Genomic DNA, 144,179 nt, shown 5'->3' on the forward strand with positions numbered 1-144,179 from the left:
TTACACCACCCCCTTTTTCACACTATAAATCACATAAATCACAAGTTAGATTTATAGTATGAGTTGTCAAGGGATACTAAATATGCACATATTTTATGGTATAAAAATTAAATTTATAAAAGTGTTATTTTTATTAATTTTATTAACATTAAAATTATTAACTTAAATTAAAAAAAGTCATTCTGATAAAAATGTTTGCCTGTGCTTTTAAAATGCCCCTGTTTGTATAAAACCGTCATGTCTGCAGAGGTATAAAGCCCGACCTATAGAACAATGCCAGGTCTCACCCGGTGTTGTACACTGCCACGTTTCACAAAGGAAAAATTGGCGGATTATTTATTAAATTAGTCGCCCAAAAGGCCATCCGACTTTTCCTGACATAAGAAAAACTTAGTTTGTGATTGTAAAAGTATAAGATAGATCCCCTGATAGTAGGGACCGAAAGGAATTTCACACTTTAGGCAAATACATCTCTCTGATTGTCTGACAGAGAACTACCACAAGCCAATATCTTTTATTTGTAAAAAACATGAGCTTCCAATAGACCCCATCCATCACTGTGAGTTTACGGGTAGTTCAATGGCCGCTATTTAATTTCTCTGATATATCATCTTATAGATATAGATGTAAATTTGTCTCTGACAGTTCCCGTTTTATCGTCATTTTTTAGACATGCTCGTATCAGCTTGTTGGTGGAGGAAAATAGTAAACTTCAGCTGAATTCTTGCTGAACAATTTGAGAAATGCGCATGTTCTATGTTTTATAATGTGAAATGGATATTTTTCTAAAACATCCCACAAATAAAAATAATGGAACCACAATTTTTTCAGATTATCGAAAGTTTCCTCAAGAGTTTAATGTTCACTAGGTCATCGTCACCTCATTTGTTCCAGTATTGTCTGTACTTGTGTCTGTGAGGTCTGTCATTCCACTTATTCTCCATCTATCCATCTGCTGTGGCTATCAATGGCATTGAGTTGAATGTAACAGAACACTTTTATCACCCCCCTCTAGTAATCTTGTATGACTTATATTAGCTGTCATATTAAAGCAGCTCTGAGCTAACATCTAGTAATATGAGAGGAATCTGAGGCTCCCTGTCCATTACAGCACATACCAGAATACCATATATCAACAAGAACATTATAAGAATGATATTGGTGAAATATGAAATTCATCACATAGTAAACAACATTCTTGTATATCTAGCCGTATACAAAGGTATGCATGTTAGGCCAGGCTTGGAGACTTTGAAAGACACGAGTAAGGCATCAAGGTTGCAGGGGAGTCAGGAGTAGTAGAATAGGTCAACACCAAAGATTGGGCTTGGAAAATGATAAATATAGTCTTATTGACTCCGAAAGGGGTAAAGTTATGATCTTGGTAACACAAAAATCAAGCTCTGAAAATTTAGTTTTCTGTATGTATTCCCTATTTTTATTGACTAAACCACCACTTGGTTAAAAAATATACAAAAAAAATGTTACAAATTAAATCACATTTATTTTAAATGGAATTTATATTTTCCTGTTCGAAAATTGAAAACAACTGATCTCTGCATTTTTTTGCTGTAACTCTGAGGACAAGAAGCCATGTTATCCTTCATAATGTAGGTGGCACGTCAGCCACATGCTCCACCAACACTTCTATATAAACTGTAGAAGGTGACCATGGTGGTCACCTGTAATTTCAGGTCCTATTACTAGGTAGCTGCATGAAATAATTTAGGGTGGATTCACAGGCTTCGTTGCAGAAATTTCTGCAATTTCAGATGAACGGAAGTAATTTCCAGTCACAGAAATTTCTGCAACAAAATCTGCCACGTGTGAATCCGCCCTATGGTGTTGTCTATTAGGATGTGCATTAGGGTTTATTAGTGAGTCTGAATTACTTTCACTTTTTTTTTCTCTCCAAGGATGAAACCTTTTGGTCAACATACAGCTTGTATACATAAATCTTTTTTCAACTGCTTTATTTGCCGCGGCAAAAAATATTTTGCAAAAATCTTTAAAAATACATCTTGGAAATATTGGGTGGAATTTATCAACTTACTGGCATAGAAAAGTCATAAATACATAAAATGTCGCAATTTGTGCAAACAATTGTGACTTTTTATGCATTTCTGCCGCTCGCGCCACTTTAAAAAAAGTGGGTGTAGCTTAGTGGAATTGTACGGGGCTCACTCGCAGTCAAACACTCTTACTATAGTTTATTCCAGAAGCAGGCGTAAATTATACGGATAATTTAAACCAGCTCGACTGGCACGCAAACCGCAGAAGAGGCGACAAATTTATTAACCTCCTAGTAAATTAGCTGCATCTCATGCTAAAACTGACGTATAAAATGCCAGTCTTAGTAAATCAGTCCCATAATGAATGGTACGATGCCAGGCATTAAGACTTAGGGAATTTCAGGACTTGTGCCTAATTACAATTTCTTCATGTAAATCTTGTGCAGTAGGAATACTCATGATATCAGCAAAGTCTGTCAATAGACTTTTTGACTGCCAATTCAGTTGGCAGATTTCACATCAGAAAGCCTAAAGCAGCGTTCGATGCGGAGTGAAGCGTCCTAGACACAGATACATGATGTGTAATTTTACTTTTTATCCACTAGAGGGCTAAAGCGAAACATAATTCTGCAAGCATATTTACAGAACGCTTGTCTCACACAAATACAGAAGGCAAACTCATCTGGTAAATATATGTCCACTATGTGGAACAGTTCGGTGAGACCTGTCCTATTATTAAAGCGGCAGTTGTGATGTCATTGCCTCTCATACTTATAAGCCTTTTGACCTTAACAGGTTCCCATTGCTTTGATATGGTACTAATTCTGTCCATACTTTATTCTGGCACCAATTTAAAGTACTAAGCGGCTTCTCTGTCCTCACCTATCCAAACTCAATGTTGTTCTTTCCAGAGACTGTGATTTTTTATTTTATTCTTACTTTGTATGTTCTATCTAGACATACAAAACGTTATTAAGAGTAATCACTGAGAGCGAATACAAAATATTAGAAACACGGAGTGAAGTTTGTTTTCCTTCTTTCTCTGTAGGGAAACAGTCAAGTATGTACGAGAACAAAATATCACACTGATTGTAGTTACAGTAACATATAAATCAGCGCGTAAACAGGTAAACTAAATTGCCACATGTCTAAGATATCATCTTATGTCTGTAACCTGTTGTATCGTGCTCCAATCAGAAAAGAATGGACCGTCTCTTCTAGAAACATCACTTGAAGCCTGGGGAAAAGAAACCGGAAAAAGGCACATTAAAGCGGGCCTAGATTTGCCTAGCAATGACAGCTGCATATTAATCGAAAAGAATTCTGAACAATCAAAAAGCCATTTTTCAGCAAAATGTACCCCTAGAGTCCTCACAAAGCAAGGGAATACACTTGAAACAGGATTGATTTCATCTTAAAGGGGTGGTTTCTTTGAAAGGCTACCAACTGCAGTTGTCTTATTTGGTTTTCAAAATTATAACAAAATTGTGCCATATTGTGTCAAAAAAGAGATAATATAACAGCTTTTAAACAAATTTAGTAATTAAAGGATCAATGGAAAACAAATTAAATTCGTATGCATAAGGTAAGGAATGGCACTGAATGCTGAGCAGCTTGTAGTGGTAACTTTATTGCACTTGCTGCTCCTAGAATTGAAGAATGCAGCAATCTGTTAATCAGTGAAAGCCTGAACGCAAAATATGAATAGAACAAATTTAGAAATAAAAATAAAATATGTGTTACGCTTGAAATTTCCAAGTGTTTTCACTAATATGTTGCATATGAACTTTAAGACACCTATATTATGCATATCACCAGAGCTGTAACTTTAAGGCTTTGTTCACACGGGACGGAGACGCTGCGTAAAAGCACACAGCTTATCCGACCTGCAGGGAATTCCAGGCGAAAACCTGACATTTTGGTGCAGTTTTTCAGCCGGAATGTCGACTGCGGAAAACTGCACTTAAAAAAAATAATTTACTACTTACGTAGCCATGGTGAGGCGTACCTCCGCCTTCCTGCAGCCCTGCCTCCTGGGATGACCCATGTGACCCAGTGATTGGCTGCAGTGGTCACACGGGATAAAACCCCATCCCAGGAGGTCGGCCAGGATGAAGAAACACAGAATTCTGGGAAAGTATAATTTTTTTTTTCTTTCTGAGTTGCGTTTTTTGCGGTGGAATCGCCTCAAAAATACGCAACATCTGCTATTTGTTGCAGGTTTTACCTCTTGATTGAATTCAGTGGGGAAAACCCGCATAAAAAAAGCAGCGATTACGCAAACACAATTGACATGCTGCAGATCAAAAACCGTACCGCAGGTAAATTTCTGAGCATTTTTTTCCACTCAGCATTTACATAGCGTGTGGATGAGATATTGTATTATGCTTCGGATTTTCCGCAATGAAATCTGCTGCGGAAAATCTGCAGTATTTACGCCACGTGTGAACTCACCCTAAAGGTTATGTACACCTTTAAAAAGCAGGGTGGGTCAAAAAATGCTATAGGGAAAACAACTGACCCTGTCAAACCCTACCAGGTCACCCTGCCCAAACCGAGCAATGCCCCTACTCAAGCGACGGCCTGGACCTCCAACCTATACCCTACACGCCCTGTTAATGGCTTACCCGATTTAATAGTCTAGAGAATGGGTGAGCTGTAAACACACAGTGAGATTTAGTGTGATACCAATAGGTAAAAAAGAAAAAGAAAAAAACAGCAGTGCAGTATTCAGATAAATAACATACTGGCCTATATTCCTCAAGGATGGAAAAGGTGTATTGTAAAAAGTAATAATATACACATGCTATATTTCAGATCTCATTGGCCTTATGTTTCTCTAATAGAATGAGGTTCGGCACATAAAAAAGAAACAAAATAGGTGCAGATAACAAACAGAGTTCCAAGTACAGATAATAGACATAGTTCCGACGCGTTTCCCTTGGTAAAAATGATAGGTTCATCAGGGAACCACACAATCAAAAAAACAAAAAACAGATTGCCACCAGGATAACTGGTGCAACCTGACAGAAAAGCTGGATCAAGGAGCTGTTGTAATGTATAAACTGCCCAATATACTTGACAGGTGAACAGAGAAGAAAAGGAAACTCTTCAGTAGTCACAGTGTTGTCTGGGTCATTTGTCTGTTGCTACTCAGGACCCGTGTTACCATGTCAAGTCTGCCACAGACTGATGGTAGGTCTGATCATGTCCAGAGATGATGAGGATGGAGATCCCTCACTGTGGATGGTAACGGATGTGCTGGTGATAAGCCAGTTTTTCGAACAGTCGTTTTTTCTGTGACTTCACGTTTTTCTTATATAACCGCTGGCTATTATCTGGCCTACCAAAGCTGTTACATTTGTTTGGCTCTGTGAAAACTTGGTCTTCGTGAATAGAAACATCAACTGTTTACATCCAAAGGCTGAAAACCTGTCCTGATAATGTACTGTTCACACAGCTGCCTGGCTCCTTACAAGAGAGCTCTGGTACATTTAACAAGCCCTACACTAACTGAGATTTATGTACTATGTTAGTGTATAAAGAGAGTATTGCTGCATTTTATATTCTTCCTCTTCAAATAAGTTTTACATTTCTATAGCACATGCTATTTAGTTTACCTTCTTCAATGGTATATGTTATGTGTATCTAAGAGGCACCCAATATTGATGCCAAATTTTAATATGCTAATATGCATATTGTGCATGATGCATTATGACATACAAAAAACCTATATTATTAAATTCCAAAAGATATTTTAACCCCTTAAGGAGCCTCTGTCACCACATTATAAGTGCCCTACCTACATAATGTGATCGGCGCTGGAATGTAGATAACAGTGGTTTTTATTTTGAATAACGATCATTATTGAGCAAGTGATGAGCAATTTTAGATTTATGCTAATCACTTTCTTAATGCCCAACTGGGCGTTTTTTAACTTTTGACCAAGTGGGCATTGTAAAGAAGAGTGTATGACGCTGACCAATCAGTGACCAATCAGTGTCATACACTTCTCTCCATTCATGTCCATTTGTACTCAGCACAGCGTGATCTCGCGATATCATGCTGTGATTTCACATACACAAACATTAACTTTACTGAAGTGTCTTGAGAGAGAATAGACATTACCTCCAGCCAGGATGCGATGTCTATTCACAATCCTGACATTTCGATAAAGTTTGTGTGGGACTTACTCACACAGCACAGCGAGATCACGCTGTGCTGTCATTCATAACGTGATCTCGCGAGATCGCACTGTGCAGCGATTAAGTCCCACACAAACTTTACCGAAGTGTCGGGAGTGTGAATAGACATCACATCCTGGCGGGACGTGATGTCTATTCACTCCCAAGACACTTCAGTAAAGTTAATGTGGGTGTATGTGACAGCACAGCGTGATCTCGCAAGATCACGCTGTGCTGAGTACAAATGGACATTGGTCAGCGTCATACACTCCTCTTTACAACGCCCACTTAGTCAAAAGTTAAAAAAACCACTGTTATCTACATTACAGCACCGATCACATTATGTAGGAGATAGGGAACTTATAATCTGGTGACAGAGCCTCTTTAAAGAACAGGCTAATTTGAGTTTTTAATTTTCGTTTTTCCTCCCTGCCTTCCAAAAGCCATAACTTTTTTATTTCTTCGTTGACATAGCCATATGAGGTCTTGTTTTGCGCGGCACAAGTTGTAGTTTTTCATGGAACCATTTACTGTACCACATAATGTACTGTAAATCTGAAAATAAATTATTTGTGGGGTGAAATGGGCAAAAAACAGCGATTACACCATTTTTTCTGGGTTTTGTTTTTACGGCATCCATCAGGCGGTAAAAACGACATATTCACCTTATTCTACAGGTTGATCCGATAACGGCGATACTAAATGTATATGCTTTGTTTTATGTTATACCACTTTAAAAAAAATAAAACTATTTGTTAAAAAAAATAAAATTGTGTCGCCATATTCTGAGAGCCATAACTTTCTTATTTTTCCATCAATTCAGAGGTGTGATGGCTTAAATTTTGCAGGGCAAGCTGTAGTTTTCACCGATACAATTTTGGAGTACATACGACTTTTTGATCACTTTGTATTCGTTTTATTTGGAGAGCTAAGGTGACCAAAAACAGCAGTTTGCAAGTTTTATATATTTTTTTTTTACGTCATTCACCGAGGGGGTTAAATAACGCTATATTGTGATAGTTCTGACTTTTACAGATGCGGCGATAGCAGTTATGTTAACTTTTATGGTTTTTTTAACATTGCTTTAGGGAAAAAATGGGAAAAGGTTTTTTTTTAACTTGTAATTTTTTTGGGAATATTATAAAAATATTTATTTAAAGTGTAGCTAAATGTTCAACAAACTTCTGACATGTCATAGTGACATGTCAGAAGTTTGGATTGATGGTGGTCCGAGCACGGAGACCCCCACCAATCGCTGGAACGAAGCAGCTGAAGCCCTCGTGTGAGCGCTCAGCGGCTTCGTTTCTGTTCGGCTTTTTCCGGAAGGCCGATGTATCGGAGTACGGGCTCATAGACTTTCTATTGAATCCATAAACTGATACATTTATTTCCGTAAAAAGCCGAACAGACACGAAGCAGCTGAGCGCTCACACGAGCGCTTCGGCTGCTTCGTTCTAGCGATTGGTGAGGGTCTCAGTTCTTGGACCCCCAACAATCCAAACTTCTGACATGTCACTATGACATGTCAGAAGTTTGCCGAACGCTTAGATACACTTTAACTGTTTTTTACTTTTTTTATTAGTCCCCCTAGGGGACTTGAAGCAGCGATCGTTGGATCGCTTGCATGATATACTGCAATACTAATGTATTGCTTATACTGACAGTCTCCCTTGGAGGCAGGGCTTCAAAGGAGTACAAAGATGGCTAATCTGGGGGCCTTTATTAGACCCCCAGGCTGCCATAACAACCACTGTAAACGGCTGATCGTGCAGTGGGGGGCGGGGGCGCGATGGTGTGTTTGAGGGTGTGCCCCCTGATTCTAACAATTCAAATACCGCGGTCGCGATTGACTTTTTCACTACTTCAGTACCACTACTTTCTTTAAATGTAAGTCGCTTGGGATAATGTTTGATGAGAGAGAGTTTCCCCAGCTCCAGGTTTTCTAGGTAGCTAATACATGCAAAAGGTGCTGTAGGCTAAACCAAAATGCTTCTAATAAGATCCATGAATCTGTTATGTTGTTATGTGTAATATTTTATTTTCTAATGCCCGGAGTCTATTTACTTGTTGGCATAAAAAAACGGCCGCGAAAAAGAAAGGCATGTCACTTCTTGACACGTTTTTGGAGCCGTTTTTCATAGACTCTATACAAAAATAGCTATAAAAACGGCCGCTGAAAACGCAGCGAAAAACGCGACTTTGAATAAAAAACATCTGAAAATCAGAAGCTGTTTTCCCTTGAAAACAGCTCCGTATTTTCAGACGTTTTTTGTTTTGTGTGTGCACATACCCTTACAGTGAAATTCTTCTTTTCCCAAAACTAAATGGGAATGGAACGTTTACACTCCGCACTTGAAACTCACCCAGGCTTGGAGATGTTTGAATTTGTCTCCTTGGTAATTTGCATCATGGTTCTGAAAGGAAACCCAATATAGGACTATTAAAAAAAGCATGTAGGGAATTTCTGAAAACAAAAACCAAACACTGCTATTACTGTAGTTATCCTATAATAATGTCTTTATATCTGGTATTGTGAATTTATTATTGTGCAATATTAAAAGTCTGTCTACGTTGATTAACTGACTGCAATCTTTTTATGCTGCATTCAGAGCAAATAAGCTATGTCTGCGCGGCCTACAAAATGTCACTTCCTTGGCCTTTGATCAGTGGCGGATCACCATAGTGGCATTTGGGGCGACTGCCCGGACCAATGCTCTCGGGGGGGGGGGGGGGGGGCAAATGGCTGCCCAAAGAGTAAAAGCACATTGCAGTTTTGTCACATTTTTTGCCGCAAATCACGGCAAAAAACACAACAAACCTGTTTTCTGTATGACCTGCTAAAGGAACGGCAGACATAAGGTTAATTGACCATATGTTTGCAGGGCTTGTTACTGTTGAAAGATTTGCAGACATAAGGTCACATCACCATGTGGGCAGGTCCTGAAATAAGAGAGTAGAGCAGCAAGACTTCATAGAGTTAAACTATGTTAGTTTAGGGGTCTATAGGGGGTCTGGTCTAGGGTCTGTATTAGTTTAGGGGAACTGGAGTCTGTATTTAAGAGTCTGGTCTGAGATCTGTATTTGTTAAGGGGGTCTGGACTGAGGTCTGTATAAGTTTAGGGGGACAGATCTCTGTATTTAGGGGGTCTGGTCCAGGGTCTGTATTAGTTTAGGGGTCTGTATTTAGGGTGTCTGTTCTGGGGTCTGTATTAGATTAGGGGGTCTGTATTTATGGGTCTGGCCAGAGGTGTGGCTTAGTTTAGGGAGTCAGGTCTGGAGTCTGTATTAGTTTAGCCGGTAAGGCCTGGGGTCTGTATTTATGAGTCTGGTCCACGGTCTGTATTTAGAGGGCCTGAAGTTGCTTAGGGTCTTGGTAGGCGTTCTGGAATAATTTAGGGGTCTGGTCTGGGGTCTGTAATAACTTAGGGATCTGGTCTGGTGTATGGAACAATTCGGGTTTAGTGTCTACATTTTTATGTTGCTATAGAGGCTGGAAATGGCTGCAGAAGCAAGGGGCAGAGAAGCCTCGGCAGGTAACTCTGCAGTGACCAGGAAAAGTCACCACAATGGTCTGTGTCAGATGTAGAAGAAAAGAAAAAAAAAAGAGAATGACTCCAATCAGAGAAAACATCACCTGTGAGTCACTGGATTTATAGAGGAGCTGTCATCTCTCCCGACATGTCTGTTATAGGAAATCTCTGTGTAGGCAAGGACTAATAGAGGAATGGGTGTTAACATTTCCCTTGTCAGGAGGATATGTCTCTACATAGTGTGATACTGTCAGCGATGGTTGGACAAGAGGAATCGTAACTCCTAATTGTCATTGCTCACACAGAAATGTAGTGTTGACTACAGACACAGCATGGCAGGGTGGCGGTGGAAAAGGGGGGCCAAGTTTAGTAAACAGCCCAGGGTCCATGGTCTACTTAATCCGCCACTGCCTATGCTATCTTCTTGCTGCAGTGTCGAGATTTAAAGGGTTAGTCTCAACTCAGACATTTACACCAGGTCCACAGATAGCCCCCTAACCAGGTGCCACAGGGGTCAGGTGAGCCCCGTTCTGGAGATAGGATTGGGTCTCTGTTGTGGAGATACATGTGAGTTACAGAGCTGGGACCCACATCTATAAGGCACTTATGGCATATCCTTTGGATTTGTCATAAATGTCTAAATTGGGAATACACCTTTAATTAAATTGGATGTATTAATATGAGCTATATTCTATCTAGTTCAACCCAGAAATAGATAGCAATTATTTGACAATCAGGTTATTATCAGCTAAATAAAACATAAAATAATATTTATTTTATCTACTTAGCATGAACAATAAACATAAGAAGCCCTCTAAATTCATGGATATTCTATATTCTTTTATAAATTTCAAATTCAAATGTGTTTTCTGACAAAAAATAAAAAAATAAAACACAAATCCTAATATATTATTTGGTTGGTGGGGTCATAAACATGAGTCCTGTGTTCCCCGTCACTTGTAAGTGAACTGGGAATAGAAAGTAGAGGAGGCTGTACATGTCCATGCATATGCATCCTACATTCGTCTCAATGGGAGATATGGAAAGAAATGAGCATGACAATCGAAAACTGAAAATGTAGGCATTATTGGAGTTAAACTCTACAGTATATCCCTCCCGATTAAATTTTTAAAGGGTCTTTAAAAAAATTCCAGCTGAAATTAAGTAGGTTATTGAGGTTAAATAAGTCGCACCTACATTTTCAGGTTTTGAGTGGAATTAAAGTGGTTCTCCAGGAATTTGTATAGATGGCCTATCCTTAGGACCAGGAGAATTATGGGACCACAGCACTTGAGAGACTGCCGTGGCCCCTTCACTATACTTACACACACAATGACACATTCATACATGTGGTTGCACCTGGTACTGCAGCTCAGCCTGAACTCAGCCCCATACACTTAATTGGAGCTTAGCTACAGTAGCAGACATAGCCTCATGGTATGGAAAGCCCCTACATTCTGCTGATCAGATCACACATTGGTAACCCATCCAAGGGATAGGTCATCAATGGAAATTTCTAGAAAACCATGATAGAAACAGTAGATGATAGATAGATAGGTAGATAGATAGATAGATAGATAGATAGATAGATAGATAGATAGATAGATAGATAGATAGATAGATAGATAGATAGATAGATAGATAGATAGATAGATAGATAGATAGATAGGATAGAAAAATAATGCCCAAGAAAATGGCGACAACACTCTGCGAATACCAATGACACCTAAAACACTGTATATAAATAAATATGCATTCCTGCTGGTTCTTAGCGCATATTTTGATCAAATAGTGTGAGCCCACCTGTCACGACAAGACGAGCTCACCTATAAGGGAGGTTCCTACGCTGCTCATACACACTATTCTGGTCCTAAGCCTGCAGGCTATACTTAGTGAAGGTAGGAAATAGCATTAAACTAATTAAAATCACCCTAGGGCAGAATGTGATGAGTGCAAGATCAGAAATGGAGGTAGTCAGTACCCCATAAGTGAGGTCGCCTTGTCGTGGCAGATGGGCTCACACAATTTGAAAATGTGTGCTAAAAATCTTACTACTGTAAGTAGATTCAACAGTAATGCATATTTATTTATATCTAGTGTTTTAGGTGGCATTGGTGTTTGCTGAGTGCTGTCGCCATTTTCTTGTGTATTGTTTTGCAGTCACAGGCGTGAGGCGTACTTGCACCGGTACACATGTATTTTCCTTTTGCGGGAATGTGCTGATCAAACTTTCTTGTGTATTAGATAGATAGATAGATAGATAGATAGATCTATCTGATGAACATCAAAGAACAATCAAAACAGGTAGATGTTTGTCATTCAACACATATCCCGACATGTTCAATGATTTATCTAGCTTGTATTTAATTAATTACAGCTTAGTTGTATCCACAGCAATTCAGTTGTTTAACTCCACGTTAATTAGAGAAGTCCTAAAAACTCTGTCATGACCTGGCTCCCTCGTAAAACTGGCATGGCAACTCTGCAGACAGTTTTATTTACAACAGTCATTTTTTAAATAGTCACTTCTTCATTAAGTACTGCAAACAATTGATATCAAAGAGGAACTGAGATCATACACTTCACAGTCTATGCTAAACTTTCAGAATTGTGCTAATTTGGGTTATTTAGTGACGCTACTATAAAAGGTTCACACTGCGGTCTTTTCAAACAAACAGTCCTACACACGCACATCCCAGCACCACAATGAACCGGCGCAGAGGCCAGAGTGCCAACTTTGGTCATTTGAAATGTATACAAAATTTATTGGTTCAAGTGCCAAGAAAAACATTGTAATCAGTCAGTTTCCTCTCATTAAATGTTAATTAGTTTGACATAAGCTTCCTGCAGAGGAAAGTACTCGGTACTTACACATCATTAAGAAAGAGACAAATTGCAGTAGCAAAGAGAACAAGAAAAGATAGGCAAAGAAGAAAAAATACAGCTTTTATTTGTGTAAGACCTACCCTTTCTGCCTGGAAGCTCTTCCTGAGCAAACTTCAGAAGAAACTGAAATACAAATAGGATTATAATGGATTACCTCATGTGCTCATGCCTGTCTTCCCGGAGCAAATGAAACAATTGTTAAAAACAATTAAATAATTCTCTCACCATTTTGTATAGATTGGATCATGTCCAGTATATCGTGGTGGGCCTCTTATAACCTCAAAGCCATAATATTAACCTCTGGTGGGCACCACACCCGTAGCGTTCCACAACAGGTCACTGATGCTGAAGCAATTACCAAACTCCCAGGTGGGATTTAATAAGGCAGAATCCACATATTTTGTTATTTTATTCTATGCGGCTACTGTCATAGTCTTCTTAATTAAATACAGTTATATACAAACAATACCTAACAAGAATGTGTCCTTTGAAATGAAGCTGTAATTTATTCCTCCTACTTCGGCTAGCAATGGATAAAAGTACCAAAATTACTAATTTATTGTTTTTCGTACATAGTATGAAATTATATATCAAGAGTCAGATTCTGGGAGGAAGCTGATTTTGTTGTGTTGATGTGGTTACATGACACAGATATTTTGGTGCTATTCTGCCTCTTATCTCTAACCCCTATCCCCATAGAATGCTAATATAAGGGGGGTTGACATTTGCATAAACGCTGACAATAAATATTTGATTTTGTATTATGCTATTACCCCTGACTTGTACCATGTCATCTAGTGCCACGGACGATGATGGCACTAAAATAATAATTATTTATTTAGTATTTATTTTATAGTGCCAACATATTTACACAGATTGTATCACTCACATCAGTCCCTGTCCCTAATGGGTCACCAGACATGCACTAGGGTAAATGTAATAGAAAAACAGGTAACCTGTCAGTATGTTTTTTCGAATGTGGGAGGAAGCTAGGCTACTTGGAGAATACTCATGTGAGGCCCCGTTTACATTGGTGTTTCTTTCCTTTGATTTTATATTTCTATTTGGCGATAAGAATAGCATAGTCTACAGCGCTATTCTTGATGTAAAAAATATAAGATCCTACATGGACCCTGTTATAGGTTAATAGGGTCTGTCAGGATTTGTTGGAATCCTTAGGGTATGTGCACACACACTAATTACGTCCGTAATTGACGGACGTATTTCGGCCGCAAGTCCCGGACCGAACACAGTGCAGGGAGCCGGGCTCCTAGCATCATACTTATGTACGATGCTAGGAGTCCCTGCCTCGCTGCAGGACAACTGTCCCGTACTGTAATCATGTTTTCAGTACAGGACAGTTGTCTTGCAGCGAGGCAGGGACTCCTAGCATCGTACATAAGTATGATGCTAGGAGCCCGGCTCCCTGCACTGTGTTCGGTCCGGGACTTGCGGCCAAAAATACGTCCGTCAATTACGGACGTAATTAGTGTGTGTGCACATACCCTTATGAAAACTGATCCACTATAGCTGTTATGGCTCCCTTATAGATGGAAGCCATGATGCTTGTGTGAACAGAGACTAAAGGCCCTTTACACCGACCAATGATCGAGCAAACGAGTGTTTATATGAACGCTTGTTCATCGGCTGTTCATATAATTTATGCAGGACAAAATATTATCGTTGTAGGCAGCACATCTCCCTGTGTAAACAGGCAGATGTGCTGCCGACAAGATGGAAATGTATAAGGATGAGCGATCATAGTAAGTGATCATAGCTCCTTCTGAAAGGAGAAAAGAGCGCCGATCAACGAGCTGTCTCGTTGATCGACGCTCTTTTTTTGCAGCCAATATTGGATGGTGTAAAAGGATCCTAAGCCCAGTGAGAACATAAATGCAAAAATGGTCCCAGGTGGGATATTAACCCCGGGACCTCAGTACTACATGGCAACAGTGCTGACCATATCCTTTGACATAAACAGTTAGGAATTCAGTCCCATATAATAACTAAATAAAAGCTTCATAAATAACTACTTGCAATGTTTTTTGTTACCTTCTCCGACACTTTTTTCCTCTGTTCACACATTTGGTGTTTGGAAAATAAATTCTTCCAGGTTAGGTAGGAAGGAGGCAGTGGGGGATGGGTAGACAAAATGAATGCTGTTGAAACACTTAACCTTTGCCAGATTTCACAACTAGCTATGACATTACAACTTTGCTAAAATTACAAATGGAACCCCCTAATCCTTTGAGGTTGAGGGAAACAGATTTGGTATCTGCTCTTTTTCGCACACATCTGTCCCTCTTTATAGAATTTCCTTCTCTTAATGCATCGTGAAGTTTGACTCAGACACTAATAGCCGTGTTTATCCAAGGAAAATGTCAGTTTGTTTTTTCTGCAATTAACTAAATGATTCCTGACTTTTATCCCACTTATGGATGCTTGTTAATGGGGTTTTATAACACACGGTTAAAGTAAAACAAACAGAAGCATTTATCATATATTACTGTACGTTAGAAAATAGGAAATGGAACAAGACAGCAAGATGAAGTACATAGGAAATTGGACACAATATAAAATGACACACAATATTAGGAAGCGGGATTAGGTTACAAGTATATGGGATTCTTTCAGATAAATAATTCAAAGGAGAGTCATATTATTAAAAAAAACAGAGGAACTGGGCAACTCCGCCAGGCATCGTGTCTGTGATTAAGAGTTACATCATAGGGAAACTAGTGTGATAATAATCCTGTTCATTACTGGAGGGGCCAGAGCTGTCGGCTTCTGCTACCATTGTCCTCAGCACTGTATACTGTATACTCACCCCCAACAAGAGAAGTCTCACTTATTATACCTTACTTACCTTCAGTGGTTTATTTCCTTAGCAGCACATAGGCGCTGTTACCAAGGTGCTTTAAGGAACATGTGGCAGCTGCTGGCATTTCATAGTCATATGGATTAACATTGACGTGGTCTTGTTTACTTATAGACGATTCATACTACGAATCTTGGGATGAAATATCCGAAATGGAAGAACCCTTTATAGACTAAGTAAAGTGTTCTAAATACTTTTCTGATTTGGTAAAACTCGATATTGTGTATTAATTTCAATTGCATGTAACAATATATAACCATTGCTAGACATTTATCTATGCTTATTCTGCATGACTCATAGTGAAAATAGCGCAAAAACACATAAGGGGTCACATAACAAAAGGGTAATTTCACAGTTAATATTGCCTTTATACAGTTCTGACAGGTTTCTGGACTTGAGAATGTTATAGAGGACCTGTTATGTTTTTTTAAACCACATAGCTCCCCTTCCTGGCATCCTTTCGATTCCAGCGCTGTATTTTGCATATTTTTTTGGGCCTTTCCATTGTCCCACTATGGCCCTTGCTCTGCATGAAGCTTAATATGCTAATTTGGAGTAAAGGTACAGAGAGGAGAAGATCTCATCTCTCCTCAGTAGGTATTGCCTCCTGCATCACTGTGATGCTGTCCAATTAGAGCGGACAGTCTCAGAGTAAGACCTTATTCACACGAGCGTTAAAACAACGTCCGTCACATGGACGCATGTTTTTAAATGGGGCCGTTCACACGGCCGTTGTTTCAACGGACCGCGTGAAGGGTCCGTTGAAAAATAGAACCTGTTCTATTATCTTCTGTTTTCACGGATCCCTCCATAGGCTCTATGGGGATCCGTTAAAATGGGACCCGCACAAGGGGCAACTCAGATGTGAAAAACTTCACGTTTCCACATCTGAGTTTCCCCACGCTCGTGTGAATCTAGCCTAATGCAGAAGATCCACTCTGATTGGACATCGTCACAGTGATGCAGGAGGCAACACCTACTGAGGACAGATGAGGTCTCCTCTTCTCTGTACCTTTACTTAATATTAGCAATTTAGGCACCAAGCGGAGCAAGGGCCATAGCAGCAGGGCTGGCCTTAGGGGTGTGCGTGCTGTGCGAGCGGACAGGGCGCTGCCCATTCCAAGCATGTAGGGGGCGCCACTGGGCTCTGCCTCTACTCTGTGCTTTGTTCTTAGTTACACACACAGAGTAAGAGCCCAGGATCAAGAGAAGAGGAGGGTCTCTGTGTTTGTATGTGTATGTGTGTCTGTGTGTTTATACAGTGAGTGTTTCTGTGTATACACTATGTGTCTCTGTGTTTGTATGTGTATATGTTACAGTGAGTGTGTGTGTGTGTGTGTGTGTGTGTGTGTGTGTCTGTGTGTGTGTGTGTGTGTGTGTCTGCATGGGTTTATGTCTCTTTGTAAAGTGTGTGTTCATAAAACAAAGATATCTGTGCTGCCTCATATATACCCTACTGCCCCTATATACCCTGCTGCCCCCTTTATACCCTGCTGCCCCCTTTATACCCTGCTGCCCCCTATATACCCTGCTGGCCCCTATATATCATGCTGCCCCTATATATCCTGCTGCCCCTTATATAACCTGCTGTCTCCTATATACCCTGCTGCGCCCTATATACCCTGCTGCCCCTATATATCCTGCTGCAACTATATATCCTGCTGCCCCATATATACTCTGCTGCCCCTATATACCCTGCTGCCCCCTATATATCCTGCTACCCCTTATATAACCTGCTGCTTCGTATAAACCCTGCTGCCCCTTTTATACCCTGCTTCCCCCTTTATACCCTGCTGCCCCTATGTACCCTGCTGCCCTTTATATAACCTTCTGTCTCCTATATACCCTGTGGCCCCTTATATACCTTGCTGCACCCTTTAAATCCTGCTGCCCCTATATATCCTGCTGCCCCTTATATACTCTGCTGCCCCTATCTACCCTACTGCCCCCTATATATCCTGCTGCCCCTTATATACTCTGCTGCCTCCTATATACCCTGCTGCCCCTATATTCCCTGCTGCCTCTATATACCCTTCTGCCCCTATATGTCCTACTGCCCCTATATATCCTGCTGCCCCTCATATAACCCGCTGCTTCCTATATACCCTGCTGCCAATTATATACCCTGCTGCCCTATATACCCTGCTGCCCCTATATACCCTGCTGCCCCTATATACTCTGCTGCCCCTTATATACCCTGCTGCCCTTTATATACCAAGATGCCCCTTATATACCAAGCTGCCCCTATATACCCTGCTGCCCCTATATACCCTGTTGCCCCTATATACCCTGCTGCCCCTTATATACCCTGCTGCCCATTATATACTCTGCTACCCCTTATAAACCCTGCTGTCCCTTATATACTCTGCTGCCCTTATATATGCCTCTGTGTGTGTATTTATATGTGGCTGTGGGTATAGTTATCATCTACGACATTATCTGTACTCAGAGTTATCACTGTGTTATCTGTGGTGTTACATAGGACTGCAGGTAACATCTACTACATTATCTGTACTCAGAGAGTTATCACTGTGTTATCTGTGGTGTTACATAGGACTGTTGGTAACATCTACTACTTTATCTGTACTCAGAGAGTTATCACTTTGTTATCAGCGGTGTTACATAGGACTGCAGGTAACATCTACAACATTATCTGTACTCAGAGAGTTATCAGTATGTTATTAGTGGTGCTACATAGAACTGCAGGTAACACTACTACATTATCTGTACTCAGAGAGTTATCACTGTGTTATCTGTGGTGTTACATAGGACTGCAGATAACATCCACTATATTATCTGTACTCAGAGAGTTATCACTGTGTTATCTGTGGTGTTACATAGGACTGCAGGCGACATCTACTACATTATCTGTACTCAGTTATTACTGTGTGTTATCTGTGGTGTTACATAGGACTGCAGGTAACATCTACTACATTATCTGTACTCCGTTATCACTGTGTGTTATCTGTGGTGTTGCATAGGGCTGCTTGTGAAATCTACGACATTATCTGTACTGGGTATATATGGGTCTGTTTGTGAATGTGTCTTTGTGCTTGTATATATGTGCCTTTTTTGTATATGTCCCTGTCTGTGTATTTATCTGCCAGTGTGTGTGCGTGTATATGTGTCTGTACGTCTATATATTTACCTGTATGTATATATTCTAGATGTGTGTATGTATATTTGCCTGTATGTCTAAATATCTGTCTTTATGTATGTACAGTATGTGTGTGTCTATATATATGTGATCAATTTTTGTTTTGTGTAGGGGGCGGCAATAGAGAGTCCCGCACAGGGCGCCATCCAACCTAAGGCTGGCCCTGCATAGCAGGACAATGAGAGGGCTTAAAAAAAAATTAAGTTACAGCGCTGGAATTGAGAGGACGCCAGGAATAAGGGGAGGTATGTGATTTACAAAAAAAATAAATAATATGACAGGCCCTATTTAAAGAGGCTCTGCCACCAGATTTTCAAACCCCTATCTCTTATTGCAGCAGATCGGCGCTGCAATGTAGATAACAGTAACGTTTTTGTTTTTCTTCAAAAACGAGCATTTTTGGCCAAGTTATGACCATTTTTATATTTATGCAAATGAGCCTTTCTTAAGTACAACTGGGCGTGTTTAAAGTTATGTACAAGTGGGCGTGTATTGTGTGTGCACATCTGGGCGTTTTTACTTGTTTTACTAGCTGGGCGTTGTGAATAGAGAGATCACGCTGTGACGTCACTTCCTTCCCCAGGTCCTGCAGAGGCTACAGTTGATTCTGCAGCAGCATCGGCGTTTGCAGGTAAGTCGATGTAGCCTCTGTCGCCTGGTGCCGATGTGTCCTCGCTCGTCCGGAACACGATGCAGGAACTGGGGCAGGAAGTGACGTCACAGCGTGATCTCTCGAGAACACGCTGTGTGTCTGTGCACTGCCAGAAGCTGGGTGTTAACGAAGAGAAGTGGATGATGCTGATTTGTCAGCATCATACACTTCTATTCACAACGCCCAGCTAGTAAAACAAGTAAAAACGCCCAGATGTTACACACACAATACACGCCCACTTGTACATAACTTTAAACACGCCCAGTTGTACTTAAGAAAGGCTCATTTGCATAAATATAAAAATGGTCATAACTTGGCCAAAAATGCTTGTTTTTGAAAAAAAACTAAACGTTACTGTAATCTACATTGCAGCGCCGATCTGCTGCAATACGAGATAGGGGTTTGAAAATCTGGTGACAGAGCCTCTTTAAAGCTAATAGTGCAGTGGACTGCTTTTATTTTCTAAACCTCACTGGAAAAATATGGAATAAAATAATGAACTCTTAATAGAGATAGATAAATAGATAGATAGATAGATAGAGCACAATAAAGTTTGGACAGCACATTCCAGTAACATGAAAAAAACGTATACAGATGCAAGTACGCCCGTGACTGTTTGCAGTCATGGGCGTACTTGAATCTGTACACGTTTTTTTCATTTTGCTGGAATGTGCTGACCAAATTTTCTTGTGTATTGTATATGTGTGGGGGTAGCGACTGCCTCTATGTTTAGTTTTGCACTCCTCCCATTCTGCCCTAGGGTGATTTTAATTAATTTAAAGCTGGTTCCTACCTTCCCCAAGTATATTCTGTGGGCTTGGACCCAGAACAGAGGTGTATATTCATTGTAGAATGAGGTCACCTTGTCGTGGCAGGTAGGCTCACAAAATTTTATCAAAATGTGTGCTAAGAACCTCACTATTGTAAGTAGATTTAGCAGTAATGCATATTTATTTACATATAGTAGTTTAAGTGGCATTGGTGTTTGCAGAGTGCTTTCGCCAATTTTTTTTTTGTAGATAGATAAATCTAAATGTCAGCCTTTCCGTCTAGAAAGGCCTACTGTTTGTTGCATTGGCCAATCCCAAGTCCAACTAGAAGCCAAGGTTGCCAATGTAAATTCACGGATAATCTGTAAAAATAGTGGACTTTTGACCAGTGTCTGTTATATTTGTTGATGCTTACCCCGTTATTATGTTTGCATTTTCCTTGCTGTATTCTTGCTCAATTTATCTAATGTGTGCAGTATTCTGTGTATTCTTAGATTTAAGTTACTTTGAATCTCTATGAATAAATTTTGGTTTTCAAATATGTCCATTAAAATTTAGTTGTCCAGACAAAAAATAAAAAAAAGTTGAGATTGGCAAAGCTGGTATAAGAATATAGTACTTAGTTATTAACACGTGGACACAGAAACTGTGACTGACTGCCGGGCACACTCTGCAACGGCCGGGATAGGAGAAACTATCGGTTGACATGGCAGCTGGGGGCCTAACAAAGGCAGTAATGCTTTGGTATACTGAGCATACCAAAGCATTATATCAGCAATCAGAAAATCGCATTGGGACGTCCCCTAGTGGGATTAAAAAACAATAATCAAATGCAGCTAGAATTTATGAAAACGTAACATACAAATTGCACAGTAAAAATAACAAACATTTTTCCCTACACACACACATATATATATATATATATATATATATATATATACATATATATATATATATATATACAGTGAAGGAAATAAGTATTTGATCCCTTGCTGATTTTGTAAGTTTGCCCACTGTCAAAGACATGAACAGTCTAGAATTTTTAGGCTAGGTTAATTTTACCAGTGAGGGATAGATTATATAAAAAAAAAAAAAGAAAATCACATTGTCAAAATTATATATATTTATTTGCATTGTGCACAGAGAAATAAGTATTTGATCCCTTTGGCAAACAAGACTTAATACGTGGTGGCAAAACCCTTGTTGGCAAGCACAGCAGTCAGACGTTTTTTGTAGTTAATAATGAGGTTTGCACACATGTTAGATGGAATTTTGGCCCACTCCTCTTTGTAGATCATCTTTAAATCATTAAGATTTCGAGGCTGTCGCTTGGCAACTCGGATCTTCAGCTCCCTCCATAAGTTTTCGATGGGATTAAGGTCTGGAGACTGGCTAGGCCACTCCATGACCTTAATGTGCTTCTTTTTGAGCCACTCCTTTGTTGCCTTGGCTGTATGTTTCGTGTCATTGTCGTGCTGGAAGACCCAGCCACGAGCCATTTTTAATGTCCTGGTGGAGGGAAGGAGGTTGTCACTCAGAATTTGACGGTACATGGCTCCATCTATTCTCCCATTGATGCGGTGAAGTAGTCCTGTGCCCTTAGCAGAGAAACACCCCCAAAACATAATGTTTCCACCTCCATGCTTGACAGTGAGGACAGTGTTGTTTGGGTCATAGGCAGCATTTCTCTTCCTCCAAACACGCCGAGTTGAGTTAATGCCAAAGAGCTCAATTTTAGTCTCATCTGACCACAGCGCCTTCTCCCAATCACTCTCAGAATCATCCAGATGTTCATTTGCAAACTTCAGACGGGCCTGTACATGTGCCTTCTTGAGAAGGGGGACCTTGCGGGCACTGCAGGATTTGAATCCATTGCGGCGTAATGTGTTACCAATGGTTTTCTTGGTGACTGTGTTCCCAGCTGCCTTGAGATCATTAACAAGTTCCCCCCGTGTAGTTTTCGGCTAAGCTCTCACCTTCCTCAGGATCAAGGATACCCCACGAGGTGAGATTTTGCATGGAGCCCCAGATCGATGTCGATTGACAGTCATTTTGTATGTCTTCCATTTTCTTACTATTGCACCAACAGTTGTCTCCTTCTCACCCAGCGTCTTACTTATGGTTTTGTAGCCCATTCCAACCTTGTGCAGGTCTATGATCTTGTCCCTGACATCCTTAGAAAGCTCTTTGGTCTTGCCCATGTTGTAGAGGTTAGAGTCAGACTGATTAATTGAGTCTGTGGACAGGAGTCTTTTATACAGGTGACCATGTAAGACAGCTGTCTTTAATGCAGGCACCAAGTTGATTTGGAGAGTGTAACTGGTCTGGAGGAGGCTGAACTCTTAATGGTTGGTAGGGGATCAAATACTTATTTCTCTGTGCACAATGCAAATAAATATATATAATTTTGACAATGTAATTTTCTTTTTTTTTCTTTTTTTTATATAATCTATCTCTCACTATTAAAATTAACCTAGCCTAAAAATTCGAGACTGTTCATGACTTTGACAGTGGGCAAACGTACAAAATCAGCAAGGGATCAAATACTTATTTCCTCCACTGTATATATATTTATTTATTTAATTATTTATTTATTTTTTATTTATTTTTTACAAACAGGAAATCATTGCTTTTCAACTGTAAGGCCTCATACACATGGCCATATTATGGATCCAAATTGTACAGATCTGTAATACGACGCCCATAGAAATCTATGAGCTCATACAGAATCTGTGAGTAAAAAACAATGCCATTTTCTATCACATACCGTATTAGGTATTTTTCCCTAGAAGCATTGCTTCTAAGAGAGAATATGGTGCCACAAGTAGGGACCATACAGTGTCACATGTCCGTAATATGGAACCATAGGGAGTAATTGTGCTTGAGGCCTAAGGCTGTATAGTTCAAGCTGTTTTACAGATATTCACTTATCTTGTTTGTTATAAAGCAATATCTTAGTTTCTATAAATTGAAGATTTCCATGTAAATTATTAGTCTCCTGCCACAAATGCATTGCTAATGTTACATTTAATGATGGGTAATTAAAAGTATCAGATCAGCAAATGATCTCATTTACAAATCTGCAATCAATTAGCTGTACTATACGTAAGGAGTATAGGGTTTACTTTCTTTAAAAATTAAATGACCTATGGCTCTCCATAGCCTATTTTGTTATAATTAGCATAGTGTCTTTTAAAGAGGACAGTGTGTATTCTGTTCATTAACAGTAATACTACCTTGGCATACAATCGGTCCCCATGATCTAAAAGCACTGAGGACGCCAAATTATCCTCTCTACTAGGACAAAATCAATTAACACCACTAGGGATGTCATTATTGTCACATTAAGTCACCTGATATTCTCGAGGGAAAACAAAGTGATTTCTGGAATTTGTAATGTTAGAATCCTAGAGCCAGACACAGAGAGTTAAAGAGAATCATGGTGCCACTTTAAATATTACAAGCTGGAATGTAGAAAATATTTCTAAAATAGAAATTGTGCACAAGAGTTAAAACATTTCCAGGTTATTGATTGTTTTATGCATTATGTCACGAAACTGGAAGTCAATGAAAATAAAAACTGTACAGTAACAGTAAAAATAAATGAAATCACAAAGGTTTAAGAACAGCTCCACCTGTTTTTATTTCATTTTAGCCCATCTTGTGACTGGATGGAACTATGGACTGGTAACTACCCCTGGTACCATGACCGGGTTGTATCTGTTTCACAAAACAGCTTGTATTTGCACAATAATATAAGTAAAGTGAAATGATGTATATGCAGTGATATAGTAACCGATGTGTCCCTGCATAAAAAGGCTGAAAAGAACAAGTAACCTCCCATTTGGCAAGTATAGCCAAATTAGCATATTTAGAAAAATGCTCATAACTTTGCAAATAATAAATGTCTTTGAAAAAAATTAAACTGTAGTGATCAGCATCATAGCCCCTATTAGATTAGTTAGGAGATAGGGCATTAATAAACTAGTGACAGAGCCTCTTTAATCCACAGTTGCCCATTGTTGGACTGTGTTCAGACACTAAAGAGAGTTCAGTGTTTATTAGGACTAAGTGTATACCTGAGCGGTCCTTAAAGAGACAGTGCCCCTTAAAAGGTTGTGGACTAAAATTGAGTGTGCGCTACTCTGTGGTCTGGGACTATTCTAGGTAGTGGTGAGATCTCGGACCTCAGTTAGGACCACTCAGAAGAGTTACTGATCAATAAAAAACCATTTCTTCAACTGCGACATCCATGTTATTTTCCGGAAGACCCTTTTTCAACTGAAATACCACTGTCAAAACAACACATATTTCACATACCTACATTGATTAAGCAGGCATTAAATGATGACACATTATGCTTACTTTTCTTTGAAATCAAAAGATTTCTAGCAGTGCCATCAGCTCAGAACCGGCAGAAACCAGTCGGAACCAGGTACACCCATCTATTGTTTGGAGAAATCTGTCCAGAAGTGGTCTTCATGGAAGAATTGCAGCCAAAAAGCCATACCTTCTATGTGGATACAAGGCAAAGCGAATCAACTATGCTGTAAAACATAGGAACTGGGGAGCAGAAAAATGGCAGCAGGTGCTTTGGACAGATGGGTGAAAATGTGAAATATTTGGATGTAACAGAAGGCAGTTTGTTTGTGAAGGAATAAAATAATGAGTGTCTGCGGGCAACAGTGAAGCATGGTGGGGGTTACCTGCTATTTGGGGTTGCATTACAGCAAATGGAGTTGGGGATTTGGTCAGGATTAATGGTGTCCTCAATGCTGAGAAATAAAGGCAGATTATTATCCTTCATGCAATACCATCAGGGAGGCATCTGATTGGCTCCAAATTTATTCTGCAGCAGGACAACTCCCAAACATGCAGCCAATGTCATTAAGAACTATCTTCAGTTTAAAGAAGAACAATGGGCCCTGGAAGTGATGATATGGCCCCCACAGAGCCCTGATCTCAACATCATCGAGTCTGTCTGGGATTACATGAAGAGACAGAAGGAATTAAGGAAATTTACATCCACAGAAGATCTGTGGTTAGTTTTCCAAGATGTGTGGAACAACCTCCCTGGTAAGTTCCTTCAGAAACTGTGTGCACGTGTACCTAGAAGAATTTATGCTGTTTTGAAGGAAAAGGGTGGTCACACCAAATAAATATGTATATATATATATATATATATATATATATATATATATATATATATAGTTCAAATAGATGCAAAAAACACAGCACTCAATGTAGACTGGAAATCAGGCCATGTGCACGTTACCATAGTAAGGATGAATCAACTCCTTGGAATGAAATAGCAGGAATATAGAGCAAGTAACGGCACCAGGACTTCAATGTTGGGGAGATGTTGGTTTATTCACCACCAGGTGGAAAGAATGAGCGACGTTTCGGTTCACACCTGAACCTTTCTCAAGCTAGCTTAAGAAAGGTTCAGGTGTGAACCGAAACGTCGCTCATTCTTTCCACCTGGTGGTGAATAAACCAACATCTCCCCAACATTGAAGTCATGGTGCCGTTACTTGCTCTATATTCCTGCTATATATATATATATATATATATATATATATATATATATATATATATATATATATATATATATATATATATATATATATATATATACACACACAGTGAAGGAAATAAGTATTTGATCCCTTGCTGATTTTGTAAGTTTGCCCACTGTCAAAGTCATGAACAGTCTAGAATTTTTAGGCTAGGTTAATTTTACCAGTGAGAGATAGATTATATATAAAAAAAAAACAAAAAAAAAAACACATAGTCAAAATTATATATATTTATTTGCATTGTGCCCAGAGAAATAAGTGTTTGATCCCCTACCAACCATTAAGAGTTCAGCCTCCTCCAGACCAGTTACACACTCCAAATCAACTTGGTGCCTGCATTAAAGACAGCTGTCTTAAATGGTCACCTGTATAAAAGACTCCTGTCCACAGACTCAATTAATCAGTCTGACTCTAACCTCTACAACATGGGCAAGACCAAAGAGCTTTCTAAGGATGTCAGGGACAAGATCATAGACCTGCACAATGCTGGAATGGGCTACAAAACCATAAGTAAGACGCTGGGTGAGAAGGAGACAACTGTTGGTGCAATAGTAAGAAAATGGAAGACATACAAAATGACTGTCAATCGACATCGATCTGGGGCTCCATGCAAAATCTCACCTCGTGGGTTATCCTTGATCCTGAGGAAGGTGAGAGCTCAGCCGAAAACTACACGGGGGGAACTTGTTAATGATCTCAAGGCAGCTGGGACCACAGTCACCAAGAAAACCATTGGTAACACATTACGCCGTAATGGATTCAAATCCTGCAGTGCCCGCAAGGTCCCCCTGCTCAAGAAGGCACATCTGGATGATTCTGAGAGTGATTGGGAGAAGGTGCTGTGGTCAGATGAGACTAAAATTGAGCTCTTTGGCATTAACTCAACTCGCCGTGTTTGGAGGAAGAGAAATGCTGCCTATGACCCAAAGAACACCGTCCCCACTGTCAAGCATGGAGGTGGAAACATTATGTTTTGGGGGTGTTTCTCTGCTAAGGGCACAGGACTACTTCACCGCATCAATGGTATAATGGATGGAGCCATGTACCGTCAAATCCTGAGTGTTCAACCTCCTTCCCTCCACCAGGACATTAAAAATGGCTCGTGACTGGGTCTTCCAGCACGACAATGACCCGAAACATACAGCCAAGGCAACAAAGTAGTGGCTCAAAAAGAAGCACATTAAGGTCATGGAGTGGCCTAGCCAGTCTCATGGAGTGGCCTAGTAAGTCTCCAGACCTTAATCCCATTGAAAACTTATGGAGGGAGCTGAAGATCCGAGTTGCCAAGCGACAGCCTCGAAATCTTAATGATTTACAGATGATCTGCAAAGAGGAGTGGGCCAAAATTCCATCTAACATGTGTGCAAACCTCATCATCAACTACAAAAAAATGTCTGACTGCTGTGCTTGCCAACAAGGGTTTTGCCACCAAGTATTAAGTCTTGTTTGCCAAAGGGATCAAATACTTATTTCTCTGTGCACAATGCAAAAAAATATATATAATTTTGACTATGTGATTATCTTTTTTTTTTATATATATATATATATAATCTATCTCTCACTGGTAAAATTAACCTAGCCTAAAAATTCTAGACTGTTCATGTCTTTGACAGTGGGCAAACTTACAAAATCAGCAAGGGATCAAATACTTATTTCCTTCACTGTATATATATACCAGCAGAAAAGACAGCAGCACTCAAACACAATCGAGGGAAAGCTTTTACATGTAAAGGGGTGCCAAGCATTTAGTCCAGATCCAAAGACAAAATCGATTTCCAAAAATAAATCTTGCAGCACTCCAAAGAAGTAGATGGAAAAAGTGTGGTTTATTCAAGCCAACATAATTATTTATTTATTTATTATTATAACACACTTTTTTTCATCTACTTCATTGGAGTGCTGCAAGATTTATTTTTGTATATATATATATATATATACACTACCGTTCAAAAGTTTGGGGTCACCCAGACAATTTTGTGTTTTCCATGAAAACTCACACTTATATTTATCAAATGAGTTGCAAAATGACTAGAAAATATAGTCAAGACATTGACAAGGTTAGAAATAATGATTATTATTTGAAATAATAATTTTCTCCTTCAAACTTTGCTTTCGTCAAAGAATGCTCCATTTGCAGCAATTACAGCATTGCAGACCTTTGGCATTCTAGCTGTTAATTTGCTGAGGTAATCGGGAGAAATTTCACCTCATGCTTCTAGAAAGCCCCTCCCACAAGTTGGATTGGCTTGATGGGCACTTCTTGCGTACCATACGGTCAAGCTGCTCCCACAACAGCTCTATTGGGTTGAGATCTGGTGACTGCGCTGGCCACTCCATTACAGATAGAATACCAGCTGCCTGCTTCTTCCCTAAATAGTTCTTGCATAATTTGGAGGTGTGCTTTGGGTCATTGTCCTGTTGTAGGATGAAATTGGCTCCAATCAAGCGCTGTCCACAGGGTATGGCATGGCGTTGCAAAATGGAGTGATAGCCTTCCTTATTCAAAATCCCTTTTACATTGTACAAATCTCCCACTTTACCAGCACCAAAGCAACCCCAGACCATCACATTACCTCCACCATGCTTGACAGATGGCGTCAGGCACTCTTCCAGCATCTTTTCAGTTGTTCTGCGTCTCACAAATGTTCTTCTGTGTGATCCAAACACCTCAAACTTCGATTCGTCTGTCCATAACACTTTTTTCCAATCTTCCTCTGTCCAATGGCTGTGCGCTTTTGCCCATATTAATCTTTTCCTTTTATTAGCCAGTCTCAGATATGGCTTTTTCTTTGCCACTCTGCCCTGAAGGCCAGCATCCCGGAGTCGCCTCTTCACTGTAGACGTTGACACTGGCATTTTGCGGGTACTATTTAATGAAGCTGCCAGTTGAGGACCTGTGAGGCGTCTATTTCTCAAACTAGAGACTCTAATGTACTTGTCTTGTTGCTCAGTTGTGCAGCGGGGCCTCCCACTTCTCTTTCTACTCTGGTTAGAGCCTGTTTGTGCTGTCCTCTGAACGAAGTAGTACACACCGTTGTAGGAAATCTTCAGTTTCTTGGCAATTTCTCGCATGGAATAGCCTTAATTTCTAAGAACAAGAATAGACTGTCGAGTTTCACATGAAAGCTCTCTTTTTCTAGCCATTTTGAGAGTTTAATCGAACCCACAAATGTAATGCTACAGATTCTCAACTAGCTCAAGGTCAGTTTTATAGCTCCTCTAAACAGCAAAACTGTTTACAGCGGTGCTAACATAATTGCACAAGGGTTTTCAAGTGTTTTCTAATCATCCATTAGCCTTCTAACACAGTTAGCAAACACAATGTACCATTAGAACAATGGAGTGATGGTTGCTGGAAATGGGCCTCTATACACCTATGTAGATATTGCATTAAAAACCAGACGTTTGCAGCTAGAATAGTCATTTACCACATTAACAATGTATAGAGTGTATTTCTGATTAATTTAATGTTATCTTCATTGAAAAAAACTGTGCTTTTCTTGCAAAAATAAGGACATTTCTAAGTGACCCTAAACTTTTGAACGGTAGTGTATATATATATATATATATATATATATATATATATATATATATATACATTGTATTAGGAGAATCGCTGACAGTGCACTTCCCTTATATAATAATGTAGCTGCGAATTGAGTATTTGCTTTAATTCTCAAATATTATGCTGTGCATAATAACTACTAGGATAGAAATACGAGTTACAACATCATGTCTGCAGAATTTCTTGATCCATTTATATTCTCTGTAAATAAATGTTAATGTTTGATGAGACAACCACAATTATTTTAACTACTCTGTTTGCAAAACAATGCTCGGTTCTGTTGTAAGCCAAAACTACATATGACTTTTATATTTTTGTCCTACTTCAGGGGGTATTTAATTAAGTCTATCCTGTCTAACATGATCTGATGTCATTGTACAAGGATATGTTCTTTGTTAGCAGAGCTCTTACTTTCAGACTCCTCTGTGTATTTGATACCATGGTAACAGAACAGTAAGCTAAAGCCAATGAGATAATGAGATATTCTCATTGTAATTGTGCTTCATGAGGGCACCAGTTCCCAAGGGTGCTATGTGACAGCCTTACAACTGCTAATAGAATTTACAAAACACACAAATACTAGTAGGATGCCAACTGCAAAAAAAAAAACATGCAAACACATGTGAAGTGCTGAATCCTTTCTTCTGCCTAAATCAAGCCAGGCACATATATGTGTGGCTGGCTCTGAAGCATTATTTTAATGATTATTAGTACGTCCAAATCATGAAACTTCAAGGAACTTCAGGTCTGAAACGAACTAACCAGCCCGTGAGATGCATTATAATTATAGCTCGATGTTATAGCCTGAGATATGCTGTATGGAAATTCTGAAAAGCTGAAATGAGGAATCATGTATTCCACTTCATTTTTAGTGAAGCAGAATATATATGTATAAGATAGATATATATGTGAAATATAGATAGATAGATAGATAGATAGACAGACAGACAGACAGACAGACAGACAGACAGACAGACAGACAGACAGACAGATAGATAGATAGATAGAAAAGTTTAGTTCTTATAAAAGTAGTTTAACCTTTTTTTTCTTATTTCTCACGAAATATTTTTTTGTAATTCCTTTATAGCAATAGATAGAGAAAGAGAGAGAGAGAGAGAGAGAGAGAGAGAGAGACAGAGGCAGATAGACAGACACAGATAAGCTTTAAAAATTCTGTGTACAGAATAGAGGCAGTGGCAGCGCTGCTGCCTCTATTGGTCCCAATGCTAATGTGACAGCCGGGATGCAAGTAGTAGGAGACTGCTGCTGGGTCTAACTAGAACCAACACAGCCCTAGTAGTTACAATAGTCACTATAAAAGAGCTAATACACTGCAGCCCAAGTTACGGTGGGAAAGTAGAGTGTAAAAATAAAATAATAAATAATAAAGGTATGTAGAGTGTAAGTAACCATAAGAAAAAATGTCCCCCAATGGCCTCATTTGTCCTTTGAGGGACAGACCATAAAATAAAAATAAATAAAAAATACGAAAATAAATTAAATCAATAAATAAACATAAAACAACCTACTCCCAAATCCCCCCCTTGCCAATCGCTGTTGTACCGCAGGCCAAGACCCAATTTTCCTAAATTGGATATGTATTAGATCAAAATTTATGGTAGACAATGAAAAATGCTAATAAAATTTCTATTTTAGGGTAACACTAAAAAAAACTTAGTAAAATGTAAAAAAGCATATTTTTTTTAAATTTTTTTCTAAATATAAGCCTAAAAATGCTAAAAAAGCAAATATGAATATATGAGTATATAAAAATTATCCCCAAAAAAACCCTTCATTGTTAAAGAAAAAAAAAACTACTAAAATCATGTCGCTAGCCCAACAAATAAAAAAGTTATAGCTGTTAAACTAACGCATTCTAAAAATAGCTAAACGGTGTCTGGTTAATTGTTGTGTATTCTGCCGGTGTCTGATCAGTACCTCCATGTTTTACACACTACACTCACGTTTTTGTTTCACTCACAGCCCTGATTTCTACACGCTACACTTAGTAATGTCCCCTATACCTCACATGTATACCATACACAGTACTTTATTATTTTTTATTTTTTCCATTACACATTTACTTCCATGCCCAACACACCACTCCCCTCAAGGTTAGTGGGAGTGGCTATACTTATTTAAACACACCTGGGCACTTCCCTTCAACAGCATTCTCTGACCTGGTCGCGTCCTGTTTGGAACGGGTTTTTACCCTCCTCCTAATCTGTGAGTATGGCCTTTTCTGTGGTTTTACTTACATTCTATGTCCCAATTTTTTTTGCCTATCTTAGATTTTGGAACGGAAAGTTCTAGTTAAGGACTCGCAAGTGTGGGAATCCGTGGCGTGGATTGCGAGCTTGCGTTCTTTTGGCCAAAACGACAACTAATACCCCATTTTTTCTTATGGTTACTTACACTCTACATACCTTTTTTTCAGGACGCGGCCGGGTGTTATGGTGCTGGTAGAGCATTATGTACGGATGTCTGGCATTGCATGCAGGGCAGCCCGCTCTCTTACAGTATGGGCGTTCTAAATAGGCTGCTATTCGGCGATATATGCTGTGCCTCACTATCCAAACACTATGCCTCCATGTTTTACACACTACACTCACGTTTTTGTATCACTCACAGCCCTGATCCCTACACACTACACTTAGTAATGTCCCCTATACCTCACATGTATACCATACACAGTACTTTATTATTTTTTCCATTACACATTTACTTCCATGCCCAACACACCACTCCCCTCAAGGTTAGTGGGAGTGGCTATCATTATTTAAACACACCTGGACACTTCCCTTCAGCAGCATTCTCTGACCTGGCCGCGTCCTGTTTGGAACGGGTTTTTACCCTCCTCCTAATCTGTGAGTATGGCCTTTTCTGTGGTTTTACTTACATTCTATGTCCCAATTTTTTTTTGCATATGTCTGATCAGTACTGTATTCACAGTACTGTATCGTCTGCAGCGTGATAATACACTGCCGAACGCCTGTGTATCTGGCCACTATATGGTCACTGTATGGCAGTATTATTGGTTATAATGATCTTTCTATAGTGGTGGCGTACGTCTGTCCCTGACTCTGTGATTAGGTGTTTCTGTGTTCCACTTTTATTTTCCAATCTTGTTTTGATGGTGTGACTTACCTATTTAGCAAAGCAAATTGCTTTCGATTAGGTCACATATTAATCTTTTATCAGACCGACACCATTATATTATATAACGTTATAATAAAGTAGTTTAACGTACACGCAATCCACCTCCATAGACCCCAATACTGATAAGTATTATTTTCTCCGTACACAGTAGTCAGTTGCGCAGATTCCTATACATAATGCAGACATGACATCCATTTATATCTTATACAAGCAGCCTCTAATGTTAAAAGGAGAAAAGAGCGCTGACAAAATCATCCTGTTAGAACAAGTGGTAAATATTTTCAGATGCCGGCATCAGTCTGATGCTCCGGTTAGTTTGAAGTGTGATTAAAGGGGGTTTAGCAGTGAACTGTTGTGTAAATGTATGTCTAATGATATTAGAAGGGAGCAGAGAAGCTTGATTTCACTTGGAGCGACACAGAACTTGCATAAAAGCAATGTCGGAGGAACACTCACTTTTCTTCAGTCCGCGCTCCATTGGAATGCTGCTACTTACAAATGCGGATTGATGTGCCGACCGTAAAAGACTGGAAATGAAAGCAAGATGACGATTTAGTTTAATCTGAGCTATGCGGGGAAAATAATCAAGATCTATGATAAAGAAATGCGTTGGAAACGTTACAATATACATAGTCACGTATTATATCATAGTGTATACAGATATACCTACTCACTCAGCAACACATAGATAACAAATGTACTTACTGTGCCCAGATCTGTTCCTGTAGTGTTTTAGTTACACTTTGTAACTGTCTGTCAATGATGATTGACAAATGACATCGGTTTTTTTTATGCCATTTATTTAGATTTTTTAAAAACAACTATGTAACATTTGGCAAACTAAATGACAGAATTTATTGGGTTTGGATGTATCCAGAAGTAATGGGATAAAAAGGATGAAATCAACAAATTATGGGATGGTAAAGATTTCAACCATGAGACAAATCTTGTTACAGTATGTCACATTGCGTTATCTGAGGCTTACATAGGACTGCATGCAAACTTACTGCATTACCTAAACTCACATTATCACAATGTGCAGAAGACAAAGTTAAATTACAAATTTGGCACTGATACATCTGTATACATATTAGCCTTTTGCTTTTTGTTCGTTTTCCTACTGTCTATAATTTTCAATTAAAATAAAAATGTAAACATTTCTGGCCACATGGGCTATTTCCGCTAAGCTGCTATCTCAGTCAGAGACAGACAGAACAGATGCTCCAACAACCAGAGACTGGTATTCCCCAAGAGGCTGCTGGGAAATGGACGGACGAACTGGTTCTTATTTTGTCAGCGCTGACCAGACACAGGGTGGTCCAACAGTGAAATTAAAATGCCTAATACAGAGATGGTTCTTTATTTTATTAGTGATCAAACTATGAAGACAAATAATAGTAGGGGACTGTTCTGGCTAAACTGGGACAAACATTAAGACAAACATTAAGGCAAAAATTACCTCTAATAAATGAACACCATTAAGGTTAAATATTTATTTCTAACTGTCGCCTGGCAGCTTTCAGGACACGGAATATTAACATCTATAATTCAAGTCCTTTCGGGGGTCAATCACCTTGAAGGCGCACTCGAGCAAAACTGATACCCTATGTTATGCTTTGTGCAGGAACCAAGAGGGTGTTGCATGACACAGGGGTTCAAATAGTTTCAAAAAGAGAATTCTTGTGTCATGCACCACCCCCTTAGGCCCTACACGTGGCACTACACATTAGAGGAGATTTATTAATACTGTATCAAGATAAACTATTTAAAACCAAACAGGCAGAAACTGAACTAAATTTATCACAGTGGTGCATGCTGTATGATACATAATAAATTTGGCACATGCAAGGTATTTTTGCCATTTGCTTAGTAATTGTCCCCTAATTTATACATTTTGTCTAGAGTGTTCCTTTATTGCTCACATCACAAGGCAATTTCCCATCTCAAATCTGATATGTGTGGCTAGATTAAAGTTTACATATTAAATATGTTTAGCTACAACCGTCCTAAACCTATAATCCAGTATAAACACTGAGTTCTCTTATAAGGTCCTGTGCAAGCTGTAATGTAGAGAGATGATATAACGTATATGTATTTTTGTTGTATGTTTGTCATTAGGGTCTGTTTTCAATAAACTAAATTACATTTTAGGTTTAGTAATCCTTTAAGCAATAACAACCCTCTAAAAGAATACAAAGCATGCACAAATAACATGCAAGGGTTGCAGCTACACAAGGTATATATTATCACAATGATCAGAATGATATTAGTCTGAGCGTTTTGTGTTTTCCATCAACCATATAGGTTTTCAGAATAGCCGAGCTACATTCAAAAGAACAGTAAAATTGTCAATCACAAGAAGAAACATCTGAAACTTTGAGAACTTTCCATAAAAATATTTTTTTTTCATAACATTTTCATTTTCTTTCTCTTGAAGTTTATGTCAGTTTGGGCCATTTAGGACAACTTTACTGGGTGGCACAGCCATAAACTAGAGAACAAAGGGAAGTGTAATGACAACCGTTCATGTCTCTCATTCATCTGGAAGAGTATGGTTTGGGTTCCTTCTTGGAATCGCTCCATCTCGCTGGAAAAACCCCTCTAAAATACTGTCATGGTCTTAAAAGATTTTGAATATTAAAGTAGCTTCATCAGGTTGATTGCTAGTTGGTTAGAAGAGTAATCATGTTGTTTCCCTGTCTACATCTGCTATTGATGATATAGATTGCTTTACATATGCATTAAAATCAGATGACATTGCTTTTTTTTTATTTATTTTTTTTAGAAACTGATTATGCTGTGGAAGTCAAGATTTTGACAAAAAATTTTAATGAAAACTGCACAGTATTTCTACCATGTAATCCTACAGATATTGTGGACTTTATATATGGCATTTCTGTTAATTATAAAAATTTTGGAAGTCACTGAGGAGTTCCGAGACCATATTATACAGTTCATGGAAAAAGAAAAAGAATCTGTCTCATTTTAGGAAAATATTATTTAATAATCAGTGACATGAAATTGCCACTGATTCTATATGTTACATTTTAACTTATTCAAACCCTTTTGTAAATAAATGTAAAGGGTAATTGAACTTTCAAAAAACATCTGACATGTCATAGTGACATGTCAGACGTTTTGATGGGTCGGGGTCCGAGCCCCACCCTTCGCTTAAACTAAGTGGCAGAAGCGCTCGGGTGAGCTCTGAGCCTCTTAGTTTCTGACCGGCTTTTTTCGGAAAGCCGAGCAGTTAGAGTACAGGCTCAATAGAAAGTCTATGGGCCTGTACACCAATTGCTTTCTGAGAAGAGCCAATCAGAAACTACGCGGCTCAGTGCTCACTCGAGCGCTTCTGCCGTTTTGTTTTAGCGATAGGGGATCTCAGTGCCCGGACCCCCGCCGATCAAAACTTCTGTCATGTCACCATGACATGTCAGAAGTTTTTTGAAAGTTTAGTTACCCTTTAAATTATTTTAGAATGTAAATCTATTGCAGAAATTAATGCAACTAAAATTTTTTTTATATACATGTGAATGGGGTTATTTTTGCAGCATGTACATGGAGTTTTTCAAACTGTAACTGTGACCTGTGCATTGTGTCTTTTATGCAGGCGTTTTTTTTCTGGGGTTTTTAAAGTTATGTTGAAAAGCCCATGGAAACAAGTTTTGTTTTGATACTAACAGACAACAAACTAAAACGATGTGTGTGTAGTCATTCTTTTATTTTACTATAGACCCCCAACAAACATCTGCCCACTGAGTTTTAGCACGCCCTAAAACAATGCTGAAAATTCACCTTAAAAACACAGCAAAAAAACTTTGCTAAATGCTGTGTGTGAAACCGGTGTAAGGTTATGTTCCCAGGGTTTCCGGAATCTTAAAAAACACAATGAAAAACGTTGCTAAATACTGTTTTGGGCTCCATATTGTAAAAAGGGTATAGGAGAGCTGAGAGGGTTCAAAGGCTTGTTCAGCTTGGAAAGAAAAGAAACTTATTAACATGTATAAATAAATATATGTGTAGTCAATACAAAGAATTATCACATGATTTATTCATTCCAAGTACTGTATAGAAGGACTAGGGGACATCAATATAAGAAGGGGTTCTTTACAGTTAGAGTAGTCAATCTATGGAATGCTCGAACCCAAGAGGTAGTAATGGCAGATACAATGACTGCATTCAAAAAGGGGATAGATGCTTATCTAATAAAAAATGGCAATGAATGAAGTATAATTGATCTGGGAAAGGTTGAACTTGATGGAAATATGTCTTTTTTTCAAACTAAATAACTATGTAACAACAAAACTGGACAACTCATTTAAGACATTTTAGTAATAAGATTTACAAAACTATTAAATGGCAAACATAAGAGGCCTCGCCACACCACGCATGTGATTATTGTTATGAGTAATATTTGGCATTTTAATTTTAATAAGTTACTTACAAAGCATGTGGCTTTGTTCATAATGTGTGTAATAAAAATAAAATATAGCGTGCTTGGTATGTGACAAATTAAATGAACACCCACATGTGTCTGGGCAATGAAAATATCACATACAGCCGTTGTCATACCTCGATCTTGTAGGCCGTCCAAACAGGACAGAGTAGGCAGTAATTTGAGGTTTCAGATCAATAGCGAGGTCATTTACGGCTGACTCTGATACACTTGCCATCAGGTATCTGTGTGATTGCACTCTCCTGCTGTATAGCTGTCCTTCTCTTCCAGCTCTTGATGGCTTCAGGCTCTGGAGTGAGGGCTGACCTGACAGCTGCTCGTCCTGGGGGAGTCATAGAGGAAACACATGAAGCTTCCATGGCTTCCTACTTGTCTGCTTTTAGAACATTCATCTAAAACATGGACAATAAAAGTTATATTTCTGTTGTCACAAAGGAAAAAAAATCTTCTTTGGGATAAGAAAGTATAACTCACAGGCCTCAGGCTGAGCCATGCAGCACTAATCCGTAACTCTAAGATTCATCCACAAAAACGATAAAGGCATGTTATACAATGTACATCTGTTTTACATGAGGAATGTATTTAGATGGTAATCTCGATATCTCTGTGTAAAGTTCTGGCTTTTTCTGCTGTCCGCATCAATTGTTTTTAACTGACTATTTTATTTACAAGTCAAGGGATAAAAATAACAGCAAAAAAAATGCAAAAATAAAAACATACAAACGTGAAAAAATGTTAGACAAAAGGATTCATGAACAACAGACAATAAATAAATATATATATATATATATATATATATATATATATGTATCTATATACATATATATATACATATATATATATATATATATCTACATATATACAGTGACATATATTGTATTATATATACTGTAACCACAGAAACAGAGAAAGAAAATATTTTTCAGTGTTTGGGTAATAGTTAAAGATTATAAATGACCTTTTAAATTCAGCCAATTAACAGAGAAAACGCCAGCTTATGAATCATACGATGAAAAGGAGAGTTGTAACCTTATTTGAAGGCTTACCAATAGCAATAAACATTCATTTGTAAAAAAATGTTATTCAAGGCAATAATGATAGTTCATCTTCTCTGAGAAAATCTGAGCTAATTGAAAGAAACTTTGTAGTCTCTATTAATGCCATTTGTATATATGCCACTAGTTATAAAATGACATTGAAAGCTGATGCTGTTCTCAACAACACCACAGTTTCCCAGTTTATGTACTTTTTAATTTCCTCTGTGGAAAATCTGTTCTTCATAAAAGTACTGCTAGGGAAAATGTGGAAAAAGTTGATTCATTCCATATTTACATTCCTGCTAGTACCTGGAAATGAACCAATTACAATTGTACGCTAAAAGGCGAATGGTATCGGAACTCATCTTCCGAAAACTTTACCTTGGTAGTGCGAGCAGGAAAATCACCTTATGTGCTAGATTACATGTAACTCGGGTTCAAGTTTTGCTTGTGTCTATTTACAGGTGAAGTAAACGTAGGACCATTAATTAAAGGGACACTGTAGGCAAAGCTTATACACTGTGCTGTGCCTAGTGCCGAGCTTGAGGGTGCGATGCGTGACAAATTTATTCAAAGAACACTAAAGAAAGAAGTCATGCACTGCCCTCTCAAGCCTTGAACTAAGCATAAGGCTAGATTCACACGAGCATTGCAAACCTCGGACGTGAAAAACTACAGTTTTTCAAGTTCGAGGTGCATCTATGCTGTACCCTGCGGGACGCATTATCACGCATCCCCCATAGACTAGAGTCTATGGAGGGATGCATGAAGGGCAAAAAAAATAGGACATGTCCTATTTTATAACGGACCCTTCACACGGTCCGTTGAAACAACGGCCGTGTGAATGGCCCCATTTAATTACATAGGTCCGTGTGACGCCTGTTGTTTTAACAGCCGTCACACGGACGTATTACATGTTCGTGTGAATAAGGCCTAATAGTTTATCAATTTTGCCTGGAGTGTTCCTTTAAGATTTAGAAAAGTGCAAAAGGAAAAGTGAGAAGTAATCGTAAAGCTGATGATCTAAGATCATCAGTGATCACATAATAGGCCATCATGTGTAAACATGATCACAACAAGTGAAATGAAAAAAAGCCAATATTGTATATTGGTGATCAGGAATGGACTATGGGTAGTTTGGGCCCTGAGCAAGTTATTCGGTCCTTTACAACCCACAATAGTCACAATACCCTTAAGCTGGGTCAATTGACTGAATTTGACCAGCTTTTGACTGTGGGACCCTCTATGTTCATGCGGCACTCTAAGTTCATGGGGCCCTGAACTCTGCTCTGAAGCCCCAATGGTCTGTCCACCCTTGCTGCTGATGGAGTTGTTCCAGGCACTGCATTTGAATATATGTTAAAGGGAATGCGTCATCAGAAAATTACCTATTGTTTAAATCAAGTTTTATGTTAAATGTATTTTGAAAGAAGATTTGTGATGTTTTTTTTAAATTTTACATGTCACTATCTATATTAAAAATAATCCTAAAATCTTGCAATTTTCACACTGGCCACTGACCCTCACATTAGACACTTCCTGTTCTGTAGAGATCACTTCTCACCTGTCATCTCATTATCATCACAGGCAGGATTACAATGAAAGGTGAGACCTCTATATAGATAACACAGGATCCACCATTGACGATAGGTGATGGACACAGCTCACCTCCTATCCCTTCATGCACAATGACCTGTGCATACGTCACAGAGCATGCCTAGAAATGTCTCCCATAGAGGTAAATTGGTCCCCTCTTGTTTGCAGGGTTTTACGGCTCATATGGCTGCTGTGAAGGAAGTTTATAAATGCTGTTAACAGCAGCTCAGGCAAGATGGCGGCCCCCATAATTATGTACAGCAATTAGAATAAAAAAATGTACAATCAAAAAATAAAAACAGATTAAAAAAATATTACTTTCACCATCTGGTTTTAATTAGTAAAAAAAAAAATATATATAGGTGATACATTCAATTTAAAACATAGAATGCATCCAAAATAACAAGACAACTCTTACTCCAATATTTCACTATATTTGTTTAAACATGTTTGTATATTTTTTTAATTATTTTTATGAGAAACATGTTACTAAAATTGTAGCAAAAAAGAATATATTGTGCATATAATTTTACAACCCTGAAGAATGTCCTTGGGATCAGAAGGAAGAATCTCATGCTTGAGAATGTAAAATGAATCTGGGGTTCTAACAAATTACCTGATTTATGAACTTAATTTTGAGAGTTATTATTATGTGTAGAACTTCCTGCCCACCACCACCAGCACCACCACCACCACCAGCACCACAACCACCACCACCATTTATTCTCCTCTGTGCTCAGATTCAGGGTCCTGACCTCAGTGGACAGTTAAAGAGGATTTAAGCCAAAAGATACAGTTGTCATCAGTTTCTGAGAAGCTTGTTAATACTTTGGAAACAATATGGCTGCACTTCCTATTCTCACTTTTGCAAAAACGTCAGTCGCAACAAAAAGAGAAAAATGCCAATATCTCTGTAAGTAAAATAAATAATTACTAAACTTTGACTATTGCTCTGATTTACTAATATATTACATATTTTACGTTTAGGGCATGAATCGTCTTTAACTAAGCACATTTTCTTGAGCAGTGGTCACGAAGCTCAGGCCTTCTGCTCAATGGGAGGTTTCTGTCCTCAGTGAGCTCACCTTAGGGATAGCAGGCCCATAAGGATAGCAGGCCCACACAAGGTGCAGAGGTAGCAGTTGAATCCGGGCCCTAGTACCTGTGAGAGCCAAAAGGCCCCTCTGCCACATAAGAAGACACTAGTTGTAAAAAGGGAAAATTGTAGGTGCGGTGGCCTTTTAACAGGTTTTGGTATTAAGTTATGCCCCTGGCCCAACAGTAGCCATCAAACAGCAATTTGTAATTTTGTACTACTGTGTTATAGTGTTTTGCTATAATTGTTAAAATATGTTCCCGATGTATTACATGTTACAGATATAAAATTTGCTCTATTTCTAATGTGACATCTGAAAAGTAAACTGAATGAGATCATACAATTAGTACTGACATTGTTAGGTTAGAATTGTTTCTTGAGAACACTCTGGGCACATGTGGCCAAAGACTCCCATCAGCCTAGCGTTGTTCATAGAACTTCATAAAGAGAAGAAACGATGAAAAGATCGCCAGTAGTTGTGTGACTTTAGAAAAAGATATCCTCTGCTTCACTTGGCTAAAGGTTCAAAAAAGAATCGAGACATCAAGAAACACCACATAAAATCACAGAATTATATGCTGTGCACATGTCCCGGTTATTCTATTAGGCCTGTTCGTAACATGCCATTGTACTGAACTAAGTGAGAAAAGTTTTAACTTCTGCTGATAGAACGCATTACTGTTATATTTCAATTATTATTGGTGTTCATGGAAAAAGGCTCTATAACGTCTCCATGCATGGCTATAGCTAATCATGTAAAAATGTAACCTCGTATATTGTCCAGCCTGAGTCACCAACATAACTGCCATGGACTCGAACATTGCATGGGAACAAGATGTGCAAGTCATTTCTGTGACTGTTGCTTGTAAAAGAAAAAGCATAAATGGACGTGGTGCAATATTTCCCACACATTTTAACTAATTCATTTGTTGATATAATTCTGTATATCAGTCTAATGTGTATGGGTGGGTAAAAATGTCCTACAAAAAGACCTCCTCAGACTGTACTCTTGTTCTAACTACAGAGCTGCATTGTTCTGACTTCAACTTTGGGTAATTAAAATAAAATACATGTAAAACATTGAGAGAATATTATGGGTTCATCTCTTTCTTTGCATCAGCCTGCATTATCTGATCTTCCACGCATACTGTACGCAGCTCAAATTGAGGAGGGAGAGAATATCCGGTAGACAGTGTGATCATTAGGATGGTGGTAGCCGCAGGGGATGTTGGGGGCACCACTTCTACTTGGTAGGTGTGCATAATGTGAAGATAATAAAGCATACAAGCATGCAATTCTCATAGACAAATGATAACTGTAGAATAGACTGTACCGTAAAGCTCAGTGTCTCCACCTTTTAAAGGGACCACAGAAAATAGATTCTGAATAAAGAAACAATGTAGTGAGACAACAACAGACCACAGTAGTAAATGGATGCAAGTACGCATAAATGGGAAGGCCTTCACTCTCAATCCAAAGTCTAAAATAATAGTAAAAATGTCAGCATCCTGTTCAATAATCCAAGTTTATTGTGTCTAAGTTGTCACACAGAAGACAAGCAACGTTTCGATCCATTACGGTGATTGCGTCAAACAGGTGACCGGTGACTTAGTGAAAAAGGGACGTGGTTTAACAGAAAGGTCGGGTTTGAATGCGACACTGTGCGCCAAAATTGCGTGACAATTTTGGCGCAAAAAAACTGGTGTAAACCAGAGGTGATATAAAGAAGTGTCTAATCTTTTTAGCTCGATGCGCCAGTTTTATCATATAACATGCACCACTTTTTTAAATTTGGTGCATTTTCCGACTGCCTTGTCTAAGATTACACTCTCTAAAACTAAAATAGTATTAGTAAATCTGCCCCAGTGTATTTAAATGTGCATTGAAAAATCATTGTGATATAGTAATCGACCAATCAGATTGTCTATTTAATATAAAAATCAATGTGCTCACACTTGGCTGGCTCCATTTGTAAACAAAATTGTGCTATAGTAATCGACCAATCAGATTGTCTATTTAATACAAAAATCAATGTGCTCACTCGTGACCGGCTCCATTTGTAAACAAAACCATTGTGCATGTGTAATGTCAGGATAGGGAGACAGACAGGTGAGCCCTAATCTACCCGCCACTCAGTCCCTGCCTACTTGCTCAGCCCGTCCTAGGTGACGGCGTACAACTGGGCGACGGTCCCTACGCTCAATATGTGCACGACAGACAAACAAGACAAGGGAACACAAAAGCAAAGGAATGTGGGGCAGTTGCCCACGGCAACACCGTGAGCAACACAGTAGTGGACAAGCAGAGTCAAACCAGGAGTGTATGTGGTAACAAATACAGAGCAGGAGAATAGTCAGTCAAGCCAGGGTCAATATGAAGCAGAGGTCAATGGTAATAACAGGAACAGCAGAGACAGGAAACAAGAGAATCACAGGCAAAGGACAAGCAGCAAATGAAGGTATAAGTAGACCAAGGGCGGGAGCTAGAACCGTCTGGCCAGGCTGCGATAGGCTCTCCCACTCCTCAGCCTACCAGCCTGAGTGGTAGCAGATCGAGTTACTCTAGCAGACCTAGGAACAGATGCAGGCTGATTTACCACGGGCGTCGACACAGAAGCTGTGTCAGGCAAATCCTTCACAGCATGCTCAGCTGCCACTGAATCATGGGACCAGTTCATTACAACCTCCATTGTCATGGTACAGCTTCAACAACGCTCCCAAAGTGTCCTACTGCGCAATCTCTATAATGGTCCATACTCATTGTTAAGCCGGACGTACTCCCTCTGCTGCCTTGATGACAATATTCCACGTGAGAATTTCTCACAGCTAAAGACATCTAGAGCGTGAAGGGCATCATTAACTCTTGGGTTCGCTATTGCATTTAAGCCATAATGTTGTTCTTTGCATCATGCCAGCTAAAACTTCAACACAGATACAGGAGCCTCTTTTTGAAGAGGAACTCTGCACTCCTGTCATTATTAATATTAATGTGGCCCAATGTAGTGAAATTTTCCCCCTTATTGAATGTCACATGTCATGGTGTCAACAAGAAAATTTTGAAAACAGATTCCAAATATGTCATTTTATGTTTGTACTCACTTGCCTTCCCCCACAGTAAGACGGGCTGTGCGCCATATGCTAATGAAGCACCTAGGAGTCCACTGTACTATTTAGCAGAGATAAGGAGTATGGGACATGCATTAGCATAAAACGCTCAGACCATTTGCGGGCTTACTGTGGTGGAATGCAAGTGAGTACTAACATAAAAATGACATATTCGGAATCTGTCTTTTTAGCTATTCACTCTTTACAGTAGTTTAGGTGTTATAAAAGTTAAGGCTCTGTTCACATCACGTTAGGAGCTTACTTTCTGTGTGCACATTTGACATGTAATACTTTATGGGCATGTTGGAGTATACTTTGCGAAGTTCTCGTGACATGTACACCAAACCTACATCATCAGACATGTTGTAAGAAGAGCCTTAGTTGTGATAGATAAGTCATGCAAGATCACAGAATGGTATTACCAAGTGCTGGAGCACAGAACGGGTAAAATATATCGTCCGAGCTACCTGTAGATACACAATGCAAGCATTGGCTGCAGTGGTGTAGAATAGAAATCCATTGCACTTTGAAACAATAGAAATATGTTCTCTGGAGTGATGAATCACACTTTACCAATTTTGCAGTCTTATAAATGAATCTGGGTTTGGTGGATACCAGGAAAATGTTTCTCACGTATCAGTGTGATCACAACTGCCGCTGTAAGAGAAGGATCAGTAATGGTTTTGGCTGTTTTTCATGGATTGCTCTGGGTTTATTAGTTCCAGTGAAGGATAATATTAACAAAATGCTCAGGGCAAAACGCATACACTGTGTTGTGCCTAGTACAGGGCCTAAAGGGGTGGAGCATGACACAGGGATTCTCTCTTTGGTGTTCTATGTATCGGTACTTTGCAACGCCCCTTGCATTAGGCATAACACAGCGTATCAGTGTTCCTCCAATGTTACAGCATAAAATTATATTCTCAAGAGCTGTTTGTTTCAAACTTTATGGCAACAGTTTCAAGAATGCTCTTTCCCATATTAACATGAAAATGCCATCGTACACAAAATGAGATTCATTAAAAAAAAATAAAAAAAAATATAATCCCAGCTTGTCAGGTTATGTGTGGAAGAAGTTGACCTGGCTACACACAGCACCTCTGAGATGAATGGAAATGACAACTGGGATCGAGGTCCAATTGCCCAACATCAGTACCCAATCAAACGAATGCACTTTTTTTCAACATGTTCCACAGTCGACTGTGAGTCACATACTATTTTAATTAATGACATTATTAAATATTATTACAATATAATAAAATATTACATTATTCACTGTGCAGCCTGTTTTTCACTTTTATACTTCTGCTTATTCTTAATCACACACGGGTCGTATACATATTGTGGTTATCGCTCTGTACATTCATTTTACATTAGTGCAGGCACAGTACTATCTTGTGACTTGCTGATAAGTGGTCTGTCTCTATCCCGACCAGTGTGGGAAGGGAGACAAGAAAGGGACATGATGGGAAGGCTGGAATTTTGTGCGACTGACAGGTCAGAGTGTTCATGGGAACCGTAGAAAGTAATGGTTAGACTAATGTGGTCTCCTGATAGGCAAGACATTGGTAAACTGTATCAGTAAAAAGCAGATGATAATAGGTAATGCATTTTTACCAGTACACAGAATACTACAAATGGCAATACTTAAAGATTTTTCTGAATAGCAAGCATACAGTTACAATGTGTAGTGTAATATCAGTAAGAAATAAATGGATGTTAGTAAATACAGTATATCCCAACTTATGAAGATATATATACTATTTATCTCATCAAGCATAGAGTTTACATAATGCTACATACTGGGCGAGCGACACAGGGAAAGGACAATCAGCCTCTGCCCATCCACTCAATGGTGGAGTTAAAGTGTAGGATTAGTCACCAGACCACTTCCCCCTAGGGCCCATGCAGGTAAGGGGTATACTGAAATCAGAGCAACAGCTATCACCATTACTGCAACTACAATCAAATTTTGCTAGAGTTCCTTCAGTGAGGAAACGATTATTTACTATTTTTGTACTAAGGGACTTTCTGCTGGAATTCTACTTTAATTGTTCCCTCTTATCTGCCATTTATGCAATGGAGAACCTGACTGTAATGCTCTTTAATGGGACTACTTATAAAAAGTTCATGTTTACTGCCCTCATGGTCACTATTTTCTCTCACATGTCTCCAGTTCTGAGAACCTCTACAATCCTCTACATAAATTTTAGCACATTTTATTGCATATAATTGTTGTGATGCAGATAGGCTTAGTGCCCTTTTACATTAGCTTTGTTTTCAGGTATGCAGTTCATCTATATAGATAGATATATATGTATGTATATCTATACACATATATATATATATGTATCTATACACATATATATATATGTATATATATATATATATATATATATATATATATTAGATTTGGGAATATATATACTGTATGTATATATATAATATATATATATATATATATATATATATATATATATATATATATATATATATATATATATATATATGCTCAGTACACAGACAGCAATGCTCCCATTCAGTTCTTCTAAACCGTTGTGTATGCACTTCGGTTTTAACATCTTTTGGTAATAAATAATGCACTGCAGTATTGTTAATGGCGTCAGCGTGTGTCAAGATAACAGTCTTCCCAAAAAGGATGACTCCACGAATGGATTGTGCCAAGAGCAATTAGTGCAGTACATGAACCACTGGCCTGGGCTTGTCATACGCATCACATTACATGCAGTTAAAATAATATATAGATAACCTTACTTTTAACAGAATCTGAACTGACATTATATATTAATGGGAATCACACATTCTCCTTTATCACCGTCTACACAATGGCTAATGTCAACCTGGGTGGCCCAACAAAAAATGTCACAAAAGCTTTATCTACCAGCTTATTTATAGCAAAATGATCTGAGTAGTTTGTAAATTAAATCAACTTGTATGCCATGCACACCAAGCAAACCTATCTACTGTTTAATATGGATATCCTAAATGGCAGTCAATGAGTTAACAAGCTGCACTGGGACTATAAGCACCAGCATGCCCTATTAGTGTTGTGTTGGTAGAACATGTAGTTCACAGCAGCTTGAGAGCCACAGGTTGCCGGTTCTTGTCATGAATATATTATATATCTTTATTTCAATTATTTAGAAGACGGTGCAGTCTCTTATTGTATATTTAATTGGAAATTAGTTTTCTAGGCCTGATTTCAACACAATGACAAATCTTTAATGTTCACGTGGAGCTTGTAAGAACTACTGTGTATACTTATTTTAATTTCTCCAAATTACTTGCTGTCTTCCAATGACCCGCTCCTCAGAGACGGCTCTTTCATGTATTTTTTAGAAGCTGAGAATGCACACAGAGCTCCTGACACTACAAGGAGCATGTAATAGCATAGATATTCACATCCCTAATACAGCATTAGTCAGGAGAATAACCTGCATATCAATTGCTGTTAATTTTGTTTGTATCATTTTGTCTTTGTAGTTGCCAGGAGCAAGGAGGCTTCTAGAACGTAATCTTAAAATTGCTCGCTACAGGGTTATTAGCAAACTATTGATTTATGTCATATAAAAACATTCAGCAACCTGCTTAACACAGGGTGTGTGTGCGCTGGTGGAGCAGTAAACATGGATCCCTGTCATAGAGTTTCCGCTTCAGGCAAAAATCCCTATTAATGACAACAGGGAGTTTTGGACAAAGCCGCAGATCAAGAATCATGGTTGCTTGTAGAATATGCCCCTTAATTAAATAAGGGACAGCATTTACCTTATTAAACATATACAGTAAACATCATTGATGGCATGTGCTAATGTGATGTGTTTAATGAGCCGTCAGCACATTCTCTCAGCGGACTGAGCTGTCAAGTCATTGAAATTGGGCTCACTGTGTAAAACACTGCACATTGCCAATCTCCCACTGGTCTTTAAAGGAATGCCTTAACTTTAAATCTCATCTGATCTCATCTAAAAAGGAATCTTGTGATATTCACAAATATGTTATTAAAAATCTATATAACATGACAGAATCTGAAACGTGGACACGTAGTTATCTGAGGCTAGCACTAGCAACGATGACTTCCAAACGTAATTGTTTTTTTCTATCACACATGGCGGTTGTGTTGTGGTAAAATACCGCCAAGATGGTGCAAGCTTGGTTAATAGGTCATATGTGCAATTTTAGTGAATAGAAATATATGACATTTTCCTTCCCACAAAGCAGTTTTAGTTTTCTTTTTTTTTCTTCCAAATTTAATGCACTTTTGGACCATGCCACTTTTTAAACCATAGCTTACTCTAGCTAGTATAGTTTTGTGACATATTTTCACCATTAGTTTTAATGGATAGAAAATACATGCAAGTGTTTTGCATGCCTTATATTCTGTAGTAGTTCTCTACAAACAATTGCAGAAAAGGGTCAAACATGTTGTCCTATCATTGCTGGCAGGCTAGGACTTTCCAGAAATGTTTTTGTTTTTTTTTGCAAATACGGCAATTGACTTTTGCACCTTTTTATTATGTGACAGAACCTGCGACTTTTCAGAAGCCAAAAGTGAGATGTAGAATTTTTGAAGGTCAAGCAAGAGAAACACATGCAACTTTGACACAAAACTTTGCTGCAATTTGGAATAGTGCAACAAAAGCCACCATGAAGTCACATCAATATTGCCACTGTTCCCCAGTGTGTAAATAAGATGTGTGATAACGTGTTTGTATTTACAGCAAATTGTATTTACAGCAATCATTTTGCATAATTTATTTATGAATGGGTTCACTCTTAAAAAGTACAGCATAGCAGTTGTAGGGATATTAAACCCCCTCCATTACTTGTCTTGTCTGTCAGCAGAATACAGACCACCATTTATAGAATCGGCATTCTGCATAAGGAGGCACAGTCGTAAAACAGCAGGGATCATCTTCCATGCTTTATTATTTCACTGCTACCATTTATAAAAGGAGCATTTCTGACACTTTATATATTATATATTTCCCCCCTCCCTCCTATTTATTCACTCACTTTGAATTTACTACTTTTTCTTTCTCCTCAAGACAAGGCGAACTATAAGTTGACTAAGGGATAAGGTTACAACTGTCCATAGAAGTCTATGGTGAGGTGAGGGGAGGGGAGAGGGAGCAGCATGACAGAGGCAGAGAGAGACACACATGCTGCTGCAGCTGCTATATTATGCAGAATTGCGGCTGCACAGAGAAATGTGCAGCTGCAGGTTACATTGTCAGAGACAGAGAGACACCTAGAAGATAAACAGATGCTTTAACAGACTAAAAAGTAAAAAAACAATATATATATATATATATATATATATATATATATATATATATATCGTTGTTTAACCAGCATGTGCGGAAAAACTACAAAGACATGTCTAGTCATTAAAGCGTAACTAAACTTTCGTTCAACTTTTTATTTTCTAGCGGTATTTGTAATATAAATATATTTTGTAGTATACTTTATTAACCCCTTAGTGTCTAAGCCTGTTTTGGCCTTCAGGACCAGCCCCATTTTTGCAAATCTGACATGTGTCACTTTATGTGGTAATAACTCCAGAATGCTTTTACCTATCCAAGCGATTCTGGGATTGTTTTCTCGTGACATGTTGTACTTTATGATACTGAAAAATTTTGTCATTAAATTCAATATTTATTTGTAAGAAACGCCAAAATTTAGAGAAAATTAGCAAAAATTAGCATTTTTCTAAATTTTAATGTATTTACTTGTAAAACAGATAGTAATACCACACAAAATACATACTAGTTTATATTTCCCATAGGTCTACTTTATGTTTGCGTCGTTTTTTGAACATTCTTTTATTTTTCTAGGACGTTACAACGCTTAGAACTTTAGCAGCAATTTCTCATATTTTCAAGAAAATTTCAAAAGGCTATTTTTTCAGGGACCAGTTCAGTTCTGAAATGGCTTTGAGGGCCTTATATATTAGAAAGTCCCCATAAATCACCCCATTTTGAAAACTGCACCCATCAAAGTATTCAAAACAGCATTCACAAAGTATTTTAGCCCTTTAGGCGTTTCACAGGAATTAAAGCAAAGTAGAGGTGAAATTTACAAATTTCATTTTTTTTCTTCAAAAATTCATTTGTAATAAATTTTTTCTGTACCACAGAAGGTTTTACCCAAGAAATGCAACTCAATATTTATTGCCCAGATTCTGCAGTTTTTAGAAATACCCCACATGTGGCCCTAGCGCGGTCATGGACTGAAACACAGGCCTCAGAAGCAAAGGAGCACCTAGTGGATTTTGGGCCTCTATTTTATTAGAATATATTTTAGGTACCATGTCAGGTGTGAGGAGGCCTTGTGCTGCCAAAACAGTGGAAACACCCCAAAAGTGACCCCATTTTGGAAACTATACCCCTCAAGGAATTTATCTATGGGTATAGTTAGCATTTTGAACCCACAGTTTTTTTGCTAAATTTATTTGAATTAGTATGTGAAGGTGAAAATCTACTTTTTTTGTGAAAAAATTAGGAAATGTTAAATTTTTACAAGGAATAAAGTAGAAAAAACACCCCAACATATGTAAAGCAATGTCTTCCGATTATAGCAATACCCCATATGTGGTAATAAATTGCTGTTTGGACCCACAGCAGGCCTCAGAAGAGAAGGAGCACCATTTGGATTTTGGATTTCTGATTTTGCTGGAATAGTTTTCAGTGCCGTGTCGCGTTTGCAATGCACTGGAGGGAAGAAAACCGTGGAAACCCCCCAATAGTGACCCCATTTTGGAAACTATACCCCTCAAGGAATTTATCGAAGGGTATAGTTAGCATTTTGAACCCACAGTTTTTTTGCTAAATTTGTTTGAATTAGTATGTGAAGATGAAAATCTCCTTTTTTTCTGAAAAAAGGTAGCCATTTTTAATTTTTACAAGGAATAAAGGAGAAAAAGCGCCCCAACATTTGTAAAACAATTTCTCCTGATTACGTAAATACCCCATATGTGGTAATAAACTACTGTTTGGACCCACACCGGGGCTTAGAAGGGAAGGAGCGCTATTTGGCTTTTGGAGCTCAAATTTTGCTGGAATGTTTTTGGGTGTCATGTCGAATTTGCAAAGCCCCTGAGAGACAGAAACAGTGGAAGCCCCCCAAAAGTAACCCCATTTGGGAAACTACACCACTTAAGGAATCTATCTAGGGGTATAGTGAGAATTTAGGCCCCACACGTCTTTTGCAGAATTTATTAGAATTAGGCCGTGAAAATTAATATCAACATTATTTCCACTAAAATGTTGAATTTTTTCAATTTCACAAAGGATAAACGAGAAAATGCACCCCAACGTTTGTAAAGCAATTTCTCCCGAGTACGGCAATACCCCACATGTGGTCATAAATGTTTTTTCATTAGAAAGTAATTAACCCTTTACGAACTGATTCATGTTTTGCTTTTTCGTTTTTCCTCCCCGCTTTCCAAGAGCCACTACTTTTTTATTTTTCTGTCAATAGAGCGGTGTGGGGGCTTATTTTTTGCGGGACGAGCTGTCGTTTTTATTGGTACCATTTTTTGGTACGATGCCATATCGGTGGACATAAACGGCTGTTTGGGCACGCTGTAGGGCTCAGAAGGGAGGGACGCCATTTGGCTTTTGGAGCGCATATTTTGCTTGGTAGTAGCTCTGGCGTTTTGCTGGTATTTCAGTTTATAATGTTGGGGCACATGTAGGCTGGGCAGAGTACATCAGGGGCATAATAAGAGGGTATAATAATGGGGTAAATAAATAATAATCCACAGATATGTGGCCGGTGTCGCACTGATAAATGGTGCCCGATCTTATCCACTTTTGGAACACTCTGCACATTTTGCATCGCCATAATCTGGGAGCCGGAACTTTTTTTATTTTTTCACCACCGGAGCCGTGTGAGGGCTTATTTGTTGCAGGACAATCTGTATTTTTCATTGGTACCATTTTGGGGTACATGCGATTTTGTTGATCACTTTTTATTCAATTTTTCGGCAAGCCAGGTGACCAAAAACCATCAATTCTGACAATGATTTTTATTTATTTTTGACGGTGTTTACCCTGGGCTATAAATGACTATTATACTTTATTCTGCGGGTCGGTACGATTACGGCGATACCATTTGTATATACGTTTTTTTATGTTTTGCAGCGTTTGAGTAATAAAATAACTTATTTAGAAAATAATTGATTTTCTGTGTCACCATATTCTGAGAGCCATAACTTTTTTATTTTTCAGTCAAAAAAGCTGTGTAAGGGCTTGTTTTTTGCGGGATGGGTTGTAGTTTGTATCGGTACTATTTTGGCGTACATGCGACTTTTTGATCACTTTTTATTACATATTTTGTGAGGGGTGGTGACCAAAAAATAGTGATTCTGGCATTGTTTTTCGTTTATTTTTTTTGCGGCGTTCACTGTGCGGGAAAAATACGATTATAGTTTTATAGTTGGGGTCGTTACGAACGCGGTGATACCAAATATGTGTACTTTTTTTTTACGTGTTCATTTTTTTTCCTATAATGAAAGACTTATTATAGGAAAAAAAGCAGTTCTTGTTTATGTCACTTATAACTTTTATTTTTACACTTTTTTGAAAACATTTTTATTCTTTTTTTTACTTTTTTCACTTGTCCCACTAGGGGACACTTAGACTTGCAGCTCTGATCGCTGCTGGAATACATTACACTACACACGTAGTGTAATGCATTTCAACTGTCATTGTGACGAGACAGTCACACTGACAGGAAGCCTACGACGACCACCCTCGGGGTGGTCCTCATAGGCTTCTGTACATGGCAACCCGGAAGCCATTGTCTGGCGTCCGGTTGCCATGGGTACCATCGCCAGCCCCCGTGATTTCACATGGGGGCTGCCGATCGGCGCTAAAGACCTTAATTGTGGCGTTCAAAATCGAGCGCCGCAATTAAGGGGTTAACTGCCGATATCAGCGGCGACAGGCCGCTGATCGGCAACGGGGAGAGCAGGGCTGACACCCTGCACAGTTAACCGCCGCTGCGGTGTAGCGCCGCGCGGCGGTTAACTGTCAAAGCACTGCCGTAACTGTACGTCAAGGTGCGCGAACTTACTGCTCACCATGACGTACAGTTACGTCATGGTGCGTTAAGGGGTTAATGAATTTTGGCTCCTTTTTGTGTTATATTTGTTTTAAATAGCCACCACATTTTATTTCTTGTATTTTTGCTGTTGCTAGCAGAAATCCGTACACAGTTTGAATGTACTCGGTTTACGGATTCTACTGTCTGTGTGTATGCGTGGCTGGCGACCTCATCATGATGTCAGATGGGCACGCCCCCATCCTGACATCAGGGAGGTCTCTGCCTCCAAGTACTATACAGTTCTCTATAGAGTAGCAGGCAGCAGTAGAGCGCAGGCAGTGGCGGATTATCATATGGGCGATTCGGGCGGCCGCCCGGGGCCCGAGGCTCCCAGGGGGCCCATGGCAGCCCGAACCGCACATCATCTTGCAAAGTTACTTATTCAGCGCGCTAGCGCTGCTAACTAACGAAGATGAGGGGAGGAGCAGGGAATTGGCCGGGAAAGGGGTAGGACACGCCTCCCTGACAAGTGCGGGCCGCCGCCATTGAGTAACAGAACAGCGAGGGACGGCTGTTCTGTTACTCCGAATCTGCAAGACCGTCGGTCACCGGCGCTGAGGTCAGTACAGCAGGCTTATCCTCCTTCCCAACTGGTTCCCGACCGCTGGCTGTATTTTTACGGCCAGCGGTCAGGGACGGGTCCTTAAAACCCGAGCCATAGACTTTCTACGGCTCGGGTTTTAACTTGCTGCCCGCGCGATCGGGTCTCCGGCTGTCAGTGACTGCCGGGGACCCTGAGGAAAAGACAGAAGCAGCTTTCGCTGCTTCTGTCTTCTCCGATGTCTTCTTACACAGCGTTCAATGAACGCTGTGTATAGGAATAGAGACAGCAGCAGCGGCGCTGTCTCTATTCCTCCCGGTGATCATGTGACTGTTCACATGATCGCCGGGTGCCGTTAGTGGCAGGCTGCTGCTGGGTCTAACTAGACCCAGCACAGCCCTATTAGTGACAATCCTCACTATGAGAGGGCTGATTTCCCCTGTAACTGGGGCTGCTGTGCAGCTCCAGTTACAGGGGAAAAACATGGTGTAAAAGAAAGAAAAAATATATATAAAGTTCCCCAAAGGTCTTTTTTGACCTTTGAGGAACAGACCACAGTAATAAAAAAATAGGAAAGTAAAGTGCAAAAAAAATGAAATAATAAATACACATAAAATACCCACCCCAATAAAAACCGTCCGTCCCCCCCGCCAATCATTGTTGTAACGCAAGCGCTGACCCAATTACCCTAATATAGACATGTAATATATTAACATTTACGGTAAACAATGACGATTACAAATAAAAGGTCTATTTTAGGGTAAAACTATGTTATTACCCAAAAAAATAGCTGAAACGTAAAAAAGCTTATTTTTTTACTATTATTTTTAAACTTTATGAATAAAAATTCTAAAATAGCAAAAAAGGTGTGTATAAAAACGCTAAAAAAAAAGAAACCTGCATTGTCTACGGAAAAAACGTCGCAAAAATCACGTCGTTTTTATTTCTTTTTTATAAAAATGTGTGTTTGGTGCAACTTTGTAATTACGTTTTATTAAAAAATATTTTCACTTTTTGAGATACAGCTGCTTTGTATCCTGTATCCATCAGGTCAGCAGGACTGACGGGATCAGTGAAACGGGCCCTGCGCTAAATTATAATCTTCGATGTGATAGATTTGAGGTGGATCCTGCGTGTCACTGATCCTGTCAGTCCTGCTGACCTGACGGATACAGGATACAAAGCAGCTGTATCTCAAAAAGTGAAAATATTTTTTAATAAAACGTAATTACAAAGTTGCACCAAACACACATTTTTATAAAAAATAAATAAAAACGACGTGATTTTTGCGACGTTTTTTCCGTAGACAATGCAGGGTTCGTTTTTTATCGTTTTTATACACACCTTTTTTGCTATTTTACAATTTTTATTCATAAAGTTTATCTATATGGGGCTGTGTGTAACGCTCTCTACGGGGAGGATGTGTGATATATAGAGGGGGCTGTGTATGGCGATATCTATGGGGGTGTGTAATATCTACAGGGGCTGTGTGTATGGTGTTTTACAGTGTGTGGTATTATATTCAGGCGCGCAGTGTTTGGTGCTATTATATTTAGGGGTACAGTATGTGGCACCATGATAACTTTATTTTCGTTTATAGGTGTGGAAATGTTGGAAAAGTGAGGAGACGTCTGAGTGGCAAATTCTGCAGAAATGAGTCATGGCCAGGAGAAGTCGTCATGAGCGCTGGACCGGATGGTGAAGAAAAGAGGAAAAAAACTACTAGAATCTGAGACGTCGTCACCTGTGAGTCACTAGATTTATAGAGAATCTGTCACCTCTCCTGACATGTTTATTATAGGAATCCTTGTATTTCACAAAAAGTCTTTCTGCAGTCCAGGACTGATAGACAATTCCCCTTGTCAGGAGGTTGTGTCCCTGCACAGTGTGATACTGTCAGTATGTAGGGACACAGCCCTGTGACAAGGGAAATCGTAACACTGTTAATGCTTGCCCAAAAAAGTAGTGTCAAAAATAGTTACGGCGCGGCAGGGCGGCGGTGAGGAAGGGGGGCCCAAGTTTGGTTAACAGCCCAGGGCCCATGGTCTACTTAATCCGCCACTGAGCGCAGGGAAGAGAATGTGATGTGCTCTGCTGCTACCACTATGACCCCATCCTCTGCCTTCATGCACCTTCTATATACACTATGGACCTGCCAGCAGCAGAGCGCAGAGGAGAGAATGTGATGCGCTCTGCTGCTGTCCGTTCCATAGTTGTGTGACAGGAACTTCAGTAGAAGAAGCGCAGCTCCGGCACCATCTCCCTGTACCCTCTTCCCCCTCCCTATACACTGCTGGAACCGGCAGCAGAGCGCAGGGAAGAGAATGTGATGCGCTCTGCTGCTGTCCGTTCCATAGTGTGTAACATGCTGTAATGTCCGTGACTGCGGGCTGTCAGCTCCAATCCCCTCCTGACAGCCGCAGCCATGAGTCGGCAAGCGCTGGCCCCAGCCTCCTCCTCAGGAGATGCCAGCGCCCGCTTCCACACCTCAGCCGGATCCCGTGTGGTAAGAGGGGTCCAGCCCCCTGCTTCTATGCCTGAGCGTTGTTGATGTTTCCTAGTTTGTCTATGTGATGGTCTCCTAGTGTGTTCCTGTTTCCTGTTCCTGTACCTGTACCTGTTCCAGTTCCTGTTCCTTGCATTCCATACCATCCTGGTCGAGCACTGTGCTGTGCCAAAGTCGTGTCATGCTGTATTTCACGTCTGACCTGCTTCACCTCACCTGACGTCTACCTGCTGCCTAGTCCAAGCCGAGCCTGCCCTGCTGCTGTCTGAGCTGCCACAGGTACCTATACGAACTATAAACATTCACCTGTGCCCTGTTGGCCAGCTGCCTTACCGCCAAGGCGGTACGGCCCAATGGGTCCACAGACCCTTCGTGACAGTACGCTCAGGCCATGGACCCCGCTGGTCGGATATACTAGACCTCCGGTCTTAACAGGACCAACTCCTCCAGGCGTTGAACATTCTTGCACGTCGGCAGGAGGCACAAGCTGCTGTTCTTCCTACTACACCTCCTGGCAATGTTGATCCTCAGACTACACCTCTTGGCAGTGTTGATCCGCGTGTTTCTTTGCCACTTCCTGACCGCTATGATGGAGAAACAAGTACCTGTCGTGGATTTCTGAATCAGTGCCAGATCCACTTCAGCCTGTATGCTAGGACATTTTCGTCTGATGGCGCAAGGGTCGCTTTTATCATCTCTCTCCTCACTGGCAAGGCTCTTGCATGGGCGAACCCTATCTGGGAGCGACAAGGACCAGAGACCCGCGACTTCCTAGCCTTCCTCTGGACTTTTTGCATGGTGTTTGAGGAGCCTGGATGGGTCTCATCTGCCTCTTTGATTATAATACGCCAAGGAGACACCTCCGTGAGTGAGTACGCCATCCACTTCCGCACCCTGGCGGGTGAGCTGTAATGGAACAATGAGGCCCTGGTGGCGGCATTCTGGCATGGACTGGCTCCTAAAATTAAGGACGAACTTGCCGCTCAGGATCTGCCGTCTACCCTGGATCACCTCATCCTTCTGTCTGCCTGGATTGATTTATATACGGATCCGAGAACGCCTCCAAGTGGTTCGACGGGAGGTAGCCCTTCCCAGTCTGGCTCCTACTTTGCAGCAACCCCTGCTGTCCTCAGATGTCGATCCTCTTAAGGAGTCAGTGATAATGGACCAGTGTAAGTTATCCACGCAGGAGCGACAACGCAGACGCACGTCTGGACTCTGCCTTTATTTCGGCCTCGGTGGCCATCTCGTGCGCCTGTGTCCCCAAAGATCCCAAAACCTAGGGTTGCTAGGAGTGACAACCTTGGGTAAGAATGGTCTTACGTCTAGATTGTCCATACCTGTGACCATAGTGTCCGGTGAAAGAACGTATCAGGTCTCTGCATATCTGGACTCTGGATCCGCTGCTAATTTCATCCTTAGAGACCTGGTGGACCTTCTGCAATTACCCACCACCCCTCTGGAGAACCCATTAACAGTTGCTTCAGTAAATGGACTACCTCTGCCAGACCCAGTTATAGCTGTGACCAAGCCGCTGAGGCTCCAAGTGGGAGCCCTTCACTCCAAACTTCTGCCTTTCTATCTGCTATCCAAAGCTGTTAACCTGTGTTGCTGGGCCTGCCTTGGCTCCGACTGCATGCCCCAGTCTTGGACTGGAATTCTGGAGAGGTTCTCCAGTGGAGCCCTGAGTGTCAAGGCCGTTGCCTGGTGCAGATTCGTTCGGCTCAGCCTTCGCTGCCTCGGTCATTGGCAGGATTGCCAAGTCATTATGCTGCATTTTCGGACATCTTCAGCAAGAGGGAGGCGGAGACTTATAACTGCCCTATCGAGCTGATTCTTGGTGCATCCCTTCCCCGTGGTAGGGTATATCCTCTCTCCTTGCCAGAGACTATGTCCATCTCCGCCTATGTGAAAGAGAACTTGGAGGGGGGCTTCATATGAAAGTCTTCCTCCCCGGCAGGAGCCGGGTTCTTCTTTGTCAAAAAGAAAGATGGCTCTCTTCGTCCTTGTATCGACTACCGAGGTCTCAACCAGATCACGGTGAAGAATAAATATCCGTTGCTACTGATCTCTGAACTGTTTGATTGTATACGTGGTGACAAGATTTTTTCTAAACTAGACCTGCGTTGGGCTTACAACCTAGTCCGGATTCACCAGGGTGATGAATGGAAGACTGCATTTAACACCCGTGATGGACAGTATGAGTAGCTAGTAATGCCCTTCGGCCTGTGTAATGCTCCTGCGGTCTTCCAGGAGTTTGTGAATGACATTTTCCGTGACCTCCTCTATGTTTGTGTAGTAGTCTACCTTGATGACATCTTGATTTTTTTCTCCAGATCCTATGACGCATCAGAGACATGTCCGTCAAGTTCTGCTACGATTAAGGGAGAATCGTCCGTATGCCAAGTTGGAGAAGTGCGTGTTTGACAGAGATGCTCTACCCTTCCTGGGCTACATTGTCTCGAATCGAGGTCTCGAGATGTATCCTGAGAAGGTAAAGTCTGTTCTAGAATGGCCACGTCCTCAAGGCTTGAAGGCCATACAGCGCTTTTTGTGATTCACTAATTTTTACAAGCAGTTTATTCCAAACTTCTCCTTACTAACTTCTCCCATCTCTAACCTCACTAAGAAGGGTATGAACGCCAAGGTGTGGACTCCCGAGGCAGAGTCCGCATTCAATAGCCTGAAGAGTGCCTTCACGTCAGCTTCTATCCTCCATCATCCGGATATCGCTCTGCAGTTCTCGTTGGAGGTGGACGTACCCTCTGTCGGTGCTGGTGCACTCCTGTTCCACAGAGGTCCTAAGGGCAAGTCAAGGGTATGTGGATATTTCTCTAAGCTCTTCTCTTCCGCAGAACGCAACTACTCGACTGGGGATCGGGAGTTACTGGCCATCAAATTGGCCCTGGAAGAGTGGAGACATCTACTAGAAGGAGCAGCTCATCCGATCCTAATTTTTAGAGACCACAAGAATCTGACCTACCTCCAGACGGCCCAACGGCTGAACACTCGTCAGGCCAGGTGGTCACTGTTCTTTATAAGGTTCCAGTTTGAGCTCCATTATCGCCAGGCCGACAAGAATGTGAGGGCCGATGCCTTGTCCAGGTTTTTCGAGACGGAAGATACCTTGGAGAGTCCACAGAATATTATTGATCCGTCTTGCATTATCTCTGTCAATCCCCTGCAAGTTGGGGACATTCCTCCAGGGAGGACTTTTGTGTGCCTGGCTGGTCGGGGAAGAATCCTTCGCTGGGGATACTCCTCTAGACTGGCAGGTCACGCGGGGGTCCGTAAGACCCGGGATCTGATTGCTCATAATTTCTGGTGGCCCACGCTGTCCAAGGACATTATGGACTTTGTTTCTTCCTGTTCTGTATGTGCAGACAACAAGGCCGCTCACTCCAGACCTGCTGGTCTGCTCCAGCCATTGCCTGTGCCCAATGCTCCCTGGCAGCATATAGCTATGGACTTTATTACGGACCTGCCTCTCTCTGCTGGATGCAGTACTGTCTGGGTGGTGGTGGAGCGATTTTCAAAGATGGCCCACTTCGTTCCTCTGACCAGTGTTCCTTCTGCTCCTCAGCTGGCCAAGCTGTTCATCCAACACATCTTTCACCTGCACGGCTTGCCGCAGCATATTGTGTCTGATCGGGGGTTCAGTTTACCTCAAAGTTCTGGAGAGCCCTCTGCGGACTCCTTGGTGTGAAGTTGGGCTTTTCATCAGCCTACCGTCCTCAGTCCGATTGTCAGGTCGAGAGGATCAATCAGATCTTGGAGAACTACCTACGCCACTTAATTTCCAAGGAGCATGATGACTAAGTGCAGTTGTTCCCATGGGCTGAATTCTCCTACAATAATCACACCAGCGAGTCCACAAGGAATACACCGTTCTTCTTTGTTTACGGCCAGCACCCACAAATTTCTCTCCCGGTGCCCGATACTTCCGAGATTCCAGCGGCTGACTCTACTTTTAGAGACTTCCTACAAATCTGGCAGCAGACTCGATCCTCCATCCTAATGGCAGTCAACCGCATGAAACGGAAGGCTGACACAAGGAGAAGAGAACCTCCTCAGTTTCTTCCTGGCACGAGGGTCTGGCTGTCTTCCAGGAATATCTGACTACGAGTGCCATCGTGCAAATTTGCTCCCAGATTCCTCGGACCCTTCAAGATCCTACAGCAGATCAACCCTGTCGCCTATAAGCTTCGGCTGCCTCTTACCCTCAAGATCTCCAACTTCTTCCATGTCTCCCTCCTGAAGCCGGTTCTGAACCACTACACCAAGACTCCATTGCCTCCAGCGACCCTTCAGACACCTTTGAGGTTCAGGAGATCCTGGACACCAAAAAAGTGAGAGGAAAGACCTTTTATTTGGTGGATTGGAGGGGGTTTGGTACTGAAGAAAGGTCTTGGGAGCCAGAGGAGAACCTCAATGCTCGTACTCTTCTGAAGAAGTTTATCTCTTGCTCTGGTCCCAAGAAGAGGGGGCGTAAGAGGGGGCATACTGTAATGTCCGTGGTTGCGGGCTGTCAGCTCCAATCCCCTCCTGACAGTCGGCAAGCGCTGGCCCCAGCCTCCTCCTCAGGAGACGCCAGCACCCGCTTCCACTCACCTCAGCCGGATCCCGTAGGGTGCGCACACATGCTCATGCCCACTCTTAAAGGGGCAGCACGCGTTCCGGACTTTTGATGAACTTTGACCCGTGAGTACCCTGGACTATAAGAGGGGTCCAGCCCCCTGCTTCTATGCCTGAGCGTTGTTGATGTTTCCTAGTTTGTAATGGCCTCCTAATGTTTTCCTGTTTCCTGTTCCTGTACCTGTTCCAGTTCCTGTTCCTGTTCCTTGCATTCCATACCATCCTAGTCGAGCACTGTGCTGTACAAAAGTCGTGTCATGCTGTATTCCACGTCTGACCTACCTGCTTCACCTTGCCTGACATCTACCTGCTGCCTAGTCCAAGCCGAGCCTGCCCTGCTGCTGTCTGAGCTGCCACAGGTACCTATACGAACTATAGACATTCCCCTGCACCCTGTTGGCCAGCTGCCTTACCGCCAAGGCAGTACGGCCCAGTGGGTCCACAGACCCTTCGTGACACAGGCACTTCAGTAGAAGAAGCACAGATCTGGTGCCGCCTCCTTGTACCCTTGCTAGACCTGCGCTTCTTCTCCTACTGAAGCGCCTGTCACACAAATATGGAACGAACAGCAGAGCGCATCAGATTCTCTGCCCTGTGCTCTGCTGCTGCTGGTTCCAGCAGTGTATAGAAAGGAAAGTGGGTACATGGAGGTGGCACCAGACCTGCGCTTCTTCTAAAAGAGCAGTGCGCGTCTTTACAGCTTGTGCGCCCCGGTGTAAAGAAGCGGCAGACACTGCAGGTTACTATATCTCAAATTGTACCGGTATGCTCTTTCCAAACAGCCGCAGCCACCACAAACACCCCAGTAGGTTATGAGATATGTATATTTGTGTATATATATATATATATATATATATATATATATATATATATTTGTGTATATATATGTATATATATATATATATATATATATATATATATATATATATATATATAAATATATATGTGTGTGAATATGTATGTATATATACGTATGCGTATATATATATATATATATATATATGTATGCCAGTCTGATTGGCTGTAGGTGCATGATGGAAACTATGGGCAGATTGAATATTGCTTACAGTACTGGCAAACATCACACACAGTAAGACAGGCCCCTAGAAACTAGCCAGAATTAGGAAGTGTGAGAAAATAGATATGGACGGTTGCACAAGGAAAAAAGCTGCAAAAAAGGTACTTTAAAGTAAAAAAATTGCTAGGAGTAATGATTCCACTTAGAGTGACATAATAATTGAATTTATTTTTTTGGGTGAAGGTTTAGTTACGCTTTAAATTCCAAAATACGTGCAGTATTAAAAGGTTAATATATTGTCTGTGAGAGGGTTCAATAGAGTAATTATGACATTTTCTAGATTAGTAATTCTCAGATATGTAAATATCGTGGTCATTATGTGGTTAACCAGGTTATGATGATAATGTCAGGCACAATTTATCTAAATACATTTAGGAGTGAGAGAATAATCTGGGGCAATTACATAGGGACTGTTGGTTAACATTACTATTAGATCTTCCTGAAAAGGTAATTTTTGGCAGTTATCTGAAGGTAATGACATTATTCTGATAAATGTATAGCAATATTTCCTTTCACCAGTTAGTGTTGTATTTGACATGTTCTCACCTCAGAGGAAAATGCTTATGTCAGTTTTCAAGATAAAGCTGCCATTAATGTACATATCAAATATGAAGATAAATGCCACTTAATCCTGCCAAGCTGTGACTGAGACGGGGTGTTTGGTCTTAGTTTAAACTTGGCTTTGACAATAATGCAGACTATAGTCTTTTTTTAATGTCGACATTACTTCTTCATTTAGTCTTTAAAGTGGATCTGTCATCTCTAGCAAAGCCACATTTGTGACTTTAAGACATCAAATAAGGATTTATCTAGGTGTCTGTCTTCTCTATTCCGTAGATCCATTCCTCCTTCTTGAGTAGTAGACTCCTTTTTCGTCCTGCTGAATTATCTTCCTTTCAATTACTTAGAATACTTCGAACATTAGAGACAGATAACCAGCGAGGGAGGATTTATTAGATAAAAATCCAGAGTATACGTACAAGAATGAATTTTCATATATATATAATCTCAAATTACACAAATGGCAGCTGAATATCATGGCACACAGACCACACAAATGTCAGTGAGTTAAAATGAATGTTCACCCTACAATTCTGTGCTAATTTTTTAATATAAAAACACCGAAAAAGGCCATACTTACAAATGGACACAGCCAGGTCAGAAACGCTGATGGAGGCGAGTGAGCAGGTGCTTTAAATAATAATAGCCACTCCCACTAGTCTTGAGGGGAGTGGTATGTGGTGCATGGGATGTGTAGTAAGAAATAATAAATGAATAGTGTATGTGCAAGTGTAATAATGTAAGTGAAATATAGGGGGCAGTAATGAGTAAAGTGCCTAAAAAATAAATGAATAATGGGATGCAAGTGTGTGAAACATGGAGGGATAGTGTGTAAGTCATGAGGCGCAACGTGACTAGCCAGGTAGAAGCCTATTTGTGACGCCTTGATAATTCATAGAGCGGGCTACCCTGCTTGCTAGGCCAAACAACAACACACCATGCTCTCCCAGCACTTATATTCGCTTCTTTTGGACACAGCCAGGTCTTTGATGCTGGGAGAGCATGGTGTGTTGTTGTTTGGCCTAGCAAGCAGGGTAGCCCGCTCTATGAATTATCAAGGCGTCACAAATAGGCTTCTACCTGGCTAGTCACGTTGCGCCTCATGACTTACACACTATCCCTCCATGTTTCACACACTTGCATCCCATTATTCATTTATTTTTTAGGCACTTTACTCATTACTGCCCCCTATATTTCACTTACATTATTACACTTGCACATACACTATTCATTTATTATTTCTTACTACACATCCCATGCACCACATACCACTCCCCTCAAGACTAGTGGGAGTGGCTATTATTATTTAAAGCACCTGCTCACTCGCCTCCATCAGCGTTTCTGACCTGGCTGTGTCCATTTGTAAGTATGGCCTTTTTCGGTGTTTTTGCATAAATGTCCTTGTTTTTATCTGTTTTGTCTGTACATCAGGAGCTTTTCGCTCCAGTTAGGGACTCGCAAGTCTGGGGATCCTTGTCGTGAATTGCGAGCTTGCGTCCTTTTGGCCAAAATGATCACTAATACCCCAGGTATTTTTCATTATTACTTATATTCGCTTCTTTTGGACACAGCCAGGTCTTTGATGCTGGGAGAGCATGGTGTGTTGTTGTTTGGCCTAGCAAGCAGGGTAGCCCGCTCTATGAATTATCAAGGCGTCACAAATAGGCTTCTACCTGGCTAGTCACGTTGCGCCTCATGACTTACACACTATCCCTCCATGTTTCACACACTTGCATCCCATTATTCATTTATTTTTTAGGCACTTTACTCATTACTGCCCCCTATATTTCACTTACATTATTACACTTGCACATACACTATTCATTTATTATTTCTTACTACACATCCCATGCACCACATACCACTCCCCTCAAGACTAGTGGGAGTGGCTATTATTATTTAAAGCACCTGCTCACTCGCCTCCATCAGCGTTTCTGACCTGGCTGTGTCCATTTGTAAGTATGGCCTTTTTCGGTGTTTTTGCATAAATGTCCTTGGTTTTTATCTGTTTAATTTTTTAATATGTGTTTTTAGATGCAGGCAGGTCTGCACTGTCCATGAGGTGAGATGAATTTCTCTCCTCAGGTGGCCTGCTGATTGCGTCATTGAAAAACGCTGATTGGCAGGACAGAATGACTTGCCCTGCTACTCAGCGCCTTTTAACGACGCAAGCGGCGCGATGACGCCATCGCGCTTCTTGCGTCTTTCAGCCCCAGCAGACCTGCTCAGAATGGAGCAGGCCTGCATTGCAAGAGAAGGGTGCGGGAACAAGATCAGGTGAGTATGCAAAGTTCTTTTTTTCCCCATAAGTGTGAGTGGCATTATATACAGGGGGCACTATCTACATGGGGGGCTATATGTGGGGCATAATCTACATGGGGGTCTATATGTGGGACACTATCTACATGGGGGCTATATGTGGGGCACTATCTACAGGGGGGCTATATGTGGGGCACTATCTACAGGAGGGGCTATATGAGGGGCACTAACTACAGGGGGCTATATATAGGGCACTATCTACAGGGGGGCTCTATGTGGGGTACTGTCTACAGGGGGGCTATATGTGGGGCACTATATATAGGGGGCTGTATGTGGAGCACTATCTACAGGGGCTACTATCTACAGGAGGATATATGGGGCCACTATCTAGAGAGGGATCTATGTAGGGCACTATCTACTGGGGCTCTATGGGGGGCACTATCTACATGGGGCTTTATGGGGAGCAGTATCTACAGGAGGCTCCATAGGGGGCACTATATATATGAGGCACTGTAAAGAGGGAGATTTATATGGGGCAGTCTACAGGGGGCTTTATGTAATGCACTGTCCACAGGGGGCTTTATGTGGGGCATTGTCTACAGGGGGCTCTATGTGGGGCACTATCCACAGGGGGCTTTATGTGGGGCATTGTCTAAAGGGGGATCTATGTGGGGCACTGTCTACAGGGGGCTCTATATGGGGCACTGTGTACAGGGAACTATGTGGGGCACTGTCTACAGGGGGCTCTATGGGGGGCACTATCTACAGGCGGCTCTATGGGTAGCTCTTTCTATAGGGGGCACTGTGTGTGGGACACAGTGTATGGTGCTATTATAATCAGGGACACAGTGTATGGCACTATTAGATTTAGAGGTGCAGTGTATGGCGCTATTATATTTAGGGGCGTAGTGTGTGGCCCCATGAGTATTTTATCTTTGTTTATAGGTGCAGAAATGTTGAAAAGTGAGAAGCTGAAGACATCTGAGCAGCAAACTGCAGATATGGGCTGTGGCTGGGAGAAGTCATCATAGAGGTCTGGACCGGATGGAGCAGAAAAGAGAAAAAGAACAACTAGAATCTGAGAAGATGTCACCTGTGAGTCACTTAATATACATTTTTATTCTGCCTCTGATCAGTACTGTAGTCACTGTATGATCTGCAGTGAGATAATGGGTGGTATAATTTTTTGGTCAAACAGCATCTCCCAGCATATCCTTACCATTGTTCGGGCCATGCTGGGAGCTGTAGTTTTACACCGTACAAACCTATACAGCAGGGGGTAAATTGAGTTGTATTTGTACTGAGCTTGGTTCTGATGCTGTATTTACGCATTGAGCTTGGTTCTGGGGATGTATATATGTATTGATCTTGGGTCTGGGGATGTATATATGTATATATGTATTGATCTTGGGTCTGGGGATGTATATATGCATTGAGCTTGGTTCTTGTGTTGTATATAAGTTCTGAGCTTGGTTCTGGTGTTGTATTTTTGTACTGAGCTTTGTTCTAGTGCTGTATATATGTATTGAGATTGGTGCTGGCACTGTATATATGTATGAGCTTGGTTCTGGAGCTGTAATTATATAGGATATATTTATAATAACAAAGTTGTACAGGGTGGGCCATTTATATGGATACACCTAAATAAAATGGGAATGGTTGGTGATATTAACTTCCTGTTTGTGGCACATTAGTATATGGGAGGGGGGAAACTTTTCAAGCTGGGTGTTGACCATGGCGGCCATTTTGAAGTCGGCCGTTTTGTATCCAACTTTAGTTTTTTCAATGGGAAGAGGGTCATGTGACACATCAAACTTATCGAGAATTTCACAAGAAAAACAATGGTGTGCTTGGTTCTAATGTTACTTTATTCTTTCATGAGTTATTTACAAGTTTCTGACCACTTATAAAATGTGTTCAAAGTGCTGCCCATTGTGTTGGATTGTCAATGCAACCCTCTTCTCCCACTCTTCACACACTGATAGCAAGACCGCAGAAGAAATGCTAGCACAGGCTTCCAGTAGCCGTAGTTTCAGTTGCTGCACATCTCGTATCTTCACAGCATAGACAATTGCCTTCAGATGACCCCAAAGATAAAAGTCTAAGGGGGTCAGATCGGGAGACCTTGGGGGCCATTCAACTGCCCCACGACGACCAATCCACTTTCCAGGAAACTGTTCATCTAGGAATGCTCGGACCTGACACCCATAATGACATAAATAACTCATGAAAGAATAAAGTAACGTTAAAACCAAGCACACCATTGTTTTTCTTGTGAAATTCTCGATAAGTTTGATGTGTCACATGACCCTCTTCCCATTGAAAAAACTAAAGTTGGATACAAAATGGCCGACTTCAAAATGGCCGCCATGGTCAACACCCAGCTTGAAAAGTTTCCCCCCTACTATATACTAATGTGCCACAAACAGGAAGTTAATATCACCAACCATTCCCATTTTATTTAGGTGTATCCATATAAATGGCCCACCCTGTATATTTAATTAGAAACTGTCAGGTAGTTTTAACCCCCTGAACCACCACAATGCAGTAATACATGACCTGACAATATTTCCAAACATTCCCCCTGTATTTTTTCTCAGATGCAGGAAAATCTATAAAATAAACTTTTAAAACGGCAAACACTATATGTTAATTACTCATCAAAGGGTCATGTGTTGGTGCCGCTATCCTGAAGAGTCACATAGTCCTGCCTCCAAACCCACCTTTCCATGCTTGATTGACATCCCTGGTTGTTATACATCACTCGAAGCCTCCCCCAACTTTCTCAGATGCGCCATTGCCTTGTACTATTTGGGCACGCACCGTGCAGCGAGGTGCACTCTACCTGGCTTCATTGCTGCACTGTGCATGCCAGAGGTATACAAGGCAATGGCGCATCTGCAAGAGTTGGAGGAGGCTAGTAGTGATGTAGAACAGCCAGGGGGATGTCAATCAAATTCTGAGTGGCGCCATTTACATTTTCACCTCAGGCAGCAGAAAAGCTAGAATCAACCCTGGTTGCAGGGGCTTTTTTTTTTTTATAATACATAGTTCCTAAGCCCCTGCATAGACGTGGGTTTAAAGGATAACATTCTGGCATCCTGCAGCTGCCACTAGAGTGAGCTTAGTAGCTTCTTGCATACTGTTCTAATATTGAGTTCAATATATAAACAGTATGCAGCACGCTCACATTCTCTAGCAGTAGCTCTAGACAGCCAGAATGTTGTTCAAACATCTATGTCAATGCAGGGGAATTTGGAGCTCTGCATGAAAAAAACAAAGCCCCGATCACTAAAAAGATATATTAATAAAATAATGAGCACAGAAATGGACATTGACTTTAATGTTCCAAGCCTGAAATAAGATACTTACATCATGACTATGTCTATAAAGATAAGCAGGATTATTTTTTTCTTCACTGCAACCGAGTTCCTGCCGGAACCCACTGGACCCCATTGTCAGTTGATGAATGGAAGTCATAACGCAAGTGTGAACACAGCCTTAACTACATGATAAGTGTTTATAAATAGCTTAAAAGCTATGTACAACTTTGAAATAGTTTTTGTCTTATTAATAAAAATGTCTATCAGCGTGTTCGGTGCAACTTTCAATATACTTTTTATTAAAAATAATTTTTGTATCCTGAATACAGAGCATCTGTATCGTGCACTAAGACTTGAATCCGTCAGTCCAGTGGACCTGACGGGTTTAGTGTCAGCGGGTCCTGCGTGTCTCTGACATGTAGGATCCGCCTGTAATCGATCACATCTAAGATATAAACTAATTTGTAGAGATTTTCTATGACCCAGAGGAATAATTTGCCAATTAATATTTATTCAATAATTTGTCATCTCCATACTCGCAAGGGTTAAGTAGAATCCTGCGATTGAAATTAATGTTTAGCAATTTCCCTCATCAGTTCAATGCAATGTACAACACAATCATCGTCGTCAGTTCCTCCAAACTGTATCAAAATCAAATGAGAATAAATGGAAAGATGAGATGAGACACATGATCTTTAACCGCTGTATGTAATTGCTATGTTTCTCTAACCATCCAGCATTCTTTATATGGACCCCTGTAAGACCTCTCTCGACCTTTATTCTGTAGTTTCATCACTAACTCTTTTTGATCTGTAGATTTCTTAAAGAAGGTACATAAAGTGATTGGGAGAAAATAAAAACCAGCCGAAGAAATTGAAGATGATTGAATCAGACTACATTTCCGTATCGTCTGTGGGTGGCGAGTAACTCTAGATTATGCATTTCAACATTTGTCCCATTCAGGAAGTTTATGCTGTGGTGATTGCAGAAGACTGAAAACACATTTTCTACCTGGACTATCATAAATATTAGATGAGAATTTATCTTTAGACTGCATAATCGCATCTTTCAGCAGCACATCAGTACGCATCACTTACGTGTTGTAATATGTACTAATAAGACTACAGTTGAAGTTATGTAAACCACTCAAATCACAAGTTTTAAATACTTATATCCTTGTGATCTTATATCCTTATGATAAAACAAGTGTTTTACGGGTTTCAAGAGGCAGACGTACAATACATTCGCCAATACCAAAGGCTTAAAGTTAAAATGTTGCATCAATGGTTATTTCAACCAAAACTAGGGTTGAAAAAAGACACAGGTCCATTAAGTCCAACCTATAATCCTACCGTGTTGATCCAGAGGAAGGCAAAAACCTATATCAGGAGAACGCCAATTGCCCTATAATACGGGGGGGGGGGGGGGGGGATCCTTCCTGACTCCGAATATGCAACCAGAATAAATCACTGGATCAATGTCCCATCTCCATCTTGTAATATAATATTTTTCAAAAAAGGCATCCAGGTCTTTCTTGAACTTCTTCAATGAGTCAACCATTACAACAATTGTGGCAGCGAGTTCTATAGTCTCACCGCTCTCACCGCTCTCACAGTAAAAAGTGATGGTGGTGAAACTTTCTTTTCTCTAGAGACAGAGGTTACCCCCTTTTCATGGTTACAGGCTTAGAAATAAAAAAAATCATCAGACATATCTCTCTGTTCTGTCTATTCATTTATTTGCACATTGTAATTAGATCGCCGCTAAGCTGTCTTTTTGCTAAACTGCATAATCTTAACCCCTTCCCGACATTTGACATACCCCAAAGTCGGGTAGGGGAAGTATGGAAGTATGTTACAGCCGACTCTTCAGAGTAACTAGCGGCATTGCGCTCGAGCGCGATCCCGCTAGTTTAACTCATTAAATGCTGCGGTCAATACCGACCGCAGCATTTAAATCGTCAGAAAGAGGGGGGGGGCGACCCCCTCTAACAGCTCATCGCGCCCCCGCAACGCAAGCGCGGGGGGGGAGGGCGATGGTTGCTATGGCTGCCTGGGGGCTTAATGAACGCCCCCAGGTCCGCCATCTTTGTACACCTATTAAGGTCGCTGGTTGAAGTCACCTAGGGGGATTAATAGAAAAAGTAAATATGAGTTAAATAAAGGTTTTTTTTGTGTAAAAAAATAAATTCATTAAAAGTTCAAAAAAAAAACCTTTTGCCATTTTCCCCCTAGAGCATAGAAAATAAATAAATAAACATAATTGGTATCGCCGTGTCCTAAAAGTCTGAACTATTACAATATATCATTATTTAACCCGCACTGTGAACGCCGTAAAAAAAAAATTGTAAACGCCAGAATGTCTATTTTTTGGTCACCTCATCTCCCACAAAAAATGAAATACAAAGTGATCAAACCATCGCATGTACACCAAAATGGTATTATTAAAAACGACAGCTTATCCCGCAAAAAATAAGCCCTCATACCACTTAATCGATGGAAAAATAAAAAACGTATAGGTTCTCGGAATTTGGCGATGCAAAATACATTTTCATTTTACACTTAGGTTTTTACATGTCAAAGTAGTAAAATATAGAAAAATATATAGAAAAAAGCAGAGGATTGGAGCAGCACTGTGAACAAATGCCTGACTAGGCTGGTGCAAAGCTTCAAAAATAAAGGAGTGACCTCTCCTTATGTGTTAGATATCCAAAAAAGAGAACGTGAAGCAGCACTCAAATAAAGTGAATTTATTCATCCAACATGGAACCACAACGTTTCACCTCCTCTATGAAGGCATTTTCATAGAATGCCTTCATAGAGGAGGTGAAACGTTGTGGTTCCATGTTGGATGAATAAATTCACTTTATTTGAGTGCTGCTTCACGTTCTCTTTTTTGGATAGAAAAATATATATATATATATATATATATATATATATATGATATCGCCATAATCGTATTGACCCACAGAATAAAGTTAACATGTTGTTTTAATTGCACAGTGAAATCCGTAAAAGCGGGGAGCAAAGAAATATGGAGGAATCGCTGTTTTTTTTTCATTTTCTACCCCACAAATAAATTTTTTCCCGTTTCCTAGAACATTATACGGCAAAATAAATGGTGCTACAAAAAACTACAACTCGACCCGCAAAAATCAAGCCCTCAGTACTATATAGACGGAAAAATAAAGACGTTATGGCTTCTGGAATGTGGGGAGGAAAAAACGAAAAAGAAAATCTGAAAGTGGTTTACGACGGGAAGGGGTTAAGTTTGATAACCTTTCTTTTTATTGCAATCCACACATTCCCTTATATAAATTAATAACGTATTTTTCAGTAGCAGTTTTACCCAGTGTTTTACCATTTAATAGATAATTGTAGAATTTGTTTCCCCGGCCCAAGTGCATAACCTTACATTTATCCACATTAATCTTCATTTGCCATTTCACTGACCAAACCTCCAGCTACTCCAAATCCCTCTGTAATATTACATTATCCTCCTCTGTGTTGATTACTTTACAGAGCTTACTATCATCTGGAAATACTGAAATTATACTCTGTAAGGGCATGACCACACGTGGCGGATTTCCTCCGCAACTGTCCGCATCAATGCCGCACAGAATCTGCGTTGCAGATTCTGCTGCGGATCTGCACAAAATGTGCAGTACATTGATGCGGACTAGCTGCTGCGGACTGCGGGAAAAGTGCTTCCCTTCTCCCCATCAGTGCAGGATAGAGAGAAGGGACAGCACTTTCCCTAGTGAAAGTAAACGATTTTCATACTTACCGGCCGTTGTCTTGGTGACGCGTCCCTCTTTCGGCATCCAGCCCGACCTCCCTGGATGACGCGCCAGTCCATGTGACCGCTGCAGCCTGTGCTTGGCCTGTGATTGGCTGCAGCCGTCACTTACACTGAAACGTCATCCTGGGAGGCCGGACTGGAGACAGACGCAGGGAGTTCTCGGTAAGTATGAACTTATATGTTTTTTTACAGATACATGTATATTGAGATCGGTAGTCACTGTCCCGGGTGCAGAAACAGTTACTGCCGATCGCTTAACTCTTTCAGCACCCTGGACAGTGACTATTTACAGACGTCTCCTAGCAACGCTCCCGTCATTACGGGAGCCCCATTGACTTCCTCAGTCTGGCTGTAGACCTAGAAATACATAGGTCCAGCCAGAATGAGGAAATGTCATGGTAGTAAAACCAATACGCTCCGCAGCACACATAAGATCTGCGGACTTCATTGCGGAATTTTGACTCTCCATTGAAGTCAATGGAGAAATTCCGCCATGAGTCCGCCACTGCTCCGCAACAGACAGAGCATGCTGCGGACACCAAATTCCGCTCCGCAGCCTATGCTCCGCAGCGGAATTTTACGCCTCGTCTAAACGAACACTGCTAAATTAAAGTGTAAGTCAATGGACAAACGGCACCGCTGCGGATTAACGCTGCGTAGTGTCCGCAGCGGAATTTTAGTGAAATTCCGCCACGTGTGAACCCGCCCTAAACCATCTACAAAGTCAATTAAAAAAATATTAAAAAGAAAAGGGCCCAATACTGACCTCTGTGGAACCCCACTGGTAACTGTGACCTACTCTGAGGATATACCATTAATCCCTATCCGCACCACGATGTACTATTTCGTTATGGTGGGGGAGGTGATGTTTGGAGCGGGCTCACTCGCAGAGCCCGCTCCGTACAAAGTGGGTGTCAGCTGTGTATTACAGCTGACACCTGGGACTATGGGCCAATAACAGCGATCGCACTCTTCCTGGCCATTTAACCCCTTAGATCAATCACGATCGCAGCATCTAAGACGTTAAAAAAGAGGGGGGCGCCCCCCTCTGACAGCTCATCGCCCCCCGGCACACAATCGGGGGTGCCAATAGTTATCATGGCAGCTTAGGGGCCTAATGAAGGCCCCCAGGGCTGCCTTTCTACATTTTCTGTTAAGCCCTGCCTCTGGCTTTTCTGTTTTCTTTCACTGAGCTTGTAAAAATTACAATATACTGCAATACACTAGTATCCAATGATCGCTGGTTCAAGTCCCCTAGGGGGACTAATAAAATGGGTAAAAAAAAGTTTAAAAAAGTTTTTGGTAGTGTAAAAAAGTATTCAAAGTTCAAAACATAATATTTTCTTCTAAAAGTAATGTAAAAAAAGAAACAAAATTGGTATTGCCCTGTCCGTAAAAGTCTGAACTATTACAATATACCATGATTTAACCCGCACGATGAACGCCGTAAAAAATTAAAGATTACAACGGCAGAATCGCTGTTACTTCATATCCCACAAAAAAAGAAATAAAAAGTGTCATGTAGCCCAAAATGGTAATAGAAACTACAGCTCACTTCGCAAAAAATAAGCCCTCATACTGCTCAATCGCCAGAAAAATAAAAAAGTTATATCTCTTAGAATGTGGAGACAAAACACTAATTTTATTTTTAACTATTTGTTTCTTCCTTGTAAAAGTAGTGAAACATAAAATACTGACAAACCATTCTCCCCCAGCAATAAATCTGACTGCATCATGAAAAGATATCCATGATACACGATAAATATCAATGATAAACATGAGGTATTGGTTAATATATTTTGGCCAAAATACGCAAGCTCGCAACCCGCGTCAAGGTTGCCCATCGTATTGCGAGTCCCTACACTACTATTTTTTTTTCCATCCATATGTTTGTATTTACTCAATGTGTATAATTATTTTCAAGCATTTAACAAACTGTTTCTAAATTATGTTTTAGGGACCATGAAGGGATCATTTTTAAAAACCTTGAAAGTGCCATGTTTGGAAGCATCTCTAAGGTGATTTCTAACACCAGCAGAACCCACGTAATTTGTACAGCTCAATACTGTCCCATGTCATTTGATACTTTGATTTGTTTTTCTTGCTGCATGATGACCATCACGATCACTTTGAGTATGTATACTGAGGAGGGCATGTCATGTAAGAAGTAACAGTGTGAGGCTTAGAAGCTCCGGTTGTTTTTGTGCACACCTACTTTATTCAAGTGTGTAATCCTTAGTTATCTAAAGTGCAAGGCAACTATAATGCAGGCAAGGAGATGGTCCATATGTATGACTTGCATAATGAGGAATCGTAGTCGATAATATGCATTTTGAACTGTAATATATGAACAACTATTGTCCAAATTCTTGCACATGAGGCAGGTCTTGGACACCTTCATAAGGACAATCTGATTTGCCTGATCTGTCATCAAGAAAATGGCCGTATTTGCAATGTAAAGATGGATTAGATGAAAATACACATATGACATCCAAACATGCATTTAAATTCCACTTTTTAAATTTCTATAAAACGAGCACCCTTTAAAAAAATTGGAGGCAAATTATAAAAAAAAAATAACCCCAAACTGTCCTTTTCAAAGTCTCAAAAATCAGGACCATTAAGAAATTTGGCAAAGGACCAAAGCCAAACCTCTTCTAGCCTGAGAGCTTTTATATATTATATATATATATATATATGTATATATATATATATATATATATATATATATATATATACATACATACATATATATTTATATATTTATTCTTGGTATTCTAAAGTGCAAGTAATTAGCCCTGATCTACCCTCGAAAACATTACTGAGACATAGTGATGAAATTAGAACCTTTGAGTCAGATGTTATCTGCTATAGATACTTGCAAGGAGCGCTACATATGATCTTAATGGGTATAACAAAAAGAACAAAAGATCAGCTCAAACCCATATGGGTATTCAGTGTTCCGCAGATTAATTCCTCCCGGATACAAAGTAATAGCTGCACTGGAGCAGCAGGGACACATAGCAGAGGAAAATCCAGCACTCCCATTGGATTAAAGCATATATTATCTTTACTGAGCATGGAGCACAGCTTGAACAAGGCATAAAAGTTCAAAATATGTTGGCACTGTGCCTTGTCTGGGAGCGCTAGCCTTTATGGCTAACAGCTATATTCAAATGCTGGTAGGTTCAATTTCTCAGAATTTTTTACGTGAACACATCCAATAAATAATTCCACCATCCTGAGGTTGATCCTCCTGATGGAGCTCATACCATTCATTTTCCACACAAGCTTCTGTAGTTCTTCTAGTTGTCCCGAACCTTGTTTAAAAAAATACTTAACAATTATCCCTCTATCTTTCTTTATGATGTATCTATTTAGCAATCTATCTCAATGTAACAAAGCTTCTAATCTCTATTCCGCGTGTGGTCCATGGTCTGTTACACACCGCTAATCTATACTAGAAACCAGCAAATACATTGCCTTTTAAAATAAGGTAATGGGGTATTAATTGAGCAACTGTCCTAAAGGTTACTTTTATTCTGATGTTTGTAATGCAATTATTTAGCCTTTCTATTTTGCCTTGACCTTGCTTGAAAAAGGGTATATTCCAGTCAGCACAATGCTTTACCTCTGAAAGCTGCAATCAATAAGGATAATTAATGATGCCTGCTGCAATGATAGGCTCAGCAATCATTATACCACATTAATCCGAGCAGTCAGACTGAGGTCAAGGCCATTTAAATCATTTACAGTGGGGCGGGGAAATTCTAATAAAACACCAATATACATCCAGCAACATAACCTTTCTCCCTTTTTAAACAGGATTTCCAAAAAATAATGAGAAGTATGAAAGAAAACATTGAAAATAACGCTGGGTCTTATACAATGTCAATGCATTTCATTAATCTGGGCAGAGGTATCACCACTTCATTTGGATACCAAGCCCCAGAGACAATTAATGACACATTGTTGACAAGATTAGAAATCCGCTGCTCAACAGGTTGTCACGCTAGAATGAAATACATATGGCCGTTTTTGCACAAATGGTGTTGAGTTTCTCAGGAGAATGTTAAGCTGTAAAGAACTGCCTCTTTCAATGACTGTCCAGGAGGTATTATTTTCTACATAAATACGTATGCTGATTTTATTATGCAGATATACCATTTTTGTCAATGCTTGCTTTTGATTCATAACATTTAAATGTGTAAATCGTTTTAAAAGTATGTGTTCTATTAGGCTCTGACAGTAAAGATTAACTGTGTAAACATGCTGGATAATGTCAATTTTCTAATATCCGTCATCAGACTAAAATCAATTGGATACGGTTAAGAGGGTACAGAATAAGCCATCAATGTCTGATAGGTGGGACTGGGATCTCCACCCCTGGGATCCCCACTTTTCTCTTTGAACAGCAATCCCAGTGCAACAAACCCCCATTGCCCAGTAGAAGCTGAGATGCAGCAAAGGTGAGGAGAAATAGGAGATGGCCATCTCTCTCCATTAGGTACATGGGAAGAAGCACATGGGTATGTGGACATGCCATAAATGTCTGTCATAGGAAAAAATACATACTTAGAGGTAGCTGTATTAAATTATCCCCCTTCCTTCCAGCCTGAGTCTTTCACACTGTGTGAAGCAGCTTCATGCTGATAGGACAGCGTCAGAGGCTGTGAGGTGGCTCTACCTCTGGAGAATCGCTGCTGTTGACACCCATTTGTCAAATATAGGCTCATTTACATACTTAGAAAAAAGCTCATAACTTTTAAAATAATAAAAATTTTGGGACACAATTTTCACTAGCATTATCACTGTGACAGCACCTATTAATTTGGCTTGGAAATAGGGCATTAGTAAATTAGTAACAGATTCTCTTTAACTGCCCTCTTTTTCACGTCCCATGAATATAGCCTTATAGCCCTCTTCACTTTCCCCTCAAAGCGATCCAGGCTGACGGAGAGAGACAATGACCAATTGTTACAGAGCTGCAACAGTGTATGTATGTATATATATATATATATATATATATATATATATATATATATATATAATATGTATAGATATATATATACATATAGTTAGGTCCAAAATTATTTAGACAGTGACACAAATTTTGGAATTTTAGCTGATTACCAAAACGTGTTGAATATACAGTTATATAATCAATATGGGCTTAAAGTGCAGACTCTCAGCTTTAGTTTGAGCGTATGCACGTCCTAATATGAGGAAGGTTTTAGGACTTACATCTCTTTACTATGTAGTTGCCTCTTCAAGGGATCATAGGTAATTGGACAATTACCTCAAAAGCTATTCAATGGGCTGCATGGGCTATTCCCTCGTTAATCCATCATCAATTAAGCAGGTAAAAGGTCTAGAGTTGATTCCAGGTGTTGCATTAGCATTTGGAATCTGTTGCTGTGAACCCACAATATGAGGTCAAAGGAGCTCTCAATGCAAGTGAAACAGACCATCGTTAGGCTGAAAAAAAAATTTTGAAATCCATTAGAGAGATGGCACAAATGTCAGGAGTGGCCAAAACAACAGTTTGGTACATTCTTGACAAATAAAAGAGGGCACTGGTGATCTCGTGTACTCCAAAAGGCCTGGACGTCCACGGAAGACAACAGTGGTGGATGATCGCAGAATCCTTTCCATGGTGAAGAAAAACCCCTGCACCACATCTACCCAAGTGAAGAACACTCTCCTGGAAGGCGTATCAGTATCTAAGTCCACCTTAAAGAGAAGACTTCACGAGAGCAAATAGAGGGTTCACCACAAGGTGCAAACCATTAATCAGCCTCAAAAATAGAAAGGCCAGATTAGACATTGCCAAACAATCTCTAAAGAAGCCAGCCCAATTCTGGAACAGCATTCTTTGGACAGATGAAACTAACATCAACCTGTACAGACTGATGGGAGCAAGAAAGTATGGAGTAGGCTTGGAATGGCTCATAATCCAAAGCACACCACATCCTGTAAAACATGGTGGAGGCAGTGTGATGGCATGGGCATGCATGGCTGCCAAAGGCACTGGGTCACTAGTGTTCATTGATGATGTGACTGAAGACAGAAGCAGCCGGATGAATTCTGAAGTTTTTTCCGGGATATACTTTCTGCTCAGATTACACCAAATGCACCAAGGTTGATTGGACGTGGCTTCACAGTACAGATGCACAATGACTAAAAACATGCTGTGAAAGCAACCCAGGAGTTTTATAAGGCAAAGAAGTGGAATATTCTGCAATGGCCAAGTCAATCACCAGATCTCAACCCTGATCGAGCATACATTTCACTTGCTTAAGACAAAATTTAAGGCAGAAAGACCCACAAACAAGCAACAACTGAAGACAGCAGCAGTAAAGGCCCAGCAAAGCAGCACAAAGGAGGAAACCCAGCGTTTGGGGATGTCCATGGGTTCCAGACTTCAGGTAGTCATTGCCTGCAAAGGATTCTCTACAAAGTATTAAAAAAACAACACATTTTATTTATGGTATTGTTAATATGTCCAATTACTTTTGAGCCCCTGAAATGAGGAGACCGTGCAGAAAAACGGTTGCAATTCCTGAACGTTTTACAGGATATTTTTGTTCAACCCCTTGAATTAAACCGGAAAGTCTACACTTCAATTGCATCTCAGTTGTTTCATTTCAAATCCAACATGGTGACATGCAGAGCCAAAATCATGAAGATTGTGTCACTGACCAAATAATTCTGGACCTAGCTGTATACATATATATACATATCAGCATCATCCACTTCTCTTCGTTACCACCCAGCTTCTGGCAGTGCACAGACACACAGCGTGTCCTCGCGAGATCACGCTGTGACGTCACTCACTTCCTCCCACAGGAACTTCATTGCGTCGGATGAGCGAGGACACGCTGTGTGTCTGAACTGCCAGAAGCTGGGTGGTAACGAAGAGAAGTGGATGATGCTGATTCGTCAGCATCATACACTTCCATTCACAACGCCCAGCTAGTAAAACAAGTAAAAACGCCCAGATGTACACACACAATACACGCCCACTTGGACATAACTTTAAACACGCCCAGTTGTACTTAAGAAAGGCTCATTTGCATAAATATAAAAATGGTCATAACTTGGCCAAAAATGCTCGTTTTTGAAAAAAAACAACGTTACTGTTATCTACATTGCAGCGCCGATCTGCTGCAATAGGAGATAGGGGTTGCAAAATCTGGTGACAGAGCATCTTTAAGGCTCAGGGCCAATTTTTAAAATCTGACATATTTCACTTTATGTGGTAATAACTTCGGAATGCTTATACCTATCCAACCGAGATTGTTCTGAGACTCTTTTCTTGTGAGACATTGGGCTTTATGTTAGTGGTAAAGTTTGGTCGATATATTCAGTGTTTATTTGTGAAATATAGCAAAATTTAGAGAAAATTCGTTTGTGTGCCATGTAGCATTTGCAGGGCTTCTGAGGTATCAATACAGGGGGAACCCCTTAAAAGTGACCCCATTTTGGAAACTAGACCCCTTGAGGAATTCATTGTCGTTTTCATGGGGTGCATCCAACTTTTTGATCAGTTTTTATTCTATTTTTTAAGAGGCGTGGTGACTAAAAAACATCAATTCTACGATTGTTTTTTTATCCCTTTTTTTATACCGTGTTCACCGTGCACTATGAATGACATTCACTTTATTCTGCGGGGCGAAACGATTACGGCGATACCATATGTTTATAGTTTTTGTTATGTCTTATGGCGTTTGCACAATAAAATATTTTTATAAAAAATCATTTACTTTTTGTATTGCCATATTCTAAGAGCCATAACTTTTTTATTTTTCTATCAATAAAGCCGTGTGAGGACTTGTTTTCTGCGTAACGGACGGTAGTTTCGATCAGAACCATTTTTAGGTACATGCATCTTCTTGTTCTTTTTTTATTACATTTTTTGGGAGGTGAATTGACCAAAAAATTGTGATTCTAGTATGGTTTATTATTATTTTCTTTTATAGTGTGCAGCCGGCCGAATAAATAACGAAATACTTTTGTAGTTCAGGCCGTTACGGACGCGGCGATATCAACTATGTATAGTTAATTTGTTTATTTATTTTTTGTAATAATAAAGGACTGGTAAGGAAAAAAAGGGGGATTTTTACTTTAAAACTTTGTTTTACACAACATTTTTTTTTGCTTTTTTATTTTGTCACACTAGGGGACTTGGGGACAGAAGGCCCTGATCGCAATTCTTATACACTTCACTACATGTGTAGTGCAGTGTATTAGAGCTGTCAGCTACTCGCTGATCGCAAGCATAGTGGGTCCTGACTTCCGTAGATGGCATAGCTGGAGGCCATTGTTCGGCCTCCAGTTGCCATAGCAACCATCACCGCCCACTATCATGTATCGGGCCGACGATGGTGGTTTAACCCCTAAGAAGCCGCGATCGCTATTGAGTGCGGCTTCTAACGGGTTAATCAGCGGGGACACCTCGATGGGTTAGCGCTGAAGGAGCTGCGGCAACTGCTGAACGAGACAGCAGTTGTCACAGCTCCTGTATGTGCCAGGAGGATGGCCGAAATGGCAGATCCTCCTGTGACGTACTATTAGGTCATGGAGCGCGAACGATGCAGTTATCATGACCTAATAGTATGTCCAGGAGCGAGAAGGGGTTAAAGAAGTGCATATCATAAATGGAAAATTTGACCTGGACACTGGGTATCAATGATCCGTGGTCATGAAATGGTTGAAATGGATGTGCACATGTTCTGTACAGACAGAGGATGACTCTTAGATAATTTTCCCTGGTGGGCCTATAGAACCCCAGTTTAACGCTGGATAGTAGCATACTTTATGTTAGTATTTTATTTTGAATGGTCTTCCTGGTGGCTTTTTTACCTTACAGAAAAAGTATTATAAACCAAAGACCAAACACATTAGGAGCTTGAAACCAAAATGATGACCGTATAATTATAATTGTATAAATACTGTAAAGGATCTGCCAGACACAGGTTCTGTGTCGACGCCCGTGGGTAATCAGTTTGCACCTGCTCCTAAGTCTGAGAGAGTGACACGATCTTCTACCAGTCAGGCTGGGGGGCTGAGGAGTGGGAGAGCCTATCACAGCCTGGCCAGACGGAGCTAGCTCCCGCCCTCTGTCTATTTATACCTGCATTTCCTGCTCCTCCTTTGCCTGTGATTCTTTTCTGTTTCCTGGCTCTGCTGCTCCTGCTATGATTATTGACCTTGCTTCATTTTTGACCCTGGCTTTACTGACTACGCTCCTGCTCTGCGATTTGTACCTCGTGCACTCCTGCTTTGACTCGGCTCGTTCACTACTCTTGTTGCTCACTGTGTTGCTGTGGGCAACTGCCCCATTTCCCTTGGCTTCTGTGTACCCTTGTCTGTTTGTCTGTCATGCACTTATTGAGCATAGGGACCGTCGCCCAGTTGTACGCCGTCGCCTAGGACGGGCCGTTGCAAATAGACAGAGGGCGGGAGCTAGCTCCGTCTGGCCAGACTGTGATAGGCTCTCCCACTCCTCAGCCCCCCAGCCTGACTGGTAGAAGATCGTGTCACTCTCTCAGACTTAGGAGCAGGTGCAGACTGATTACCCACGGGCGTCGACACAGAAGCTGTGTCTGGCAGATCCTTTACAAATACTTTATTAACCCCTTCCCGACATTTGACGTACATGTACGTCATGGAAAGCATTGACTTCCCGCATCTTGCCGTACATGTACGTCAAACGTTTGGCACCGGCTCAGAAGCTGAGTCGGTGCCATCATCGTCGGATCTCAGCTGTATCTTACAGCTGACATCCGACTGTAACGGCGGGGACCGAAATTAGCTTCGATCCCCGCCATTAACCCCTTAAGTGCAGCGCTCAAACGCGATCGCTGCACTTAAGGTGTTTGCAGCTCATCGGAGCCCCAGCAATGAAATTGCCGGGGTTCCGGTGGCTGCAATGGCAACCGGAGGCCTAATACTGGCCTCCCGGTCTGCCTAGCACCGAAGCCGGTCAAGATCCGCCCGGCGGCGGAGCCTGATCGGCTTCCGTAGCTGCCGGCAAGATGGCGCCGGGTCAGGAGCTGATCCGGCGTCATCAGCGGTGGAGGTCAGCTGTACTGTACAGCTGACATCCACCTGTAACGGCAGGAAGCGGAGCTAGCTCCGATCCCTGCCATTAACCCCTTCGATGCAGCAATCGAAAGCGATTGCTGCATCGTAGCGGTTACAAGCAGATCGCCAGCCCTGACAGGCAATCGGGACTGGCGACTGCTGTTATGGCAACAGGAGACACAATGGTCTCCTGCTCTGCCATTACGGAAGCCGATTTAGGCCCCGCCGGGAGGCGAAGCCTAAACGGCTTGCTGTCAGTGAATGACTGACAGATCTAATACATTGCACTACATAGGTAGTGCAATGTATTAGAAAAAAAAAAATCTGACCGTTGGACCTTCAAGTCCCCTAGTGGGACTTGAGAAAAAGTGTAAAAAAAGTATAAAAAAGTGTAAAAAAAAGTGCAAAAAATAAAAGTTTGAAAACAATAAAAGTTTCAAGTAATCAAATAAAACACAATCCCCCTTTTACTCTTATCAAGTCCTTTATTATTGAAAAATAATAATAAACCATATGTATTTGGTATCGCCACGACCGTAACGACCGGAGGTATCAAAATATTATATTATTTATTGCACGCGGTGAACAGCGTAAAAAAAACCCGTAAAAAACGTTACCAGAGTTTCTGTTTTTTGGTCACTTTGCCCTACAAATATTACAATAAAAAGTGATCAAAAAGTCGCACGTATCCAAAAATGGTACCTATAAAAACTATAGCTCGTCCCGCAAAAAACAAGCCCTCATACACCTCCGTCGACAAAAAAATTAAAACGTTATGGTTCTCACAACTTGGCGACAGAAAAAATACATTCTTTTTACAAAAGTAGTTTTATTGTGCAAAAAGTTGTAAAACATAAAAAAGTGCTATAAATTAGGTATCGCCGGAATCGTACTGACCCGCAGAATAAAGTTAACATGTAGTTTATAACGCATGGTGAACGCTGTATAAAAAAACGAAAAAAGCTGTGCCAGAATTGCGTTTTTTTGTTTACCTGGCATCCCAAAAAATAGGATAAAAGGTGATCAAAAAGTTGCATGTACCCCAAAATGGTACCAATAATAACTACAGCTCGTCCCACAACAAACCAGCCCTCATACCGCTACGTCTATGAAAAATAAAATTAGTTATGGCTCCAATAAGTCAGGAAATAAAAAAATATGCAGTTGTGCCCAAGGGGAACATTTCTTCTGTTTCAAGAGGCGATTTATCAAGGACCTAAAATTAGGGAACCAGGAAGGGGAGGGCCCAAACATATCCGCTGGAAGCGACGGTGCCCGTATTATACCAGGATAATACTTTCCCAGCAAAATTCCCCAAACTACAAAGGCGCGGAGTGTGGACCAAAAGGGGGATAAGAAATGACACCATTTATCAGTGCGACACCGGCCTGTGCAGAAAGGATTGCTTCACAGCGTAACACACATCTATGGATTATTTTTATTTTTTTATACCACCTGACTATGCCCCTTATATACTCCGCCCCGCTTACATGTACCCCCACATTATAAAACACCAGCAATACTCAAACAAATATAGTACCAAGCAAAATCCGCTCTCCAAAAGCCAAATGGTGCTCCCTCGGCCCTGAACCCTACAGCGTCCCCAAACAGCAGTTTCCTTCAACATATATGGCATCGTCATACCCGTGAGAACCCTTTTAACAATTTTTGGGGTGTTTGTCTCCAGCGTCATAAGCTGGGCATGACATATTTGCCACTGAATGGCATATCTAGGGAAAAATATAAATTTTTAATTTGCACCATCCGCAGCGCATTCATTTATGGAAAAGACCTGTGGGGTGAAAATGCTCACTGCACCCCTTAATAAATGCCTTGAGGGGTGCAGTTTCCATAATGGGGTCACTTCTCAGGGGTTTCTTTTTATTATTTCACATCTGAGCCTCTGCAGTTGTGAACCAATACTTTGTAAATCGCCAAATTAGGCCTCCACTCCACATGGTACTCTTCACTTCTGAGCCTGGTCGATTGTCCAGGCAAGAGATTAGGGTCACATGTAGGGTGTTTCTAAAACCGGGAAACACCGCATAATAATTAGAGAGCTGTCTTGTTATGGTGGCACAAGCCGGGCACCACATATTGGCATATCTATGGAAAAAAATCCCATTTTCACTCTGCAACATTGAGCGCACACTAATTTCTACAAAACACCTGCAGGGTTAAAATGCTTACTACACCCCTTGGTAAATGCATTGAGGGGTGTAGTTTACAAAATGGGGTCACTTCTGGGGGGTTTCCACTGTTTTGGGCCCACAGGTGCCCAGAAACCAATCCAGCAACATCTGCACTCCAAATGGCGGTCCTTTCCTTCTGAGCCCTGCCGTTTGCCCAAACAGCAGTTTATGACTACATATGGGGTATTGCCGTACTCGGGAGAAATTGCTTTACAAATGTTGGGTTCTTTTTTTCCTTTATTTGTTGAGAAAATGAAAAAATTTGCGCTAAAGCTACGTCTTATTGAAGAAAAAGGACTGTTTTTATTTTCACTGCCTAATTCTAATAAATTCTATGAAACATCTGTGGGGTCAAAATGCTCACTACACCCCTAGATGAATTCCTCAAGAGGTGTAGTTTCCTAAATGGAGTCCCTTTTTGGGCGTTTTCATTGTTTTGTCCCCTCAGGGGCTTTGCAAATGTGACCTGGCCTCCGCAAACCATTCCTGCTAAATGTGATCTCAAAAAGTCAAATAGTGCTCTTTCCCTTCTAAGCCCTGCCGTGTGTCCAAACAGCCGTTTATTACCACATGTGGGGTATTGTTTTACTCGGGAGAAATTGCTTTACAAATTTTGTGGTGCTTTTTCTCCTTTAGTCCTTCTGGAAATGAGAAAAAATTAGCTAAACCTACATTTTCTTTGAAAAAATTTAGATTATTATTTTCAGGGCCTACTTACAATAATTTCTGCAAAAAAACTGTGGTGTCAAATCGCTCACTATACCCCTAGATAATTTCCTCAATGGGTGTTGTTTCCAAAATGGGGTCACTTGTGGGGGGTTTCCACTGTTTTGTCCCCTCAGGGGCTTTGTAAATGTGACATGGCCTCTGCAAACCATTCCTGCTAAATGTGATCTCCAAAAGCCAAATGGCGCTCTTTCCCTTCTCAGCCTCGCCGTGTCTCCAAACAGCCGTTTATTACTACATGTGGGGTACTGTTTTACTCGGGAGAAATTTCTTTACAAATTTTATGGTGATTTTTCTCCTTTAGTCCTTGTGGAAATGAAAAAAAATTAGCTAAACCTACATTTTATTTGAAAAAATGTAGATTTTCATTTTCACAGCCTACTTGCAAAAATTTCTGCAAAAAACCTGTGGGGTCAAAATGCTCACTATACCCCTAGATAATTTCCTCAAGGGGTATAGTTTCCAAAATGGGGTCACTTGTTGGGGGTTTCCACTGTTTTGTCACCTCAGGGGCTTTGTAAATGTGACATGGCCTCCGCAAACCATTCCTGCTAAATGTGAACTCCAAAAGCCAAATAGCGCTCTTTCCCTTCTCAGCCACGCCGTGTCTCCAAACAACCGTTTATTACCACATGTGGGGCATTGTTTTACTCGGGAGAAATTGCTTTACAAATTTTGCGGTGCTTTTTCTCCTTTAGTCCTTGTGGAAATGAGAAAAAAAATCGCTAAACCTACATTTTCTTTGAAGAAATGTTGATTTTAATTTTCACGGCCTACTTCCAATAATTTCTGTAAAAAACCTGTGCGGTCAAAATGCTCACTACACCCCTAGATAATTTCCTTGAGGTGTCTAGTTTCCCAGATGGGGTCACTTTTGGGGGATTTTGACTGTTTTGGCACCGCAAGAGCCCTTCAAACCTGACATGGAGCCTAAAATATATTCTAACAAAAATAAGGCCCCAAAATCCACTAGGTGCTCCTTTGCTTCGGATGCCGGTGCTTCAGTCCAGTAGCATGCTACGGCCACATGTGGGATATTTCCTAAAACTGCAGAAACTGGGCAACAAATATTGAGTTGCATTTCTCTGGTAAAAGCTTCTGTGTTATAAAACAAATTGTATTAAAAATGTATTTCTGCAGAAAAATATGAAATTTGTGAAATGTTTAAAGGGTTAAGACATTTTCTAAATTCTGTTTTGAATACTTTGAGGGGTGAAGTTTTTAAAATGGGGTGACTTTTTTTGAGTTTCTAATATATAAGGCCCTCAAAACCACTTCACAACTGAACTGGCCCCTGTAAAAATAGCCTTTTGAAATTTTCTTGAAAATGTGAGAAATTGCTGCTAAAGTTCTAAGTCTTGTGAGGTCATAGAAAAATAAAAGGATGTTTAAAAAACGATGCCAATCTAAAGTAGACATATGGGTGATGTTAATTAGCAAAAATTTTGTGTGGTATAACTGCCTGTCTTACAAGCAGATACATTTAAATTGAGAAAAATGCTAATTTTTGCAATTTTTCGCTAATTTTTGGTGTTTTTCACAATTAAATACTGAACATATCAAGCAAATTTTGCCAGTAACATAAAGTCCAATGTGTCACGAGAAAACAATCTCAGAATCGCTTGGATAGGTGAAAGCATTCCGGAGTTATTACCACATAAAGTGACACGTCAGATTTGAAAAATGAGGCTCTGTCAGGAAGGTCAAAAGTGGCTAAAGAGGGAAGGGGTTAAATTCTCATGTTAAAAGTATAAATGTTTACATGTCATGAAAATAAACATTTAATTCAGAATATATCAAAGGACAATAGTATCAACAATTAGCAACGCTTATTATATTATACTGGACTAAGAAAATCATATATGATAATATCTATATAGCAGGATTTATAGTGATAGTATAGGTCTGTATCAGAATGCTAGCAAGTTTTGGGTATTACTCAACGCTGGACAACCAACCATGTGTTTGCTTGGGAAAAAGTAGAGTCCCTGCATGGATGTAAAGGAACACTCAATGTACCGTAGGGATAGATATATCACTATTACAATGGTATGCCCTCATACACTATACATAGTCTGCTGATTAAATGTTATTTATATAAGTATAACAGCATCCATATAATACAGCTTACTTATCCTTAGATGCTATTTGTTTGAAGCGTGTACTACGCCTCCACGCGCGTTTCTCTAGGTAATCCTCAGGAGGCGTTCACTTGCTAGCATTCTGACACAGACCTATACTATCACTATAAAACCTACTATATAGATATTATCATATATGATTTTCTTAGTCCAGTATAATATAATAAGCGTTGCTAATTGTTGATACTATTGTCCTTTGATATATTCTGCATTAATGTTTATTTTCATGACATGTAAACATTTATACTTTTAACATGAGAATTTAATAAAGTATTTATACAATTTTAATTATATGGTCATCATTTTGGTTTCAAGCTCTTAATGTGTTTGGTCTTTGGTTTACTATATCTGAGGAGTATAAACCACCATAAAAAGTGGTATGGACTTTAAATGAGTATAAGAAAAAGTATTATATAGTATTTTTTGATTGACCAATATTCTAAATCATTATGTACCTATTAGGTCCTGTTAAGACAGGGTTAAAGGATTTTTACTTCGTATACTATATGAGTTGAATGTTGAATTTTTGCTGCCACTACTATGTGTAAACAGTCATTCCACTTTCCTATGAGAAGAATTGTTTTCAAGCGGTTAAAAATTTAGTTTATGTTTATCATCAACATCCAGATGGGTGAATTGTATAGTAGAGTAAAATCGACGAAAATAAACAAATAAAATGCAGACCTAAAAAAAGATTGCTTTAATAAAAAAAACGAAATCCAGTAGAGGCGCTGCACCATTATATCCTCTATAGCTTTTTTTTTATTTAATAAATTCCTGTGTTTGATGCTGCTTAACAGAGCACCTGATAACTGATATAGCAGGGCTAACATCTGTTCTATTATTTCCAAAAGAGCCTAGGTGAACGTAATTCTATTCACATAAAATATGCATTTGTTCTTGACTGTCAAGTACCTCTATTATTTTATTAAAAAGTCAGGGAAAAAGAACATAATCAGACTTCATAATTTATGTGTGACATTTTCATTACAGAAAACTTTACGCAAAATCGAAATCTAAAATTTAATTTCCTGTGATGTTTAAATTACTTACTAGCTGGCCCACCTCCAAACATTGTCATTATTTGAGGTCCCATATGAATCCTATTAAGTATATGTTTAACGGCTGCCAAAAAGAACCTAGGAAATCTGCTGTACAAAACCAAGAAAATCATATTTATGTCCTTTGTGAGATCACTTGCATGTTCTGAGACTTACTCACACAAACTGCAATCTTTACTTTACTGCTATATTTTTTCACATTTTTCACATTTTAAGCCATTACGATGGTCTTCAGACATTTGTCATACAGGTAGCTAAACCATACATAGCAACTCTCAAATGTAATAAGACTTGCCTTATTTCTTATTGACTTTTAGTTAACATGATGCAAAATAAACTACGCTTCATACTTCATAATTAACCTCGGTCTAACCCAATATTATTAAAGAATTACTTAATGGGAACCTGTCACAAGCATTTCACCTATTGAACCCTTGCTGTCCGCTGATGTCAAAAGTTCATTACCGTTATCCCCTCTCCTAAACTCCTCCTCCGACCGTAAATAACGGTCTGCAAACATTTTTTGCCTTTTATGGTAATAATCCAGCAGTCTCGTATGTTCCTCTTCTTATGCCCGACCATCGCCGAAAACTGTCTGACCCTGAATGCCAAATTGTCATCTGAGATAGCGCCCATGCGCCAGTTGTGTATGGTGAAACCATTTCCTGCTTTGTCCAGGCCTCAAATCCAGTTACTGCGCATGAGCCGCTATGGTTTCCCGTTGTGCGCACGCACCAGAACAGGACATTGATGTGCTAGCACAGGATTTTGTGTGTGCTGGGGGTGGCGAGGAGCTGTCAATCAAAAGTAAGGAGGCGAGGTAAACTCGGAAAGGCTTGAAGAAACAAGATATGACTCTTTTCAAACAAAGATATGACTCTTTTATGATCATTAGCATATGGCATAGGAACACTAAAAAACGGAATACTAAAGCTACAGAGCTGACTTAGAAGATAGGTTACAGAAAACAGATTTTTCACCCACTTCCACCAGGTATTGCTGGTTTAATAGGTGAAATGCAGGTCACAGGTTCCCTTTAATTTGTAGAACAAAAAATGGATAAAATACTTTGGAATATAAATATTAATGTCTATGTATTAGGATAGGTTCACATCACGTTTTAGCATAGTGTCCTGTTCATATCTCGCTCATTCACTACGTTTAGCATGTACTTCAGGAAAGCGCTAAATGTATACTTAGGGCTCCATTAGCCCAACAGGGGCTAAAAGATTGTCCTTATGGCCTCCTTCGGCCTAGCATACGTCAGCATATCTTTTTTTTAAAGTATGTAATAGCATAGTAGACTATGCTATTCCATACAACTAAATCCTGTAAAAAAAATATACTGTGCAGTGTACGTTTTTTTTTAACATGGGGACTTTTGCCTATGTATGGCAAGCATCAAAAGGCATCCGTGTAACATATACGTCATGGGCTTTTTAATAGCTTTTCATAATGTATACATTAAATGGATACCATTATAGTCTATAATAATTTCTGTTTATTGCATACGTCATAAGCTCTCCTGGCCCCAGTTCATCCATTTAACGGATACCATTATAGTTTATGATGACGGATGCTACTTACAGAAACAAGTCAAAAGAACACTTTTTGGCACGACAGAACCACACTTGAAAGCAATAGATATATTAACGGATCCGTTTTTTGTTTTTTAAAACATTACAAAAATCAATCTGACGTTTCAACAGGATAGCCAAACCTAATGTGAACCTAGCCTAGCCAATGCTTTCCTGCAACCGGGGCAAAGATTTAGTAAAGCGCCTACTCTCCTGGAGTCCCAGCGGTAGGTGATAAATATTGATTATGTGAAACTTGGCAACTAATTAGTCCTAATTTACTATTCAAAACATCTCATTAGATTTAATTAAATATTTGTCCAGGTATTCTCATTATATTAAAACTGGGTGGTTGAACATAGCAACTGTCACGTTGGGTTTGTGGACCCACTGTGCCGTACCGCCTTGGCGGTATGGCAGCTGGCCAACAGGGCGCAGGTCACAGTCTATAGTTCGTATAGGGTACCTGTGGCAGCTCGGACAGTAGCAAGGCAGGCTCGGCAGGACAGGCGTGGTATGCAGCACAGCACAACTACAGCTCAGCACGGCTCTTGACAAGGATAGCACAGGATAGAGGTACGGGAAACACTGGGAACTGGAAGACACTAGGAGACCATTTGCATAGACAAACTTAGGGTACAACAACAACGCTCATGCATGGGAGGAAGGGGCTGTGCCCTTCTTATAGTCCAGGGTGTTCATGGGCTAATTAAACATAAAAGTCCTGTGTGTGAGCTGCCCCATTAAGACCGGGCACGAGCGTGCGCGCGCACCAGACGGGATCCGGCCGAGTTGAGCTGAAGTGAGCGCTGGCGTCTCCTGAGGTGGAGACTGGGGACTGCGCTCGCAGAACCATGGCTGCGTCCGTCAGGAGGTGAGTGAGCCTGACAACCAGCGTCCATGGACATGACAACCACAACCTTAAGATAGCTTTTAGGTCTGTCTTCTATTGCTCCACGCAATATCAATCCAAAAGTAACTAAGATTATACACATGTATGTAATTGTATTTTTCCTTTTTAAAAATTCATGTAGCGGAGATTCAAATTTCAAATGGCTTGTATTCACAGAAAATGTCCCCTGGCAAACCTACGCATTGACAGGAGAAATGCTTAGTGATTTGCCGACTATTTTTGCATTATATCTTAGCTACATGTTGTAACCTGCTAGCCTATTGAGGTTGTTGTGTATAGTTACAATCAATTTTTCTTTTTTTGTTTATGTGCACATTTGTATAATATTACCACTCCACCTAGTACCTGGCCTATTCTTTTTTCCAATTTTCGTGCCCTCTTCCAGCACTCAGTAGGACAGTTGTATGGTTGCAACAGGGCCCCATTAGAGGTATGGCAGAGGTCGCAGTCACTCCTTGGGGGGCAGGTGCTCTGACTTAGCAGGGCACTATGGTGTAATAGGTATATTTTAGTATAATTATTGTTACTATTGACTCTTTTAGTATATAACAACATTAAAGGTTGACTTTTATTTTGCAATATAAAACTCCATTGACTGGGGGACCTTTTTAATCCCACCAGCTGAATATGTTGGGTTTCCAAACCCCTGACAGATAGGATCTGTGAATTAATAAGGGCATAAACCAACAGCAAGAAGGTTGCCACCAGTTTAGTTTAGTGTCCTGTCTTCTGCATGCCTTTATGTGTACATACCAGAGATCAACTTGAATTCAAACAGAATCTAGGCTGCAATGATTTGGAAACTTTTGCTTCTTTAAAGCCATGACAAGAAGTAGATCTTCTAATAGCCAAAGGAGTCATTGCTTTCTCCCAGTTAGCTCTTCAGGGTAGTTGCTATTTGATTGTTTCTGCATTCTGCAGTTACTTTATACTCAGAGGGGTAACTTGAAGCTCCTGGGCCCCAATGCAGAATCTATAACAGTGCCCCCCACATCAGGTACCATTAATATATTGGTGTCTTCTTTTATGTCACTAGAGCTTGTCTGTGACTGCAAACCTGCACCCATAATAGCGATGCCCGTTTATACTAATTAATGTTTTTTCTGCATCATAATAGGATTGCGTTTGGTGGGGTTACCCAATTGTTGTCAGCCTCACTATTCACATGTTGGTTTTGTGATTTATGCTCCTACCTAAAATGGTGAAATATTTGGTGGAAATGTCCTCTGTTCTTGCATTCCTTTATGTTGCAATTGTTGCTGGACTAGTTCCCCACCCTGTGTAAAGAATATTTTTGGATACATGAGTTTACTAGAGAATTGTTAGTAATCACCTAATATAATTACTTAAGTAACCCAAAAACTGAAGCTTCACTTTAATTCTACACGAGACATTGCATATGAGTATAGCAAAGATAACAATGAACTAAAAAAAATAAAAATGGAAATTGGAAATCAAATATCTGACTTTAAAATAGAGAACCAAAAGAGTGTTTCATGTAAGAGGCTGCACTATCTATTATATAGCATGTCAAAAAGAGAACTGTATGCTTGTGACTTAATATGAAAGGCTTATTTACTTGTCATGTAATACACGTCAATGCACATCCCCATCCTTATAAAGTAACCACTATGTGGTCTAATGACAGGCTCAATGGACCATAGGTTACTGCAGTCTATAAATTACAATGCAACTATGTTCTTTCCCAGAAAAGGATCATTAAATCAATGTCAGTATTACTAGGCCAGCATGTGTAGAGGATGGATGAGAAACCCACAGATGATGAAGGGCCTTAACCAAATATTGCTAACTATGACATTTCTATGGCCTTTGTAGCGGTGTACTTGGATTGACTGTACTTTGATTCTAATCTGTCTATGCTAATCAGACCGTTTACTAACACAGTGTTGTCTATTTTATCTGACATATGGTCCTTAAAATAACAATTTACTATAATCGTGTAAAGGAGTTGTTCTCATTATAGGGTCCTGATGACATAGGCGGGTTACATGAAATAGTTCAATAAACCTTGATATATTATTTATACAAATAGTAAAATCTGTCTTTTCGTTTCAATAATTTTTTATTAGTTTTTGTGAGAAAACAGAATAACAGTATTGCATACAAACATTGCAACGTCATCAATACAATGTAAAATCTGTCTTTTAATGAAAATTCAATATGAAAGATTTTCTTAATAAGTCCAGCCCCTAATAGATCATCACATAAGCAATAAAATAATTTATTTAAAGATCATAGTGAGAAGATAAACTAGTTCAGGTATTCCTCCATTTTTGATACTTTGGATAAAATCTTATTATTATTATTATTATTATAAGCTGAATGCCATTTTTGTCTTAAAACACTCTGAAATATCTTGGCCTGCTGTAGAGAAGCATTTGAGAACTTGTATTCTATGCTATTACTGTAGATTATATAGAAATATGAAAGCTTCACTTTATAAATCAGCATATGAAGTTGTGGACCTCTGTACCAATACAACTTGAGTGAAAACTTGTTTTTTTCATATACAAATTCATGCTCTTATTTTAGTGGATTTTGTAGTATGATGTACAGTATATTGTGATAGATACAGCGTGTGTGTGTGTGTGTGTGTGTGTGTATATATATATATACACTACCGTTCAAAAGTTTAGGGTCACTTAGAAATGTCCTTATTTTTGCAAGAAAAGCACAGTTTTTTTCAATGAAGATAACATTAAGTTAATCAGAAATACACTCTATACATTGTTAATGAGGTAAATGACTATTCTAGCTGCAAACGGCTGGTTTTTAATGCAATATCTACATAGGTGTATAGAGGCCCATTTCCAGCAACCATCACTCCAGTGTTCTAATGGTACATTGTGTTTGCTAACTGCGTTAGAAGGCTAATGGATGATTAGAAAACCCTTGTGCAATTATGTTAGCACCGCTGTAAACAGTTTTGCTGTTTAGAGGACCTATAAAACTGACCTTCCTTTGAGCTAGTTGAGAATCTGGAGCATTACATTTGTGGGTTCGATTAAACTCTCAAAATGTCTAGAAAAAGAGAGCTTTCATGTGAAACTCGACAGTCTATTCTTGTTCTTAGAAATGAAGGCTATTCCATGCAAGAAATTGCCAAGAAACTGAAGATTTCCTACAACGGTGTGTACTACTCCCTTCAGAGGACAGCACAAACAGGCTTTAACCAGAGTAGAAAGAGAAGTGGGAGGCCCCAATGCACAACTCAGCAACAAGACAAGTACATTAGAGTCTCTAGTTTGAGAAATAGACGCCTCACATGTCCTCAACTGGCAGCTTCATTAAATAGTACCCGCAAAATGCCAGTGTCAACGTCTACAGTGAAGAGGCGACTCTGGGATGCTGGCCTTCAGGGCAGAGTGGCAAAGAAAAAGCCATATCTGAGACTGGCTAATAAAAGGAAAAGATTAATATGGGCAAAAGCACACAGACATTGGACAGAGGAAGATTGGAAAAAAGTGTTATGGACAGACGAATTGAAGTTTGAGGTGTTTGGATCACACAGAAGAACATTTGTGAGACGCAGAACAACTAAAAAGATGCTGGAAGAGTGCCTGACGCCATCTGTCAAGAATGGTGGAGGTAATGTGATGGTCTGGGGTTGCTTTGGTGCTGATAAAGTGGGAGATTTGTACAAGGTAAAAGGGATTTTGAACAACTGTAATTCTCACATATAATAGTCAATCTTCAAGGCAAGTGATATCCCAGCATTTTATTAGATTATGATGGAATTTAGATCATATAGATTGATGCTATTATACTTTTATACTACGTATGTATCTTCTCAACAATTAATGTATTTCTTATTTCAATTCCCATTCACAGGATATATTTTCACTCCATTAATGTACAAGCCTTTCAAAACTGTTCTTTCAGAATATTTACATTTGCAGGAGATAGATGGAATGACTAATAGAGAAAAATATACGAGTAGGTTCGTTGGGTTTATGCTTTAAGCCTTAGCGAAGCACCTTTAAGTTTTTCTTTAGCCCATTTTCAGTGGTTGAACATTAAAAGCAACAACTAAATCCTTAATGACAAACAGTCCTTATTGTTTTTTAAAAGTTAATTTGTGGAATGTCGCCTTAGTTCCGAAGACAGATGCTGTACAAGTAGTGAGGACCAAGCTAATAAAACAGTAAGTGGGAAATAGTGTAAAAGTTTATAGTACATAGTATATGCTTTATGGTAGGCTCTTACATAACAAGCATGTGGTTTTACTGGCCATATAATTTACAAAGTGCTTAGCGCCAAGGTTTTAATGTCGTACAAAGCCAAGAATAACAGTCATGAGAGTAGAAGGAGAACATCACTCTTTATTATACCTAGGGGTCAACTCTACTATTTAAAACGTCATATGAGTCAATAATGTGTCTGACCTACAATGAGCAGTCAGGGGTCTAAATAGTAGTAAATGAAAGATAAAAGTTTGTTGCATTGATGGTATATACAAATATGTACAGAATTTCCCAAACTGGTTTGTGCCATTTCCATTTGTTTTTTTAACAGTATTATTTTTTCTTTCAATATCATTCACACGACAGGGTTTCCCGTCCGGGTGCCGGCCGTTCATAAATCGGCCGGCACCCGGCTGCATTAGGAATAATAGACCCCTAATGGGGCTATTCACACGACCGATTTTTTGACGACCGGGAAAATCGGCCGTCAAAAAATAGGACATGCTCTATTTTCGGCTGGGTACCCGAAGTCTATGGGGCCGGGTAATACACGGCCATCACCGGAATGTGTCCCGAGTGATGGCCGGGTTTTCCGTGGCTTGCGCTCTATCTCCTCCTCCTCACAGCGCAGAGTGCATGTGAGGAGGAGGAGTTGATGCCATTCCGACGAATGGCTACGCTGTACACTGTGTGGCAGGGCCGGGGTGTACAGCAGGTGGAAGGGAGCGCTGCGCTGGCTCCCTTCCCCTGCTTGTTAAAAGCGCCCTGTCCCGGCGACACCTTCCATGGTGCCGCTAGCAGCTGCTGCTGCTGCTACTACTGTAGCGACGCCACTATAGCAGAGCAGGGAGGTATCTCCCCGCTCTGCTATGTGCTAGCCCCACTTTAGCTCCTTGAAGGAGCGGAATCCCCGTGTTTTCGGGGATTCCGCTCCTGGACAGAGCGCTTGATGTCTCTGTCCATATCTGGGCAGTGACATCAGGGCAAACTCCTGAAGCGGAATCCCCGAACACATGGGGATTCCTCTTCAGGAGTTGCCGCTGATGTCACTGTCCAGATCTGCCCGGCCCGGAACGGATGCAAAACTTTATGCAAACCGGCCGGGCAAAATGGCCGATTTTACCGGCCGACACTCGGGCTCGGGCGGGATCCGGTCGTGTGAATCCCGCCATACACAGCATGGCAATGAGTTGAAAAATTCAAGAAGAAAGAGTCCACAATGTAAATGGATACAATATCAGGAAGGGTAAATGTGGCGGATACCCTAAGAAGAAGGATATTTCCCACTGCCACGCATAAAACAAGACACACATTCACACATCATTCAGGCATATGAGCTTCCCATCCCTCCCCCCACATCCAGCATAGTCAGTTGGACAAATCCCACCGCAGTCATAGATGCCTCCACCCAGCGGGTCCAGATCTTCCCAAATTTAGAAGGACAATTTTTTCTATTATGTAACATTTGGTAAAGAGGCACATATTTATTGACAAGTTGAAGTCAGTGTGTCGGAGTTGGTGTCTCCGTGGCCTTCCAGGCCATAATAATGACTTTCATGGCACAGAATAGGGTAAAGCAAAAAAAATCTTATCATAATAGCTATATACTAAATCATTCATAATACCTAATAGGCATAGCACAGGGGTAAAGATATGTGGAAACTCAAAGTGATCATGAAGGAATTAAACATTCTCCAACCAAAAGGATGAGACCTTAGGGCATAACCACACACAATGAAGGTATGTGCCCACTGCAGACTGGCATCGAAAACAGGAATCTGAAGCAGAGGCCTCAATCTTCTGAAGACTCAGTGGCATGTAATATATCCGGTGGAGAAATCTGGATCAGATTCGAAAACCCCTAGCACTCACCACAGAGTTAAAGAAGGAAAGTTCCACCTCCTTCCATTCCTTATCAGATAAGTCAGGAATATCTCCATGCCACCCAGAGAATGCTCTAGCAAAGGGTCTAGAACAAACAGATTGCAATAGGGCTTATAAATCCGCGTAAGGGGTTTATGGAGGCCTGGGGCACTGAGGAGATTGTCCAATGTGGAGAAGTCCAGTACAGGTGTCATGGAGCCAAATTGAACTACAAAGGCATGACATAACTGCAGATAGTGAGAAAAGGTGCCTTTTGGGATCCCATGACGATCCCCAAGTTCATTGAAGGACAACATGGGTAATTTTCCAGACCTGAGCAAGAGTTTGACGCGGGATCACCACCGGGCAAGGAGGTTTGTATCTGTTCAACAAGTTGGTGATACTCTTTTAGGAACTCATAAGTGCACCTGCAAGAGCAGTGGCAGCATTACTCAAGTCCAGGTCAATTCACCAACCCACGAATACAAGTTGAGAAACCAAATAATACAAATAGAGATTATGCGCTGCCATCTCACACAGAAAAAGCATTTTTGGTAATAATATCGGTCATGCGTGAAATAGGTAAAGGAATTTAGGGAGGTAAATAATCTTAAACAGTGTAATTATGCCATACAGGGAAAGAGGGAGAGACTGCCAAGTATTAAGCTGCCGTTCAGTAGAAGCTATTAGGGGGTCTAAGTTAAGAGCAGGGTACTCTAAGAGATTGAGGGAGATTAAAACACCAAGATACTTAAACTGGGAAACTTCCTGTAAAGGGACAGGAAGAGTCTACCGGGAACAGTGCTGCAGGGAGAGAGGAAACATAACTGATTTAGACCAATTCATCAATAGGCCCGGAAATGCACCAAAAGTCTCAATAAGATTCAGTAGAGAAGCCAGAAAAGGACCATCGTCCGCTAGATACCCCAGAGTGTCATCAGAATATAGGGAGACTTTTTCAATGAGGTAAACATTAGGAATGCCCTGCATAGAAGAGGATTGGTGAATAGCCAATGCCAGGGGTTCAATCGCAAGGCTAAACAGGAGTGGGGATAATGGACAACCCTGCCGGGTATCACATTTGAGGGGACAGGGTTCCGAAATATTTTTTTCTCACTCGTGCACTGTGGGCCTCATATAACAAACGAACAAGGGCAGTAAATCTGGGGCCAAAATTTCGCCGAAAAACAATGGTCCAGAGGTACTGCCATTCAATAGAACCAAAGGCTTTACATGTGTCAAGAGAGAGAACAAATCCCAAAGAGGAGTCATGGCATGCAGCAGCAATATAAAGGAATAATCTTTGTATGTTAATATCAGTACTCTTCCCGGGCATAAAGCTGGTCTGGTCTGGTTGAATAAGGCACAAGATAATTCAGGTAGAACAACTCGATCCAGAGCATCAGAGTATAATTCCACAAGTCTAGACACTAGAACCTCACAGTTAGTTTTATACCAATCGCACACAAAACTATCGAGACCCGGTGTTTTACCAGAAGGCAAAGATTTAATGGCCTGTTCTATATCGTCCTCCATGATCCGGGCATCCAATTCAGATGCCTGAGCAGCAGAGAGATGCCACAGATGAAGCCCATCCAAAAGACCTTTAATCTCCCACTGCGGTACAAAACATCTTGAGCTATAGAGAGTGCTATAATAATTTTGAAACACCCGATTAATATCAATTTACTGTTTTTGTCTCCAGATTCAAGCATTGAGGCCTCAGTAGATAAAATGTGTTTTAGTTTGTTCTTTAGATTCACAGAGGCTGCGTCAGGATCACCCGTACAATCTATAGAGGCATCAGGCACTGCATTGAAGATGTTTGGTGATCAGGACAGACACCCCACGGGAATATTTAGAATAGCTAGAGTAATAACCTCTAGCAACCGAAGCGCATTTAGGGGCCCTGCTTTTTGACAAAAGTTAGAACAATAGCCCTTTTAAATTTATAGTTAAGCCCACTAACATTCCAGCTTAAGATCTTAATGGGTGCCATGGTATGGATGAGACATATGAGGTAGCCGAAGACCATTGACAACAAAATCAGTTTTAGGAGGGGGGGACGGGAGCGCACACAATCATACACATACACATCACTTGAAATGTAACAACGGTAATAATAAAATACATAGTAAATTCCCAAAGATTAAACCCCTGTCAAGCACTAGAAAGCGAATAGTGCAGACCTATATCCACCAACTCGAGAGCCGTAAGAGAACAGTGGTCCCTGACTAAGCTTCTAGCTACCACCTTTGATAAAATCCCAAGACCCGGAAACTAAACAAAGGAGAGAAAAAATGTCATGTTACGTAAAACCTTTAGAAGATCTGAATAAACTGCAATTAAAAAAAACAGTACTTCCTGATCAGCAGACCAGTCACGGAAACCAACCAAACATTTTTCACACGTGTTAAAGGGGATTTTAATCATGCTACCCTAAGCAAGGTTCTTCCAAACATTAGTATGTAGAATGTTTCACAAGGGGGGATAGTTCATTGGATTTGCTATATGTTAATGTAAAGAATGCATATAGTACTATTATATTGCCACCATTGTGTCGTTCGGACCATGGTTTGGTTTTATGTAAGCCAGTGTATTGTCCAAATGTGCGTGGGAATCAATTGAGGTTAAGATGGTATGAAAATGGGCAGAGGAAAATGAAGATAGGTTGAGAACCCGCTTTGAAATTACAGACTGAAGTTTTTGGCCTTGGGTCAGATGAAAGTGTTATAAGTGAGGCTGCTGAATGTATCACCGATTATATTAATTTTTGTACATATATGATTGTTCCGAAGGTGCAGGTTAAGTGTTTTGATAATAATAAGCCGCGGGTAGGTAAAAATCTTATAGAATTATTATGTAACGTCTATGGCCACGGCCCGTCGTTCTGACTTAAACCTCGACGGCCGTGGCCATGGACATCTTACCTGTGTGCAGCGTCGTCCTCCTGTGAGGCGCCGGCACTCACTTCCAGACATCAAGACTGTCTCTGGAGGTCTATAAAATAGGGCTCTGCCCTCTTGCTCTTTGCCAGAGCGTTGTTTGTTACCCGTAGTTTGTCGTGCTAATGGTCTCCCAGTGTCTTCCAGTTTCCCAGTGTACCTTGTTCCTGTATCCCGTATCCTGTTTCCGTGTTACCCAGTTCTAGTGCCGTGCTGTTGCCGTGTTGTTGCTGCGGTCTACGCCTGTTTGCTACGCATCACCTGACGTCTTCCGCCGCCTGGTCCCAGACGTGCCTGCCTTGTTGCTGTCTACGTTGCCCCAGGTATCCTCACTGAACTATTGAACTCTGTACTTTACCTGTTTGGCCAGCTGCCATCCCGCTATGCGGTACGGCCCAGTGGGTCCACACCCCGCATCATGACATATTAAATGGAAAAAAAAAGCTCAGAGGAAGGGATAGTAAGGAGATTAAGGTGTTGCAGAAGGAACTGAAGTACAAAATAAGAGAAAGTAAGGAGGTATATAGGAGGAAATTGGAATTGAAATTGGCACAGAATAATATAATGAAAGTTTGGGTGGGAATGAAAACTATAACTGGATTGGCATGGTGCTTTCTCCATTCTTATTTGCATTGCACACAGCAGATTTTACTGTACTGCCATCTACAGAAGTTCTCGGATGATGCGGTAGTTATGGGGGCTATTAGGGGTGGTTCTAATGGAGAATATAGGGATCTAGTAAGGGACAAAGAGGTAGAACGGGGTTTAGGGGGCCCCATTCTAGAGAAAGATCTGGGAACCGCACCTATCTGAAATTTATGACATATCCTGTGGATATATCATAAATGTCCTTGATGAGAAAACCCTTTTGAGTCACCTGACCTCACTTCATGCGTTTAGGACAGGTCCTATGTCTACACTACAGCTAAAATTTCTACATTTAGGCCTCATCTAAGTTTCTAAATTTTAGGTCAGGAGAAGGAGGAGGGCAGATTGAGCCAAGTACCGTAATTCAGTACTAGTGAAAGAGGATGCAGCGGTCTGAGTGAGAAGGTCAGTGCGTGCCGGCCCGAGAGTGGACCAGTCCAGTCACCTGAGTCAGGTGTCTGGACTGGTCGACTTCCTGGGCCGGCACACACTGGCCTCCCTCAGACCACCGCCATAATTGACTCAGTATGCCCTTCTCCTGCACCTAAATGTGAGTGAGTAGGGCGGACAGAGCCAAGCAGAGAATGATATGGCGGCAGCGGCGGCGTGTCAGTGAGGTCGGTGTGTGCTGTGACGGGAGTGGACCAGTCCAGCCACCTGACCTCACGTCACTGATGTGAGGTTAGGTGACTCAGGTCAGGTGACTGGACTGTGCCGAACTGCGAGTGGACTGTGCCGACCCGGACTGGTCCACTCTCGGGCCGGCACGCACCAACCTCAATCAGACTGCCGCCACCATATTTGGCTCCATTCGCCCTCCTCCTTCTCCTGAATGTGAGTGAGTATGGTGGACAGCGCCAAGTAGTGAATGATGTGGCGGCAGCACGGTCTGAGTGAGGTCGGGCCAGACCAACTGATCTCGCGGGCTGGATGTTCCCCACCCATGCTTTATATGATATTGTGGAAGCAAGATGAATTTGTTTTAGGCAGCGTCACTTACAGTTTCGGTCAGTAAGGACAGGTGTAAAGGATCTGCCAGGCACAGCTTCGGGGTTAACTCCCAGAACTAATCAGTCAGCACCTGAGAATACATCCCTGAGACTGACTCCAGCTTCCACCACTCAGGCTGGCAGGCTTAGGAGTGGGAGAGCCTATCCTAACCTGGCCAGACTCAGCTAGCTCCCGCCCTCGGTCTATTTAAGCCTGCACTTCCTGTCCATCGGTGCTTGTGATTCTTTCCTTGTGGTTTCCTGGCCCAGCTACAGCTCCTGCTATTTTTGATCCTGCTCCATACAGACCCTGGCTTACCGACTACTCTTCTGCTTTTCGTTTTGTACCTCGCACACTCCTGGCTTGACTCGGCTCGTTCACCACTCTGGTTGCTCACGGTGTTGCCGTGGGCAACGGCCCCTTTTCCTTGCTAGTGTTCCTTTGTATGTTTGTCGTGTTTGTCGTGCACTTACTGAGCACAGGGACCGCCGCCCAGTTGTACCCCGTCGCCTAGGGCGGGTCGTTGCAAGTAGGCAGGGACAGAGTGGCGGGTAGATTAGGGCTCACTTGTCCGTCTCCCTACCCCCTGCCATTACAACAGGTTTAAACGTTCTTTTATGCCAACTGCAATAGCGCTTTATAATATGTCTGTGTAAAAGTTTTTTTTTATTATTTATATATACATGGATTTTTTATTTGTATTTTATGTAGTACTGTATGTGTGGTTTCAATGAAATTATTATGTTTGTTGTTGTGATGTGTAATGTCTGGGAGTTATGATAAACAATGTAATTTCCCTGATGGGATAAATAAAGTTTTTATCTATCTATCTATCTATCTATCTAAGACTGCACCAAAAACTGCAAGTATGATTCATGCAATACTGCCAAAATTAATCCCGTCCTTTAAGCAAACCCCTGTAAAATTCCGGTATGAGGTTGCTTCCACCTTTACATTGCATAAACATATTAATATGATTACTGTAGATGCATTGGCACAGCAGCAAAGTATTCCTGAAACATATTTAAAACTGTTGACAACTATGAGTACCCACTCATTTTCCCTTTTTAATTATGTTTGTTTGAGGTTGTTCTTACTATTATCTTTTACAAGGATTTTCCAGTCTACTAAATTATATTCATTGACTCCACTCCAGATTAGAGGCCCTAGGAGTCAACTTTATATTTATTTCATCTTTTTAGAGGGGAGATAAATATCTGCCTTTTGCAATTCACAAAAATATTTAAAAAAAACTTATACAAGATGATGCTTCAGACAAAATCCTACAGAAATCGTATTCCATTCGATTAAAGTTCATGTTCGCCATTAGAGAATATATAGGAAACCATTTGTAGGAAATCATCAGTTGAAATTTTGCAGTGTAAAAAATTCCTAAACCCTCCGCCAGGAACCATCAAATGCTAAACGTTAACTAAGTTTGTAATTGATGCCTACTAAAACTTCTGATCCTTTGATCTTGGCATTGTACGAACAGAGCAGTACGTGCATTGTTTTACTTACACTCAACCATATATAGGTGAGCAGCGCTTTAGCTGTGTACACAAAGTTCAATGTATGAGTCCCGTATATAGAGTAAACCATATGGTTGAGCTGTACACATTTTTTATTTACTCACTTCATTCCCTACAGTTTTTCTAGTGCAGCTCACAATCTAATTTCCGTATATAATATACATACTCTAGGTCCATTGTGGCCACTGACTCCACCAGTATGCAGACTTTGGTGAATCATTAACATATTTACAGCTTGAACTGGTTGCTTAGTACAGAATGGGACACATATAGCATGAAATAGTTATACTTGCATGCCAAAGTCAAACTTACAGCATACCATGCAGCACATTTGTAAACCTGATGAAATTACGCCAGTTTTTTTTTATTTTTTAAATTGCATGTACAAATATATATGTGTGCAAATAGTTCTAATTTAAAAAAAACTTCTATGGTTCAGTGTCCACAGCTCTTATGCAGATCTATGTGTTTTCATGGTAGCAGACTACAAACACTGTAGAGTCTGATCCTGCAGTCATATCTCTGTCCTATCCCTTACTCCTTGATAACCTACCAAATGTAAGTTAATAAGAATTAGGGGACAGAAGTGTGGCTGTAGGATCAGAATTAAAAGGCATTAGAATAATAAAATGTTGCGAAGGTAGACCTTCCCTTAAAGGGGTGAGATATTTAGGGTACAACAAACATAGGTGTAGGTTGCAAGCCCCCTGGAAGAAGGCTTGCGCCGAAACGAGCGTTGGGGTGGATGCAATCTGAGGTGCAGACTATCATGGGTCGGTAACATTTTATCTATGTATTCACCTATCTATGTGTTTTACTAGCTTGATCCTGATTGTAGCACTTTGCACTTTACCTTTTGGATCATATACTGTATTGCACTTTATCTCCTGTAAGTTGCCTTCTCGTTCTATGAAAATTGTAAGTACTATTTATTTTTACCTACTACCATTTGTTGTGTACTCCTGTACACTTTCTGCATACCTCTTGATATTGTTCTTTTCTTGTTCTGTAGTGGTGTGTCACATTTTTTATTGTATGTCTTCTTACATGTACTATTTTTGTGAATAAATGTATACCTTTTTATGGCATGTCTTTACATATCTTCTCTTTTTGGTAATTAATTTCTATATATGTGCAGCCTTTTGCTTATGAATTTTTTTTATTTCTACTTGTTTGGTTTGTTTTATTTGTTTAATTGATTTTACATAATGTAGGCTGTTAACTTCATAGACTGGGCTCCAAAGAAAGCTAGCCTAAAAGCTATGGCAATGATAATGTCATCTGTGGGAGCTCTAAAGTACATGTGTGAGGAGAGGCATGAGGAGAGGCATGAGGAGAGGCATGAGGAGAGGCATGAGGAGAGGCATGAGGAGAGGCATGAGGAGAGGCATGAGGAGAGGCATGAGGAGAGGCATGAGGAGAGGCATGAGGAGAGGCATGAGGAGAGACAGGAGAGACAGGAGAGATAGGAGAGATAGGAGAGATAGGAGAGATTAGATGTATTTTGATCTTACCTATGAGAATAGTTCTCGTACCCCTTGCTACAGGTAAAGGTAGAATGACAAAGTAGATTTATGATGAATTATGTATTCTGCATTATGATCCCCAATGTAAAACTACGATGATCTGAGTACACTAGCATGTTTCATTATATCTGTATAAACATAATAACTAAGGATTATATTTTTGTGTTTTTTAATATATGAAAATAAGCAAATGAGTGCTTCCACAGTATGTTTTTCCTTCGCTCTTAGAAGTTGACAGTTTGTCTGCTGCTTTCATCTCCACATATCTGCAGATTCCCTCTGTTTCTGTGAATTAAGAAACCACAATCCCCAAGGAAGAATGTCCTTTAATGATTTGAATTTTTCAAGTAACAAAGGGAAGGCAAAAGACTGATAGTTTAATGGGTCCGTTTCTTTAAAATGCATTGTGTTATAGTTGGGGGAGCAACCAACTGTCCCTAGAATTGTGTCTTTAAATAGATGTAAGTTTGATGGGAAACAAAAAAAAATATTTCCAAGGTTTTATTTTTAAGGAAATTCAACAAAGCATGAATAATAACGAAAATAATGAGATGTTATAAAGAAACTGAATATATACAATCCTGCACCATAGCCATCATTTACAGAAGTATTTTAGTTCTAAAACACACACTTGTGTATATAATTAAACAACTAGTAATCTGGTATTACAGAGCATGCCATCTGAAATGATGGCGCTGTCTCCACTAAGTGACCCTGAATTTTACTTGGCACCATGTTTAAATTGTCAGTAAAACCAATAATAAGAAGACAAAAGTTTTGAACCAGCTGATCGGTTTTGGAAATGTCCTTTACTTCGTAGAAAGTGGATTAAAGAGAAGTTTTTTTGGAGTTTGGCTTTATATTGGCACTGTATAAATGGAAGTACATGACTGAATAGAAATATATTTTCTTTTTTCTTTCCACATCCTACAATTGTATTTTCTAAGAACAATAATTTTGTTTTATTTCGTACTCGAAAAATCAAGCACTGCATGATAAAGTCAATTACCAACTGTTCATAGCAAGTTTAAACTGGGCACATCTTGGGATTGCTGAGTGACATTCCTTCCAAAGAGTAAAATATACTAGTGAGGGTATGTTCACACGGCTTATTTTCCGGGCCGAAAAATTGGAAGCAGAACGCCTCCAAACATCTGCCCATTGAATTCAATGGGAAATATGTGGTTCTGTTCCGACGGGCCGTTTTTTTACGAGGTAAAAAAAGCCTGCGAAAAAGAAGTGCAAGTCACTAATTGAGTCGTTTTTGGAGCCATTTTTCATTGACTCTATAGAAAAACAGCTCCAAAAACTGCCGTAAAAAAGCAGTGAAAAACACGACTTGCTTAAAAAACTTCTGAAAATCAAGAGCTGTTTTCCCTTGAAAACAGCTCCGTATTTTCCGATGTTTTTTAGTAAGCGTGTGCACATACCCTTAGTGTTACACAGCATAACATCTACCACAAAACCTCTGCTAATGGCATGGTGATGGAGACACAATTGGGAAAGTATGAATACACCTGTGTACAATGGTGTAACTTGTGATTATCATGGTTGAAAAACTGCTGCATTTGTAAGGCTGGGTTCACATTCTGGTTTTTGTTGCATTTTTAGTATGCATTTTTTTTGTTTTGGTTGATGAAGCCCCATTGAGAGAAATGGGAGTTAATCTACCAAAATTTAAAAAAATGCATGCTAAAAACACAACAATGTATAATGTGAACCCATCCCAATACTTTTATTCTGTAAAACTCAGACTTCCTACAGCTCCACTGAACCAAACTTACAGTATGAGTGATACAGAAAGTAAACATAGTAAAAATGCGCCCGTCTGAATGAGACCTAAACCAGCAAATTAGTATACAGATGTAGCCATCATTATCTTGACTTTTTCTAAGACTTTTCAATGGCTTTTAATGTGTGATATCACGCTGCAGCAGATTATCACGCTAAAGATGGCTACATCCGTATACCTGCATTTAATAATTTATTAGTATTTATACAAATTCTTTCGACATAAACAAAAGTAGGCTGTTGATACAACATACTGGTTAGGGTAAATTTAATGTAGGGAGCATAGTGCAACACTTGCGTTTTTGCTTGGACTGTACTATTTGTTTACCCCCAGTTGAAGCACAATTGGCCAGACTAATTTTATCATATGTTGGCGATACCATAGGTACTCAGGTATATCTCTAACCACAAGGGTCATACTCCCAAAAATAGCAAATGCCAAGAAATATATGTAATAAACATACATACATGACATACAAAAACATTGTTGGGGATAACTACCCTAGTGACAACATGAATGGAGATTCTGACGGAAACCATGAATATGTTATTGAAAGCCTGGGGACGCAAACAGAAGACAGAAGATTTTGTAAAAAAACCAGTTCATACAGTAGTCAGGAGTAATAATGATACATACAACAGCCTATTGGTCTTTTTCTATGATACAAGCAAAGTGTATACTACTAGACAAAGGTTGTTTCCTATAAAAAGGTTGTTAACCTCATGTGGGATGGATATGTCAATAAGCCAAGAGTCCAGCTTCAAGCTGCACCACTGAGTTAAATAGTCTTGAACATTTAATGTAAAAAACACAAAAATAAAACAAAACTTCTTCATGAATTCTTTACCTTTCTGGTTGAAAGCATCCCCAGAGTAAATAAGGAGAATTCTCCATTATGGTTTTGGATCTTGCCTTTCTCAATCATCCAGTCTGCCAAGACATTTCCTGACTTAAGATGCCTTCATTGAAGAAAATGCAATGTTTAATTATGTTGTATGCTTCAAAACTGTGATAATTCTGTATACTACGCCACAATCGAGAATGTTATTCTTTGTGTCATTGGCCTACTGCCTTCTGTTGTTCTTCAAATTGATCCAAAATGAAAAATTATAGGAAGGTGGCTATACAATGCTTACATGATGACTTAAGACATTTACAGTGGTCTTAGATATTCACAGAAGCAATATTTCACTAAGATAAAATGAGGACACAGAATAAGAATATATGAATATTCGTTCATTATCTCATTATGGGACGTCATGAATGATGCATTTCTCAGTCAATCACGGGGTAAAGTCATCGGAATGGGCATTAACTGAGCCATTTATGTCCATATTAAGGGACACCACTATAGAGCATCTACATGGACTTACACCTGGAGCGCTCACTGAAGATAAATTGCTTCTTGTCTTGCTGCAAAATTATGGTGTCACAGAAATCAATGAGCCCTGTAACAGCCGTTCCAGTATGGCTACATTGGCTACATTGAATGCTGCTATAGACCAACAACATTCAATCAGGCTCTCCATTCTTACAAGATAATGATTTAGATTCTTAAGGCTCTGTTCACACTAGCTTCATGGCTTCTCTTCTTACCATGACAGTTGATAGATACACTGTGTAACAATATATCCCTTTGTCTCATAATTGGTCTGTCAGGTTTCTGTTTTGTTACAGCAAGGAAGAGCACAGCAGATTACAATATCTTGGCCGTCAAAAAGCAATGGAAACCTGATGGAACTGACGCTAACGGTAGTAGTGTGAACAGAACCGAAATGATAGCATGTACCTATGTAGTTTGGCAGGATCACACTGAGAATTATTTTTGAACTGAGAACAAGGTTATTAAGAGTAAAGAGACTAATGGTCCCAGAACAAGGAACTTGATCACTCACTGCAAATAAGAGTCCAAACGATTAGAAAATGTCAGAATGGCATTATGAGTATGTGTGCGTATTATTTCTTCAGTCTTTCCAAAAAATGTACAAAAAATAATAGAATGTTTATGGCATGTACTGGATTGAAACAGTGAGCCTTGTTGCTGACTATATTAAAGTAATTATGTCATCGGAAAATTACCTGTGTAAATCATGTTTTTTTGTTAAGCATATTTTTTAAGAATTTTTTTTTTTCTTTGTTACTATCTATATTTAAAAAAAATGCTAAAATCCTGCAGTTTTTACTCTGGCCACTGAGCCTCATGATAGATTAACACTTTCTGTTCTGTAGAGATCACTTCTTAGCAGTCATCTCATTATCATCACAGGCAGGATTACAATGAAAGGAAAGGCCACGTTCAGATGTATACAGAAGAACAGAAAAGAGCCATAAAGCCGATTCATATAAAAAGTAGACTTTTATTTAACACATATCACAGACAAAGTTTAAAAAATGAATAAGTACAAGACCCTAGTATGAACAACGGAGCAATTATTGGCACTTGCTGAATAGTATCTACGGATGTAAGGGCTATATAAATGAATTGCATAGGCTAGATACAGACCCAAAGGGGGAATTACCCTATTATTAATCCAGTAAACCCTATAAGTATATTCAGTGAGTAAATAAATAGGCGGGAAGGGAAAGTGGAATAAAGTTTCAGTGCATCAAAGTATCGTTTATATCCAGCAACCTTACCCATAGCAGAAAGGGAAAGTAATAGTCGGTGCTCGCTCCCTCACATGAACCCCTTGAAGGAGCGAGCACCGACTATTACTTTCCCTTGCTGCTATGGGTAAGGTTGCTGGATATAAACGATACTTTGATGCACTGTCATTTTATTCCACTTTCCTTTCCCTCCTATTTTTTACTCACTGAATATACTTATAGGGTTTACTGGATTAATAATAGGGTAATTCCCCGTTTGGGTCTGTATGTAGCCTATGCAATTCATTTATATAGCCCTTACATCCGTAGATACTATTCGGCAAGTGCCAATAATTGCTCCGTTGTTCATACTAGGGTCTTGTTCTTATTCATTTTTTAAACTTTGTCTGTGATATGTGTTAAATAAAAGTCTACTTTTTATATGAATTGGCTTTATGGCTCTTTTCTGTTCTTCTGTGTATAGTCAATCATATGGTGCTGCCTGTATGGTAAATTATGGGGGGACGTTTTTGTTGTAATCTGTGCCCAGCCCTTATTATAAATGCTTTTAGAGTTTATATATTGATCACGTTCAGATGTAACAGAAATTTCCGCTGCAGATTTTGCTGCAAATTTGCAGCAATTACACAACTCGTCTGCAGCAAAATGTGCATATTTGACAGTTAATTCAGACGTAGCGGATGTCACAGCTGACTTGCCGCAGATTTCAGTTTTTGCGTTGCAAAAGCTGAAATCCACAGAAAATCCGCTGCTTCTCTGCAACAGATTGTGCATGCTAAATTCTGCACCGCAGCCTAAATTCCGTACTGTTATTTTCTTCACCCTCTAAACTAAGTTATCTAAGAAGCTATAGAAACCAAAGGAAAAAAAGGCTGCTGCGGATTTCCACTGCGGCTTGTCTGCAATGGAATTCTGCCACTTCTGAACGTGCCTTAACACTTCTAAATAGATAACATAGGATCCACCTCTGACGATAGGTGATGGACACAGCTCACCTCCTCTCCCATCCTACACAATGACCTCTGCACATGTCAAGACAATGGCGGATTATCATAGGGCATTTTGGGCGTCTGCCCGGGGGCCCGAGGCTGCCGGGGGGCCCATGGCCGCCCAAAGTACATTGTAGTTTTATCACGTTTTTGCTGCGATTCTGCCGCGAATCAAAGAAACTGCATTGTACATGTCCTGCAAAAGGACGTTTAGGGCATGGCCAGACGTGGCGGAATTGCTCTGGAATTCCGCTGTGGCCAGTCCGATTCGGAAATCCGCAGAAAAGGATATTTCTTCATTCTGGCTGGACCTATGTATTTCTTGGTCTATAGCCAGACTGAGATGAAATGTTTTAAAAAACAGCATGAAGTACTCTTCACCTGAATACGCAACGGCTAATCCGCATAAATTTCCTGCACATTTTAGGCAAAGCCGCAACAGAATCTGCAACGCAGATTATGTGCGGCATTGATGCGGACAGTGTCGGCAGAAATACGCCACGTCTGGCCATGCCCAAAGACATAAGGCCACATGACCTTATCTCTGAAGATCTCACTACTGCTTAGAGACCTGCTGGTCACATGAACGCAGGACCTCCAGCAGCAGCAGCAGCAAAATTCCACAGAGAAGACTGAGGTGAGCGGCTATGTAAGTATAAGGGGATTGATTTGTTTAAGGGGTGTCACGGCGCGGGGTGTGGACCCACTGGGCCGTACCACGTAGCGGGGTAGTAGCTGGCCAACAAGGTACAAAACAATGTCTATAGTTCGGAACGGGTACCTGAGGCAATGTAGACAGTAGCGGAAGCAGGACTTGACTTTCACAGCGGGAATCAGTTAGAGGACCCGGAAGTGAGTGCCAGCGTCTCCCTGGAGGGAGCTGACTCCGTGAAGAGAGATGTCCATGGCCGGGGCCGTCAAGGGGTAAGTCTGAACAACGACCCCGGCCATAGACGTTACAGTATCCCCCCCTCTTACGCCCCCTCCTCTTGGGACCACAGCGGGAAAGAAATTTCTTCACGAGGACAGGAGCATCGATGTTCTCCTCTGGCTCCCAAGACCTCTCCTCTGGACCAACTCCCCTCCAATCCACCAAATAAAACGTCCTTCCTCCTACTTTCTTGGTGGCCAGGATCTCCCTCATTTCGAAAGTTCCGGATGAACCGCCAGGAGCCACTGCGGAACTAGGGGTCCTGGAGTAGCGGTTCAGGGCCACAGGTTTTAGCAAGGAGACGTGGAAGGAGTTAGGGATCTTGTGGGTAGGAGGCAGTCAAAGCTTGTACGACACAGGATTGATCTGTAGTAGAATCTTAAAAACACCGAAAGAGGCCATACTTACAAATGGACACAGACAGGTCAGAAACACTGATGAAGGAGAGTGAGCAGGTGCTTTAAATAATAATAATAGCCACTCCCACTAGTCTTGAGGGGAGTGGCGTGTGGTGCATGGGATGTGTAGAAAAAAATAAATGAATAGTGTATGTGCAAGTGACAATAATAGGTGTGAAATATAGGGGGCAGTAATGAGTAAAGTGAATAAATAAAAATAAATGAATTATAAAGGCGTCACAAATAGGCTTCTACCTAGATATACACGCTGCGCCTCATGACCTACACACTATCCCTCCATGTTTCACACACTGGCACTCCATTATTCATTTATTTTTATTTATGCACTTTACTCATTACTGCCCCCTATATTTCACCCCTATTATTGTCACTTGCACATACACTATTCATTTATTTTTTTCTACACATCCCGTGCACCACACGCCACTCCCCTCAAGACTAGTGGGAGTGGCTATTATTATTTAAAGCACCTGCTCACTCTCCTTCATCAGTGTTTCTGACCTGTCTGTGTCCATTTGTAAGTATGGCCTCTTTCGGTGTTTTTGTGTTATATGTCCCCTTGTTTTTATCTGTTTGGTTTGTGTATCAGCAACATTTAGTTCCATTTAGGGAGTTAGGGACTCGCAAGACTGGGGATCCTTGTCGTGGATTGCGAGCTTGCGTCCTTTTGGCCAAAATGATTACTAATACCCCAGGTATTTTTCATTCTTACTTATATTTGCTTCTTTTGGACACAGCCGGGTCTTTGATGCTGCGAGAGTATGGTGGGTAGCCCGCTCTATGAATTATCAAGGCGTCACAAATAGCCTTCTACCTGGATAAACACGCTGTGCTTCATGATCTACACACTATCCCTCCATGTTTCACACACTGGCACCCCATTATTCATTTATTTTTATTTATGCACTTTTCTCATTACTGCCCCCTATATTACAGCCCTATTATTGTCACTTGCACATACACTATTCATTTATTTTTTTCTACACATCCCATGCACCACACGCCACTCCCCTCTAGAGTAGTGGGAGTGGCTATTATTATTTAAAGCACCTGCTCACTCTCCATCAGTGTTTCTGACCTGTCTGTGTCCATTTCTAAGTATGGCCTCTTTCGGTGTTTTTGTGTTATATGTAGTAGAATCGCGAAGGGTCCAAGGAACCTGGGAGCAAACTTGCAAGATGGCACCCTCAGACGGATATTCCTGGAAGACAGCCAGACCTTTTTTACCTGGAAGAAACTGGTGTCTGCCTTTCTCTTCATGCGGTCCACCGCCAGCAGAATAGAAGATCGTGTCTGCTACCATATCTGCAGAAAGTTCCTGAAGGTGGAGTCGGCTGCAGGCACCTGGGACATAGTAGAGCCAGGCAGGGATATTCGAGGATGTTGGCCATAGACTATGAAAAACGGGCTGGAGGTGGTAGACTCACTGGTATGGTTATTTTAAGAGAACTCCGCCCACGGGAGCAGCATGTCGTCTGGAGACAAAGTGCCGCAGATAGTTCTCCATAATTTGGTTAACCCTTTCAACTTGTCCATTGGACTGAGGATGGTAAGCTGAGGAGAAGTCCAACTTTACACCGAGTAGGCCGCAGAGTTCTCTCCAGAACTTTGAGGTGAACTGGACCCCTCGATCCGAGACAATATGCAGGGGTAGTCCGTGCAGACAGAAGATGTGTTGCATGAAGAGATCAGCCAGTCGAGCAGCAGAAGGCAGGCCAGTCAGAGGAACAAAATGAGACATTTTAGAAAAACGATCAACCACCACCCAGATCACACTGCAACCCGCAGAGAGAGGCAGATCTGTGACAAAGTCCATAGCAATATGCCGCCAGGGGGCATCGGGCACAGGCAGTGGTTAGAGCAGACCAGCTGGTCTGGAGTGGGCAACTTTGTTTGCTGCACACACCGTACAGGAGGAGACAAAGTTCATGACATCTTTGGGCAGCGTGGGCCACCAGAACTGACTGGCAATTAGGTATCGGATCTTACGGGCACCCGCGTGACCTGCCAGCTTGGAACTGTGACCCGAGCGAAGGATTCTTCCTCTGTCTACCAGACGCACAAAAGTTTTTCCTGGAGGAATGTCTCTAACCTGCAGAGGGTTAACAGAGTAGATGCAGGAAGGATCAATAATATTCTGTGGGACTCCACAGTGTCCTCTGTCTCAAATGACCAAGACAAGGCATCGTCCCTCACATTCTTGTCGGTAGTGGAGTTCGAACCGGAACCGTGCAAAAAACAATGACCACCTGGCTTGACGAGGATTCAGCCGATAAGCCGTCTGTATGTAGGTCGAGTTCTTGTGGTCCATGAAGACCAGGATAGGATGAGCTGCGCCTTCCAGTAGGTGTCTCCACTCCTGCAGGGCCAGCTTGATGGCCAGTAACTCCCGATCTCCAATCGAATAGTTGCGCTCTGCGGAAGAAAACAGCTTGGAGTAGTAACCACATACCACCGTCTTGCCTTTCGAACCTCTCTAGAACAATAGTGCACCAGCACCAACAGAGGAGGCGTCCACCTCTAATGAAAACTGTAGAGATACATCAGGGTGATGAAGAATAGAGACTGACGTGAAGGCCTTTTTTAAGGTTTTAAATGCGACTTCCGCCTCTGGAGTCCATACCTTGGCATTCATACCCTTTTTAGTGAGGGTGTAGATGGGGGCTGTCAAAGAAGAGAAGTTGGGAATGAACAGTCTGTAGAAGTTGGTGAATCCCAGGAAGCGTTGTATGGCCCTTAAGCCTTGGGGACGTGGCCACTCCAGGACAGCCTTGACCTTTTCAGGGTCCATCTTGAGACCTTGATCAGAGATGATATAGCCCAGGAAGGGTAGAGACTTCTCTTGGAACACGCACTTCTCCAACTTGGCGTAAAGATGATTCTCCCTTAATCGAAGCAACACCTGGCAGACATGGCCCTGATGAGTCACAAGATCTGGGGAAAAAAATCAAGATCTCATCGAGATACAACACAGACATAGAGGAGGTCACGAAAAATGTAATTCACAAATTCTTGAAATACTGCAGGAGCGTTACACAGGCCGAAGGGCATGACCAAATATTCCTAGTGTCCATCACATGTGTTAAATGCAGTCTTTCACTCGTCACCCTGACGGATCCGAATTAGATTGTAAGCCCCCACAGGTCAAGCTCTCCAGATTCTCTTTAATGTAGGCCGACATATGCTAGGTCTCTGACAAGGAGAGAGGGTATACTCTACCGCAAGGAGGGGACAAGTCAGGAACCAAGTCGATAGGATAATCGTATTCTCGATGTGGTGGAAATGTCTCTGCCTCCTTTTTGTTGAAGACATCAGCGAACTGAGAGTAACAAGGAGGTAACCCTGCCAATGACTGATGCGGAGAAGGCTGGGATGGATGGATGGACATGCCCCAGACAGCGGTCGAGACACTTGGGGCCCCACTGGAGAACCTCTCCGGCGTTCCAATCCAGGACTGGGGCGTGAAGACGGAGACAAGGCAAACCAAGCAGCACGGGGTTGACGGCCTTGGACAGGACATATAGGGAGATGAGCTCAGAATGGAGAGCTCCCACTTGAAGTCTTAATGGCTTGGTCACAGACAATACTGGGTCAGGCAAAGGCAGTCCATCTACCGAGGCAATGATCAACGGTCTCTCCAGCAAAACAGTAAGCAATTGAAGAAGATCCACAAGGTCTTGGCAGATGAAATTGGCTGTGGAACCAGAGTCCAGGTAGGCAGAGATTGGATGAGGTCTCTCGCCAGCGACGATGGTCACAGGATTAAACAGTTTGGACGAGAGTTCTCTTTTATGTTCAGTAGCGCCCAGGGTTGTCTCTCCAACCAATCCCAGGTGTTGGGGTTTCTTAGACCTCTGGGGACACACACGCACGACATGGCCAGCGAGGCCGCAATACAGACAGAGTCCAGAGATGTGCCTGCTCTGTTTTTCTTGAATGGACAGTTTAAGCCAATCCACCTGCATCGGAACCTCGGGCGCAGCAGAAGAACAAGGCAAGAGGGGTTGCTGGAAGTTGGGCTCCAGTTTAGGAAGCCGTTTCTCATGTAGAATCTCTTGAGATCTCTCTCTGAGCCTTTTGTCCACACGGGTGGCCAGTAAAATCAGGTCATCCAGGGCAGCAGGGGCGATCTCGAGCAGCCAGTTCGTCCTTGATCTCAGGCGATAGGCCATGCCAGAAGGATGCTACTAAGGCCTCATTGTTCCAGGACAATTCTCCTGCAAGAGTCCGGAACTGGATGGTGTATTCGCCCACGGAGGCTTCCTCCTGACGTAGGTTCAAGATAGCAGTGGCTGCCGACGAAGCTCGTCCAGACTCCTCAAATATGGAACGAAACAACCACACGAACTCCTGGAAGTCTCGGGTCTCGGGTCCCTGTCATTCCCAGATTGGATTCGCCCATGCCAAGGCCTTGCCGGCGAGTAGAGATATAATGAAAGCGATCCTGGCTCCGTCCGAAAGAAATGCTCGGGCGTGCAGAGTGAAGTGGATTTGGCATTGATTCAGAAACCCCCTTGCGTCTCCATGGAACCGAGGTGGCAATGGCAGCGAGAACCGAGGGTCCGAACTTGGACTGACAGGAGGTGTAGTAGGAGGGTCGATCGGAGGAGCTTGAATAGGAGTGGTGACAGAAGTAATTAGCGCACCTAGCTGCTGTGCCATGGAGTCTACTGCCACAAAGAGTTGATCCTGTCGTGCTTGCAGATCCTGCAGGTCCACCTGCATGTCTTGGGAGGATGACAGGCTCTTGACTTGGCCAGCAGAGTCCATGGCCTTAGCGTACTGTCACGGTGCGGGGTGTGGACGCACTGGGCCGTACCGCGTAGCGGGGTAGCAGCTGCCCAACAAGGTACAAAACAATGTCTATAGTTCGGAACGGGTAGCTGAGGCAATGTAGACAGTAGCGGAAGCAGGACTTGACTTTCACAGCAGGTGGCACCGTGGGTGCAGAGGAAGACTCGACTTTCACTGTAGATACGATAGCATGGGATAAAGGGTACAGGCAGCAGGAACGGGTAACAATGGGAACTGGAGAACCCTGGGAGACCATTTGCAAGACAAACATAGGTATACAACAATACTCAGGCAAGGAACCAGTGGGCAGAGCCCCTTTTTATAATCCAGCAGCCATTTGGGCTAATGATTGATGGGTGACAGCTGGACGCGCACTGGCCCTTTAAGGCCATTCACACGCGCCTGCACGCACCCTGCGGGAATCAGTCCGAGGACCCGGAAGTGAGTGCCGGCGTCTCCCTGGAAGGAGCTGACGCCGTGAAGAGAGATGTCCATAGTCGTTACAAGGGGTCTGTATTTAGGGGGACTGTTTTGGGGACTGTATTTAGGAGGTTTGGTGTCTATTAGTTTAAGGGGTCTGGTCTGGGGTCTGTATCAATTTAAGGGGTTTAGGGTCTGTATATTTAGGGGTCTGTGTTAGTTTAAGGGGTCTGGGGTCGCTATTTAGGGGGTCTGTATTAGTTTATAGGGTCTATTTAGGGGGCCTGTTCTAGGGTCTGTATTAGTTTAGGGGTCTTTATTGAGGGGTCTGTATTTAGGGGGTCTGGTCTAGGGTCTGTATTATAATAGGGGGTCTGGTCTGGGGTCTGTATTACTTAAGGGAGTTAGGTCTGGAGTCATTATTAGTGTAGGGGTCAGGTTTGGGGTCTGTATTTAGGGGGTCTGTATTAGTTTGAGGCCTGGTCTGTATTTAGGGGGTCTGGTCTGGGGTCTGTATTTAGGGGGTCTGGTCTGGGATCTGTATTTAGGGGTCTGGTCTGGGGTCTGTATTAGTTTATGGGGTCTGTATTTAGGAGTCTGTATTAGTTTAGGGGTCTTTATTGAGGGGTCTGTATTAGTTTAGGGGGTCTGGTCTGGGGTCTGTATTAAGGGAGTCAGGTCTGGGGTTATTATTAGTTTAGAAGGTCAGGTCTGGGGTCTGCATTTATTTAGGGTGCTTGTTCTGGGGTCTGTATTTGTTTAGGGTGGTCTGGGGACTGCAATAGTTTAGAAGGTCTGTCGTCTGTATATATTCTATGATCTAGTCCGGGATCCAAATTTATTAGTCTGAGTAAAAGGGGTTGTCCGGGCACATCGATAGCTCATCAGTATAAAAAATGGTCCGTGCCCGGACAACCCCTTTAATGTATGTTTCTAGGCCTTGGTATATAAATTTGTGTGTTTCTATAGAGGCTGGAAATGGCTGCAGAAGTGATGGGCAAAAATGTCTCATCAGGAGAAGTCACAATAACGGTCTGCGTCTGATGGAGTAGAAACGAAAACGTTTCCCATTAGAGAAGACGTCACTTGTGAGTCACTGGATCTATAGAGGATCTGTCACCTCTCCTGAAAGGTGGTGTTCACTATAGACACGGCAGAGCAGCGGTGGGGAAGGGGTTCCCACGTTTGTGGAACAGCCCATGGCCTATGGTCTACTTAATCTGCCACTGCTCACAGAGCATGGCTAGAAAACTCTCCCATAAAAGTCAATGGGTCCTTGTCTGTTCACAGGTTCTTATAGTCCATATGGCTGTTGTAAAGCATATCCCTAAATGCTGTTAACAGCAGCTCAGGCAAGATGGCCGCCCCCGTAGTCATGTACAGAAAATAGAATAAAAAAATCTACAATCAAAGTTTAATCAGAGATTAGAAAAAATCTTTCACTATCCGGTTTTAATTAGGAAAAAATTAGAGGTGATACATTCCCTTTTGCATTATACACAAGGGCTGGAAAAATACAAATATTTATGCAGAGGCCTAGTAAGCCTGAATATAAATTTCATAGTAAATATAATGAGAAAACACTTACTCTTCTACTGGTTTCAATGTTTCTGCCTTTAGCGGTTGTTCTGCATTTTCCCAAGTGCAAGAATATGACACTAGGTTGTTTCCTAAACAAAAGAAAGTTTGAATTAGTTCACAGTTCATTTACTGTATTAGTTAAATTAGAGAGGAACTCCAAATTTCCCTTAATAAAGGGGCTTTTACACAGGACGATTATTGGGCAGATGAGCGTTAACATAACGCTCGTTGGCAATAATTGCCCTGTGTAAAAGGGCAGCGATCAGTAGATGAACGAGCAAATCTCATCATCTGCTGGTCATATAGTTTTAAAAGAGAAAAAGATTATCGTAGTCGGCAGCACATCTCCCTATGTAAACAGGGAGACCCACCTTGCCGACATCATAATAATGTATGGGGACGAGTGATCGGAGTAATGACCACTCGTCCCCATCCACAGCTCCGTGTGACAGGAGCAAGCAAGTGCCGATCAACGATGTCTCGTTGATCGGCGCTCACTGCAGCGGCCGAGTGTCGGCCGTTGTCAAAGGGCCTTAAAGCTGATTTGTTTCAGTATATGTATGCCAGTTACCTGATAATCCACTTTTACTTGTTTGTGGTTTAGTTCTTTGTAGTTTAGAATCATTCTATGTTTTCTGTAATCAGGGTCCCCAGGTTAATGCTGGGAGGGCTGACTCGATATACGGGGGCACTGTGACTGTTGGAATTTCTGGGAATACTGTAGTTGTCACTGTATCTAGGGACACTGGTTGTCATTATATCTTGGGGCATATTGGCTATTTGGGACAATGTGGCTGTCACATATCTCAGGGCATTGTCGCGGTCACTGTATTTGGGGACAATTTGCCAGTCACTGTCTGGGGCAATGTGGCTGTCACTATATTTGGGGACAGTGTCGCTATTACTATAATTGGGGGACTGTGGCCATCACTGTATTTTAGGACCTCTTGCTGTCACTACTTTATATGCCAATGGCACATCATATCTATCCTGGATAATGTAATAAAATATTCCATTCCAAATTCTATAACTTCAGATGGCCTTTGGCTGGTTTGGAAATTTAGACCTGGCAACTCTGGCTGTAAAACAAATCACATCCCCATGTGCTGACAAGTGGTGGAAAAGCAATGTAAAGTATGATGGTTGGACAGCTCAGCAGCCTGGGTCGCTAAAGAGACAAGAGGAGGATCTCAGACTACTGTAAATGTAGATTTGATAGTTACTGATCATAGCAATGTGCTAATAGGTAACAGCAGGTAACTACAACCCAAAAGAAGATAATATTTTTAGAACAACAACTGCACTTCTGCCTTAAGGATTGCATTTAGTGCGTGATAGATAGGTGGTGCTTTCTCTACACGGTAGTTAAATTTCTGAAAATGAAGCGTATAAAAATTACAAATGACAGGTTACAATATACAGGAGCTAAAAAACACATATATTGATATATACTGTATTTCTAGTGCTACTCTTATCCAATTTGTATCAATTTGTATTTGCTGTATTTGCTTTTATGCGTATATAGAAATATGTGTAAGGCCACATTCACATGAGCGTATCCGATTCACGTGCATGAAAAACGTGCGTGAATCGGGTCCGTGTGTGTTGCGTTATGCATCAGTGTGCTTTGCGAGGGGTATGCGTTATTCACGCACTCGCAAGGCACATCTTTTTTTTTCAACAGAATTGATGCGCTAATCACGTTCATGTGCATCCGTGTGCGGTGAGTGGTTTTCACACATCCATTGACTTCAATGGGCGCGTAGGTGCGTGATAACACACCAATATAGAACATGCAGTGAGTTTCACGCAGCGAACTTTCGCTGCGTGAAAAATCACGCATGTGGGAACAGCCCCATTGAAATCAATGGGTCCGTGTGCTGTGCGTTCTTTCAACGCACACCACACGGACGTGATTCACACTCGTGTGAATGGGGCCCAAGGATGTAATTTTTCTAGTTTGGTGGAGGTATTCTCAAGGGACTGGGATCTGTCCTTTCTGTTTCTATATGTGCAATAAAAATACAAAGAACCAATGAATAATGTTACAAAATAATCATCCAAAAAGATATATATAAAAAAAATGAAACAAAATTAGTCACATGACATAGCTAAGGGGAAGAGTGCTACATTACAAAACCTAAGCTAAAAAATATTGACACAACACACTGAAAGACATGGATTAAATGACCACAACGGCCCTTTATTAACAAAATACAAATTTACAATTAATTTTGTTGTCATGGGGCCCATGGATAGTCAGACTGTCATGGGGCCCACTGTGGATAGTGTGAACCGACTTTGTCACCAAGGGATTTGTCGTAGGGATAAACTCGGGAGCAGAGTCTAAGAGAACCCCAGGTATTCACCCATTAACCCCTATACATGGATATTGACTTCGCTGCTGGGGAACCTCAGGTCGCTACCCCCAGAGTATTCCCCTTGATGATGGCCAAAGTGCAGGCGTAGTTCTAAAATCAGCAGACAGTATGTAGGGTCAGGTATAGCAAAGATCAGTGCAGACGGCAAACGGCACTCACAGTTGGTCGAGCAAAAGGGTCACTAGAAAGAGGTCAGGGCAGGCAGCAGGCTAGGATAGAAACAGGCAGGAAACCTCCAGCTCACCAGTCCTGCGTCCCACACTCAAACCTCGCCCGGATCTCCGTGACGGCACACAATATAGAAAGGAAGAAGGAATGGTCTCAGAATGGCATAAGTCAAAACACAAATCACTAGCAAGCTAAGAAGAACCAAATTGCTCAGGCAATAATCAAAACAGGGAGGATCCCTTTATACCCTGGGAATGGGTGGATAATTGGGCGCGCAGTGGCCCTTTAAGGTGAAAATCACACGCAGCGTTTTGCGCGCGTTGCAGTTCCGTGTGTCATAAGTGTTTGGTGCGTAGCTGCGTGATTTTAGCGCATATTCTATCCTTATGACATACGGTTTTGAGGTTCAGAAACTGCAATGAATGAGGTGCTTTTATTTTTTACTTCATTTATTTAACAACTGTAGTGCGAATCACGTGCGACACACGCACTTCCATGTGCTGTTCGCGATTTTCACGCACCCATTGACTTCAATGGGTGCGTGCAGCGCGGGGAAAACGCTCAAGTATAGGACATGTCGTGAGTTTTACGCAGCGGACACACACTGCGTGAAAATCACGGAATATCTGAACGGCCCCATTGACTTACATAGGTCCGTGCGACGCGCGTGATTTTCATGCGCGTATCACAGACGTTAAATACGCTCATGTAAATAAGGCATTAGAATAGGAGGTTCAGTGCGTGTGATGGAGGAATGAAGATGACTAGTACAGGTAAGTATACGGCAGCCATTACATTAGTAAGAACATTAATAGAAGTTTAAACTGAAACTGAAAACTGTGAAAATGCCACCACATCTTCTGTCAGCCCACACACTCTTACCCTCACATTGAGGGCACCTGAACACAACGTATCTGACACCAAATTAAATTCCACTGACCTCAGGGCTCACTTCAAGAGGACCCAAATCACGACTATTATATCTCTGAATTAACACTTTACTCTTTGTTAAAATAGAGCAGGAAGAAAACATTTGGCCCATCAGCTCCTTAAGAGGGTTTTGTCCCTTTCTACAACCAGTTATGAATACTCCTGACTGGACTCAAGCCCACCATACCCAGTAAGCCTGTCCCCTAAACTTAAACCTTTCCTAATTAAATGTAATTTTTCCCTCCGTATAGTGCAGCACTTGACTCTGGGTCACTCTGTCCTAAAGACACTAATAAATGAATTCGTTTAGGGCCTATTCACAAGTCGTGGTCATATTGTGATTTTTGCCTCGAGTTTTTACGAAACTGCAGTAAAACTGCAACATTTTGACCGAAGCATCTAAGAACCTTAAGATTAGATAAGCAATTGATGGCTCTCTAGCTGTTTAGAGACCACAAGACCCAGCGACCTTGATGAACATCTCTATGTTCTTGAGAAATTATTTTTTATAGTGTAAACTATTTTCAAGCTTTTATTTGTAATCACTGCCATTTGAACTTTAAAAAACTACATTTCCCAGGATGCTCAGCCGGAGCCTGAAACAGAGTCCAGCAGCAGCTTTACTATTGAAGACTGGGCATCCCTGATTTAACCCTAATCACATTGATCCATCACAGCAAGGTTTGCCTGAGGGTGGCAGTAGTTAAGAGTAAGCTAGTGAATGGCATTCTCTGTCATTAATTGATCAATGGGTTTCCTGTTTCCAGAGCAGCTTCAAAAGCAAAGGGAATTCAATATGTGTTCTTCTGACTAGCCGATCATTTTGCAAAACATTCTTTAACACACAGTAGGATTTATCCTATTTTAAATAGCTTTTAATATTTCCTCTTTTATGAGAAAAACAGACTGTTCTATGTAATACACACAGATATACACTTGATATCTATGACTATATATTTGTCTGTCTGTCTATCTATCTATCTATTGTGACATCTTGGGGACCACTTAGCTCACAGGATCGCCATCTCCAGGGTGAGATGGTTGGCACACTTATAAAAAAAAGTTCACTCCAACTCATTGAATAAAAGTTTATACCAGCCGCAGCTAGCTTTATTGTCTTCACCACAGCAAGCAGTGTTACAACAAAAAAACATACAAAATAAACCCTAGGCCGTCCAGCCTCTAACTAAACATTAATTGTCTCTCACTAAGAGACCCTGAGCCTTGTGCCCAGTACCTCAAAACATAGGCAGTTTTACCTTACACGTTGGTGACTCTCACAGGCTAGCATGCCTGTCTTCCCCAGACTGAGATCCCTGTGTGAACAGCACACACCTGATATAAAGAGCCGTCTCAGGTGAAGCCTAACTAGGCTCATCAGACAGCCCAAGACATGGACTGTCTGTATGGAGTGGAAGCCTACCCTTCTCCTTCACACTCCAGCAAACCAGGCCCTATTCCAGGCTTTACACCCAAGCAACAGCAGAGAAAACCCTCGCTGCTGTACATGTTCCCTGGTTGCTTAAAACCTGACAGTTTCTGCACTGTCTATCTATCTAAAGTCCAAATACAATGTCAGCCGCACTTGAGAAAGGCTCCTGTGTTGAGCTGAAACGTCGTGTGTATATGGACCAATAGAGCAACTTTTTCTACCTTGCTTATACCTTGGAGTGCTGCCTGATTTTTGGATTCTATCTATCTATCTATCTATCTATCTATCTATCTATCTATCTATCTATCTATCTATCTATCTATCTATCTATCTATCTATCTATCTATCTATCTATCTATCTATCTGCAATCCAAGATTCTAGCAGCACTGGTCACAGTAATTGGGTGCAGATCCCAGGGATTTGACTATCATCCCCAAACTTGTAGAGAAACACAAAAAAGCACATCCAGTCGTAGTTGTTAGAAAATAAAGAGCTTTATTAGCCCAAATGCAATGTTTCGGCTCAAAAACCTAGAGCATTTCTCAATTGAAATAATTTAAAAATAAAAAGCATACATATATAGTATCTATCTATCTATCTATCTATCTATCTATCTATCTATCTATCTATCTATCTATCTATCTATCTATCTATCTATCTATCATCTATCTATCTATCTATCTATCTATCTATCTATCTATCTATCTATCTATCTATCTATCTATCTATCTAATCTATCTACACAATCCAACGGTCTAGCAGCACCTGTCACAGCAAGTGGGTGAAGATCCTAGGGATTTGACCATCATCCACAAAATGATAAAAAATACAAAACAGGCAGCACACCCAGGTATAAAGATAGAAAAATAGAGCTTTATTAGCCCATGTGCGACGTATCGGATCCACACACTAGAGCCTTTCTCAAGCCTTGTATTCTATCTTTATACCTGAGTGTGCTGCCCATTTTGTATTTTTTTTTAATTTATCTATCTATCTATCTATCTATCTATCTATCTATCTATCTATCTATCTATCTATCTATCTATCTATCTATCTATCTATCTACCTATCTTTATGTACAAGCACATGTATAAGTGTTTGAAGGTATGCACTGTACAATTTGAATTGTGTAAATGTACTTTATTCTTACCATCAGGCAAGCAGTTATTAGAGATTTGGAAATTTTCCTCATAGAGGCATCTGCTGTCATATTCTATGGTTGTTAATTTAGCATGTTTATGATGTAAAAAAGCTGACGTGACACTTTTATATTTAATAACAAATGAATCACTGAAAGATACTAATTCCTTTATTCTGATCAGTTTTTTTAAAGCACATCTCCCTGCTCCCCCTTGTAACAAAGGGTTCTCGAGAGATCCCCCTTTAAAAGAAATGTACAAGACTTTTACTAATAGACAACTGATTTTACAGTGGTACAAAAGCATATGGTCACTTTTTCTTTAAGAGGCACAGCAAGATCCAATAATCACAACACTTAAAGTGGTACAGTGACTTTAACGCTACTAAACAGGTAATTACTTCTTTACCCAAACTCCTTAAACAGGTCTCAATCCATCTATCCACTCTAGGGCCTCTCTCCACACCCTTATGGCCAGGCCTTTCGCTACCTGGCACCTTCTGTCCCGCCCCTCAGGGGCTATCTTCCTCAGGAAACCACTGTCCACACCTCTACAATACACGCACTACTTTTGATCGGTCACCGGATCCCACTCAGGTCTCCTTACTGACCACCAGTCACTCCAGGATCCAGGTAGCCAACTCACCAGGGACCTAGGGAGTTATGGCGTTTCTAGGTGAGCGATTTCCCCAAACGCTGCTGGAGACTGTCGGGACTGAGTGTGCAAATAAATCTGCAATCCCAAATCCGTCACAACTCTGATCAACAGAATCTAAGGGTACTCTATGGTTTTCGCCAGAGCCCATGGTCTTTGCTGTATAGAGCCCAGGTTGTTTTAACAGTGTTCAGTGTTGGATAAGAGGTGTGTGGCAGACAATACCAGAACAGGTAACAAGGCACCCAGAGGGTAAACAAGGAATCCAACTCACAAAGCTAGGAGATGTCAGGAATAGCAGAGGTCAGAACTAGCCGGGATCAGAAAGTCCAAATCAGAAAGCAAGGGGTAATCCAGAGACAAGCCGAGGCCAGTTCCAGAAAGTGAAAAGCCAAAGGTACAGGGTATAGTCAGTAGCTTGATCAAACACAGGGAAAGCAGGAAATTCACAAGCAAAGAAAAAGTGGAGGAAGCCAGGTATAAATACTCCACCCTTACACCTGACAGGAAGAAATACAGAGAAGTGGGATAGGCTCAACAAGTAAAACCAGAACCTCCCAGTAGCTAGACTAGTAGTCATGGCAATCTCAAAGAAACAGACATTTCCTAACAGGGGCCTTACTAGGTATTTATAGGGGGGTAATATTACATATGAATCACAGGGTTTTTATCTCTTTTTATACACCCTAAAATCCTATTTGCTTTTGCAGCTGCTGCTTGACATTGAGTACTGCTGTTTAGATTACTTATAAACAAAACACCTAGGTCCTTCTCTTGCTCTCTTATCCCCAGTTTTATTTCATTTATTGCATGTGCATTAATACTATTACTGCGGTCTAGGAGCATTATTTTACACTTAGCAACATTAAAATTCATCTACCATGATTTTTCCCATTCTGACAGCTTATCTAAGTCTTTCTGTAATATTTTACAATCAAGCTGAGTTTTTAGTGTGTAACTTGAAGAGGAAAAAAATCACACGGCACTCACTATTTTCCATTTGATCTTGGTGCTTTAATTCATTAATTTGAGACATGGGAGACACAGGTAAGACAGCTGGCCTACGGCCGTTTCATGTCCTCCAGACGCTTTCTCAAGGCCACGTATGCACGTGGGTAAAGAATTGCTTAAAAAGGCTCTGTCACTAGATCATAAGTGTCCTATCTCCTACATAATCTGATCGGCGCTGTAATGTAGATAACAACAGTGGTCTTTATTTTGAAAAATGATAATTTTTGCGATCACGCTGTGAGTCCGTGAGTTCCACAGAAACTTTACCGAAGTGTCGGGAGTGTGAATAGACATCGCATCCTGGCTGGAATTGATGTCTATTCACTTTCAAGACACTTCACTAAAGTTAATGTGGGTGTATGTGACAGCACAGCGTGATCTCGCGAGATCACGATGTGCTGTGAATACAAATGGACATGAATGGGGAGAAGTGCATGACACTGATTGGTCAGCGTCATGCACTCCTCTTTACAACGCCCACTTGGTCAAAAGTTAAAAAACGCCCAGTTGGGCATTAAGAAAGTAATTAGCATAAATCTAAAATTGGTCATAACTTGCTCAGAAATTATAGTTTTTCAAAATAAAAACCACTGTTATCTACATTACGGCGCCGATAAGCTTATGTAGGAGATAGGGCACTTATAATCTGGTGACAGAGCCTCTTTAAGCAATTCTTTACCCACGTGCATACATCGTCCCCCAGTCCCTGCCTCTCTAGCTTCAGTAGAATGCTGTTGTGTGGACAGGATCAAATGCTTTTGCAAAATTCAGATATGTCACATCAGCCGCATGACCAACATCCAGATTTGCACTTACTTCCTCATAGAAACTGAGCATGTTGGTTAGGCATGACCTGTTTTTCATGAATTCATGCTGGTTATCAGTAAGTAGACTTTTCCCCGCTATATACTTTTGCAGTCCATCCCTTAGAATACCCTCAAATATTTTACATACCACGGATAGTAAACTTACTGGATGGTAGTTACTTGGTTCCTCCGCCTTACATCCAGATTTGCACTTACCTTCTCATAGAAATTGAACATGTTGGTTAGGCATGACCCGCTACGAGGACCGTGGCAGGAAGGGAGTTTGACTGGGGCAGTACACATGTCAAACCATAATGCAGGTGTCCTAAGGTGAGCTCAGGAAGCAGAAAGCTCACATGGAGCAGGGACTTGTAATAATATTAAAAGTTTTAGTTTCTAGATTACTGTAGATGGTTCGATGATCCATAGATTTAGTCTGATTACCACAGTAGAGTCGGGAAGAAATATTTCCCTAAAATTAGGAAAATTTACATGAAGTTTTTGCCTTCCTCTGGATCAACATTGCAGAATAATAGACTGAACTAGATGGACTTATGTATTTTTTTTTCACCCCCACCCCCTCCTACACATTACAGAGATGGTGTTCTAAGTAACTAGAGCTATACTTTATATTTGGAGGCTTGTAGCATTCATAGGTTTATAGGCTGCTACATGATTGGTAAATGTTTATTCTCATAACGTTTCTTTAACAGAATATGAGCTTCCATTGACCTAGCTACCTCATTACTACTAGTTTGTATAGTCATTTATAATTGTTATTATGTATTATAAATGGTCCTACATTCACATAATGCTGCTTATCTCTGAATCAACAGCTGCTACTCCTCCCCTATGTCAAAGTTGCCAAAACTTAGAAGACAGAAAACAATTTACACTTAAACCTGGTTTTTGTAAATTACAGAAGGCAAACTGTCTCCAACAAAGTCGACCATGGTGGTAACCTGTCCAATGATGTTTTTAACAGATCCTAAAGCAAATTCTAGAAATATCACTATAGTTATGTGTCTTAAATTGGAAGGAACATAAATATAAATTGATTCCTGGTTTTATCTGTAGTAAATGAGAGATAAGGAGGATTACAGTGCATGCCATTATCATATGTGCACATGGCATCTTTACTTCATTGTGTACAAGATTTTAGATTTTTTAAATGTTAAATGGATTTCTTGTTAATCATGGACCATAGTCTCAGAACTGAATAAACCAAAGGATTTATCTAATAGCCACTTCCAACTAATCAAAAATAACAAGACTAAGGGGGCATAAAACTGTTTATAACGGATATGTAATGATTTCCAGAACGGTTCTCTGCTATGTAGAGGTTATTTTTCATCCAGCCAGAGCTGCTTTAATCTAGGCAGTGTAGCAGCCCCCTAAATAGATGAAAGGGGAATAAAATTTAAACAAATGAAATGCCTACATGTTAAAAGTCCACATAGATTTATATTTTATCAAGCGGCACAATTTATTTACTCTGCGTTTGTTAAAAAAACACCAAGGGAAATATATATTGCTTTATCTAGAAATAGACAACCGTAGGTCAAACTTCCAATCATTATTTTCAAATATTTACTATATTATGACATATTACATTATTTATTATCTATTTTATCGCTTAAAACAACTATTTTGTTGAAAAGACATAAATGCTTGCAATGTTTTTGGTTGATCATGAAACACGTTAATAAGGCTATGTTCACATCTGCTTCGGAGGCTCCGTTAGGGGCCTCTGTTGCAGATCTGGCAGGGTTTGCCGGAAATTACCGGAGCCAATAGTGCAGCATGCTGCGCTATTGTGTCCGGTAAAATCACGGACACCCTGACGGAAAGCCGATGGAACCCATTAAAGTCAATGCAACGGAACAGTCAGCTCCGTTATTCCCTTGTTCTTCTCCTCTGACTGAGCAGAACAACAGTATTGTAGCGCCCGGGTTCACTCACCTCCCGACGCCCGCAGCCATGGATCTGTGAGCGCTGGCCTCCGTCTCCCTCCTAGGAGATGCCAGCGCGCGCTTCCGCTCCGTCCGGCCGGGTCCCGTAGGGTGCTCGCGCCCGCTCTTAATGGGCCAGCGCGCGCACATGGAATCAATTATCATTAACCCACGTGATTCCCTGCTCTATAAGAATGCCCCAGCCCTTCTGATCCTTGCCTGAGCGTTGTTAGTCTTTCCCTGTCTGTCTCGCAAATGGTCCCTTAGTGTCTCCCGTTCCTGCTGTTACCCGTGCCCTGTTACCGTTCCTGTATTCCGCATTGTTCCTGTGCCTACCCGTGTTCAAGTGCCATCTGCCATGTCAAGTGCCATCTGCCACGTCAAGTGCCATCTGCCACGTCAAGTGCCATCTGCCACGTCAAGTACCATCGGCTCATCGGATACTGCCCGCCACGTCTGGCGCCACTTTCCGCACCTGTCTCCATCCGTGCTGAGGCCACAGTCACCACCCGGACTATTACAGGTACCTAAACATTACTGTCTGCTATCTACTTTCACATAGACTGTGACCTGGTCAGCTGCCTCCCCGCTACGGCGGAGCGGCCTAGTGGGTCCACAAACCCAGTGCCCGTGACAAGTATACACCAATGCAGGTGTGAACCCAGCTTAAGTTGTCTGCTTTTTTGTTTGCCCTTGAAATACCTTAGCTAAAAATGTAAATATTTTTTATGTCAGAAATTAAATTAAAGAGGCTCTGTCACCAGTTTAATACTTCTCTATCTCCTACCTAATCTAATAAATGCTTTGATGTTCTCGCTTTGATGACGTCACAGCGTGATCTCCCGAAATCACTCTGTGCTGTCACTTCCCCCTGCAGGTCCTTTACCAGAGCAACGGGAGAATGACCAGACATCTCCTCCATTCGTGCCAGGATGATTATCCTCCTCAGCAGCAGTCCTGGCACGGCTGGAGGTGATGTCTGGTCATTCTCCCGTCGCTCCAGTGAATGACCTGCGGGAGGAAGTGACGTCACAGCGTGATTTCGCGAGATCACGCCTTGACATCATCAAAGCGAGATCATCAAAGCGTTTATTAGATTAGGTAGGAGATAGAGAAGTATTAAACTGGTGTCAGAGCCTCTTTAAAGTCAGCATGAGAAGCAGATGTTACACTTAGGCCCCATGCACACGAAAGTGCTTTTGCATCCGCAATTCCCCCGAAAATCCACGAGTGAATTGCGGCTCCGTTCATTTCAATGGGCCCACGCACACGACCGTGGTTTCCCTGGTCCGTGCATGGCCCAGGAGCCTTGACCGCAAAAAGAACGGACATGTCTTATTACGGCCGTGTTTTGCGGTCCAGGCTCATAGAAAAGAATGAACGTGGCCATGTGCACGACCCGCGATTAGCGTGCGGCTCGCGGGTGGCACTCACGATCGTGTGCATGAGGCCTAACACTAGACAGAGCAGCAAAACTAGAATTTGGAAAGCAGATAACATCATTATAGATTACTGTCCAAAGGCTACTGAATGATACATGAAAATTTTTCTATTTGCATGAGTCATTTTTTCATTGTTTATTTCTTACATGTCGGCGCTTATATAGTGCCAACATATTCCACAGTTCTGTATACCGTAAATATTGTATTTGTATAAGGTTCAGATAGCACTAGGTATTGATGGGTGCATAAGTAGGGTGCCTCCATAGTGGTCAGCCGCAATACTGAAGGTCTAGGATCAGACCGAAACATTGCACACTGTCATGAAAGTAAAAATTGACTCCTATTGGTGTGCATTGTACTTTTTCACAGTATAGAGATTGTAATCACTCACATCAGTCCTTGTCCCGAATGGGGCTCATAATCATGTTTCTCAATATCAGACAAACACTAGGGCCAATTTATCTATCAGTATGTTTTTAGAATGTGAGAGGATATCTGAGTACCATACGGAAACGCACAGAAACATGTGAAGGACATACAAACACTGTGCAGGTATTTAACCTAGAAAGAATTATATGAGGGAAGTGTATGTTTTTAAAATAATATACATTTTATTGATAATCCATTCAAAACTATGATCTGGGTGGATCAAGAGGTGAATAGCTAACTTGTTATGTACGGGCACCACTATGTATCAATATGTATAACTTGGGGTTCCACAAAATGTGTAAAAATTCAACTACCAAGTCAAAGAGAGAGCACATTATAAAGTAGCGCACATCCAATATAGATTAGTGAAAAAAATAAAAATTGTATTCAATACAAACCTAAAAACATCTAAAACACACAATGACCGAGTGCCTGTAATGTATTACAGGATGTGCTACAGCAAAAAGACATCTCTAATACGATGTAACCTTTTTCTATTATACACTTTGTAACTGAGAGTAAAGGAACAAATTATGAACAAGCGCAGACCCAAAATTCACAAAAAGCAAAAAGAGTAAAAGCATCAGAAACCAGACAAACAACCCGTCCATACACCGTGTTCCAAATTATTATGCACATTGGATTTAAGTGTCATAAACATTTAATTATTAGTTTTTCAATTAAACTCATGGATGGTATTGTGTCTTAGGGCTCTTTGGATCATTGTAATCAATCTCAGACACCTGTGATAATTAGTTTGCCACGTGTGCCCAATCAAAGGAAAACTACTTAAGAAGGACGTTCCACATTATTAAGCAGGTCACAGGTTTCAAGCAATATGGGAAAGAAAAGGGATCTCTCTGCTGCCGAAAAGCGTGAAATAGTGCAATACCTTGGACAAGGTATGAAAACATTGGATATTTCAAGAAAACATAAGCGTGATCATCGTACTGTGAAAAGATTTGTGGCTGATTCAGAGCACAGACGGGTTCGTTCAGATAAAGGCATAATGAGGAAGGTTTCTGCCAGACAAATTAATAGGATTAGGAGAGCAGCTGCTAAAATGCCATTGCAAAGCAGCAAACAGGTATTTGAAGCCGCTGGTGGCTCTGGAGTCCCGCGAACCTCAAGGTGTAGGATCCTCCAGAGGTTTGCAAGTGTGCATAAAGCTATTATTCGGCCACCCCTAAACAATGCTCACAAGCAGAAACGGTTGCAGTGGGCTCAGAAATACATGAAAACTAATTTTCAAACCGTATTGTTTACTGATGAGTGCCATGCAACCCTGAATGGTCCAAATGGATGGAGTAGTGGATGGTTGGTGAATGGCCACCATGTCCCAACAAGGCTGCGACGTCAGCAAGGAGGTGGCGGAGTCATGTTTTGGGCTGGAATTATGGGGAGAGAGCTGGTGGGCCCCTTTAGGGTCCCTGACGGTGTGAAAATGACTTCTGCAAAGTACGTAGAGTTTATGACTGACCACTTTCTTCCGTGGTACAAAAAGAAGAACCGTGCCTTCCATAGCAAACTTATCTTTATGCATGACAATGCACCATCTCATGCTGCAAAGAATACCTCTGTGTCATTGGCTGCTATGGGCATAAAAGGAGAGAAACTCATGGTGTGGCCCCCATGTTCCCCTGACCTCAACCCTATTGAGAACCTTTGGAGCATAGTCAAGCAAAATATCTATGAGGGTGGGAGGCAGTTCACATCAAAACAGAAGCTCTAGTAGGCTATTCTGACATCCTGCAAAGATATTCAAGCAGAAACTGTCCAAATACTCACAAATTCAATGGATGCAAGAATTGTGAAGGTGATATCAAAGAAGGGGTCCTAGGTTAACATGTAACTTGGAAATTGTTAACTTTTTTTGGATTGAAAGATCTTTTGATTTCAGTAAATATGACCTCCTTATGCTGCAAATTCAACAAATTACCATTTTAGTTCTCTTTACAACCTTTAAAATGTTTTGATCTCTGTTGTGCATAATAATTTGAAACAGTGCATTTTGAGTTTTTTACTTCTAAAAAAAAAATCTGTTATCATTAGATTTGTTCAATAAAATTTGCATTATACTCCAACGGTTGATGACTTGAAGATTATACTGACTGTCATTTGTATCGACTATTTAGGAAAATCAGCGGAAAATAACATTTGCATAATAATTTGTAATGCGGTGTATATTCATTATACCTTATCATGGGTTGTTGCCGTAGTTGGTCCTGTGCTATAACACATATGGACTGATTCTTTGTCTTGTTTTAGATGCTTTTATTCTTTTTTTGTACCATATAAATAAAGGTATATTGTTTCAAATTTTGTACTCGCTTGTCTATAATGTGTTGCTTTACGGCCCTTTTACACCGGCCAATTATCTGGCAAATGAGGGTCCAGAAAACACTCGCTCCCTATAATTGTCCTGTGTAAACAGGATAACGATCAGCCGATGAACGAGCAATCGCTCGTTCATCGGCTGATTGTATCGTTTACGCATCCTAAAATATTATCGTTGTCGGCAACACATCTCCCTGTGTAAACAGGGAGATGCACTGCTGACATGATAGAAATGTATGGGAACGAGCTATCGGAGTAATGAGTGCTCTTCCCTATACATTACTGATAGCGCAGATCAACAAGCTGCATCGTTGATCGGTGATTGTTTACACAGCCCTCGTCGGACCATGTAAGAGGACCTTAAAGGGGTTATCCGGGCAGAGCATCAGCTGATGCTCTGCTCAGGGACTCCAGTACTGCTGCCGACGTTATTGTCCATATATGGACAGTGACCTTAGTAGAAGTGCTGGAGTCCCCAGGCAGAACATCAGCTGATGCTCTGCTCAGGAACTCCAGCGATAGGAAACCCCTGAATTGACCAAATATGGACGTCGGGAGCAGAGCTGGAGTCCCGAGCAAAGCGCTAGCTGATACTCTGCTTGGGATTCAAGGAATAGGCAATGTGACAGTCCATGAAAGCACATGAAGCAAGCCCTCAGTCACGTGGGGCCGTGTCGGAGCGTCATCATTTTTAGAAAAGCTCCAGCACTTCCAGGAACAATTCACAAAGTTTGAACTGCACCATTTAGTGCAGAATTTTTAATTAAAGTACATTAGTAAGTTACTTCGTTTCATATAAATATATTATTGCAATGCAATTTTTGGTCCCCGGATAACCCCTTTAACTCCTTCCCGCTTTTGGGCGTGACTGTACGTCCAAATACAAAGTGCATTCCCGCACACGGGCGTACAGTCACGCCCTGTAGATAAAGCGAGCACAGGAGCTGTGCGCGCTTTATCTTCAGCGGGTGTCAGCTGTTATACACAGCTGACATCCCGCTGCAATGGCTGCGATGGCTGTTACCGCCGATCGCAGCCATTTAACCCCTTCAATGCGGCTGTCAATGACGTCCGCCGCATTGAAGTGGTTGACAGAGGGAGGGAGCTCCCTCTGTACCCCCCCCCCCGGACTCCCCGCGATGGATCGCGGGTGGAGATTGTTGCTATGGCAACCAGTAAGCCGTTGCTAGGCTTCCTGGTTGCCCAGGAACGGAAGCCTATTAGGTCCTGCCCGAGGCAGGACCTAATAAGCTAACTGTCAAATGAAGAATGACAGTTACAATACACTGCACTACATAAGTAGTGCAGTGTATTGTACCGGGGATCAGAAGACCAGATCTTCATGTCCCCAGGTCAGTGTAAAAGAAAAAGTGAAAAAAGTAAAAAAAAATGTGAAAGAAAAATAAGTAAATAAAAGTTTTAACTAATGAAAACAATAAATCGCCCTGTTTCCCTGATCAACTCCTTTATTATTAGAAAAAAAATGAAAACATGAAAAAAAAACTATACATAATAGGTATCGCCGCGTTCGGAACGGCGTGATCTATAAAAGTGTCACATTATTTTTACCGCATGATGAACACCGTAAAAAATATTAATAAAAAACAATGACAGTATTTTATTTTCTGGTTATCTTGTCTCAAAAAAAATTTCATAAAAAGTGATCAAAAAGTTGCAAGTAACGCAAAATTGTACCAATAAAGACTACGGTTGGTCACGCATAAAACAAGTCCTCCTGCAGCGATATCAACTAAAAAATCAAAAAAGTTATGGCTGTCAGAAAATGGCGACACTAAAACAAGATTTTTTTTTAGAAAAGAGTATTTTTATTGTGGGAACGTAGTGAAATGTAAAAAAACTATATAAATTTGGTGTCGCTGTAATCGTATCGACCCGCAGAATAAAGTTAACATGTTGTTTATACTGCACGGTGAACACTGTAAAAAAATAAAATAAAACAAAAAACGTGCTAGAATGGCTGTTTTTTGGTTTCCTCATCTCCCAAAAAATTTAATAAATAGTGATAAAAAAAAAATCGCATGTACCCCACAATGGAACCAATAAAAATTACAGCTCGTTCCACAAAAAACGCGCCCTCACACAGCTCCGTCAACGGAAAAATAACACGTTATGACTCTCAAAACGCAATGATGCAAAATAATGCTAAATGACGGCCCAGACTCATTTTACGGTCTAGTAGAATTTCACTAAATACCCCACATCGTCATTTGCTGGACCCCACAGTTGGACCCTGTAGATGCAGCAGAGATGAGGAAACTTTAGGGCCTTGTGCGGCTTATAGGGCTAGTGAAGAAGTCAAAGATTAGGCAATACTGGAGCGTAGATATTTTGTATAATACCCAATAAACCCGGCCTGTGCATAAAGGATTGGTTCAAAGCGTACCACACCAATACATGGATTATTCATTCACCCTATTATTACATCATCCTGTTACTGTTGCACTCCATCCAGCTTACATGTGCCCTTGATGTACTCTGCCCAGTTTATTACCACATATGGGGTATTTCCGTACTCTGGAGAAGTTGCTTTACAAATGTTATGGTGCTTTTTCTACTTTATTTGATGATAAAATTAAACATTTTGACCTAAATCTACATCTTAGTGGAAAAAAATGTAATATTTAAATTTTACTGCACAATTCTAATGAAATCTATGAAACACAAGGGGGGTCAAAATGCTCACTACACACCTAGTTGAATTCCTCTAGGGGTGTCGTTTCCCAAATGGAGTCACTTTTGGGGGGTTACCACTGTACTGGTACCTTAGGAGCTTTACAAATGAGACATGGTGCCGAGAAATGAATCCAGCAAAATCTGTACTACAAAAGCTAAATGGCGCACCTTCCCTTCTGAGCCCTGATGTGTATTCATACAGTTGTTTATTACCACATATGGGGTATTTCCGTACTCTGGAGAAGTTGCTTTGCAAATGTTATTGGTTTTTTAACATGATATTTCTTCATTCTGGCTGGACCTATGTATTTCTAGGTCTACAGCCAGACTGAGGAAGTCAATGGGGCTCCCGTAATTACGGGTGACTACGTGTGTGCACCCATAATTACGGGTGACTACGTGTGTGCACCCATAATTACGGGAGCGTTGCTAGGCGACGTCAGTAAATAGTCACTGTCCAGGGTGCTGAAAGAGTTAAGCGATCGGCAGTTACTGTTTCTGCACCCTGGACAGTGACTACCGATCACAATATACATCAACCTGTTAAAAAAATAGAAGTTCATACTTACCGAGAACTCCCTGCTTCTTCCTCCAGTCCGGCTTCCCAGGATTACGTTTCAGTCTAAGTGACGGCTGCAGCCAATCACAGGCTGCAGCGGTCACATGGACTGCCGCGTCATTCAGGGAGGTCGGGCTGGATGCCGAAAGAGGGACGCGTCACCAAGACAACGGCCGGTAAGTATGAAATTCTTTTACTTTCACTAGGGAAAGTGCTGTCCCTTCTCTCTATCCTGCACTGATAGAGAGAAGGGAAGCACTTTCACCTCAATACGCAACGGCTAGTCTGCATCAATTTAATGCCCATTTTGGGCAGAGCCGCAACAGAATCTGCAACGCAGATTCTGTGCAACATTGATACGGACAGTTGCGGAAGAAATACGCCGCGTCTGGGCATGCCCTTAGAAAGAGGGGGGCAGCCCCATCCAACAGTCCGTCATCCCCCCCAGGCGTCTCGATTGCGTAGTGCCGATGGTTGTCATGGCAGGTCTGCCATCTTTCTGCTCCTATTAAAGGACTTATTAGGGGAAGGTTAAAAACAGGGGCCAGTTAAAAACACAATTTAATGTAATACATTAGTATTGCAGCATATTCTGCCATCAATCCAATGATTGCTGGCTCAAGTCCCCTAGGGGGACTAACAAACAAAGTAAAAAACAGTTAAATGCAGGTTTTTTTATACAAACAAAAAAATATCAAAAGTTTTTTTTTTTTTAAAACTACAATTAGTATTGCCGCGTCCATAAAGGTCAGAACCACAGAAAACAACCCTCACACCACTCAATCAACAGAAAAATATATATATATGTGGCTATCAGAATATGGTGACACAAAACATTTTTTTTCTGTCCATTAATTTTTTCTTTGCAAAAGTTGTAAAACATCAAAAAACTATATAAATTTGGTATCGCCGTAATCATATTGACCCACAGAATGAAATTAACATGTCTTTTTTTTATCACTCGGTGAATGCCGTAAAAACAAAACCCAAAAAACAATGGAGTAATCACTGTTTTTTCCCATTCCATCCCACAAAGAATTTATTTACAATATTCCAGTATATTATATGGTACAATAAATGGTGCGTTGAAGAACTACAACTCATCCCGCAAAAAACAAGCCCTGATATGGCTATGTCAGTGGAAAAATAAAAAAATTATGGCTTTTGGAATGTGAGGAGGAAAAAACTAAAATTCAGGCTGGGTTCACAAAAGCATGTTACGTCCGTAAAGGACGGAACGTATTTCGGCCGCAGGTCCCGGACCGAACAAACTGCAGGGAGCCGGGCTCCTAGCATCATAGTTACATAACTATGATGCTAGGAGCCCGGCTCCCTGCAGTGTGTTCGGTCCGGGACTTGCAGCCGAAATACGTTTCGTCATTTACGGACGTAACATGCTCGTGTGAACCCAGCCTCAAAACCAAAAAATTACTGTGGCGGCAAGGGGTTAACCCCTTATCGCTGATTGATGTGCATGTACAATGCTGCAGAATGACGACTTTTGGGTTGTTTCCATCATTCTCTGCACTTTTCAAAAAAATGGTCAGAGCGGAAGGACCCAATGCATTTATTATAATATATACCAGAAAGTAACGTAAATGATAGCTCCTGGATGGCATAAATTTTATTTAGTGGTGCACAGGCAGCTGAAGATGCGATAAATGTATTGATAAATTTGTAGCATCTTACTCCAGCTTGTTTCTTATTTAGACTGGCGCACTCTTAATAAATCTCCCCCTTAGGGCATGCCCCCACGTGGCGGATTTCCTCCGCAACTGTCCGCATCAATGTCGCACCTAATCCGGGTTGCGGATTACGGCGGCGGATCTGCCCAAAATGTGCAGTAAATTGATGCGGACTAGCTGCTGCGGACTGCGGAAAAAGTGCTTCCCTTCTCTCTATCAGTGCAGGATAGAGAGAAGGGGCAGCACTTTCCCTAGTGAAAGTAAACGAATTTCATACTTACCGGCCGTTGTCTTGGTGACGCGTCCCTCTTTCGGCATCCAGCCCTACCTCCCTGGATGACGCGGCAGTCCATGTGACCGCTGCAGCCTGTGATTGGCTGCAGCCGTCACTTAGACTGAAACGTCATCCTGGGAAGCTGGACTGGAGACAGAAGCAGGGAGTTCTCGGTAAGTATGAACTTCTATTTTTTTACAGGTTGCTATATATTGGGATCGGTAGTCACTGTCCAGGGGGCAGAAACAGCTACTGCCGATCGCTTAACTCTTTCAGCACCCTGGACAGTGACTATTTACTGACGTCTCCTAGCAACGCTCCCGTAATTCCGGGAGCCCCATTGACTTCCTCAGTCTGGCTGTAGACCTAGAAATACATAGGTCCAGCCAGAATGAAGAAATGTCATGTTAAAAAAGCAAGACGCATCCACAGCACACATAACATGTGCATGACAGCTGCGGACTTCATTGCGGAATTTAGAATCTCCATTGAAGTAAATGGAGAAATTCCGCCATGAGTCCGCAACCAGTCCGCCACTGCTCCGCAACAGACAGAGCATGCTGCGGACACCAAATTCCGCTCCGCAGCCTATGCTCCGCAGCGGAATTTTACGCATCGTCTAAACTAACACTTCTAAATTTAAGTGGAAGTCAATGGAGAAACGGCTCCGCTGCGGATTAACGCTGCGGAGTGTCCGCAGCGGAATTCAAGTGAAATTCCGCCACGTGTGAACCCAGCCTAACTCTTCTCTTTTTTTTTAACCACTTCCTGTTTTGGCTATAAAAAAGACACGTCAATAACAACACCAAAAACTGCCTTATGTGAACCTGGCCTTAATCTAAAATTTAATTCTGGCACTGCATTAATTTATAGCAATGGCCAGTGCCCCTGAAGTGAATAGGATTTTAATACCATGCAGTTAAAAACAGCTTATTTTTATGGTTGTTTCAGTAAAAATAATAGAATATAGTGTACATGTGAACACCGAGTCTTAATTAGTTAATCGTGTCGCATAGTTAGTGAAAATGTGCTAACAAGGACCGTCTCATATTAAAAGAACAGTAAAACTGGAAATGAATAGCAGAAAACAGAAGAAAAACTTGCAGATAGAGCAGTGGAGGAGGGCACCTGCAGCAGTCAATTGACTTACAGGCAGAAATATGTCTAATCTCAGGTTTGTAAGGGCTTGTCCACATGTAACGGAATTGCTGCAGAAAATTTCTGCAGCATTTCCGCTAAAACTAGCAAACATTCCGCTGTGGAAAATCAGCACCATTTCCTGCGATTTTTACTGCAGAAAATGGTGCGGATTTTGCTGAATTTCTTTCAAGTCTGTAAGTTGGTGACATCTCCTCTGAAAAACGCAGCAATTCAGTCCACTTTCCGCAGCAGGAATTGACATGCTGCACAACGAATAAGACGCACCAAAGGTGAATTTCGGGACGAAAATTTTACGCGACGTGTGGATGAGATTTGTTAAATCTCACCCACTGTGCTGCTACTGTATTCCACTGCGTATTTTCCGTCAGCAATTCTGGACGAAAAATACGCAGAAAATCCGTTACGCGTGGATAAGCCCTTAGAAAAAAAGATGATCTCCTAGGATACACATAAAAACATTTTTCATATATTTTTTCACAGTTCTGATTACAATATAAGGCCTCATGCACACGAACGTAAAAACGCCCGTAATTACGAGCCGTAATTACGGCCCGTAATTATGGGCACATAGACTTCTATTGGCCACGGGTACCTTCCAGTATGCTTACGGGAATGTTCCCGTGCCGTTGAAAAATATGGAACACGTCCTATTTCAGGCCGTAATAATGGCACGGGCAGGCCCATAGAAGTCTATGGGGCTCCCGTAATTACGGGTGGCTACGTGTGTGCACCGGTAATTACGGGAGCGTTGCTAGGCGACGTCAGGGGATAGTCACTGTCCAGGGTGCTGAAAGAGTTAACTGATCGGCAGTAACTCTTTCAGCACCCGGGACAGTGACTACCGCTGGAGTTAATAGTATCAAAAGTTAACTTACCTGCTTCTTCCTCCAGTCCGGCCTCCCGGGATGGCGTTTCATTCCATGTGACCGCTGCAGCCAATCACATGCCAATCACAGGCTGCAGCGATCACATGGATTGCCGCGTCATCAAGGGAGGTCGGACTGGATGTCAAAAGAGGGACGCGTCACCAAGACAACGGTACGTATGAACTTCTTTTACTTTCAATCGCTGCAGAAATTCTGCCCGAAAGGGCTGCTCCTTCTCTCTTTCCTGCACTGATAGAGAGAAAGGTCTGCCGATTAGTGCAGAGAAAACGGGTCCGTAAATACGGGTGAAATACTGGTGACACCAGTCCCGTATTTACGGCACGGGTCCGTAAATACTGGTGGAATACAGGTCGAATACGTGTGACAAAGGACCCGTATTTATGCCAGTATTTACGGGAGGAAAAAAATACGTTCATGAGGCCTAAGACAGGATAAAATAAAGGAGAGGTATATATGTTGGTATATATTTGTATATATAATTTTTTTTAAAAAGTTTATCCAGGGAAGAGCAAAAAAAAAAAAAATCATTAAAGGAAAAACATATTTTCCTTACCGTAAAAAGTATTCAGGTTAATTTCCTAATCGATCACTCCTTTTTAATTTGATTTTGACAGCTATTGTTAAATGAAGATTATTGCTTATTAGACCATGTTATGTCTATGTAATATGTGGGCAAAGTAACTGCTGCATAATATTTGATAGGCTTAAATTAATGTTGTAAACCATCATTGCTATCTTTAAAGCTTAGTGTGACATGAAATATAAAAATATACAAGACTCCAAGGAGGAACAAAACAAACATAAAACTAGTAGCTGGCAAGGTGAACATATAACAAAGAGTCTAGGAAAACAGGTAAAGGAAAATGCCTGGTTAAAGCCTAGAAGTATGCATATAAAATACAATAAAATGAATCAGCGTCATAAGGAAGGAAAACTATATTGGTATTGGTATTAGAAATAGAGCGGCATAGGAGGCATTATCAGATCCAGTTCATACTACACAAACAAATGTTCTGGCGGTGAAGATAACAAGAAATTTTCTGATTAATAAGACTAGATTATTATTGATGCAGCAAAGTACAGTGAAACCTCTGAGCCGTCCACACAAAATTGCACAGAAAAATTATCTTTTATGGGGGTGGTCGTCTCAAAGAAAAGAGTACACAGAATGCAGGTTAAAGTGTGTAATGCAGTCAGCAAACATATACAGCACACAATCCAACAGCCCTCTTGTTCTTAGTCCCCAGCATGTCTCCCCTCTTATTCGTGGTCCCCAGTCCCTGCTTTCCTTATTCCCAGTCCCCAGAATGACTACCCTCTCATTCCTAGTCTCCAGCATGGCCTCCTTCTCATTCCTAGTCCCCAGGAGGGCTTCCCTCTCATTCCTAGTCTTCAGCATGATCCACCTCTCATTCCGAATCCCTAGCATGGCACCATTTTAAAACTTGTTCCCCAACATGGCACCCCTCTGAATCTTGTTTCCCAGCATGGTTCCCCTCTCATTCCAATCCCTCATTAGTGTGCCACTGTAATTGCTAGTCCCCATCATGGCCCCCTCTCTCATTCTTATACAGTACAGTATGACAACATGGCTCTACTTATTCTTAGACCCCAGTCAGGCTCTGCTCTCCATATCCACCCTCACTATGGCATCTAAGCCGTTTGACAAAGGGGAGCCCCCTCTGTCACCCCATTAGCCCCCTGCAGTGTGATCGCAGGTTGTCATGACAGCCTAATGAAGGCCCCCAGGTCTGCCATCTTGGTCCTTCTATTAAGCCCTGCCAGTATTCTGTAAAAGACTGAACTATTACAATATAACTTTATTTATCCTGCAAGGTGAACACCAGGAAAAAACAATAAATAAAAAAATGCCAGAATTGCTATTTTTTGGTCATTTTGCCTCCACCAAAATTGAATAAAAGTCGCATGCACCCAAAATGATACTAATAAAATAGCAGCTTCCCCTGAAAAAATCAAGCCCTCACAAAGCTCCATCAATGAAAAAATAAAAAAGTTATGGGTCTCAGAATAATATGGCGACATGAAACAATTTTTTTTTTTTTACAAATTAGGGCAGATTTACTAAAACTGTCTTAAATTTAGATATCGAAAGCATTAGACTTTCAATGCAAGAACTCGGTACTCAAGTTTTGTGGCGAAGTAAATGTATGGTTTTTATTATGCAATCCACTTGATAATTATAAGCATTTTTGGCCTCATTAGGCCTTCATCAGATAATTCTATGCAAAACAGAAATAAAAAAGAAAATATAAAATCATCTTTATGTCACATTGTACAAGATACAATGTGACATATAGCATGAGGGTGATGTTATACCTGTTTTTGCCTATCACACATTGCTGTACGATTTTTTTGTATTATGCTGTACTCTGTTTTTCTACACAAATTTGGTATAATGTGACATAAAGATGATGTTATATATTATTTTTTTTTATTTCTATTATGCATAGAATTATCTGATGAAAGCCTAATGAGGCCAAAAACTTTTATAATTAACAAGTGGATTGCATAATAAAAATCATACCTTTACTTCATCACAAAACTTGAGTGCCGATTCTTGCATTGATATTACTAAGGAGTGGAATCCTACTCGAGCACCACTATCTATCGGAGTGCCGTATGTTTCCTAGGTAAAGAATTAGACTAAATACGCAAAAATGTATCACAGTGGCTCATACTGGATTTTAAATTTGGCACACCCTAAAACACTTCTGTCTAAATATATACCACCTCTAGGTCGTCTTACTGGAGACCACTTTCTTGCACCAAAATGTCGGTTTAATTTAGCGCATCTTAAGCCACACCCCACTACCTGCTAAGTGACGCCCCCTTTCCAGGTGAGTCGCGAGCATTTCTTTTTGGTGCATCTCATTCATAAATATGTCTAAAATTATTTTCGCCAACAAGAAGGTGAAACTTAGGGCAGAATTCTGTCACAGCACCAATAGTAAATCTAGCCCATTGTTTTTATTTTGTAAAAGTTAGTAAAACAAAAAACTATAAAAATTTGGTATCGCCGTAATCGTATTGACCCGCAGAATAATGTTAACATGTTATTTTCGCCGCACAATGAGCGCTGTAAAAACAAAATACAAAAGACAATGGTGGAATTGCTGGTTACCAGTTTCCCAGTACATTACATGGTGCCAGCAAAAACTACAACCCGTCTCGCAAAAACAAAAATCCCTTATATCGACATAAAAATATTATGGTTTTTGAAAGGTGGGGAGGAAAACATGAAAAGTAAAATAAAAAAATTAATGTGGCGGGAAGCGGTTTAGTCATGTCTATTGTTTATTACTTAGGTCAGTGAATTGGCCGATATTCAGTACATCACAACTTTTTTTGCCTCTTCAAAAAAAAAATCCACATTTTTTATATTCAATCCAAGCATTGTCTATGAAATGATGGGTAAAGTAGTAAGAACACAACAGATATCCAGGCCTTCTACTTTGTAGAGATTGTAAAGCCATTAACATAAGGCAGTGGACAATATAAAACATTGGCAAATAAAGAAATAAAATAACTGTACATTTATTTGTCCAGAAATGTGCAAGGTTTTCATTTTGTTTTAGTGCCCCATCTTTTGAGGATAAAACAGATGCAAATTATTATTGCTTTACTAATATTAAGAGTTTTATTGGAGAGGCATAAAATCCCGTTGGCAGATGATCACAAGACTGTATGAATCACCATTTTGTCAGATAGCTTATAATTTGTTTTCGATTTGGTTGATTGGTCAAATTACTTATAATGTTCCAGTCATTGATCTTATTGCCTGCCCCTTGTGAATTTCAGATTAAGGTACAGGTGGATTTCACACAGTACATTATTGTTTTTAACTAAAACATGGTGCGGATACAAAAAAAGAGAGTCTTTCCTTTATAATTTTCCACTCGCAGGATCCACTCCTGGCTATAGCTACAAAAGGCTCACCAAAAACTGCATAAAACTGCCTCGTGAGAACCTGACCGAATAGACTTCAGTCAATGCCCTTTCAATCTTTGTTGTTAAAGGCTGTTTCCAACTTGATTCATCTAAACCTTCAAGCACATGGCTGTATTATGTATGTTGTATGGATACGCAATACAACACTGATAGAAAACTATGGGCCCATATGGTGCCCCACAGAGTGCATACGTCTTCGTGATATTAGACCATAGGGCAGGTGTCATCAACCTTTGGCACTCCAGCTGTTTTAAAACTACAATTCCCAGCATGCCCTGGCAACCTATGAATGTAATAACGAAGTCTATGGCTGTCAAGGCATACTGGGAGTTGTAGTTTCACAACAGCTAAAGTGCCAAAGGTTGCTGCCCTTTGTCGTAGGGACTCCATGTGCCACTGTACAAGCTCTGTGCGCACAACTCTTTCATGTGCATAAGGCTTAACCCCTTCCCGCACCTTAGCGTACATGAACGCCCAGGTGAGCAGTAACTTTGCGCACCTGGGCGTGCAGTTACGCCCGCGCTTTAACAGTTAACCGCCGTGCGGCGCTACACCGCAGCACCGGTTAACTGTGCATGGTGTCTGCCCTGCTCTCCCCATTGCCGATCAGCGGCCTGTCGCCGCTGAAATCGGCAATTAACCACTTCAATGCGGCGGTCGATTGCGATCAGTACATTGAAGAGGTTTAGAGCAGATCGGCAGCCCCCCACATGCATATGCGGGGGCTGGCGATCCTTATCACGTCAACTAGAGCCCAGAAAATGGCCTCCGGGCTGCCATGTACGGAAGCCTTGGTGCAGCAGCCTCCGCCGGTCCTCCGAGGCTTCCTGTCA

This window comes from Rhinoderma darwinii, chromosome 4 (genome assembly GCF_050947455.1).
Source record: "Rhinoderma darwinii isolate aRhiDar2 chromosome 4, aRhiDar2.hap1, whole genome shotgun sequence".
NCBI lineage: Eukaryota > Metazoa > Chordata > Amphibia > Anura > Rhinodermatidae > Rhinoderma > Rhinoderma darwinii.